General features: G+C 32.5%; 10 protein-coding genes, 1 long non-coding RNA gene and 1 other non-coding gene across 13 annotated transcripts; 5 read left to right on the top strand and 7 right to left on the bottom strand.

Moving 5' to 3' along the window:
* The first annotated feature begins 5,918 nt into the window (after positions 1 to 5,918).
* On the top strand, positions 5,919 to 5,990 carry Trnad-guc. The gene has a single exon. It is a non-coding gene; the product is annotated as a tRNA-Asp (tRNA).
* Positions 5,991 to 7,608: 1,618 nt separating this feature from the next.
* LOC123693340 (tiggy-winkle hedgehog protein) lies at positions 7,609 to 39,791 on the bottom strand. Its single transcript, XM_045638396.1, has 4 exons — positions 39,427 to 39,791; positions 16,107 to 16,368; positions 8,989 to 9,131; positions 7,609 to 8,660 (listed from the first exon to the last, which is right to left on the bottom strand). Exons 1-4 carry the CDS (start codon positions 39,700 to 39,702, stop codon positions 8,193 to 8,195), a joined length of 1,149 nt encoding a protein of 382 aa, XP_045494352.1. The 5' UTR covers positions 39,703 to 39,791; the 3' UTR covers positions 7,609 to 8,192.
* Positions 39,792 to 45,580: 5,789 nt separating this feature from the next.
* Positions 45,581 to 47,234, bottom strand: LOC123693190. Its single transcript, XM_045638190.1, has one exon. The coding sequence runs from the start codon at positions 47,154 to 47,156 to the stop codon at positions 46,377 to 46,379; it is 780 nt and encodes a 259-aa protein (XP_045494146.1). The 5' UTR covers positions 47,157 to 47,234; the 3' UTR covers positions 45,581 to 46,376.
* A 2,063-nt stretch (positions 47,235 to 49,297) lies between these two features.
* Positions 49,298 to 53,909, bottom strand: LOC123693311 (26S proteasome non-ATPase regulatory subunit 5). Of its 2 annotated transcripts, none has more exons than XM_045638351.1 (7): positions 53,859 to 53,909; positions 53,319 to 53,463; positions 52,998 to 53,219; positions 52,528 to 52,780; positions 52,140 to 52,328; positions 51,168 to 51,491; positions 49,298 to 49,579 (listed from the first exon to the last, which is right to left on the bottom strand). In XM_045638351.1, exons 2-7 carry the CDS (start codon positions 53,370 to 53,372, stop codon positions 49,383 to 49,385), a joined length of 1,239 nt encoding a protein of 412 aa, XP_045494307.1. In that variant the 5' UTR covers positions 53,373 to 53,463; positions 53,859 to 53,909; the 3' UTR covers positions 49,298 to 49,382. The 2 variants fall into 2 exon arrangements, with proteins under 2 accessions (XP_045494307.1, XP_045494306.1); XM_045638350.1 differs by having other exon boundaries at positions 53,548 to 53,895.
* A 4,269-nt stretch (positions 53,910 to 58,178) lies between these two features.
* Positions 58,179 to 60,668, top strand: LOC123692961 (dnaJ homolog subfamily C member 9-like). Its single transcript, XM_045637811.1, has 5 exons — positions 58,179 to 58,535; positions 59,212 to 59,484; positions 59,561 to 59,688; positions 60,026 to 60,167; positions 60,359 to 60,668. The coding sequence occupies exons 1-5, from the start codon at positions 58,445 to 58,447 to the stop codon at positions 60,535 to 60,537; spliced, it is 813 nt and encodes a 270-aa protein (XP_045493767.1). The 5' UTR covers positions 58,179 to 58,444; the 3' UTR covers positions 60,538 to 60,668.
* A 712-nt stretch (positions 60,669 to 61,380) lies between these two features.
* Positions 61,381 to 64,613, bottom strand: LOC123692960 (zinc finger protein 830-like). The gene is made up of 4 exons (XM_045637810.1): positions 64,013 to 64,613; positions 63,831 to 63,931; positions 61,707 to 61,876; positions 61,381 to 61,553 (listed from the first exon to the last, which is right to left on the bottom strand). Exons 1-4 carry the CDS (start codon positions 64,488 to 64,490, stop codon positions 61,406 to 61,408), a joined length of 897 nt encoding a protein of 298 aa, XP_045493766.1. The 5' UTR covers positions 64,491 to 64,613; the 3' UTR covers positions 61,381 to 61,405.
* Positions 62,121 to 63,502, top strand: LOC123692959 (ATP-dependent (S)-NAD(P)H-hydrate dehydratase). Its single transcript, XM_045637809.1, has 2 exons — positions 62,121 to 62,463; positions 62,706 to 63,502. Exons 1-2 carry the CDS (start codon positions 62,239 to 62,241, stop codon positions 63,444 to 63,446), a joined length of 966 nt encoding a protein of 321 aa, XP_045493765.1. The 5' UTR covers positions 62,121 to 62,238; the 3' UTR covers positions 63,447 to 63,502.
* A 5,146-nt stretch (positions 64,614 to 69,759) lies between the features above and the next one.
* On the top strand, positions 69,760 to 78,158 carry LOC123692958 (mitotic checkpoint serine/threonine-protein kinase BUB1 beta-like). The gene is made up of 15 exons (XM_045637808.1): positions 69,760 to 69,906; positions 70,029 to 70,161; positions 70,472 to 70,676; positions 70,958 to 71,154; positions 71,738 to 71,987; positions 72,289 to 72,463; positions 72,620 to 72,759; positions 72,836 to 73,376; positions 73,461 to 73,645; positions 73,733 to 74,025; positions 74,662 to 76,618; positions 76,692 to 76,939; positions 77,032 to 77,128; positions 77,207 to 77,376; positions 77,614 to 78,158. Exons 2-15 carry the CDS (start codon positions 70,034 to 70,036, stop codon positions 77,786 to 77,788), a joined length of 4,761 nt encoding a protein of 1,586 aa, XP_045493764.1. The 5' UTR covers positions 69,760 to 69,906; positions 70,029 to 70,033; the 3' UTR covers positions 77,789 to 78,158.
* A 421-nt stretch (positions 78,159 to 78,579) lies between these two features.
* LOC123693086 (tRNA (guanine-N(7)-)-methyltransferase non-catalytic subunit wuho) lies at positions 78,580 to 79,860 on the bottom strand. Its single transcript, XM_045638040.1, has one exon. It carries the CDS (start codon positions 79,838 to 79,840, stop codon positions 78,725 to 78,727), a length of 1,116 nt encoding a protein of 371 aa, XP_045493996.1. The 5' UTR covers positions 79,841 to 79,860; the 3' UTR covers positions 78,580 to 78,724.
* A 510-nt stretch (positions 79,861 to 80,370) lies between these two features.
* LOC123693324 (signal recognition particle 19 kDa protein) lies at positions 80,371 to 83,413 on the top strand. Its single transcript, XM_045638367.1, has 4 exons — positions 80,371 to 80,572; positions 80,649 to 80,826; positions 82,483 to 82,622; positions 83,298 to 83,413. The coding sequence occupies exons 1-4, from the start codon at positions 80,517 to 80,519 to the stop codon at positions 83,368 to 83,370; spliced, it is 447 nt and encodes a 148-aa protein (XP_045494323.1). The 5' UTR covers positions 80,371 to 80,516; the 3' UTR covers positions 83,371 to 83,413.
* LOC123693325 lies at positions 80,841 to 81,122 on the bottom strand. Its single transcript, XR_006751673.1, has 2 exons — positions 81,073 to 81,122; positions 80,841 to 80,940 (listed from the first exon to the last, which is right to left on the bottom strand). It is a non-coding gene; the product is annotated as an uncharacterized LOC123693325 (long non-coding RNA).
* Positions 83,364 to 86,465, bottom strand: LOC123693322. Its single transcript, XM_045638366.1, has 4 exons — positions 86,359 to 86,465; positions 85,495 to 85,581; positions 85,210 to 85,260; positions 83,364 to 84,622 (listed from the first exon to the last, which is right to left on the bottom strand). Exons 1-4 carry the CDS (start codon positions 86,414 to 86,416, stop codon positions 83,445 to 83,447), a joined length of 1,374 nt encoding a protein of 457 aa, XP_045494322.1. The 5' UTR covers positions 86,417 to 86,465; the 3' UTR covers positions 83,364 to 83,444.
* Between the last annotated feature and the right edge of the window lie 41,086 nt (positions 86,466 to 127,551).

The following is a 127,551-nucleotide window of genomic DNA, read 5'->3' as shown; positions in this document are numbered from 1 at the left end:
GCCAGTGTAGTTGTCCATAAATAAATAAAACCCTATAAAAATAACACTACACCGTTTCATTGGTAATAGAATAGATTGATGACGAGTTTCTTGGAGTGTCCTAACTAGATGTTGGTAGAAATTAATTGGTCTTATTTATTAAATTAGTTTAATGTAAATAAAATCGTAGTATTATTTAAATATACTACGCAAACTTATGCAATAAGGTTATTTTTTAATATTATTTTCTAAGTCCTAAGTACTTAACGTCTTGTTATAGGTAAGTTTTCACAATGCTATTGAAGAAACAACAAGATGAATAATAAGAAATACCGCGATGTTTCAAATTGTTTCGAACTTCTTTATACGCTGTTGAGAATGTATTCTACGGTTTATTTGCAGATTTCATTTGATCAGATTGAAGTAATATTTCATTGTATATGTGGGCACATTATTTTATTATAATATTGTAGAGCACCGCTCGTATATTATTTGATAGGAATTTAATATTTATCCTAAAATAAATATTTCTGGAAGGAACAAATATAAGCCCAGTTCTTTATATAAAATATGGCGTTGGTTAAATATAAAAACCAATCATGAATCAGGTTCGTATAGAATATTAGTTTTCTACCCGCGGCTTCGCCCACGTGGTCAAAGGAAATTCTACGGAGATGTTAGAATTTAAGTACCTAAGTTAATTTAGAAGTAGCCAATATGATATATCATTTTCTAGCGTGACTATCTCCAGCTATATAAATTGAGGGAGGGATGGAGGGATTCTTTCTACTGCCATTATATTGGACAGCCATTGTATTGCTCTGTTGCGATGTGAAAGAATGAAAAACAAACCAACACGATTTCGCATTTATAATGTTAATAAGGATACATAGTAATGTAGGTTATATATTTCCCTTCCGAGAAATTGAAGTAAAGCGAAGAAAGAGTTCTACTACGTATTTCTAGATAAGTACCGATTAAAAACAATTAGAATCAACAATACGGCAAATAAGTCTAAAGTAGATACATAATGGAAAATGGAAATGTTTTTATTTCAATATCGTATTGGAAATATCATAACTAAATAGTTTCGCTATATTTTTACTATTCTTGTTTACTTTCAATGTTATATCATTAATTCTAGCACCAATATAATATGTTTGATTTATATTCAGAATTATTATAAGCGTTCTAACTGGCACGTTCAAAACTTTTCTAATAAATAAGTACCCAGTTGTTTGAATAGTTCCAAACTATCAATGTTTTTATTCGTTTGAATGACTTTATGAATTAAGTGTATTTAACTTTGGTGAATATTTATATGTGAAAGAGATAGTCGAATTGTAGAGTGATAAAAGATCGGTCATTGACTTTTCATTTACTTTGAAAGTATCTAATAATGTCGAATTAAAATTAAAATAATCTATATCTACTTACATAAATATAAATTGTCAATCATCGAAAATATCTTTTATAAAAACGATAAAATCTCCCTCAAAGGCGATATAATAATATACCTAATATTAACAAGGTCGGTCTTTAATATTTATGAAAAACATCTTGTAAGTAAACATGTAGGTACGCTACTCTACATCTAATAATTCTACGCTTCACATGCTACGCCGTAATAATCACTAGAAAAACTACCATTAAATTTACCTTTATATTTAATATTAAACACTTTATTCGAAAAAACAAGCCCTAAATCTATCGTCAACGTATAAATCTTCTACTTCCGACTCACGGCTCATAAATAAACCAAATTTCTTGATGGTCAGGACAAACTATCACAAAAACAACTAATTCTGTGGTAAATAAAGTGATTAGGGTTGTTTTATTGGACATTTCTGACCTATGATGGTAAATCAGCCAAGAGCGGTTGTATTGGTTGGTTTGGGTCTAATCGGAATATGGGAAGTGACATGTTCTGTGAGTGTACTGGTTATGTAGTCCTATGTGCTAATCAAACTGGGTATATCTAGTACGTAACTGGATTGCGGTAATCGTAGCTTAGATCTATGTTAAATATTGAGAAATCACAAAATCGCCAGAGATCTTTTGCTTTATGTAATTTAATGTAAAATATATGTAACTAGAAAGCTCGGAAACACTGAAAGAAAACATGATTTAAACAGAAAAATATGTGTTCATCGCAAATGCTCCGCGAATTATAAAAGGATAAAAGTAGTATAATTTCGCTTCTTCTGCAAATCTTATGAATATTGAAATTTAAACAAAGTATGCCTCACGGATAGAGCCGGCCTAGAGTAATTTTTCTTACGCCTACTCATATACCATTAGGTTCCTACCTACCACAGAAAATATTATAATATCTACTATGCTACCTACTAATATTATAAAGACAGTAAACAACAAAACAATACCTTCCTCAAGAACCACTCTATCAATCAACTAGGTAATAATAATCACATCAAAATCCATTGCGTATTTTTAAAGATTTAAGCTTACATAGCGAATTAGGGACGGACAGACTGCGACAGCGACTATGTTTAAATAAACTACCTATGTAGTGATATAAAAAAGGGTCGGTTGAAATTAAACTTGTTTAATAAATTGTTAAGGTTGCATTTAAAAACGTTTAACAATTTTAAGTTACTTTTTTCCTCTGTACCAAAAACTTGTAACTACGCGTTTCTAATATCAAAAAGAATATTTTCTGATCATAAAAGATTGCAAATAAAAATTTAATAGGTACAGATAAACATGTGCCAAGAATGAACTTGAAAAAATATGTTTATAATATAATTTGCACGTTATAACATTGTCTGAAGGTGATAAATTTTATAATACACAGATACGACTTATAGCGTTAATTTATTTTTAAACTTAACCGTTTATGATAGTATTACTATAGTTATAGTCTAATAATAAATAAAAGATAAAATCTGAGCTATAAACAGGGAATGTTTAATTCAGGGTGGAAACTTAAGCAAACATTTAATTATCCACCTTCATTTATTTCAGAAGCATTTTCTAATCGACATAGTATTCAGAAATAAGGATTTTTTTTACAGTCTTTTTAAAAAGAATTCGCCAGCGTAGTGGATAAGTAAATTGAAGTAGCAGAAGGCTTGGCACGTAGTCTATAAAACCGATAGTTATTGGGTACGAACTTATATAATATAGGAGAGCTTACAGCAGATCCTGATCTGCATCAGTTCTTAAATCTATCAGGTACGAGAAATATATGGACCTATGGGAGGACGAGAATTCTATAGAAATTTTTTTTTTTATTTCAATGGAAATTTTACTTCAGCGATAGTCAATTAGGAAAGTTTCACATCGATAAAACTTATTGCTTTAGGCTTATTTACATTGACATTACAATATTCAGCTTTTTATTTAGGATCAATCAAAATTGGAAGGTAGGTTAGGTATACAAATCTGCTAAAATTTAAATCTAATTAAATAATAAAAAACTAAGTTATCGTACCTTATTCCACGTGCCAGAGCCAGTTGTTACTGTATGCTTCACTGTGTAGGTAAAATCTTCCTTAATCAATTTGATCGCTGATAGAAACGGTGAACTTTCAGTACGAAAACTTTGCGATAGTGTTCGCCAACTTTTATTGTAGATGAAATTATTCCGATAGCGTCGCTATAACAACTATACTAATTATTATAAGACAAGTTTGTATTACGTGATTGATTTTGTATCGAATGAGATAATTAAAAAATATTATATTGTTCAAGAGAATCGTTTCAGAAGTAAGTACTACAACGTGCGTCCTCCTTCAATTCTGAAATATTACTGATTCAGCCAGCATGGATAGGAACTAGAGCTATCAACGATCACTCTTCGTAGTGTTTGTCGTCAAATCACTTTGCGATACTTCCATTGCCATTTCAGAGTAAAGTGTGATATAATGTTGGTAAGAAATAGAGCAATCGATTGTAAACATAGTGATTTATTACAATATACAACAAGTTATTGCAGGAACTGTAACTATAGGGACGAAAATCAGATAACGTCATTGTTCAGGCTGAAGTTACAGTTGAAATTAAGTTTTTGTTCGCTCTATTCAGAAAGCTCTTTTTGATAAGTTCACTATAAAAGTTCCGAGAGTAATTTATTATTATAATATGTATAAGTAATCAAGGTATATTTTTTGGAATATAACACAGGCTATATCTACACTAATATTTTAATGAGGAAAACTTTGTTTTTTTGTTTGTTTGTTTGTTTGATTGTAATGAATAGGCTCATAAACTACTGGATCGATTTTAAAAATTCTTTCACCATTCGAAAACTACATTATCCACAAGTAATATAGGCTATATATAATATTATCACGCTAAGACCAACAGGAGCGGAGCCACGCGGGTGAAACCGCGCGGTACAGCTAGTATTATATAAATTTATATTATGATCGATACATGTTTCATGTTATATTACGAAGCTTAAATAAATACCTAGGTCTAGTATAGTATTATATTATGTGTGCCTAGGTATATTTAATAAACTTACTACATAACATTATTTGAATCGAATTAAACACAATAAATTAATCCGAGTAACACAGATAAGAGCTTTTTCTAATCAATAAAGAATACTCTCAGAATATTCTTTTTGATTAAAAAAAGCTCTGAATTGTAAGCCTTCGTTTTTTTTCGTAGCGTCTATTTGTCAAAATTCTCTTAAATTTTTCAATAAAGATACACACAATAATAAGATGAAATAATAAAAGAAAATCAAAACAATTTAAACTTTACATTGTGTGATGTGTAATATCTTAATTTACAAAGTAGATACTTTATCATAGAGATAAAAGTAGGTACCTACTAGATATTCCGTACCTAATAGTGTATTGTTCCTGTTGCATCATAAAGAACAAAGATAGTTAAAACAAATGTATATCAACTGTATATTTTAATGAGATTATTTACGGCTACTTGACGATGATTGCTAAACGAAGAATTAAATAAATACTTACAATTTTTTCCAAATAAAAATCTAAGGAGAAAGCTATAATTTTTGATTTATGAATAGGACTAATAATAATATTCTAATATTATTATTAAATTGACTTATTTTATTTGTATAATTATCTTGCTAGTTTTTATAAGTCAACTAAGACTCAAGTAATATTAGATGACCAAGAAGACTACCTAATTAATAAAATCTTCATATCCAATAAGTTACCTACGTATGACTGATATTTTCCCATTTCACCTTAACTATATGAATAGTCTGAAAATCAAAATTATTTCTTTCTACATCTTACTAGTTACAAGAAAGACTTCAGAACGCTGCGCCGCGCCATTCCCATTATGTAAAGCCAAGAAGCTTATTGTAAAGCCAATGTAAAGCTTATAAGCTGCGAAGATGCCATCACAAAGTTCGTATAAAGGAATAATAGATGGCGCTGTTTCAAAACCGGCTTTCATTCGGGTACGGCCTGGTACGGCAGTTTTAGTACTTATTCTTAGGCCGCGTTTCCACCTGCAAGAAAACTTCCGCGAGAAATGTCCGACAGTCTGTCTGACAGCAACTTGCAAGTCTACTTGCAGGTGGAAACGCGGAATTAGACTTGCAAGTTGCTGTCGGACAGACTGTCGGACATTACTTGCGGGAGTTTTCTTGCAGGTGGACAGGCGGCCTTATACTACAGTTTATATAATACCATTATATAAACTGTAGTATACAGTAAATAACTAAAGTATAAGTACTAGTATAAGTATTATTATTGTGATAATTAGTTATTATTGTGTAGTAATTTGTATTGAAATGGCTTGTATTACAACGCAATAAAGCAACAAACATTCGTATTTTAATTTTGTAGGTATGATAAATATTGCAAACATATTTGTATATAACACACGTAAACAAATTTTATCTGATAAAGCGATAAAACGGCTTTATTATTTTCGTTACAACTCTTCTAATATATGAAACATAATTTCGAACATACAGCAAGTCTTCGGTAGTATAGTGGTCAGTATCCCCGCCTGTCACGCGGGAGACCGGGGTTCGATTCCCCGCCGGAGAGTCCCTTTTTATTTTTTTTACTTGAGCATAAATTTTATTTTTATTTTTTTTAATATTCTGAACCTTCTTTATCGGGGTTGGAAAAAAATTTAGTGTAAAATTTTTTCGTTACGTGTGACATTTTTCCGTTACGTGCCATCTTTTTCTTATCCCTACCACGCGTGATTCAACGTATTTCTGTAAAGTTGCATATATGTAGTAAATTATTTTTTGAAAAAAAAGGTACTGTGTACACTAGTACACGCACACATTTTTTTTATTTATTTCATTATTCATATTCAAGTTTTAGCACCAGAAAGGAAATAAAAAAAAATGTAAAGGATCGGGAAATAAGTTTAAAAAATACAATCTCTGTGAAAGCCAACTTTTTATTTAGTTTCTCAGATTCGTCGTACACATGTATAAAAATTATTCTCAGCATTTAAAAGCTTCGAATCACCTAAATAATAATCATTCGTGAAAACCATTAAAGGACACAGGTGAACAAATGATTTCATTAAATATAATGTCAATAAATAAATTATAATAAGAGTATAGAAGCTTTCTATTGTAAAGTATAATTTATTTTACAAGGGCAACATTAAAGTACAATACTTAATTGTAAAACAACTTAATATAAATACCATAAGTTATATTACGAGAATATATTTTAGCTTATTTCATAGAGTAGTTAATTATTTTCGTTATAAATGTATACTGGATACAATTTTTACCACAAGCAATATAATGAAGTCATCGAATGAGAAAATTATTATTTTACTGCAATTCTGATGAATAGAATTAGCTAAAATATAACCTACTAAGCTCTTAATATGGCAATTGTATGGCATACCTTTATTGTCAAATATAAGTTAAAGCTCTGATATTACATTATTAGTTAATAAATATGCAGAAAAATATTTATCATCATACATCTAACATCATTTGTTTAAATATGAAATGAACATGCATGCGCTTTGTACAAGATACATTTTTTCTTGAAAATACGTTACATTAACAATAGGAACCCAACTTCAGTTCAGATCAGTTTACAATCATATATGAGATTGCGTATAAAAATTAATAGCTATTGCTATAAAGTCTTTCCAAGTTTCAGTCGTAGAAAGCATTATTGAAAAGAAAATATAACGTATTCACGAAATTGCCTAAAATAACTGTCTCCCGTTAAAAGCTTTCAAAGTCGATTATCACAAAAAGGTACGTATATAACAATAGGCACAGGACGAAATTTAGATTTTATTTCTGTTATTATTTTGTAAAATATATTTACAGAAATTTCGTACATTACAGTTTTAAAAGTCAATAAATGTAAATTTGAAGTTATACATAATATAGGGTTATACATATTAAACTTAATGAAAAACTCTTATTAAACCTGTAAATTACTTATAAATGTTATGCGTCCAAATTTGTGATTATTTTATACCTACTTATGAAATAGATAAATAACATACGTAGGCTATTTTAGTATCGCCATTTTAAATTATAGCTAAATTATTTGCTTGTATATTTCTTATTTTCCTTCCTAATTAATTGTTGAAATAAATAAAGAAAGTCTTACATATTTGTAGAGAGAAAAATAAATAGAGCTATGAATTAATATACAAAAATATTAATACAACGAAAGCAGCAAAATAAATTAATATTAATAGGTTAAGCATTCGTTTATGTCAATTTTTTAAATAGCTAACTAGCCTAAATAACAATAAATAAAATCTTAAGGCACTGGTTTAGGTACCAAGATCACAATTTCATTATTTTATCTATGATTTAAACGAATGTAGATTGTTAGTATAACAACAGATTAGAGCCATGGAATGTCTAGTTACAAACAAAATTTGAATACTGTTTTGCGTCAAGAGAGACCTAATAATATACACGAAAGATAATTTATATAATCTAACAAGATATATCTACAACATTACCTAAAACATAAGCGCATACAGACAATTACTTCTGCATTGTGCAGAATAACAATACCGACACAATTTACAAATATGCTAGATTAACTAAACAATAAAAATCTTGCAATTCGCTAATACTACTTAATAAATAATCCAATTATGGTAAGCATACTGAAGTCGTAATTTTTTCGAAAACAATTCCTGATATTTACATGTATAATCTGACAGTTATTTACAGTTTTATGTACAAGCGTAGAGAATGGCACGTCCCGCGCGCAGAACTTTATAAAATACAACTTTTAGCGATATTTATAAGAGGACGGTAATACATAGTCGCCAATGCCGTATAGAGCTTTAGCATACCAATGAACACCTTTCGATATATCGTTTGAATTGCTCCAACTCGACATCCATCGAAGAGGAGCCATGGCGGCGTGCGCTAATGAGTGACTATTGACTACTGCATAACATGACGCGAGCGCATCGTCTACTATAATGGTTCCTGCTTGTGTTAAAGGCGCGAACACACCTCTCTTCGTGACGATTTTTGTCTTTATAACTTTCGAGGGTCGCATGACACTGCCTTGACCTCTTGTTAATAGAATGTCGCCTATTTGTATATTTGCGGCGAATACTTCTCGCCAACTGTCAGCAGCAGCTAAAAGCAGCAAATGCGATGGTGTTGCTGTTATCGTGACACCATTTTCTGCAGTCACTTCGACGAAACTTCTCGTTGTATTCGGATCTCGATCGATGAACGTAAGAATCTGAAACATTTTAAACAAAATTAGAAAAATGTATCTACTTCTTTCGAAAGTTGTGTTTTCTTACCTGAATAAAATTAAAATACCATATAAAATTGTTTAATCGATAAATTATGATTTTGCTCAATGCTCAGTGTATAAAAAATAATTCGTGCTTATCGCTGAATGTAATTTGTATGTAGCTTAATTAAATAAAAATAAATTTAAAAGCACTACGATTGAAGGGGATATAAACTTTTTTATGAGCGGAATCAAAGCTCGAATCAAAAAATAACAATCTGTTTATTCGCAATAAAATGTTAATTATTAAGTATATATTTGTGAGTTTTACCTCTGAATAAACCATTTTTCCGTCGTCATCAGCTGCGAGCACTTTGTCTCCTTTCTTCAGGTTACTAATATCTTGTGGACCAGATTCTGTATACACTACAGAGCCTGACGGGAAGCACCCGGCACCCGTTCCTACTGATGATTCTGTAAACAAGTAAAATGTTATTAATATTTATCACACAAAGAAAAACGCTTAAGTCAAACCAAGTTATTAATATGCAGATCAAAACAATCGTTTCACGTTTAAATCAACTATATAGGTAGCCAAAGATTTAAAACTGGACTTGAAGTCGTGCAAAGGGAGGTCAGCAAATTAACTCAATGCAATCATACACATATCCCTTTAAGGTATAACGAGATTGTTCTACGCACGTAATTAAAATCCGATAAGATACAAAACAAAAGGGCATCGCAAAGGTTCTTTTATTCTCTGGCCGAGAGTTATCTGCTCACGGTTAAACTGCAGATAAGTCTCATACAGGTAACTCTTTTGTATCCGTGTGAGAATCCTATGTAAGAAATACAGATTATCACCTGTGACTCACGTGAAAGGTAAAAATTCAAGGAAATATTAACCGGCCTAAACAAATTGTGAACGATAAAAAATCGAATCCGTTTTGTTAATCTAATCCATTGTTTGTAAAAAACTAAAGCCAGAAAAATCAAGGAAAGCCTAACTAACTATATTTGTTTATTATAATGTATTTATTTTAAATCCTGATCCAGCTTAAACTGTACCTGTGTATAATCCAGGTACAAAAAAGTTATATTTACGTGCAAATAAATGGCATCAGGGAGATAAGGCGAAATGGGATGAATCTAATCCGAGGAGTAAACTTTCGTGCCAGAATCCCGATTTCAATGGAATGTCATAGAAAACGTTTCGTCGAGCGATAGAGCTCGGATGTTACTTTCTTGGTGAATACGTAGGGTACTGCAATTACACGGTTAAATGAACAGTGGCGGTGGATTATCGTAAACGTAATGGCATCTTTGCGCGAGCTCGTTAAATTTTGATTTGTTGTGTAACCGAGCGATAAATTCGGGCGATCCTTGTCCACAAAGCGACTGAGCGGGCCCGACCGTATCGCATTACACAATAACCGCACAAATTAGATTTCGTTTAAAGTCAAACTCTTATTGTCAAAACTTTGTTTGTTGTCTGGTGAACATATTGCGCGCTTCAATAAAAGGTGTCGGCCACCTTTGGGTTCTCGAAGCTTTAATGGTTTATAAAAAATATGCCTTTTTGCATTTGCGAATTATGAGTAGGTAGATCTATAGTATCTACTTATAGAATTTATATAGCATTTAATTTCATATGGTAGATTTCTTTAACAATTTCAATATTCAATCCACATAATATGTTTCAAAAAATTTCGTTCACTTCAACTCAACTCTACAGTTACTAAATAAATAACAAATTTCTTTACACATACAATCAAAAGCTTTGTTCATTTAAAAATCCTAATAGCCTAGCATACAGTGGCGTGCCGCGTGACACAAGTTAGGTTGAAGATGGGCCGATAAGCGACGCGGGAGCAAGGCTCTCGGGCGTCGGCGGGGTGTGCGCGGGGCGCGCGGGGCGGCGGGGCGAGCGCTCCGAGTGGCCGCGGCGACCCCGCCCCGCCAAGACCACCGGGAGAGCTAGGCGGCGCCTGACCATGCCAGCCTGATATGACACGACTTCTCGTCACATACAATATGTGATCCACTAATATATTACATCACGTGCTCACCGTCTTGCCTATTGTTAACTACCTATGCAAACCGTAAACAAAAAATCTAGATAAGGATTTAAAGTAAATAGCAATTCGTAATTCAGGTTTTAAATGCAACAATGTATAGGTACCTACTGATGCCCCCAGCGATCCGCTCGAAGACTATCTGATTTATTTCACGTAGACTAGCAATTAGCTGGCGTGAACCCATGCAAATGGCGAGCCTGGCCTTATGATTCATACAACACACGCATCTCTTTAATTTATTTTTAAATGTAGGTATATATACAATGAGCAATTTATAAGTTAAACATTAATCGAATTGTCCCCTGCAGTGTAAAGGTACCTATCATTAATAGACACGCAACCGCAAGTCATGTTAAAACCGTAACGAATTTTAAAAGTAAATTCCTAATCACTAAAATGTGAAATGCGTAACCATTACCGTTTAAGGCTAAGCGCGCACCACGACTTTATGCAGCGTGATTATTTTATCGCAGAAATACAACGTATGAGTTACTATGACAATGCGCGCACATGCGATTAAATAATCGCAGCGATTTTAAAATTGTGATTTGTCACATTTTGCTGCGACTGCTCGCGACGCGATTGTCGCGAAAATGAAATGCAGAATATGAAATTGTATGGTACCGCGCGCACTGCGATAATAAAATCGCACACTCGGGCCCGGCCGGCACTTCACTTGTGTTTCGTCTGTCAAACAGTAAACATCGTAGTGGTATAGGTAGGTACTGTTTGGTAAACATAAACTCAGTAATCTGTCAAAGGTTTGAATTTATTTATTTATTTAACACTTTATTGTACAAGAAACAAATATTCATAAAGGTTACAACAATAAAAAAAATAAAAAAGCACAAAGGGCGGCCTTTTGGCGGAATTTTCATTATATAATAGCCAAATAATTTTTTGGGATACATCCGAAGTTCATTGTATTTCTGACTAGCTTTCCACCCGCGGCATCACCCGCGCAGTCAAAGAAAAACCCGCATAGTTCTCGTTCCCGTGGGATTTCCGGGATAAAACCGATCCTATGTCCTTTCTCGGGTATCAAAATATCTCTATACCAAATTTACAGACAGACAGAGTTACTTTCGCATTTATAATATTAGTATGTATAAAAGAAACTTTTGACAATTCTATCTGCTGTAAAAGAATGAGTTCAATATAGACGAATTTTCTTTTCTTTTTCTTCTTATCCTCCTAAGTAGTAAATAAAGACAAGCAACTTGTACGAAATCCATGATGAAAGTGAGTAAGGATCACTATTAAATTATCGCTGTGCGCTCACCGTACTCTCTGCGATTTTCTACAGCGCGATTTTGAAATCGTGTCGCAAAAATTAAAATCGTGGTGCGCGCTTAGCCTAATCTGTTCAATATATCAGAATCATACAGGTATTAAAACGAGCGGATGAATAAAAATTTATGAACTGTATGCACGTTTACAGAACCCGCATTGGGCCGATTGCAATATCTCTAACATATGGCTCTGCAACTCATCCATCTACTTGCAAATATCATAATAAAATATATCAGATTGCAAATAAACATTCGCTTACGAATATAGCTTGTAAAATTACAGATTATCATAACTTACTGAGTTATTGCCGGTTGGAAGTTATGACATTGAATAATATATTAGACGATTCATTTAACGCCGATAGTAGTAAATGGAGTGAAGATTTTATACGAATTTAATGGAAATTTCTGTTCCTCCGCACGTTTATTGCCATAATCAGCCTCATCTCGGTCACTTTATGGTACAATGAACCCCGTTGTTATGGCTTCCTTGGAGCTAAATATTTAAACACTGCAACGTTTATTGGTTATGCGTATTAATTAATTACCTAGCTTCTATAAATAAAATATATTTGAATGAATGTTGTAAAAACTGTGTCAGTCGGCGAACACGACGAGTATCAAATTATTCTTTTGATGTCGAGGACAGTCAAATAAAGAAGCGCATTAGTGAGAATTAAATAACGATTACATTAGTCACTTTTATTACACAATATTAAATTAGAATAAATCAAAAATACGTCAAGATTGATTGTATATACATATATACCTATACTATAGATTGACACGATTTGATAGGTAGGTATAGTAGGTATAAGCACTCTACAAATTTCATTCGACCGATATTTTTGAATCTAACCTACAATTTTCATTATCAAAACCAGAGCTGCTTTGTCGCCAACACATACCAAAAATATATAGTACACTTCCGAGTCCAGCAGCATACCTATGAATGAATGAAAAAAGTGAATGAAGTATGCTGAGTGAGTGTGGGAACATGCGACAGTGCCGCCGCAGCCTTCCGGGATGTGGTGTCGGGTGTCGTTCGCCCGACTGCGCCTGCACTATCCACAACTCAAGTGCATGACCGATTAGCCAATGAAGTCATTCAAGTCTTATATCACTCGCCAAAATATGACTAATCGTACCGTTCAACATTCGTTTTTATAGCTTTATGTATCGAAACAATTGCGTGAAATGTACATTTTTTATCGTATCTGTTTATCAAATAAGATCTATAATCTATGTATTAGCAAAAGTATATGACTGACAGAAAGCAATCTATTAAAGCCTTGAATTTTATTTTAGGTAACTACAATACTTTACTCTTATTACATTATTAGTAACCAACAGTGTTCCATATCAACTTACGTAATTAAAACAAAATTTAAGAAAATTGTATAGGTATTAATAAATAACATGAAAGAGCCGTTTTCTCCAAGATATTGAGGTTTACAAGGTAGGTATTATCGGACCACAATCATGAAACTCAAATAGTTTGCATTAACAATATCCTTACGAGGTACTTTAGGGAAATCGATTCACGAAATATGGCTCTATTCAGGAAATCGTGTGGAATAAAGCGGACACCTATCAGAAACAATACGGTAATATATACGAAATATGTATAATAAATAATATTATATATTACCTATACGATATTGGTTAGGTATAGGTACTTTTTAAATTATTTGTTTCTTTTTGTATGCTATTGCGGACGTTTCGTATTTCAAGTTTACAGAGCGTGGTAGCAGATAGACTGTAATAAGTAAAAAAAACTCTGAATTTAAATGTCATGACAATACATTATGTGTTCTATAGGTATTTAAATGTCTGTACTGTGATCAGATTGGGACGAGCTTATGGCTGTGTATCGGAAATATTAGCTCCATTAGTGAGATCGTTACAGTTTTTTAGCGCTGATTGATTCCCCAGCGATTAGTGTCTAGATCGGCTCGTCCTTCACCGGTCGTCTCGCCTCGTGACCTGCCTCGCTCAGTCACGCCCATTTGCACCTCCTATATGTTCCTACCATTAGAGGCTATCAAATTATTCTTCCTAGAACCGTTTAAAATCTTTGACTCATTCCAGTTGATTTTGAGATTTCGTACACGTCATTTGTAAGCAATAAAACACTGAAACGAGTTTCATCATGGTACAATAGACAATAATTCACACTAAAATATAAAGTAGTAACTCTTAACATGTTAATTTTTATGTAGATTGTATACAAAATCAAATGAAATATAGTATTATACAATCATTATGATAATAAATATTATGTTTTCATCGGATTCAAAGACACTACTCGTAAAGCGAGCGCGTTGATGTCTTTTATAAACAAAACACGTCGGTCGCAACGTGACAAATTGAGACGAGCAAAAAAGTTTTGAGTTGTTTAGGTGAATTTAATTCGAAGTTTGACTCATAACATGTACAATAACGATGTATGTAGGTATGCGTAGTTGTATAAAACGTTTATATAAGAGAAAAAAGATAATCAAGTGCGACCAATGAAAATCAATTAATTGAACGTGAAATAAAAACGGTGGATATTTTATTGGCGGTCAGATGATCAAGTGTGGTACTTCACGAGAGCGCGTCATGCTTCGGACTGGTTCAGCAATCATGATTATACCTACGCCTCCCTTACAAGTCTCGCATTGACATTTTCGACGGATATGACTTTAATTAATTTCGTAAATAACAATGAATCGGAATATCAATTTATTATATTAAGCACGCGTTTACTTACACGAGTTGCTTTTAAAAGGATTCAACGACATTCTATATACTAAAAGTATCGACGAAAATTCAAATGAGTCAATTATATTGAACCGTAACAGTCGCGAATTGCTTTACTATAGGCGAATGTAAATAAAGCGATTTTGCGCCAACTGTTAGGTGCGTTTATTGGCATTAAAATAGAAAACTGTATGTACAGGTGGTAAGAGCAGAAGAATTCGTGATCGGCCTGGCCTTGACCCCGTACAGGGAGCCTCGACCGCAGACACAAAGCGCATTAATTATTTATATACTCCAAATTAATAAAAAAGCCCCGAACCAACAACATGCCGGAATAAATGAATATATACATTGGAACAAATTACGATCGATCGTATCGACCGATTTTTAAGTTTTGGAAATTTTGTTGCCTCTAAACAGCTTGGGAACACTTTTAATGGTTATCGTCGTGTAAATTTCATTTCATGTGTAAAAATCTAATTTGACTATTTATACCTATTTTATGCGAACAAGCCTTTGAACAATGTTTACGGCAACATCAGTGACAATCCTATAGAAATTTCTTAACGCGTGAATAAATTTATTAATAGCCCAATATCAAATAAGCACTAAAACTTATCGCTATCACCGTTTTTGATACATATTACCTAATAGGCAATAGCAAACATTTAATTGGTCCAAAACTTCCAAAGAGATTGCTTTATCAACTAAACATGTACACATAAATAGTTGTTTCTCTCATCGTTATGTTCCATATATACTCATAACTATAGTAGCTATTGAATCACCGGCATAATTATAGAAGTGGGGGATTGGCTGCGATGCGGCTGTGTGTGAGGAAGATATGAATACGATTTTTTGAAAGTGCGACAAGGAAACTGCGTTAACAAGAGGCTTGTTCGTTCGTTTGATCGACACCGCCAGCGAGCGGGCGCGGGAAGCTGTTTGAGGTGCATTCTTCTTGTAAAGCTTAACTATATAATATTTGGTCCATGGGATTGATCGCTCGTTTTAAACTTATGTACCTACTATGCCAATACACATATTTTGACTAAATACCTACCGAAGGTGATTGTGCAATTTGATTGTATTACTATGTATACATAATAAAATGTATAACCATAAAACTACAATGATATTAATAAAGATTAAATAGCTTATTTAATTAAATAACACTCTATTATATGAATGACGAATAAATTTAACTACGGATAAATATTATTATTAAAGTATTATTAAAGCTTATCCAATTATGAACTAAATTTATGTGACCGTAGCATGCGGCTACATAGATTAGAATATTTTATGGTCTAATATAATCGATTGTAACAAACCTGTCTTAACAGAACAATGTATATAGGATCGGCTTTCATAGAACACCCAGTCGAAGCCCGCTTCAACTGCCAATCTCGCAAGCATGCCGTATTTGCTTCTATCGCGATCGCTGGTAGTGAGGTCAACGGCTCTGCCTTCGTAGTGTAAGGAGTTGTCCACGTGCGAGTTCTCTTCGTCCCAGCCCTCGATGACCCGCAGCCGAACTCCAGGCCACTGATTCATGACGCTGATCGCAAGCGTGTTCAGTTTCTCCTTGCAACGCTGGAAATGTATAATACTGTATGTTACTTATTAGTTTATTTCTAGGGCTAAGTGCTATGATAGCCTTTAATTGTCCTAAGAAATCTTTATTTGAATATTAAATTGTCCATTCACATTGTCCACAAAAAAACTGTCCATAGCTCTAAAACTTATTGATAAAAAATTTAACAGACGAACTATGTGTTAAGCTGTTAGCAAATATTGTCACAGCAATTCGCAATGAAAAAAGTCAAGTGTTCTTTATTCTTAATGGAACTTTAAGAAACAATTTGAAACTATAAAGACACGCAGCTTTTTGTTTGCACTACAGAAAATACCAATAGACGTGCTAACAAATTGACAAACGTCGCCGCCCTGAGGCCGGACCGCGCAGGATGTCGAGCATTTTGTCGTGAAGAAATAAATCAAATTAAAACACGCCGCACAAAGGGATCGACACGATTTTGTTTGTGAAATATCTCAGGGGAACAAATAAAGGAAATGTCAAAATATTTTTAAAGAAAACGTTGACAATGCGTATGCACCGCATGCTAGCATTGTACCGCGATGTCAACTTACTCTATGCAGATTTCATAGTGAAAAAATTGTGAGATTGACGTAACGAATCGAAGCGATGGGCGCCCCGCCTGGACGACGCGCTCGCATTCAATATAACAGCTATTTTCAAGCACCGTATATAATTACTTCTACGAATGTTCTAAACATCCAACCACGTAATAAAGAGTTGTAAGGAATTCGGCCTGTTCCCAAATTTTGAAGCGCATAAATTGCTGATTTATACAGTTTCGTAAAGTACCCGACTATTTTGGCCCACTTACAGACTTTTATTTATAATTAACCAGAACGAGAGTATGTACGAAGATGTGAATGAATTTATAGCTGTTTTCATAGAATATCCGTTTCATAAAATTCCTTAAACACGAGAGGCAGCGGCACTGAGTTCGGTGGGATGTTCAATGTTTACCATGCAGACGTCTCAGCCAGCCCGCACTAAAACAATCGAATGCTAAATGTATACTCAAACATTGCGTGCATTTTAACGTGGGAACACCACGGTGGCGCAATTAGTCTCTCACACTCTAACTTTTCAACAGCTTTTAAACTTGGTGATTAAGCTGTATGGAATTTACATCACGTTTTTCTCATGCATATAAAGAACGATTTACATTATCTATTGGTACACTTTAAGGTACCTACGTATCCGATCGGAATCGTCGTGACGTGCCGGGCGGGCCATTATAAATTCATTATGCATATTTTTAGTAAACAAGCTGTCGATCACAATGCCTGCTCACAGCAGGATGCCTGCCTCTGACACCTCGCCCTCCTCAGCTGTAATATCAACCGGCCAGCCCTGTATCGATAGCTCGGTATGCGTTAACACAACGGACATTAAACCAGTTTTTATCATAAATTCGATTAAAGGATATTTATTTCGCAAATTATCAAATTACACCACATCAAAAACTCATAAAGGACCATTTTAATTAAAAATAACAAGCGTATCGAATACCTAAGGTCACGTTTGGAGCGAAACGCCAGGCTACCTGAACCGGTGGCGACCGAGGCACTTGCGGACGCATAATGAAGGCCGTCCGATGGAATTGAATCAAAAATGGATAAAAAACTGTAGGATCATCGCACTTTAGCAGTACTGCAGTAATGTGGACAAAAATGCGCAAGAGCCAAGAAAATAATCTTAGCAAAACATTGTAAGGAGATTAAAAGTGCAGCGAATTCCAAATGCAAATGAAATATATGCAGTAGGTACTTCTTTCGTATCCATCTACCGCCCTGACCAAATTCGGTTTAAACGCTTATTTATTACCACGTTCTTCGCGACCATAACAATATATTAGGATAATTAAATGGCTCTTTACATTCCTTAACACGTCGTTTTTATAAGAGGCTCGCCATCGAAAAGCACCGACCAATGGTGACTAGCTTTTTTTGTTTTTCGAAACCACAACAAATAGTTCAGGGGTAGTTTTATAGCAACCGTTAATTTTGTTGAAGCAAGTATATATTTTTTATTTTTGTTCTTAGCTAATGATGATTCTCAACTTTTAACTATATGGGATTGTTATAAATTTATTTAATAAATAAGTTGTATTTATGGGATGATTTTACGGGTTTTGTTATTTGTATTTATGAGCTTTTATATAATTACTACTAAAAGTGAAACTTAATAGATATCTTAGTATGCAATTTCCGTACATCCGCGAATAATACTATCCTTATAAAAATAATGTTAGAAAATAGTTAATGCAAATGAAGCCAGCCACATTATGCAAATAAAAGTAAAGTGTCGAGGAAAATAGTATTTACTGACGCCGACTTAAAACATATTAACTATCTATCATCTCTCGTTAATGAATATACGCTATTAGCTACGTTCTATAGTCTATAGTCCATACAGATAATAAATACGGCATAAATGTTTGTCAGCAAATAAGCCCCAGTGTCACACTAGCTGTCGAACACGTTATAAATATGCATCAGGAAGGTACATCACCTGTATGCTTGCTTATGTTCAGACTTCAGAGCCTTTAATGTTTGTCGACGAAAAATATTATCCTTTTGAGGTTTGTTTCATTACGGTTGTTAGAGCCCGACCCTAGCACGGAGATGCGACTTTTTATAACCTTTAATTGATTTTTTTATGAAAGGGAACATGAAGATATGCTGTAAATTTTTATTAATGGGATTTCATTACAAATAAACAATAAAACTGCTGAAAATGTTTAGTGCTCAGTAAAACATGTAGTTATATACTTTTTATTGCTAGTCAAGATTATCACATTTCCTGGTGAAAATATAACAAAATTATATCATTTGAATGTAAAAAAATTCGTGGAATTTCACGGGTAATGTATACAGACTTCAAATGTTTACTATTTAACAAAGATTCGGTTGCCAACAGTTAATAGTTTTCCATTAAACAAGATAATTTGTCTGCCAAAGAAAACAAATTAGGCCGTCTGTAAGTGTAGGTTACATTACTGTACAAAATAATGATAAAATGTTTCATGACTTATTGCTCTTTGAAAGGCGTAGTAAACATTTGAAATAATGGTGATGCGGAATGGCTCATTGTATTGTAGTATTCTCATCTTGTCACAATTGCAGTAAGTCCCCCGAGAGCGATGCGTCGTATCCATGTTTATTACAATCGTGTACTTTCAATCATTTATATTTTATACCCACGGGAACCTCGTAGGTATTATTTATACTATCATGATCGCAGCCTGTAAGGGTCAATGGTGAAGTCAATGAGAGCAAGCCCACAACTCGCAACCTGCAAGTCATTCGACTGAACGATAGTACCACGCTTCCGACACCAATTCATTTTGTTACCTATCTTTTGTTATTCTTCTATTATTCATGCGATAATCTATACATATAATAAATCTGTAGAAGGGTCAATTCTGTACATTGAAAATATTGAAAAAATAACTAGCAGGGGGTGTTACTGGATCGATACCAAACCCAAATATGTGATTAAAAAAAATTTTGTCTGTCTGTCTGTCTGTCTGTCTGTCTGTCTGTCTGTCTGTATGTGAAGACATCACGTGAAAACTACCGGTTCGATTTCGATGAAACTTGGTATAATCATACCTTATTATCCTGGGCGTAAAATAGGATACTTTTTATCCTGGAAAAATACGTAGAAAAAAAATTAATCTCAATTTTTCAGTTATCCATAGACGTTGTTCTGTAGTAGGTACCGCGAACACACGTTGTGTATTATTATAGACCTAGCCGTATTTGGGTCCAATAGATATTTATAAGATGTCATTGTCAGAGTTAGTCAAAATGGATAAACCATCCACGCGAAGACCGACATCCGCGCGGACGGAGTCGCGGGCGGAAGCTAGTTCTAAATATTTTCGTTCGATTTTCTTATAGAAAATACCGATAGCAATGATTAGTTAATTTTTTGCATACAGCAAATGACTGTGTCCGCAATTATCCTCTCCGCTAAATCACACACGGAAGGCTATAAACATTAACTGGCGTATCGTGCTAATTTACTGCGTCAACCCTCGTCGAGCCGATAACTGCCGTTGATCGATTTGCATCCGTAATTACGTCACTTTTAGCGAAGCAGGTGATGAAAACGCGACAAGTACGTGATTGCAGGAGGCGAAGAACCACCGCCTCTTTACCACGACCGGTTGGAAGCTTTTACTTTATGCCTCGCGTTAAATACGCTGCTGTAATAAGGTGCTCGGTAAATATGTATACAAAGAAAAAACAGGTTAACTACCTTGTCTTTTTTTTCAGATCCCAGTGACGTTATCGACTCACTGATGATTCTCATTAAAGAAAATAAAGAGCGAAATCATGACGCGTCGGTGCTATCGTAATAAAATGAATTATTGATTTATCAGTGTATCAGAACTTCATAATTCCACCCGTCGAGTCGTGTTTGGTACGGGCCGCTGAGCAACTCGCACACTAATCTTCGATAGTACGGTCCGCCATCGCGTCATGGTGTTTATACTTTACAAATATACTATTCGAAGATTCATATTATGCTTACAATAATAAAGTGTATTTGTTACAATATTGACTCGCAATCGCCGCTTTTATTGTTTATCCCTCGACCTAAAGAGAAGTGATCACATCATCGTGGGCGTAAAGTCAACAATCGCACACGGATCACAATATGAGTCCTCTTTTGCTGACGGTCCCGAAGTGCCACTCGATAATATTTTATAAGACAAATAATGCGATAAAGATGTTTTGACGTGAACCTGTGTTCATCGCTCACACTAAAATGCGTTCAGTGAACGCGTACAATAAAATATATATTAACAATGTGTGTTGTGATTTTTATTGAAATAAAACAAAACGACCCTAATTTAGTGTCAACTTTATTGAGGGCGAGCGAAGCGTTAAGGCGATCGGTTGTTGTAGTGTGGTGACAGGACTTTACGGCGGCAGACTTCAACGTAAATCCATTAGCATTGTTTTAAAGGATTAAGCGACGCTTACGAGACGCATTATGGGTCGACGTGTTGCTTGACACACATATTTATATGACACATGCCCTTTTATTTTTTATATAATCAGTGTGAAATGACTACTGACTCCTGAGTGTTCGATAAGAGGAGCTCCTTTTTAGGGTGTACGAGCTTATCTATTATTTATATATACCTGTCAGCAACTCTGACAATGCGATTAATAAAAGGGAATAAATTAAGTAAGATTCTAGTGCAACCTTTGAGTACGAGTAGTTAAAAGCAATAAATTGTCACATATTAAATGTAACCAATATTGTATCATTTGGGATATTTAAGCCGCGGTCTCATAGATTGATGCCAGCGGTCAATATCATATTACACAAAAGGTCTTGTATTGTTTCTATGTCCCAATTCAAATTAGATATCCGGTAATATTACAAATTTACCCGGTGGGAAGGTGAGTTTTTTGTATGAAACTCTAACATGCAACCTATTGAATCAATCATTGAAATTTGACCCGCCGTAGACATGTTGAAGTTGCAACAGGTAGGCAACCAAACTTTTTGAGGTTGCAATTGCAGGTTTGAGGTCTAGAATATTAGTTTACATGTGAGATTAATTAATTTAAAATATAAACCGTAAAATGATTATGTAATATATCAAACATGACGCGACTAATGCTGCACGTAACATTAAAACAATAATTACATAAGAAAATTACCGATAGTTCAATAAAGCGTTCGATCAAATGTTGTGAAACACGAACGACCTAAAATATTGATTTAAATAACGGTAGTTGGTTCATCACAGACATTTTCGCAAATGGCTCGGTGTGATCAAAGGTTCTGGACGAAAATTAATTATCAATTTGTCGTGGGTGCCAGGCAGGCGACATAAATCGATCGGGTATATCTGCCTGCAGCCACATTAGCCACGCTCGAACATGAGATAAGGATAACAAATGCTCAGTTTAAGGTTATCTTAACATCGCGGACATGAGAGCGCTTTTTGCCACCGAGTCCCTCGGCTTGACCTTCTTGTTTTATGTTGGAGACATCACATCACTTCAATAGACATTGTTTTGAAAAATAACCTAGCTATATGTGTTTATGTAAACATTAAAAAATACAAAACAAATAGAAAGAAATTACGAAATTTTTGTTTGCGTGACTGAAATGAAAAAGATATGGTCATAGCTATTTTTTAGTCTTAATTATTAGCTTATCTGAGCTTATAGGAATACGTACAAAATATTAAAATAATTTATATAACGTATGAATAAATCTTAACAAGATGGTAATGATAAATGAACAAATATATCAGAGCTTGCGTTACACATAAGAACTCCGATACCTACAGACTACAGTATACAATTTTGTTGGTGCATTTATCTGTTCAGCTAGCGTATAATTATTATCAAGCCATAAACGCATGCGAAATTGGAGTCTCACCTCGCCTCGGCGGCCATAAATAAAATAACATGAGCAGCGTCGGTGGGAGGAACTCTGTGCTAATGATTAAGCTGGATGACCCAAGTCTACCCCAGCGGGGTATTTCAACAGCCGTTTTATCCTCTCGGCCATTTTAAAACAGTTTTCATTGGTCAATCTCGCCATAAATCGTACAGGGTAAAATTAATCATACTTTCAAACAAATAAACTAACGAACGTGCCTAATTTGATCCCAAGATAACATCCTCCATTTTGGTTCGATTCAATTTTGGGAAATTTAATAGAAATTTAAATAAAGTTAATATTGTAGTAACCAAATTATGATAAACCGTTCACCTCATCACACATCAAGCGCATTATACTTTATCACTCAAAACTCGGATTACACAATTGTATAAAATGTTTAAAATTACTCAACACGAAAGTCCAATTTGAATATGAATAGGCAGGCGCCATGTGGGCAGGTACATAAAAAACCGGCCCAAAATAATAATAGTAGACAAATGTCCTCCTCGGCAGACACAATGAGCGACCTCTCAGAGATCGATTCACTTTTAAGTCATGCTAATTTGAAAGTCTAGAGCGGTTTTTTCTTTATACGAGATCATAAAGAAGCTCATACATGAATAACAACTATCTCATGCATAATGAAAAAATAACGCAACGAGAACATCATTTATTTACCCTATTACACTGTCTTCACAAGCATAGAACAAAAATGAGCAATATTTTCTGAACGCGTGTCTCTGTAGACATTCTGTATGATAATACAGCTTAATTGCGCGATAAATTACAAGAAAAATTGGTTGGAAAAAGCATGGTTAATAAAGAATGTTATAGTTATAAGAGTATATGTCCGTAACTTATACTCATATAGACATTTTTTTATTAAAACAAGAGAAGGATGCGGAAGAAACATTCGTAATCAACAAGGATTCAATTAGAGCAGTATCGACTGCGATTTAGTAAGAGGGAATTTAAACGGTCAAAATAAGAATCGCCATATAAGAGAATGGCGTCCATGGACACAGGTAGGTTGGAAGGCAGCTATCATTTAAATTAATTGGACGTGAAACAACGAAAGGCACACTAAAGCGTGTCACCCGAAATTGTCAGATTATTAACTACTCGCAATTTAAATGGTCGGCATTAAAAATATATTTCATTGATATCTGCAAGATGTTTTCAACAGTTTTGGGAATCATTTAAATATCTACATATTGTATTGATTTTAAATTTTTGAAGATACAGTTATCTATTTCTCGTTTTCTTGTTATTGTTGATCTTCATTAATATGATTTGCTTTAGCTAAACTATTAGATGTTAAACTAAATTATTTGTCCACAGCAGATCTCTAGTTTCAATTTATCGTTCTCCTTTTTAATACGCTCATAGAATCGTCATCATAGGTCGAATAAATGAACCTCGTAAGTGAAGGAATAAGTGAAGGATTAGCAATGCTGCATTTGACCAGGAGGCAGGAGTCGCCCGCTGGCCCGCGCCCGCGAGATCCATATCGGACGTCGCCGTGTCGACTTCACAATGCCATCTTTTGTGTTCCGACACGATAATTTATTGCCATCAAACACTGCGCTTACGAGAATAAAATAAACTCGCGATTCTGTATTATTCACCGACCACGCCTTTAACGATAATATCGAGTCTATTTTAATATATTTACAATTTTCATAATTCACAAACTTCATAATTCTATAGATAACGTAAACACACGGTTTCATCATATATTGAACAGGTGTGAAATACTTTATGATACAAGATCTATGTTTATGTTTAATTTTACAACCATACTAATGAATCCTACGTTGAGGAAATCGGACGACAAGATGTTACATTATGTACTTACAACATATATATCTAATTTTCAATTTTGCAAAGATAATATTTATTTACATCATACTTGCATGAACGAAGCGAACAACAGCAGTATTACAACGCCACTAAAATTTTCTTAGGTATGGTCCAATAGAATGGTCACTTATTTCGAGTAAAAACGAATTCTGCCTTCAAAATAAGTACGACATAGTGGCCAGTAAGCGTAAAGCCCGAGAAGCTGAACAATGCAGTGAGAGGACACTTGCAGATATCCAAGAGCATTCAGGTCAATGCATCCCATATTTTAATAGTTATTACCGGTGTGTCGGTTGTTGTATTAAAACAATGACCAATAACTTAGTATTTACGTCTCATTGAATCCGTGGCGGCTTATCTCGGTCTATTAGCCGCTTCTACTTTTGCACACATCAATTACTAATACTGAAGTAATGAAAAAATGTCAAAAAAATAACAATATTGCACTAGTTTTAGAGATATCCAAGCAATACAAACTACCATATATTATTTATAGTAATATAAATAAGATGTAATAAATTTTATAATGATTAATGATCATTGATCATAAATCATATAATAATTTATTAGAGCGTTTATAGTGCGACGGTTTACAATTAATAAAATTCTACTTACATAAAGTAGCTAGCACGAACGGAAGTTACAAGTTTCAGGATAGATATTATTTAAGAACAATGGGGTTGCGACGAAGTGTGCCTTATCGAAAGCACGAAATCGAGCATTCATAGTCAAAATAACGACTTAAACCTTCAGGTTACAATTACACTCATTAGTTTATTAATCGCGAAACCACATCAAGCATTGTTCTGCCGAGGACAATCGTCGCTAGACCAAATAACGCCATTACCGACGACTTTGCTTACCTTAAAACGGCGACACAATAATAAGAAAAAACTAGACAGTAGTATTGCATTTCAAACCTGTCTGTGGGCGACGACATTCACAAGGTAATTCGTCTAAGATTTCGATGATACTAAGAACCAGATACAACTTAGTACGTTTCAGAATTACAATATACGTATAACTCATGTGTACGAAATTGAGACACGATTTATGAAAGCTTAAAGAGTTTATATCTTTTAACAGTGAAGATTTGTAATAAATTACATAAAAACGTAGGCGGAATGGAAAACAAGCTCCGTGAGAACATATCGTATAGCATGGCTTGACTGCACCCGCGACTCTATTCCAGCAAAATTCCTTCTCGACACTTCAGCACCCTTCTAACCGTGTTTAAATAATATAGTTTATTAACCGACTTCAAAAAAAAAGGAGGAGGTTATCAATTCGGCCGGTATATTTTTTTTTTTTTTTTTTATGTATGTACACCGATTACTCCGAGGTTTCTAAACCGATTTACGTGATTCTTTTTTTGTTCGATGCGGGATGGTGTCGAATTGGTCCCATAAAAATTTTATTCGAATAGGCCCAGTAGTTTTTATTTTATGAGCATTTTTGTCTGTAGGTATTTGTAAATTTTGCAAGTGCAAGTTTGAAGTCGGTTGTTTTTAACGCAGTTATCTTATTCCACATTCATATAAAATGTATAGAACGATCTATATGTATCTCGATAGTCTTGCTCTATTATTCGATTTAGGTGAGGATTTCTTGGTAAACTAATCAATTATATAAATTTTTACAAGTCTGTTGTCTTAAGATCTCTGTAAATCCATACAATTATATTTGTAAATAATTGAAGTGGTAAACGTGCAAAGAGTATTAATATCTGTTCTAAACTATCGCGTAAACATTAACAATAACTAAATGATGTTTGAACAATCGTATACACATAATGTGCACATTTTGCATTTAATCGGCCATACAATTGTGTTATGCAAAATGGATTTAAAATGGCACTGAAACTGAATTCATGCCATTGCATTCAAACAAGAATGTTCATATAGAGAACCAATTACATGCTTATTAATTGTTTCAGACTGTTTTCAAAAGCTGAACTATTTGAAATTATTTTATCGCAAACATGAGTAAGACTCTTATAAAAGTTAAATAAAAATCTAACTAACTGAAAATGATATGCGAAATATGTAATGAGTTTAAGAATGTAACGAGCTCTGATGCGCGTTTTATTAATATATTTAGATTAACGCCTAAAACCAACATATTTTTCATATTTCATCATGATTACGGATGCGTGCGTATATTTGCCACATGGATGAATAGATACACAATATATTAATGGTTTAAATAAAGTAAACAATTGAATCACGATCGACGCCCACGAGACGCTTCCGTAGACGCTTCTTAATGTTATTGAAATAGACAAAATACCTACAAATAAATTACAATATACTTACAAAATACTCTTCAACGAGGTTAATGGACAAATTGGAATTCATGTAAAAGTATAAAAAAGCATTCCTTACATGCCTACATCTATTTTTAGTTATGGTAACTAGATTTTATATAAATAGAAATATAATTTAAATCCGACCGCTACACAATAGCAATTTAACACAATTGATGAATCATAAAAAATCTATTATCGTTGGATTATTAAATTCAACATGCTCTGTGGCCCGTTGGTTGAACCCCTACATTCGCACATTCTCGCGAATTGACTCTCCGTCTTACACAAGAATGCACTTTAAATTTCGACGAGGTCTCACTTGATATTTTTATTCGTTAACTAAACAGCAATATACAAAATGACACGTGGATATTAATTTCAGAGGTAGTTGTTTGTCAGATTGTCACATAAATTTATGATCAACCATTGTTTTTAGGTGACGTCATCTGATGCACTCCTTCGCGCATCTGTTTCAATTATTCTTTTCCTACTGTTGTAAATGGTTTTCGAATACTTGGAATTTACTTATGTTTTAAATGAAAATTAGTAAAAATGTATTTTTATCGGATAATTAATGAAATTCGGCATTAATTAGCACTGTTAGCATGTATTTAGTTCATTTTCATAAACGATTGAACACGTTGGCGAATGTGTGTTATCGGCATCTGATACTTCGAGGCCACATTCCTACTTCGAAATTCACTCAGCTCGTGAGATACCTGGTGACCGCTACACTCTTCTTGTGTTTCAAGCAACCGCAGCCCCGGGCACCCTCAGTCAACGACCTATACACTCTCACCGATACGATTTCTCTTATAAACTCGCTGATAATTTAACAGTTACCTATCTTATTATTATTATATTATTTATTATTATTATATTGGTAGGTAATAATCTGAACATAATCTAAATAAATTATGTAATTTAATTCAATAATTTTTAGTTAACATTCCCTTAAAAAATCGTTGCAACAGAAGCATGCAGCACTTCATTGATGAAGTTAAAATTAGATGTCCTAATACATAAAAATGCGTGCACATGCGCCGGTATGTTTGTTTGTTGCGGCATCTTGTACGCTTCTATTTAAGCGTTAAATATACGAGACTCCTAAAGAGCTGTCGATATAACAAAGCCTCTTCCGCCAGAACAGTACTGGGTGGAGCTAATAAACTATTTGAGTAGTACCTCATGTTGACACTCGTGTTTCACACCTGAACAAAGCTCCTCGTTTACATTAATGTAAATTAGGTTAGGCAGCTCGCCGCCGCGCCGCGCCTACGTTCAATTAGAAGAGCCCTAAATGCATGTGTTCATGCGAAGACAATTGTTATCAACCAGGTATCACGTCCCGGAAATTTAATTCTTACATCTGTAATATTATTTATCCGCTACACTACTAGTCAGCTACTAGAATAATGACTTTGTTCTAGGTTTATCAAAATTTTACCAGTATTATTGATAAATATTATTGACATTCATAAAAATGTAAAAAATATATTTATAAACGGTTTAGATCAGTTAGATCCACACAGAGGCCGTGAGAGAAGCACCATGTCAAAGAGAGCGTATGTTCTTCGTCTTTCAGCGCCCGCCTCGGTCGCGTAAACACCGACGCCTGGCAGCGATCTGAACTTAACAAAACAATTTCAGTTTTTACGGGAATTCGTTGTTTTAAACTCTATAGTCTATACATTAATTTGCGTGGTTTAAGACGAACTCATTAACGACGATATGCAAACCATGAGGATGATGCTTTGAATTCAATCGAGATTTTACTGATATTCAGCAGGACTTCGACGAATCCTTAACTGTAACTTTTTCTAAACGGATATGTCATTAATGTTTCCGAACGTCACAAATCACACCACCAAAATGCGAGATCTATAACCAAAAAAGATCTGATGTTGGGAATTTTTTTATTGTGAAGCGGCGGAGTCGCACGCGCGGCTCGATTGTGGCTGTGTGGTCCTCGCTAGCCACTTTGTAAATAGCGCGGTTTACCTTTTTCAACTTTTGTGTTTTGTTACCTTTTGTGCTGTTGTACGACCAATATTACCATAGCTATTTAGGATCGTCGGATAAATAAATACGTCATTTATCATGATAACTGATGCGCACGGACGTCGCAGTGTCACAATGTTCAAATGGGGTGAAGATTTGATCTTTTGGCTTGCACGATTTGTAGCGATTTATCTTTGCATTGTTTTCTCCGTTGGTAAAAAGGGTACGGGACGGGTAATTAATTTGAACTTTATTGGAAAAGTGATTATTCAATTTAAATAATTTCCTTCCTTTAAAAATATTTTCTTATTTTACTGCAAAATAAAGGACAACTAATTGAGTAAAACAGTACTTTGTAATTTTTTTCGTACCTATTTGAAGTACTTACAATAATTTTATGTTTATTATTTTATTATTGTTAATAATTCTAAATCTAAAATTAAACTTTTACCTAGTAAAAACTTTAAATAACCGTTAAAACAATTTTCTAGCATAATGAAGTGTTCCTGATTTATGATCACGAAATCGCATCAACATTTAACTCAGCTGCTCATATCTTTCCAAAGAATTTTTTTTCGTCAGCGGCATCGAGGCTGTGCCATCAAATTGTGGCACAATAAATTCACTCAAAACCGCAGCCTCTTTCACAATATTTGTATCGGGGCGACAAAAAGGGCCGAAAGGGCGGCCCTTCGTTGAATGAAGGGAAGGTAAATAAATATAAATAAAGGTGAGGGTGGGAACGTGCGGGGGGTGATGTAGGTGTCCCGCGGCGCCTGCGCTCGGGCACAACACCGTTCGGAACTATGCTCAGCAAAAAAATTATAATTGTACAAATTATACATTTATCACTACACACTTTTGAACAGCAATGGAACGAATGATTCATGTTTAACATTCTATAATAATTTTACATAGGGCGCCTGTGAATTTTCGAGATTGTAAAAATCCAATTACAAGCTCATTGTTCTTGGTATCGAACCGTCATACGTCATTAAACGGGACCAATGAGAATCGTAAAAGTGAGTCCGTGTTGATCGACTCAGCTCACGGGTATAATCGAGTACACCATGAGCACGACCAATTACAGGTCTGTACTCGTGAGGTGCACTTTTATTGGGTGTAAGATTTAAGTGCCGATCGACACGCCAGAGTATGGTTCTACCTCATTTTATGGCCACTTATGTCTCTAAGGTACCTCTTTCCTTTTTCTACTCAAAATTAATGTTGCTGTCCGTACTATTTTGCTCTTAAAAATAGTAATATGTTACCTTAAGTATGCAGTGGTGATTATAAATAGATTAATGCGCGTGTAAACTGCGAGCACATGTAATCCGTTCGTAAGCACAGCATTTTAATTTGTGATGTTATTACTGCAGCATTTCAGAGGCATACGGCTCAAATCGTCTTGCGAAACCGAGGAAGAGAATGTGTGTAGTGAGAGCAATAAATTACTAATAGACATCGATGTTAACACGAAATTGAGAGCAGTATAAAATAAATAAACATTGATGTATCCATAAAATTACCTCAGCCGACTTACTGAAAATTAGTTATTTATTGATCTTATTTCCATTTATATGATGAGCTACAAGAATTTTAGGTAGAAATAAAATAAATAAAATGATCCTAGAAGACTTACATCATGCGGTCAAAATCATTACCTATAGGCTATAAGGTTCTTACAAGGTAACAATGAAATGATGGTTTTATACAATAAATAAATATGCATTGTTGCGACATTCATAAATTACGAATTTAATAACGTGTTATTATATTCTGAAGGTTAATAAAATTTTCTAATCTTCCTCTAATAATATAAAGCTACATTATACATAAATAATTATAACACCGTAAGCAAAAAATTAATAAGAAATTAAAAGAATATTTCTCCATCCATCAAGTTTTGTTAAAAATAGTTCTCAAATTAACATGCAACTATTTCTAACATCATAATTCATAAGGAAATGTTTAGGTGCCCTGTTTAAATAGATACCAAAAATCCTCGGATTTACGAACGGATAGATGTTGCATAATGCATTTTGTAGCTTTTAGAAGCAAAAAGGCACATAATACATTAGAAGTTACATTTAATATTTACTATGATCATCATTCTAAAATTGCTTACAAAGTATTGAGGTGGTATTACTTTTATGACCTACACATAATGATATACCTAGTCCCTAATTATATCGTTGGATACGTAATATTTTACAACTGTTTAATTAACTTTATTACTATTTTTGTTTGTAGAGGTTTGAAGTTGTAATTGGAAGGTAATATGGCCCGTGCCTTCTAACATTGACTGAGGTTTGACAGATAAGAATGAGATAAGACAACGACTGTACCACATCAAATATTTGCGGGAATAATGGAAATAAACATAGCTCGAAACATTCAAACAAAAGATTTCTTTTTGCACAACACACACAGTGCACACAACACAAAACGTACCTACGATGATAAATACAAAAAATTTCTGTGTACAATCGTGAATTTAAATGATGATTTTTTTTAATAATGAAAACACAATATACTTACTTATAGTAATAGATATTGAATAAAGAATAATATATGACCATTACTAACTTGTGGTATTCTCCACATTCTCCTTGCATGCTTTACATGAAATAGTTTGGTATTAACAATATGTACTTATCTATGGAACTGCTTAGTTTATAAACTAAGCAATTACAATATAGTTTATATCTTTGAAACTTTAAGGTTTAACTTAAATCATAAAAGTAATGTTATGATGTAACAATATTATTTTGTTAAATAACGATGCGACAAACCCATATTCAGTCTGTTATAATGAACTGTATTATAAGATACCTACCTACATTTTTTTAGTGGAAAATGGAAATGGAAAACTGTCCCATGGTTTAAAAAATAAATAAAATAAAAATTCTTTATTGACAAAAGATTTTACATTTTGAAATATTGAAGTCTCTGACTCCCAAACAAGGTAAAACCTGGGTCTATCCCGAGCACATGGCATGTAGATATATTGACACATTTGTGTACATACATCATGACTGTTTACGTTGGCGGGAGATGCAAATCGTTAATTTATCGCCACCTTAAGAAGCAACTATATAAAACGAACCGCAAACACAGGCGAGGTTCAAAGACCTATCAGTTGAACAGTTTGGTTTGTATTTGAACAAGTGTTCCCAGCATTTACATGCAAACTTAGAGGGCTTACACATGTTACTCGATCACTAACAAATCGAATGCGAATTTCATCTTTCCTATTATTTTAATAAAATCTTTCGGAGTCATTTACACCGAAACTAGATAAGGCTTCAAAGCAATAAACTTTTACACTTTAATGTTTTAAGTAGTAAACATTATTTTACGCTAGAATCATAGAAGTATCTAATGAATCGTACTGAAAAAATGATTATTATTTCAACTGAAATATTATTTACACATCTGAAAGGAAATAAATTATCCGCTACTTTAAATTTTTTTCTTTTTCATTGTGTTTACTTTTTAATTGTCATACAATTTCCAAGGATATCAAGACAGATTTCGTGGAAAAGTTATTAGCTGGATGGTCCCATGTGCATGGTACTTTACATTTACTAATGCACACTTATAGAATATGGGTAATTATTATCCTATGCACTTGCTCGCGCACAATGCAAAATAAATTTTAAAATACGGTCTACGGACTAGTAAGTTTCATGATATTTTCACGAAAACATTATTAAGTTACTTAATTAGCATTGGTCTTTCTTCTTCTTATAAAAGAATACAGTCTTTATTTTGAAAATCCAAATATTTTCGATTTGACAATAACTTCGTAATTTGTGTTTGTCCATAAACTTTGTAATTATTTCTTTTTCTGTACATTAGTATAAACATGATATACCTACAATAGGAAACATTCAAACTACTGTTATTTCAGTCTACCTTCACCCAGTACCAGTTCACGAATGTAACATGATACCTGCAACTTTTGGCACATTCAAGGCTTATGACTTGTTAAATTGACGTGTTAAAATATGTCTATTGACTCCATATTGTGGTTTATACCGAGCAAAAAGCTCAAGCGGGATACCATATTATTTTGTAGTATTTCATACTTCACACTGTTTATATTGTTGACATTCTTTGTTTTATTACTAACATGTACTATGTAGGTATTTGTGTTACAGTCCAATCTCATTGCCGATCAAAACCACTTGAGACTGCAAAAATCAGTCAAAAGTGGTTTTAACTGAATACGTCGGTCAAACTTTTACATGTACAATATTGTTTTTTTTTGTGATTTATCTGTGTTAAAATTATTATCACTATCATTGCATTTAAGTATATAATTTTATTAATCATTTAAATCTAAGAATTTTTTATTTTATTTTGTGGATTTAGGAGAATGATGATAAACACGCAATATAACTACGGTTGTTAAGAGGTCTTTATTACATTTTATAACGTTGTAAACCCACCGTAGAATTTGAGGATTAATTTGATTATGGTCAATTATTCACAAAGCGATCGCCTCTCGTTCCGTTTTTATCCTGCGCTAATAAGCCGAAAAGTACCTAATTTGAAGGCGGTGTCTTTGCAGCTAACAAATTAAACCACTTTAGCGTATCAGACTGTAAAACAAAATCAATATAAACAATCGATAATTAAGCGACCTTAAAACGATTTTATCAAAATAATGTTTGTTTGATTTAGGAACAAGCCTTGAGGACATGCCCTTAGCTGTTTGAACCAAAAAAATAAACGATGCCGTATTTAAATAATTCCAAGACGACTTATAATCGTTAATTAAACATCATGGGCTAATCTGGGGATTACAATAAGAATTTTAAAGAAGATAACGCTTGTGTAGTGGTTTAGATTGACGTGCTATCCGCGCGCGCGCACCTCTGTAAAAGCTTATTGTAACTCGACCCTCAAATACGAAATTGAATAATGCTGACCTATCCCGCGACCGCCTCGCCCATAAATCACCGAGATATTTATGTCCCTCAACCCCCGCACACCCGCCACATCCCCATTCTCGTCTATGCCTTTTTCGCAGGCGATAATGTAAAATATTTTATAAAATGGTACCTAAGTAATTTGGATTGAAATCGACAAAGCAAAAGTGGTGTGGTTGTGCAACTATTTTGTGGTTTTTGCAGCTAGCCAACAAATCAACAGCTAAGTATTTTTCCTACAAAAATATTTTATTTGTTAACCCACAGCTTTCGATACAATGTAACCATATTTGTGTCCAAGTGTAGCTTACGCGTTTTATGTACTCGTATGTATATCTATGTAAATATATAAGACAATGTAGTGTGTTATGCTAAATTCTATTACAATACGTAACTACATACATTTTAATAATGAATATCTATTAAACAAACTTCATTATTTTTCTCAAACGAGTAATCAGAATATGTAACTACGTTTATCTCAGGAGCCTGTGGCATGTAACGCACCGCTTCCCGGCGCATTAACTTTACTTATATTCCCTCTTATTCATGAGAAATAAATAATACTATTAGAAGGAGATACCGATTCCTGATAAAAAGTGGGCCCGAGTTAAATGGGAGGCACAGCGGAGGCAGAAAGAAAGTAATGGAGGCGCATCGGACCGGTTTGGAGATTTTTACGAATGCAAGGCTGCTCGGCTCGACACGGGCTATGTGCTGCCTGCGGCGAACATATAACATAACCGACGGCGGATTCGCGTCGGCCTTTCTTCATCCAGACGCACACATGCATCCTACTGTCTGTACCCAATACCGATTATTATTATGGGCACATAACTGGATTCCACGCATAAGTACATTAGGCCATTAAAATATTTGCTGAGCAAACTACCCATGCTCTTAAGTCATTATTTGCGAATGACGAAGTAAACAAAGTCATCCTTGAACATAGCGACAACTATTCGAAGATTTGGGTTAGTTGCACGGAAATGAGCTCTGTACCGACGTTATTTGAGTATTTTGGCGGTGCTTCATAGAGTTTCGAGGCAAGTGTAAACACGAACGCTAAATCAATTTGACTGCAATCAAACACCGGCGAAGTGATCGACATTCAAACCAACAAGCATCCGATATAGAAGCGACTTCACTAAACATGTCCTGTTGATTAAAAGCATGCGATGGTTGTGACAAGCTTTTTATATGGACGACAAAAACCGTGACCGGGCGTCAAATAAAGATAAGTATATTTTTTATTTTAAAGCATATAGCATTTATAATAGACTTTGGTTTTAAGGTTGACTTTCAAAAAGTTTGAAAAGGTTTTTTTTTTAATTTAAGTTTGTAAATGTTAATTGATAATTGATTATTTATTTGCAAACAACCCTACTAACTGTATAAAAGTTATACACCATCGGTAAATGAATGTGAAAAATAAACGCAACCTTTAAAGTAAATATCATATCCATAATGGGTTTTCCATTATTTTGTCTTGACTTATGTAACACTAGCTTTCCGCCCGCGGCTTCGCCCGCGTTTTCAAAGAAAAACCCGCATAGTTCCCGTTCCCGAGGGATTTCCGGGATAAAACCTATCCTATCTCTCAAGTTGGATCGAACTGCACATGGTGTGCGAATTTTATTATAATCGGTTAAGTGGTTTAGGAGTCCATTGAGGACAAACATTGTGACACGAGATTTATATATATTAAATTAAAGATAAAGATAATTTGATAAGATTTGTACACGAAAGTTGAACACGAGGATTTGACACGTGAAGCTACAATATTTTTTATTTCTGTAATTATTTCATCTCTAAAACAATTAAATTAACTATTGCATTCGAATCAATTAAATTTAAGGAAAAAGTTCCACAACAAGTAAGATAGGAAGATCATTAATAGCCCAAATAAATAAATACATTTTTAAGTTTGAAAACAGGCATGTTCAGTGTAATAATTAGAAGGTATGCAACCTGCATATTATGAATTACTAGCTTTCCACCCGCAGCTTCGCCCGCGCAGTCAAAGAAAAACCCGCATAGTTCCCGTTCCCATGGGATTGCCGGGATAAAACCTATCCTATTTCCCGGGATAAAAAGTAGCCTATGTCCTTTCTCGGATATCAAAATATCTCTATACCAAATTTCATGCAAATTGCTTCAGTAGTTAAGGCGTGATTGAGTAACAGACAGACAGACAGAGTTACTTTCGCATTTATAATATTAGTATGGATGATGATTATGCCGAACTTATGTGCTGATTAAATTTTAAAAAATATTTTTCCATACTGACGAACAGGTGGACAAATCTATCGGAAGAATAAATAAATTAAGGCCATTATTAAATACATATTCAATTATAATATGTAAATTAAATAAATATTTTGCAGACCCATTCTTATAATTACACACCTAATATTGATTTAAGTAATAAAAGTTTGCCATATCAAGTTACTATATTATTAACTACATAATATAGGAACCAACATGTGTACATTTTATTATTTAATTATAATTTTATTGTAACAATCCCGGCCGCGGCTTCACCCGCGTTTCAAAGAAAAACCCGCATACTTTCTATTCCGGGTCTTCAGCTACGTACCTACCTACATACCAAATTTAATTGTAATCATCCATCATCAGGTTCATCCATCCATCCTCACAAAATTTCGCATTTATAATAATAGTAGGATAAAAGTGCAACTTTCTAGATCTGAGAAGATTTTTTTTCTTCATGTCCATTTTTAAATTATTGGCTACCTTGGACTGACCATCAAAAGGTACATAATATGAAACAAAGTCGCTTCCCGCTGTCTGTCTGTTAGCTCTCCGCAACGGATTTTCATGTGACATTTTATTGGTTTTTGAGAAAGGTTTCAGTATTTGTAAAACTTTAGTCAAAGCAGCTGAAAGTCTATATTTATTGAAAAAAACGCAATTATTAACGTCAATGAAGTTTGGAGTTATTGATAAAACAACAGTTTTGTGTGTTTGTCAATAACATCGACATGTTTATCGTACCATTAGAGCGAGGCTGAAATCCATCTTATATTACAGTTCCGATTTGAGATGAAAATGGCGGTTAAGTAAAAACTAATAAATGTCTGTTTCGCGAATAGATATTCTGGAATTATTTTAACCCATTAATTACCAGTAATATTATTCTTATATTTTTTTTTTTTGATACCTAATTTAAGAGAAATCCTTTTATATAAATAATAAATATTTAACTAAATTAAATTAATTTCCAAATGCAACAAACATTATAACACATCATGAATTTATAGAAGATAATAATTATGTATATAGTTACGTTTAATTAGAATGCGAGATAGGGGAGCGGGGGGCACGTTGTTACAATTTTTAGATAATTATTAATATTACAAAAGCTATCAAATAATATATACATTTTATTGCTTTTATCATTAGTATGTCTATTCAGCTAGTAGAATAGCATTGGAAAAATATTAAAATTAACGTAATTTTTCTCATAATAAAGAATTATTGAAATAAGTCGATTGGAACAACTTACCCCTGACTTGGGGCTAGTTGTTACAGCTTCGGGGTACGATGTTACAGTAGGTAAATAAACAAAATGAACAATAATAAATCACTTATTTTTTATTATTTCAAAACGTTATGAATAAAAGAGACTATTTTGAACGGTCGTATAACATTTATAAGCAATTATAATATCTATATCGTAATTTTCCAACTTTTTAACAGTAATAATCACATAACTTTGGCAGGAACTTTCTTCAATCTTATATAAAACACTTTTTCATTACTGAATTAGAAAACTTCGTCAGTAAATACTAACATATTGTAATAAATTATTTATACTTTTTTAACTTGGCACTTCAGTCAAACTAAAATCTACTAGGTAGGTACTACATTTTGCTTTCTTTACGAATGCTCGTTTTATTCTGCAGTACTTCTGCCGCAGCAGATTCATAAACTTCTTGACTAGTTGTACCTCTTTCCGCTTTTCTTTTATAGTTTCTCATTCTAAAAAAAACATTGAGTATTTAGAATTAAAAAAGAATTGAAAGATGAACCATTGTTTTAAAAAGCAAGAATGCGCCCGTCGGAACGAAAGCTTCAATTTCTTTCCATTTATTCTAATTTTTAAGTACAGCGTAGTCATTTCTAAAATATGATACTCAATGAGATGAACGATAATACAAGGTCTGAGGCAAGTCTTTACATGTAACAACCTACCCCGAAAAATTGTAACAACCTGCCCCATGGTATGTTTTTTAATTAAAATTAAAGCCGCCATTAATGGATATCAATAGCAGAATAAAACGCTATTACAAATTAAAACTTGATACATTATGAACGTTCGAGGTGAAAAAAATTTAGAGAATAACAAATATAGACAGCAGGAATCAAAAATTTCGTAAAAGATTTTGTTACTTTCTTGATGGAAATCGAGACACGTGCACATAACCTAACAGTTTGCCGCTCGGCGGGTCACTGATTGTTTTTTTGCAACGCACGATGTTATAACGAAACAAATGAGTCCACTTACGTCTACCAAAGAGTTAAAAATCCCGGTAAAAAATGCGTGTAACTTCTTACCCCTGTAACAACAAGCCCCCCGCTCCCCTACCTAGTTCCGACGGCATAACTGATTACTTTGTAAGAATCTTACAGCTTGTAGGAATTATAGGTGACTTTAAATTTTTCTGTGTTTGCATTAACTACAGCGTGTACAGGTGCCGGTTTTGAAAAAAATAATAATAAATAAATTACTTTTAAATGTGTGAAGGAAAAATGCATGAAAAACTTTTTTGATGTTCAAAAATTTACGCTTTCTATTTAATACAAATGTTTCTGAAGTTGAATATATACGTATACCTAAACTCAAAAGGAATGGAGATAAATATCTAAAATAAACGCTTTAATATGCATTAAATTTTTTATCGATGAAACGACTCAAAATATGTGTTACAATGAGGAAACAACAATAAGGTTCCCGTAAGTTTATTTACGCGTTTACAAAACATCGTGAATGACAACGCATGACTTTCAATACCTTCAACACCAAGTTTATGACGGCAATATATTCACCAAAACTGGCATCAATGTTGAAAAGAATTCATCATTCATCAATTAGTCACAGGAACAAAATATTTGTTGTCAAATCCTGCGTAATTGCAGTGCTACAATCGTAACACTCGCTACGAAGCTACCGTAACGCCCGCAATTTGTCCCCATTGTTCCACCAACGTTCATATTTACACCGGCAATTGTACCCTACCCGCGCACTGAGAAGCTGTTTTCAAAACACTGGATTCTTTATGAATCCTATTGTCTTATTTTATAACTGAACGACTATAGTGGACCGACACTTAACTTTTAAAGAATTCGTGCAATAGTTTTCTTTGCATCAATTATTTAGTAATTAATAAGTTTAATCATTTTGATTGATAGGTACAGTAGTTAGTAGTAAACTTTTGATCTAACATCTGAAACTGAAAAATTTACACAATAATAAATAAACTATTATAACTCACCTGGGTCATTAAGCGATCGGCACCCGTGCCTTCCTCATCCCTGAATTCAATATCAGGATTATAATTAGGCACTAAGTCTTTGAACTTTTCATCGTCCCTAGTGATGCGGCCCTCGGGAGGGCCACTGGCAGATTTTGAATTTTCACTAATGTTCGGGTCATGCTGATTAAATACTAAAGGGGTGATGCGGCGCGGTCCGTGGCGGCGAGTGAAGCCGCGGCCCGGGCCGCAAGCCACCGCTGCGCCCAACCACAGTAGCACCAGCGACAGCCTCATCTCGCAGACATCACTTCACACGCGCTCGACGCACGACCACCGCGCGCCGCGATTTGTGCGACACTGAGGATTGGGTGCCGGAATATCCGAACGTCCGTGCACCACCGACCACCGCACGAGCTTGCATCCCTTGCAGCGGCTGCTCGACTAGCCACCACCACGCATCGCACCTCGCCACAGACCATAGTCTATTATGAATGGCGGCTTTGTAAAGCCCGTACCGTTATCAAAGAAATACCTTTTTGTAAGAGTAAAAGTGAACGCCTTATTTTCACCAATTTTTTAAAAGTAGTCACTCGTAATGATGCTTATAAAAAAATAGAAGAAACGAATCAGCTTGAAAAAATAATTTGAAAATGTAGTGTCAAATTAATTTTTAAACGTACCTACCAATAAATATTGTAGACTCGGTTAATCTATCCCGAGTACACGTTAGGTATTTCAGTTCAGTTTGCATAGAACTAAATAACGAAGCCGTTTTTGCTGAAATTTGTGCTGAGAAACAAAATACTTTGAAGAACAAAATGCGAACACAGCAAGATACGTAATTGACGCCGAGTGATTTGGGTTGTATAGATATATTCTAACTAAAACCTTAGACTGTTAGACATATATAATGAAATTGTGGTTAGAGAGATTTGTACAAACGGTTAACACGACTAACATTATAGCTACATATTTTGTTTAAAATCGGTTTTTCCATATATTTAGGTACTGAATTGGGATTTCAAATTGAAGAAACTGCTCACCGGAAAATAGAAAATTTTAACGTCAGCGTGGTTTTTGTGTTAATTTAACCAATATTTTTGTTTAAACTTTAGTGAACTATCTACCAATTGCAAAATATTTTCAAGAAAAACGAGAACTTTTGCGCACAAACGCAGTCATAAGTGCGCACTTTTTTCTATAACTTTGACTGGAGAGAGATCGAGAAAATCAATTGAGCAGAACGAAATCCCTTGCCTTAGGATGTGGACCTGATCAAATGATATCCACTGACTACGTATTATGTCATACATATGTCTTAAATATTACATTAAAATTAAATTTTGCTGTGTTATGTATAAATCCTTGCGGTCATTAGGCAACATTACCTACTTACATGGCTATTATTGCCCTCTTCGAAATATTATGCCTTAAATATATATGCATGAAATATATGGCCTTATTGCCCTCTTCGAAATATTATGTGTGCTTTATTCATGTTTGCTATTATACACAACCTAATCTATTCGTATAGGAGGTAGCAACGTTGACAAGTGAGCATTTTAGTATAGTTGGTTCTTTGATATGCTGTTCCTCTTGCTATTTCGGTTAGAGTCCGGGCTGTCTGGCTGGCCGCAGTGGTTGCGTTTAATAGTGCGCATCTTATCTGCACAGGAAAATATCCTTAATTTAAAGTCATTTTTTAACGCGTAATTTTTAATCTTTTGCCTTTAGATAGATCCATTAGACATACATTTTTTATTGCAAGACGTTTTTTTCGTTGTTAAATAGGTGCCAGACGCAATTTTTATTTCAAAATAATTAAAATATCATCGAAGTAAGTGAAATTCCATCAACATGAGTCCCAGTGAAGGATAAGTAATCACTGTGTTACTTATACTATATATAATATTCATTTTACTATTTACAGTTTTTTTGCAACAATCTACCATATCGCCTCCTTTTCCCAACGAACCTCAAATAGGACGTTAATGTAAACTTGATAAAAACCAAATATCATCAAGAAATTAAAGACTTTTTAACGGATTTTAAACGCGATTTATTCATTGTATTATTTTCCCAAGTCTTTAATTTCAAAATGTATAATATTTGCGTAAAATCAAACACTAGAAAATACAAATATCATCAAATTCATATTTATACCAAAAAGTGTAATAAATATGAAACCATCTATTAAAAATATTAGTTTACTAATTAGGTATTCAATATAAGTATTAAAAAAGGATAATACAATATAAATAATAAAGTTATTACTTACCTTTTAAGCGGACTCATGTTGATGTAATTTCACTTATTTCGATGACATTTTAGTTATTTTGAAATAAAAATTGCGTATGGCACCTATTTTACAACGAAAAAAACGCCTTGCAATAAAAAAATTATGTCTGATGGATCTATCTAAAGGCAAAAGATTAAAAATTACGCGTTAAAAAATGACTTTAAATTAAGGATATTTTCCTGTGCAGATAAGATGCGCACTATTAAACGCAACCACTGCGGCCAGCCAGACAGCCCGGACTCTAACCGAAATAGCAAGAGAAACAGTATATCAAAAACCCAACTATACTAAAATGACTTTTTTTTAAACGTTGCTAGCTCCCGTACCATATATACAAAACACGAAAAAGGGGCAATTGGGCAGAACCGGGGCAGCCAGTAAGTATATAAATAAATGTATGTAAATATAAATAAATAAATATAAATATTTCAGTACAATTTTCACATACGGCACGATCTGATCCCATACTAAGCTTTCGCTTGTGTTAAAGAAACCAGAAGGCTGATAAACATACATTTTAAATAAATACCTATATAGATAATTAACACCCAGACACAGAGCAAACATCTATGTTCATAACATAAATATTTGGCCCGGGTGGGAATTGAACCCACGACCTCTGGCTTGGAAGGCAGGTCAGTCGAAATGCATATTCACAAAATCTTTCTTTACGGGTTCTTACCTAGATAGAGCTAGAATCTGTGTCTATCTAGGTCCTAGATAGACACATAAACGAAACCTCATTCATATAATACGGGTATATAATAATGTTGTGGTTAGAAATGGTTCTGTAAACGGTAAATTGAAAGTTTCAATATTTTTAAAGTCGGTTTTACCTATTCTATGTAATGGGTTATTTTATTAGGAAACTTCCTCAGTAAGTAATGAATCTTTTGAAATTGCTTTTCCATAAGATGAAATAAGGAGTACCTAAGTATCTACTTACAATTTTCGTTAATCATGATATCTCCTACAAATTAATATGATTTATTTATTTTAAAATAAGGTATCTTAGTGACAACTGAGTTTCATTTCAGAAAAGTAGGTATGAATTCTTATATAAGGTCAGTCCGGAAACATTAGTTACTAGGGTCAAAATTCCCATTGCTTAATTTTCATAACGCCGAACGAACCCATGAAAAAATCTTCCTTTCAAGAAAATGCTTTAGAAGACAATTTATATGCACATTTACATAATGGAGAGCCTGTTTAGGACAATTTGTACGCAATGCGAAGACGTTACACAAAGAATAAAATGCATGGCCGGTCTTGTAGTAATCTCATATGTCATTCTTGTAAATGTTTGATTTTCAATTTCCTCCAACGTATTGTATTACTGAAGTACTGTTATGTAATAACAACTTATCTTACCTATATCTAGTATACTAATGTTAGACAAATATTTCTAAGTAGATGTACTCATATTAAAATGTTGTTTTGCGAAATAATTGTTTTTATATTATATGGATTTTAATTGTTGTGCGTGATTTTAATTAAAACATGAAGATTCTTCTTCTTCATGGTTAAGTTAAATAATGGTTTGTTGACTGCGTAAAAGTATAGTTTTATACTAGTTTTATTCGTATTAGACTTAGAAGTTGGCCACATTTTTAATAAAATATATGCTTGCTCAATAAAAAAAAATCTATCCTACCGAAAAATAGATTCGGTCTGGAACATCATACTCATGAGTCACGAACTTTATTCTCTATAATGAAAACAAACAAAACCTAACAAGTTCAACTTCCTTATCGATAATACTCGGAAGTAAAGTGTGCGTAAAAATACCTCAATCGACCCGAATTCAGGGAGTACTGTACTTTTCAACAAAAAGCGTGTGAACGCAACCTGCTTATGTCCATCGCACAATACTTAGTGTGAAACCACTGATAAGATAAACCCTAACAAAAGGCTAATACGTAATATTAGGGAAATACAATGCAACAAAATATGTACCTATTTGTCTTTCATTGCATGTGGTTGGAAGGAACGTGAGCTCATAGTCCATAATGTGACTAATGTATACCTATTACCAACTATAAAATATATTTTTTATAAAAGTGAAAAGATGTCTCTTGTCTCAACTATGAACTACCGAACTACCTAATATATCAATGGGAAAAATGAATAATAATGTAATGCTTCTTTTGTGATACAAATATTTCAAAGAAATTCTGATGCATGACCAAGCCGAAAATATGAATATTATGAGAGAAAAAAGAACGGAAATCACAGGAGAGACAAAAGGATTGTTAACACTGAATACCCTGGGCTAATTAGCACTATGGCGCCTTAACTAATTATTCACTAGATTACAAGATAAGACACTGCGTGCTGCAGCTATTCATTCAAAATATTTTGCGTACAAAAAACCAGAGGAAGCCAACAGAAAATTACAAGCAAATCAAAAATGGAAGCAAACCAAGAAATTGATTTGCGAAAAGAGACAAACTTACTTACTTAACAAGTACCAACTCAAAAAATGATTGATGCAAGCACCTCTATATCTGGTAGCTAAAATGCATCAAAACATTGAGAACTAATTTATTAATTCCAACAAAACAATTGAAATAAATCTATTACTTGATGAGATTAGTTACCCTTGGCGCCTACTAAAATCCCTAAGCGCTCATAAAATCTAAGAAACTTGTTCATACTATAAAATATAAATATGACGTGATGGGGTGATCCTTCAAGCCGCTTAAACGCCTAAGTAAACTGCACCGAGTGGTGAATGAGTGTCGCGTCGGCACCTTCGTACGCTAGATACAAAAAATATTTTTGACTGAATACCGGCGAGGTGTCGGTGGAGGCTAATGGAAGAGAGTGCTTAGCCAATACGTCCCGGCTGTAGTGTTTTAAACTGTTTGCTTTACCATAAAGCTCTTAGCCCCGTTCAAACCAATAGTCTCGTAGATATTTTCGATACAGGAGAAAAAACAAGTGCAAACATGAAAGTGAAAAGGTTTCCGTTTTATACAGAGTCTACTTATGCAGGTACAATATCATTGAATATGTACAAAAATGAAATTTGTAATCATATTAGAACTCAAGCATAGGTAAACAGTTTGGAAAATCCAAAAGTGCACGCCTCATAATCTCATCCTTTACAATAAAATTGATTATTTATAAAGAGTACGTGACTATAAATATAAAAATGAAATAAAATAAAACATTTGGAAAAGTAAAGAAAGCGGTACCGTAATAATTGAGCTATTTTTCTTGTGGCCCCACCTAGATGTGAAACTGTGCAGGTTTAAGGGACTGACTACCAACTTATTTTTTTAAACCTTGGCTTATAGTATAAAGAATCGAGTTTATAATGGTGAATTTTGAGTACACTATATAAAAAAAAAAAAAAAAAAAAGTCGATATTTTTTTTGTTTATTTAATAACAATTAAACCACATCGAATCAGACCCTGAAAAATGAAAGGGTTCTATTCCTGAGCATACTCAAGCGTAAGAGAAAAAAAAAGACTCGATTAGTAAAGTATTTCGGTCGCTATCGTGTTAACAAGAAAAAGGATCCGCACATACAGACACACGGACGTCCAAGACAGAACTTTTTTAAACTGTTTTTTAACTAGTTTAAATAACAAAAATGACATCAAAAATATCATGAACGTTAAAAATAGTGTTTTTTCTTAATATGTGTGTGTATGTATTATCTTACAAGTGCAATGTATGATACATAAAGACATTTTAAGTTTGAAAAATCAGATGTTTTGCGCGAAGTGACAGTAGTACCCACCTCAACGCTTCGCTTATGAGGCGTGCAATACAGAAAAGAGTGCGCCAAACAGTAAAAAGCTTAATATTTTCATATAAGAACTTTTATTATTCAAATTTATCATAAATTATTCGCAATATCGAGATTCAATAATTATAATTTTTCACAAAAATGACCTTATCGAAGCAACTTAAGATTTTATAATCAATTTTGCATCCAATAAAAAGAAGAGTCCACCTTCCACAAACTCGAGTTGGTCGCGCTCGGTTAACATTCCTTGCATATTTTTAACGACCGCAACCGATATGGAGTATGGAAACACTTGTGTAAGTTTTTATGGTATATCTGAACTAAATATCTTATTTGGTAATCAAATTACTTTAATTTTGATTAAATATTTAAACTAAGGAAATGAAGCGATGCAGTAATTTTAATATTTTCCATGCTACTATCATATAAGAAATAATAGATTGTTAGGACCCGCGAAACCTTTTATTGGCTATTAAAAATTAAAAATTTCGGATAGCAGATATGCGGTTTCAACCATGACTCAAACAATTCCATATAGAATTAGTATTAGTCAAAAGGTGTAAAGAAGTCAAACCAGTTTCGTTTATGCGTTGCCCTCTAATTGACAAATTGGAATCTTATTAAAATAAAATTCAAGTTCTTAACTGAACGAGACAGGCCGCACGAACGAATGTAGGTAGATATAGTTTGCCTGTATGGGACCTTCCCATCGGCTGCCGACGAATACCGAGTGAGCACGACGGCTGATCGCGCGCTGAGAATAAAAAGTCAGGAGCATTCGAAGCGCGTGCCTCGATGTGTGTGGTCTACAGTGGAGGTCTCGTTCGCCTGATTTATTGAATTCTGATTTTCACACCGTTTTTTCGGAAATTTTTGATGTAAACTTTGCAAAAAAACTATAGTTCTCATTACAAATCTGATAAGACGGATTCATTTAGACTGTTGGGTGATTTGTTTTTTATTTCTGCATCATCTACAGACGAAGAAACATCGCTTCCTGAAAGTGCGTTTAATTCTGGATACATCGCGGGTATAAGCTCAAAATTATTTAAATCGTAAGAGAAATCATCGACGTTGGATTTCCACTTACTGGCAATCATTTGTAATGGTTCCAGACATTGTAAGCTTTGTTTGACGCGTAAAAGTTCTATATTACATTGATTTTCAACTTCAAGCAGTTTGAGTTTATAAGCTTTTGCTATCATGTGCTTTCTAATTGCATTTTTCTTTTCAATTTGGGCCATATTTAATGTATTTTGATATCTTTGTAATTGCTTTTCATATTGTATCAGATTTTCGTCACAAGTTAATTTATCCTCCACACTAGTAGTATAAAAATCTGGAGAGCAAGGAACATCTAGATAGCTTGTTGTGTCAGAGTTGGTCTTAATTTCCTGTCCATCATGTGAAGCTTTAATATCTTTTTCCAAACGGCTCTTTTCTTGATTAAGTTCTAATTTTAATGATTCTATTATATTTCTACATTGCTTAATCCTTTCTTTTAAATTATTTTCATTATGAACTTCATTTAAGCACTCATTGTTTGCCCTTGAATCATATGTTATTGTTGCTTCTGGAATAACACCTTCCGTAACATTGCTTTGGGTATGAAAATTACAAGTGTCTATTTCTTGCATTTCTGGAGAAAGAGGTCTTGACCGACATTCCGCGTTGTCACCGGAGGCCATATCAATAAAAATCAAGTTAGAAAATTTAAGATATACGATAAATATATTATGTAGGAAAATATGAGCAAATGTCAAACAAATAACTTGCAATTCTTTGATGTTTTTACATATTGTTTTATAAATGGAACATAATGAGCGAACTTTTTGGAAACGCTCTAGTATAGGAGGTACAAGGAGGTAGCAACGTTGACAAGTGAGCATTTTAGTATAGTTGGTTCTTTGATATGCTGTTTCTCTTGCTATTTCGGTTACAGTCCGGGCTGTCTGGCTGGCCGCAGTGGTTGCGTTTAATAGTGCGCATCTTATCTGCACAGGAAAATATCCTTAATTTAAAGTCATTTTTTAACGCGTAATTTTTAATCTTTTGCCTTTAGATAGATCCATTAGACATACATTTTTTATTGCAAGACGTTTTTTTCGTTGTTAAATAGGTGCCAGACGCAATTTTTATTTCAAAATAATTAAAATATCATCGAAATAAGTGAAATTCCATCAACATGAGTCCCTGTGAAGGATAAGTAATCACTGTGTTACTTATACTAATAATATTCATTTTACTATTTACAGTTTTTTTGCAACAATCTACCATATCGCCTCCTTTTCCCAACGAACCTCAAATAGGACGTTAATGTAAACTTGATAAAAACCAAATATCATCAAGAAATTAAAGACTTTTTAACGGATTTTAAACGCGATTTATTCGTTGTATTATTTTCCCAAGTCTTTAATTTCAAAATGTATAATACTCGCGTAAAATCAAACACTAGAAAATACAAATATCATCAAATTCATATTTATACCCAAAAGTGTAATAAATATGAAACCATCTATTAAAAATATTAGTTTACTAATTATTCAATATAAGTATTAAAAAAGGATAATATAATATAAATAATAAAGTTATTACTTACCTTTTAAGCGGACTCATGTTGATGTAATTTCACTTATTTCGATGACATTTTAGTTATTTTGAAATAAAAATTGCGTATGGCACCTATTTTACAACAAAAAAAACGTCTTGCAATATAAAAATTATGTCTGATGGATCTATCTAAAGGCAAAAGATTAAAAATTACGCGTTAAAAAATGACTTTAAATTAAGGATATTTTCCTGTGCAGATAAGATGCGCAATATAAACGCAACCACTGCGGCCAGCCAGACAGCCCGGACTCTAACCAAAATAGCAAGAGAAACAGTATATCAAAAACCCAACTATACTAAAATGACTTTTTTTTAAACGTTGCTAGCTCCCGTACTACTCATGCCCCTGGTAAACTACGATAAAGCTACGATACGACCCAAATAAGACCACACGACTGTTGATCCTGGTATAAATTCTTTCCTGTTTTTTGAATTGGAGTACTAATACACTAAACAGTATAATTACACGGCAATTCTAAGAGACAAGAAAACCGTATCATAACCGTATCAAAATTATAGCAAAATATTTGTGTTTTGCTATTATTTTATATGACCGTTGCTGACACGTGTAGCTGAGCGAGCGAGATGTAATCTGAAAGAGGAGATTAAGCGCAGCACCAATTAATCTATACTCATCCCTTTCTAACGAAATTCATGCCCTATCGTTTGTCTCTTTCGTAGTGCAAAGTGTATTTTTTGAGATGCGGCTGCTTCGAATCGGATAGTTGTGGGTTTATGTGCACAGACCAAACGATTTTAGCGCAACAGTCTGTCCGACAGACTCCTCCACACGTCTGACAATGCATTAGTTATTTCGCTGAGAATGCACGTGTGCTTCTGTTGCTTTATAGGTACCCACTTTGCACAACACTCGTAAAAACTAAATAGCCAACCATTTGAGTAGAGAACAACTTTTTTTTTTTCTACTTAACAACCATTTTTTAAATGTACGAGTTACATCTGTGACGAATGAGCATAGTCTGATCGACCTACAGACGTGTTTATATCCATCTGCTGATACATATATCTCTTATCAATGTCAGTAGGTTTATAAGAAAAGAATAAGGGGTCATACGTTATGGTTAACCGAAACTGCAGCTTCGTATATGAATTCGTTATAGTCGATAGACAAGTTTGACATATGAATTAAGTCATTTTCACTTCCATATACATTACAATAATTTACGTTTGTAGGGTAATTGAAAAAAAACACTAAACATGTATAAAAGTAATGTATTTGAAACATAAACATTCTTTCAACAGAAATAATAATTATGAATATGAAAAAAATATTGCTTTTAAAACTAATCACCTTCTTCCATTGCCACTTGCATCGTAGTCTCCGCATAAAACGGACCTTGGTCAACATACGTCTGCAATCTCATAAGAGTGTTGGCGTCAAATGCTGTCGAGTTGGATAATCGCTTGATGATGTCATATTTTAATTCCATCAATTGCTTCTTATAGTCGAGAGTACGATCAAGCAGAAATTCGATGAAACCTGCAAGATACGCATATTATTATAATACCGACCAAATAATAATAATTTAGCGCTTTAGAAAATTGCAAATTTATCTAATTTTTCGATTTTTCTTTCAGAGTATGGAGGGTAGACCCAGAGTGGGAAGTAAAGAATAGACTAGGACAAGCCTGTATCTCCGCGTGTTAAAAACATACCTACAGGCGAGGGCCATTGCGCAAGGACTAATCTGGCCAAGGCTGCCGCAAGCGAAAAAAGGCACGCGCGCGCGCGCTATTTGTTCGACCACGTTAAACCTTCTCGATATTTGCAAGATGGGACACAAAATAAAAAAAAGCAAAAAGATACTGTGCAGTATTTAATTGTTTAAATACGGATCGTGATTGAAATTTAACTTTTTTTTGGTTGCCTAAAGACGCTGACAGGTAAAATCTACTTTGATTGGATAACATTATGTTCCTATTTGATCAAAATTGGTTAAGAAACATCCATATTAGAATTTCCTGCCTAGGTACCATCTAAGTGAGGTCGCGTGATTTAATGCCTATCTATGTGTTATTCTGAATAATCAGCTATGTACATACAAATTCGATTTCATCGTAATCAGTTCAGTAGCATTTGCGTGAAAGAGTAACAAACGTCCATCCATCCATATGTGTATATCTCACAAATTTTCACCTTTATAATATCAGTAGGATTACATATTTCAAAACAGATCAATTTAGTAATAAATTCATTTACTAGTGAGGTAACAATGATACAATTTTTATGTCTCGTCCGAAACAAAAACAATTTCGGATATTTTTAGTTTTTACACACACATAAGCAATCCTAGACCGCGGCTCTTTCAATACGTGTAAATTATAACCACATATAACTTATTATAAACCGTTCTCCCGTGAATGAAGGTCTAGATTCCCTCAAAAAAAATTTGGTAGGTAGGTAAATGAACAAGTGCTCGACTGGAACGCGAAGCTAAATTGAATCATATTGTTTATCAGATTGAGTACATTTATTTCTCTGAAAACCAATGCGAAGAAAAGCTTCTGTAGCTAGCTACTAGTTATTATTCTGTGACTAGGATGAAAATTAAAGTGTTCGTAGAAAAACTTTAAATGTGACACCACAGTGGGTAAATTTTAGTGAACGTGCGTTCGGATATATTGGAACTCGTAACAAGTAATGAAAAACATCAAATCAAATCAAATCAAATATGTTGCCTCATCATTGTCAAGGCTTTTTAAATGTTTGAAATATTTTAAAAAGTATAATGATAAATAAACTAAATTAACACTAAACTCCGACGGTAAATGCTATAAATAAATGTTTTAGAACGAGGTTATTTTGGTCGGCTTTTGAACTATTACTTGCTTTGGTATATCTTCATGACTATTTAATTTTTCTTCCATTTGATACTTTTCTACTTACTAACTACCCTCCATTTTTTAATGAATCGTCATTGTGTATTTAATTTATAAAAATATATTTTAGTGTTCTATAAAATTCATACTTATAACAACGTTTTCTTTTACACAATAATTTGAATTACCCGTCATTCACAATAATCCTAAAACACCTAATATTATCACAATCATATTTTGATACATACCTGCACAGTTTGCGACCAAATCTTCGCCCCACTTATGCTGACATACCGCGTCTAACAAATTAAACGCAGAGGACCGAATATCGGGAAATGGATTTTGACACACACCAAACAGAGTTTCTATTGAAGCAGGCTGTTTACTTAAGCTTCTAAACCATTCCCGAGTCATTAACGTTACTCTATGGTCTATGGGTTTAGTTTTTGATTCCGGATCCTGTTCAACACTTATCAAATGCGAAAAACATATAAGAGCGCGCACTTTAATCTCCGTTGGACTGTTTTTAATCATTTCTCCGACCTTCTCGACAGCCTGAGTGAATTTACTTCCTGGTAAGGAAGAAAAATCATGAATTAATATAATAATATAATGGTGTGAGCATTAATCCATAAAAACAAATTCTCAACTGAAGACTAGGCCTCTAGGACACGACGTATTTAAAACGCGCAGACGACCCTTGTAGCAGGAACGCGTCGTCTTTGCCGTAGATGACGAATTTGCGTATGAATAGATGCAAACTAACGATCGTTTGAAGTTGAATACTGATAAAATATTCAGATTAATTTCGTTAGCTTAATATTTTGTAGGTAGATTTTAATTTTATGAGGAAGCAATGAGCTACCTACTACAACGCGTCTGTGTATATGTAGACGCTTGTATTACAATCACCCCATTTGCTTTGGGTTACAAAATTGCGTCAAATCGCATACAGACGACATTTGCACATTGACTGCGCGTTTTAAATGCGCCGTGTGCTAGGGCCATAGGTATAATATGCTTCTTGGTGAGAAATTTTTAAGAAATTATAATGTATTACTGATTGCATTATCTAAAAGAATAATTCAAAGGATGACATATATCAACATTGTAATAAATGTAGTATGTTGAATTGTATATAGAAGGTAGTACATTAAGTTATAAGACAAACAATAGATTGAACTATAAATCATTTAAAAATAAGTATACTATATATTTACCAAATGCAGCCAAACAAAGTTTTCCCTCTAGTGTACTCCCGATAATGCCGAAAGTATCCAAAACAACAGGAAGTATTGTTTGATCATTGGAATCAAAACCTTCAAGTAATGTTTCCACTATCAAAGGGTACTCATTAATAATTTCTTTAGAATATTGATAAGTAACTGTGCCGAAAAATTTGATATAACCTAAAAGAATAATTTTGCATTATTAGACTGTAGGAACTTATATTATCTTGTGTTTCATTTTTTAACTACATATATTATTAATCTGACTTATCAAACACTTTACAGCAAGAGGACCATGCTGGCTGTGAAGTGTTTGAATGTAGGGATAGAAGGAATTTTACCAAAATGTATCCTTATAATTATATATTGTAAGATTTACCTGTCATTAGAAGACCTCCCAAGGGATTGTTTCGAAGTTCTTGTAAATGTTGAACCATTTGCTTAAATGATCCATTTTCTACCAAATAATTCATACCATAGGGTTTTCTAGCAAGTTGTGCAAGCAATTCTAAGATATTCATTTGATAAAGTATATCATCAGACTCTAGTTCAGAGACCATAAAGTTAATGTACCCTTGATCTGTACATAGCTTGAATAGTTCAGGTGACTTTGAAGAAATGTTCACAACTATCTGAAAGTTAACTCATAATTACAATTAACATAACCAAAAACATATAATTTTTTTATGTTTTTCATTAGCGATTTTAAAACCAATTTTATCTATTTTGTTTTAGACATTATGCAATATGCCTACATGTCATTTAAGGGTTAAAAAGCTTAACTTAATGCTATCATAGGTGTTGGTAATTATTTAAATCTTAATATTTTAAATTTAGACTTTAAATTACCTCGAAAGCATTACATTTACTGCTTGTGTTGCAATTAAACGCTATCTGCATTTCTTCCAATACTTTAGGATATGCATTCTCGGGGAGATTAGATGTGATGAGAATGGCTTTATTTGCAATGGCGACATCTTTATCACAAACCAATTGTGCAACAGCCACAAAAATATCAATGTGTTCAGGTACAGATAAAGCTGACGAATTTGTCATTAGTATTTTGTAGACCTGTAAATGTAAATACCATGAAAAAAGTTCGCTCTTTCAAAATATACATTAGTAATTTTCCAAAGCCATTTAGTACATTTTTTTTTTATATTAACATACCACTTCAATTGCAACTTGTCTAACAGGAACCTTTTCATGCCTCAATAAATACATCAGATAAGTAATATATTGCCGAGCCACATCACATGGTTCAATTATTTCAAAGCATTTCTTTAATACCTCACAAGAAAGCTCGACGTGTGTTCTGCAAAATTTTAACATTATATAAAGTCATCTGACTTTAAGAAATACCTAAGTTCATAGTGTACATTTCCATAACTTGTCGTACTTATTATTTGCATTGATGCACTGTAATATTTTAGATATGCCAACATTTTGTATTACAGATGCTGCTTCAGCAGGAGAAGTAAAATTTAACAGGTTTATAATATCATTTAAAGCTTGTGATCTCTGCTCTTCGTGCTGTAGATTTTTTGTAAAAACTCTGTATTGCTCGATGTTAGACATTGCTTAAATATTTGTGAAGTATCAACCACATTCGTTAAATCACTTCCTGGCTATGAATGATCAAATTTCTATGAATAATTCAATCTAATAACGCGCCGACTAGTGAAAAATGAAAATAACAACAAACGTTACCAGCAATTTTCGCTTTTGTTGACAAGTGTCATCTGTGGTGTCATCACATACGTCACATACCTACTTAACTGACACTTGACAAAGGACAATGTCATTATGTCAGGCGTCAGGTGTACTTGTAAGTGCCCTTACGCACTAGCGGTACCGCGGGGGCGGCTAACCGCGCGGTTAGCCGCTTTCCCATTTTAATATGCAACCGCTTATGATTGTACGCACTAATCATAAAAGCGGTTGCATATTAAAATGGGAAAGCGGCTAACCGCGCGGTTAGCCGCCCCCGCGGTTAATCGCTAGTGCGTAAGGGCACTTAAGCTTGTTGTAAAGCAAGTTGTAAAGCGACGATTATACTGGCTGTTTTCCAATTACAGAGCATTAAATGCGACTCAGTGGCGCACAATGCCGAATTATGGTGATGCTAACCCTGTGCAATAACTTCATTAATGTGTAAATAAAGTTGTATACATAATTATTGGTTGAAAACTATTTAAGGTTATTTTAAGTAATTTGGATTTTGATTATTTCATTAACATTTTTTTCAATGTTTGTACCTTCATCTATCAATTTGAATTAACTTTGATTATTTCGAAAAAATCACAATGAAACGAAAGCTTTAAAATTTTTTCCAACAATTAATAATTACTAACGATAAATCCTGTGGATAAATCGATTGCACGCATCAATTCACGCGCATTACTTTTAACTTTAAGAGTGCTCGATTGTGCGAAGTTGGAACATTCAACGTTAAGCATTATGCCGCATAATGCGCTCTAGTGCTGTAATTGGAAAACACGGACTATATACTATATAATATAGAACTATTGATAGAACTCAGAAGCAGAGGGAGCAGGAGCCTACTCCTATTCTTTTACGTAGGTACGCTCTTCTCTAAGTCTTTTCTTGAATGTCCCCAAGTCTTAAACTTTTGGAAACACTGCATGAGGAAGTTCATTCCATAAGTCCGTAAGAAATGTAAAAATTACATTATTGTAAATAACAAGTGATAAGTAAATCTACACATTGGAATGGTAGTGTTTTTCGCAAATCGTTCTATGATAGAACGATTCTGCGAGAATTGATTTTAGTTTTTGTAACTTTGCAGCCACATTTGCAGCAGTTTCTGAATATCCTACTGAAACCACAGGCTGTTTTCCAATTACAGAGCATAATGTGACTCAGTGGCGCACAATGCTTAATTGGAACGTGAAACGCACCAGCAGGTTGCGCTAAGTTCAGCGTTGAAAAAAAAAATATTCATAGAGTTAGCAATAACCTCATTAATGTGTAAATAAAGTGGTATACATGATAATTGGTTGAAAACTATTTGCGGTTATTTTATAAGTAACTAGCGGTCCGCCCCGGCTTCGCCCGTGGTACATATTAACGTTTTCTCTACATAAGAACCATCCTCGTACTTCAAGGAATATAATAAAAAAAGAATTATCGAAATCGGTTCAGCCGTTCTCGAGTTATGGAATTACAACGAAAAGTGGCATTGATTTTTATATATTAGAAGATTTGGATTTTGATTATTTCATTAACATTTTTTTCAATGTTTGTACCTTCATCCATACTGTACGGTTTACGTATTACATCGAAAGTGGACTGTATTTAGGTCGCTATAAATGCTGCTAATGATGCTATGATATTATGGGACAGCTGGGAACACTTTAATGGCTGCTAATAATTATATATGATTTACGCGGATTCGAGCGGATAGAGCACTCGGGCGCTGCTAAGGGTGAACTGCGCTTTCCGGCCGGCTCGGCCGTCGCACGATAATACTGCTGAGGCAGCTTGACCTCATTTACGTTATTGCTCAATTATTGTAATATGTAATGTAACTATGGATAATAAGTAATTTAAAATAAAATATTTGTTCGTTGCTCGAACACATACTTATATTTATTTTTTTAACATAATTTGAATTAACTTTGATTATTTCGAAAAAACTACAATGAAACGAAAGTTTTAAATTTTTTTTTCAACAATTAATAATTACTAACGATAAATCGATTGCACGCATCAATTTACGTGCATTATGTCTAAGTGCCCTTACGCACTAGCGGTTAACCGCAGGTGTGGCTAACCGCACGGTTAGCCGCTTTCCCATTTTAATATGCAACCGCTTATGATTGTACGCACTAATCATAAAAGCGGTTGCATATTAAAATGGGAAAACGGCTAACCGCGCGGTTAGCCGCCCCCGCGGTTAACCGCTAGTGCGTAAGGGCACTAAGAGTGCTCGATTGTGCGAAGCGTTGCTCTAATTGGAACATTCAACGTTAAGCATTATGCCGCTGCCATTTAGCTACTATTATGTATTCTGTGCCACTTCGCTCAAATAAAGTAATGTTTATATATCTGTGACTGAAACCATGAATGCAAACAAATTTATTAAATTTTCGTAAATACATATTAGATTGATTTATTTTTTTCCATAATTTCATGGAATATTTTATCTTCCATCATCCCATCATTTTTAGTTTCTTATTTTAGAAGTCGTGAAATTGTGAAATAAGAAATTCCATGGGGTCTGTGTTGGGTCTGTTGACTCTGTTCATTCATAAAAGGCCCTACTCACGATTCAATTTCAGCAAAAATCTGTTGACACAATCTGCAGTGAGCCGACAGATTGTGTCGTCAATAGTATAGTTGAGGGCACGTTGGGGGCGTAACCCAACATGTTGCGTATTACATCGGCGCGGAAGCAACCAGACAATTTGTCTCAGCAGATTGTGTGCGTGTTGAAACGTGAGTATTGTGATTGCTCCAATCTCGGCTCAATCGCGCTGCCGCGATAACTTTAGAATGCAGTAATCGCAAAATGGCGGTTTTGAGATAAACGCGGGAAAGACATTTTTACATATTTGAGGAAGATGTTTATATTTTATAGCCCTTGAAATCTATCAATAAAATTGGAACAGATACAAGCTTTACAAAGATAATTATCTTATATTTCATAAATTAGTAATTAGTGTATCTGTTACCGGAAATGTATGAAATCAAGGAATTGTATACAATTCCTAGGAAATGTGTACAATTCCGATACCATTTAGGAAATGTATAAAATATTGTTTAAAAAACTATTTAATGCATGCATATCCTAGGAAATGTATAATCTTCCTAGGAATTGTACCTATACAATTCCGATATCGCATTAGGAAATGTGTAAAGTAAATGCTTTCTGTAATAAAACACGTTGTTATTTTTTTATTGTAGCTCTTATTGATACAATCGGGTAACAGTCATACCGTAAAATTGTAATAATATTATGTTAATATTATTATCTTTGGTACTATAATTAACATTTTAAAAATCAACTATCTAACTTTTAACGTAAATATCACAAAATCAACTTATATTTATTCTTATAAAATCAAATTTTCATTTTGCAAGTAATCAGTCCCCTCGTCCCGCTGTATATATTATTATCTTAGGTACTATAATTAACATTTTAAAAATCAACTATCTAACTTTTAACGTAAATATCACAAAATCAACTTATATTTATTCTTATAAAATCAAATTTTCATTTTGCAAGTAATCAGTCCCCTCGTCTCGCTCGCGTATATTTGGCGCAGTCGGATTGTACAATCCGACGTATTACATTACGGCTAGCTGTTTTAATATGCTGAAAATTCGTCTTTTTCCAAAATTCTACAACGAGACGGTCGCGAGCCGACGGAGCCCCACTTCGTGGGGCTTCTATTTCTGTGTAGTTTTAAAAAACACGAACCTAACCTAACCCACCCCCTTATCCAAACCAAAAATTTCTGATTACGAATTATCGGCATAGTTACTGCAAAATGCCGACCGTTTGTAAACGGCTAGATTATATACAACTTGCCTGCGACATATCAATATCTTAAATATCTTACATTTCCGATAGCTATTTAGGAAATGTATAGATTTCCTACGAAATGTGTATAAAATAATTTATTTCACACATTTCCGTACGATTTTAGGAATTATATACATTTCCTAGGAATTGTATACAATGACGGATTACATACATTTCCGGTAACATATCCATTAATAATGCGTATTATTGCGTTGAGGTTTAGCATCAGGCCAGGCATCAACGTGACGTGCACACGTTGTGGCAAGCAATCGCGGAATGAAATTGTGTCATCAGATTGAGGGTTGGATGAATCGTGAGTAGAGAACGCTCAATCGCGACTGCAACAAATTGTGTCAGCAGATTGTGGGTTGTGTTGAACCGTGAGTAGGGCCTTTAATATGTCAACTCTACTCATAGCGTAGACACTCTGTCTACGACTCATAGTCATATTACCTATGTCAAGTAAATGTCAAATTTCAATCGACATTTGGCAACGATTTTTACATTTTGCCGCGCATCGTGCAATAACCTCAGGCAATAACAGTTCAATTCTGCATTTTATAAACAATTAAACACTCATATAATTTACCTGTTATCATTTGGCATAATTTAATCGAGGAGATAAATCCAAAGAAGGATAAATCGAATCAATATTAGGAAATGGTTTTGAACTCACAAGTTCTGTTTTTGTAATAAACATTTACAGGCCTCCTTTCCTTATTTGATTTATAATAAAACCTTAAATATGAGTCTATTAGATTTATGTAAACAATATTTTAACACCACTAATTTATATGAAATTTTACAAATCGATGAAAAAGCTTCAGAAAAAGAAGGTTTGTACCTGTCCATACTATCTAATATCTTTTAATATATATAAATCTCGTGTCACAATGTTTTGTCCTCAATGGACTCCTAAACCACATAACCGATTATAATAAAATTCGCACACCATGTGCAGTTCGATCTAACTTGAGAGATAGGATAGTTTAAATCTCATCGTTTTAGAGAAAGCGGGCGAAGCCGCGGGCGGTAAGCTAGTATATTATAAAGGCGAAAGTTTGTATGGATGTATGGATGTTTGTTACTCTTTCACGAAAAACTACTGAACCGATTACAATGAAATTTAGCACATATATAGAAGGTAACTTGGATTAACACATTGGATAGTTTTTATCCCGGAAATCCCACGGGAACGGGAACTATGCGGGTTTTCCTTTGCAAACGCGGGCGAAGCCGCGGGCGGAAATCTAGTAATATTACAAATCTGAAGAGTGTTTGTTTGAACGCGCTAATCTCAGGAACTACTGTTCCGATTTAAAATTCTTTCGGTGTTGGATAGCCCATTTATCGAGGAAGTCTATAGGCTATATAATATATAATCAAAGACTAAGACCAACACGAGTGGAGCAATGCGGGTGAAACCGCGCGGCACAGCTAGTATGCCATATATGGATACCCAAGTTTTATTTTTTAAAATGTTACCACTGTTAAACTTTTTTTTTCATCTAGTGAAAAAGGCTTACCACAGACTATCTCTGAAAGTTCACCCGGACAGGGTTAAAGAAGATGACAAATTAGAAGCTACTGAAAAGTTTAAAGTCCTTGGTGGTGTTCATGCGATTTTGAGTGATAAAGAGAAAAGGGAGTTATATGATACAACAAAGAGTGTGGATGATGGAGAGTACAATATTATTAAAGACAGAGATTGGACAGTGTACTGGCGATTGCTGTTTAAAAAAATTACAGAAGAAGATATTAAAGCATATGAAAAAGAGTATATAGGTACTGTAAGGTATTCATTTATTTTTTTTTTGTATGTCATGTAAGTGTTCTTAAATTGAAAATTTTAATATTTCAGGATCTGAAGAAGAAAAGAAGGATCTAAAAAATGCATATCTGGCGGGTAAAGGTGACATGGATTATATTGTAGACCAAGTCCAATTTGCGAGATCAGAACATGAAGATAGATTAAAAGCAATATTAACTGTAAGTTACCCATTCATTTTAATTTCTATAACTGCTTCTAGTTTGCTATTCAAATTAATTTTCTTCTAGAAAATTTATTACTATTATAGATTACACTGATTATCAGAAACTCTTTTAATGAAATTGATAAATTATATTTGTATGACTTAAAAAGTTGTGAATTTTAAGCCAAATTTATCTTTTAGTAATAGCTTTAATCAAGAATTTTTGATGCAGATAAATATTTTACTTTCCAATGTCTATATTGATACTTGAGCTCAATCTGTAACATAAAAAATAACCAATTTATCGGAGGAATAATATTTAGAAAATCAATAATTTATGTTATATTCCATAGGAAATGATAGACGAAGGAGAAATCCCAGCTTATAAAATATTTACTCATGAACCAGCTAAAAAACGTCAACGTCGTCATGCCAAGGAAAATCGAGAAGCAAAGGAAGCAGAAGAGTTCAAAAAAGAATTAGGTTTAGGTTCAGGTATAGATAATAATGAATTCCAAAATATTTCAATTTTATTTCTTTTCTCAAATCACATAGAATGATTCTATATTTAATTTATAGATTAAGACAATTAATAGGTAGGTAATTAATTTATAAAAAAAGGAGAGGATATTTACTTGATAATAAGTGTTTTTTGTAATATTTTTCAATGTTTATATTTTTTTCAGGTGAAAATAGTTTAGAATTAATGATAAAACAGAAACAAGAATCAAGAGCAAGTCAAATGAATTCATTTCTTGATAATTTGGCTACAAAATATGGTGAAGGCAAACCAAAAGGTAGGAAACGTAAAGCTAAAGAAACCAAGGAAACCACCACAGAAACCACCACCAAGAAACGAAAATGAAGCTGCTCTTTTTATTTTTATTTTTTTACTTGTTATCCTTGTGAAATATAATATGTTGTTTATATTTCACATGTCTGTTTAAGACATCACTTTCTATTACTCTCAATAAAATAATTATTTATGTGAAAAAATACTTTATTTCATTAAACAAAAACAAGTACCCTCAAGAATTTTCCAAATAGCTACTCATAAGGTGCTTTTACACCAAAGATGTCCGTGGATGCGTAGCAAGAGATGTTTGTAAAGAACCAATAGTATTGACTTTGACACCCCCTCTAAACTACTCGCGAAGTTGAACGAGGTTATTCGAATAGAATAATGTAGAGAGGCACTTCGGCTTACTTCGTCCAACTTTACCTCGCCTCGGCCGACTTCCGTTTGTTGTCGGTTTTTGCGCCCGAGTCAAAGGGCACGAAGTTACCCTAAGTTCGTTCTGAATAAAAATGTATGCGCTCTCGCGAAGTTGAACGAGTGTGTAGTGTAGCACCGCGGACTTCGGCCGAGTACTTCGCCGAGGAACTTCGCGAGTAGTGTAGAGGAGGCATGACACTCAACCGTCTGTAGATTAGGAGCCGCGACAAGTGACGTAGCTGAAGTGCTATCAGCTATGTGTAGGTATAAGAAACAGTAAAAAATACGCATAAACTGTTTCTTATACGCCAGTTACAAAAAGAATTGGTCAATTAATGAATGTGCTAATCCTAGTTTCGCATTTGTTGTGATAGCATTCCTTCATAATCTTGTAGCAATAGCTACATAGCACATCTCTAGTGGAAAAGCAACCTAATAATTAGAATAAAATTCAAGCTTAGTCAAATATCAACCATTAAATAAAAGAGTGTATTACTGGTGTACATTTTATTTTTAGTTAGCTATAAGATTTTTTCGCTCGCCAATCCAAAAATTCATTCAGATCTGCTTCACTATCAGAATCATTATCTTCATTTTCATCCATCACATCCATATCGGTAACTTTCTTTTTAGTTTCCTCTTTTTTCAATTCGAGGTCCAATACTCTGAAAACAGGACAAAAATAATATAATGCGGCTGACGCGTCTAAATGCCTTGCTCTGCAAAAATTACAATTTTTTTTTATACCAGTATAATATTATGATTCAAATACAATTATCCAAATACAGACAACAAGAGTATTTATATTAATATTGTACCTAGACCAATTCCTAATTTGCTCATCTATTTCATCTATCTGTCTCTCTGCTGTAGCTTCTTCCTGTTCACCAGCAATAATTTCAGCAGATGTAGTTGCTTCTTCTTTTATCTCTTTTTGGAATTTTTCCCATTCCTCTTCAACTGGATCTTTGTATTCAATATTTCGTGCCTGTTGAGTGAAAATATATTGGGATATTACTATTTATGAAATATTATCGTACACGCATGTAACAAGTATATAACTAAATTAGCCTTTTGAATGGAGAAATTGCATACTATTTACTGTATTTTGCTGCAGACAACGATTTTATCGGGAATGAACCGTCTACATCAGTCTACATGTATGATCGGGCCCTTATTTATGGCATGTGTCTAATGTCTCTAATGTCAATATTGTTATGACACTTGACAATTAATGTCAAAACTGTTGCTCAAAGTTGAAACTTCATCCCCAAAATCCAAATCCAAAATCAAGTAAATAATAAATATTGTTCTCGTTTCCAAAATAAATAAATATTTAATAATAAATCTATGTTCACGTTAAGAATATTAAGTAGAATATTTTTAAATACATTAAATATGTCAAAGGTCTCAACTGCACAAATGAATACGGCAGAGATATTAAAACTCGCACAATCATGTATACCTGCATTAGATAACAAAAAACATAAAGGTCAAGCTGGCAGAATAGGAATAATCGGGGGTTCATTAGAATACACAGGAGCTCCCTATTTTGCAGGAATAAGCGCTCTTAAAGTAAGTCATAATAATACTTAACAATACATAAATTGTGCAATTTTATATCTTTTTTTAACAATTTTCAAAACTTGTTATCTATACATGTATAAGCTTTTTCTATTTATCAACCAAATCAACACTAATGTAAAATGAAAATTTAATAAATATATCAATTCAAAATACTTAGAAGATCTTATTAACATTAATAATAATTGAATAAGTATATTAATATTTTAAAATAACACCTTACAACTTTTCAGGTAGGAGCTGATTTAGTACACATATTTTGTGCTTCACAAGCTGCTACAGTTATTAAATCTTATAGCCCCGAGTTGATTGTTCATCCTTTATTAGATGACAAGAATGCAGTTGAAAAGATTTCTCCTTGGTTTGAAAGATTGCATGCAATTGTTATTGGACCAGGATTAGGCAGAGACAGCAACATTTTTTCAGTCACATCTGAACTCATAAGAGTAATTCGTGAAAAACAAATACCTTTAGTTATAGACGCTGATGGTTTATTTCTTATAACTGAGAATTGTAATCTGATACAAGATTTTAATTCTCCCATAATATTAACTCCAAACAAGATAGAATTTGAACGTTTGTGTAATAAAATAGATATATCATCAAAACTAATTAACAAAGGAAGCAATATAACTATTTTAAAAAAGGGGGAAATTGACGAGCTTCTTAGTCCTAATGATAATGTTCGGTGGAGTTCAAATATTGGTGGGTCAGGTAGAAGATGTGGTGGCCAAGGAGACATTCTATCTGGATCAATAGCTACATTTTTGCACTGGACTTTACTTGGTACGGATAATATTTACAACGGAGAAAATGATAAACAACTTGTAGCTTCATCAATTGCATGTTATGGTGCATCGTTACTTGTTAGGAAATGCAACGAGGAAGCCTTCAAAATAAAGGGACGGAGTATGTTAGCCACTGATATGATTGAGTACATACATACTGTTTTTAATGATTTATATGAAAAATAATTACATAGAATTGTAAATAATTGGGTGTAAGGATAAAAATTATATTATGATGTTTAGTTTTTGATAGTAGTTATTTATTAACCAAAATCATTAAATTTTATTTGTATGAATTCAAGTTATTATTTATATTTCTTAGAATTAAAAATTAAAATTTACTTTCATTTTTTGTGAAAATATATGAACCTATGCTATAAAAAGAGGCTGTTTAGCGCAGCTCCATTAGTTTTGTTTATCAAATGTAAGGGTTAACTTATTAGGTATATTATTAAGAATATTCATGTTAATCTCATTGCCATAAAAAAAAAACAATGAAACATACAAATTGTTCCCAACTCCTCCTAACAAAATGGGAACTTTTGATTTGAAATTTGTATTATACATTACCTTTGCATCTAATATTGGATCATCGAAAAATCCCTCTGGAATTGGTTTAGTCAGCTTTGCCTCTTCATCAGCTTTTTTGTCTTCATCACCTTCATTGTCTTCTAAAAACCATAAAATGTTAAGAAAGTATAACATTTGAGTCATATAACATAACCTTAACAAGTGTATATATCAGAATTTACCTTTTATTCTATTATCCACATCTTCATTTGGTAAATTTAACGGCTTTCTTTTAATTTGTTCATCATGGTGTGAATATATGATTGGAACATCGTTTTTTGTTTTTTCAATAATATCAGGTTTCTTTTCAGGAGCATTTTTTAATATACCCTTAATTTTTTTCTCTTGTGGTGCGTCAGAAATTGAAGTTGCAAGCCTTTTTTTAACTTTTCCATCAGTAAAGTTATTAGTCAATTCTTTTAATTTTTTAGCTTGCTCAACATTACTTCTGTGTTGCTTACTATTAACATGGACTGGCCAAACATGTTCTGAACGGACAACAGAAGAACATAATACACAGGTTAACTGCCCAGCATTGTTGTATTTTGCAAGAGGATTTTGAATTTGTGCTGGCTTTTTATCTTTGCTTTTTCGTTCACTCATTAGCTTACGCATTTCATCTTGAGCTTTTTTCTTTTCCACTTGCATTTTTAGTGACATGTTTATTTATTACTGTACAGAGTTAGGTAAAGTCTCCAATAGAGTCAATTATTTATGTTATATTATAAATTTGAAATCAATTTTCAAAATCGTAATTTTATTAATTAATCTAGTTTTATTCGTTAGAAATAGAACTTTATTATAATTTGTAACATTTTGACAACCATGATCCATGACAAATGACAGTTGACACTTGACACCTTGTTGACACGGTCAAAAATGTCACAAGGAAACATGAAGGAAGGAAACCGTAGAATACTAAGAGCAATTAACCTATAGAGTACTTGTATCGAGCGTATACAATTTACATATATTTGTTTCTCTCTATCTAAAGAAAACGTCGTATGAAAGAATGAGACAGCTATAGACAACAAGCTACGTTTCAACATAGTCATGGCACCATTTTTACTATAGGTACGTATTTAGATAGATAGAAGGTGATAGTGATGGGATGTGCTTCAATCGATAAAATCGTGAATGTATTTTGCATTTACGGTTTCGTGAAATAATAAATAATAAAAAAACAAAACTTATAATTAATTTCAGTTGAATACATTATTTGTTTAATCCTACGTATATAATAAATGCGAAATTATGTGAGAAGGGATGTTACTCTTTCACTGCGGAACCGATTACAATGAAATTTTGTACATACACACATAGGTTAGGTTTTATCCCGGAAATCCCACGTGAACGGGAACTGTGCAGGATTTTCTTTAAAAACGCGGGCGGAAAGTTAGTACATTATAAAAGAAATTTTAAAACTTGAAATGTAATTTAAAATAAAGAAGGAAATGATGATAAAGTTAAAGGAGTGAGGAGAAAGGCACAGTCAGCATGAAGGAATCATGCAGCATTTTAACAAGTTAATAAAAGGACAGTCTTAATGAAAACATTTTCCTAACATCCTACTAATAAATCGAAAGTTTGTGAGGATGGATGTTTGTTACTCTTTCACGCGAATACTACTAAACCGATTACAATGAAATTTGGAAAAATTACTTTTGATCCCGTAAATCCAACAGGAATGGGAACTATGCGGGTTTTTCTTTGAAAACGCATGTATATTAAGTATGTATTTCAATAGTAGTTTCTCATCTATGAGAACTGTCATTTAATCAACCGTTTAATTTTCACATAGTTACACATTTAAAGTAGGTAACTTATGTGTAAAAAATTTCAAAATAAAAATTCACTCTCTTTAATCAAATGTATTTATTATCTACAGGAACAAAAAAAAACGTAAGCGTAAGATTGCACAATTCTTCTAGAGTATCCATCTTGATAACACGTAGGCTCAAAATGCAGTGAACACAATATTGCAAATTGTGGCGGCGTCCAATCAACTCATGTCTCACGTTTTATACCCATTTTTTATTTAGCTGAGGAAATCTAAAACAAAATGAATTTATTAATAATCTGAAAGAGAAATTAATAAACAACAAACGAAAACTAAAACACATAGGGCAAATAAAACAACCACGTGGTATGTTTTATTTTCCTGCGGTAAAAAATTTACATCTATTATTTGCAACAACAACTACATATAAATCTGATTTATGAAACAAAATAAATAAATCAACGTTAATATGAAATAGATTTTTTGTCATAAATCGATAATATTATACGCTAGATGTGTTACAACACTACGGTGGTAAACAAAATGCCAAACGTGATATTATTGTGACGTTTTTTAAAAATAATTTCATTATTTTATATTCCACAACCCCATAAAGTGGGTAAATGTTACAGTTACAACATAAAATTACAAAAAAGCGCTTGATAAAACCTTCAAATAGGTTTAAAACATAAATATTTATCAATTTGCTGAAAATCACTTACCGATGGAAAGATATTTTTACATTGTTTTTATCCAAAACTCCCATTCGACTAGAGATAGCCGGTTGCTAAACATACAATAGTTATTTTAGCACACTGACAAATAAAAAGAAACACTGTACACTTTATATTTTCTAAATATTTCGTTAAAAACACTTGACGCACTGAGCCCACCAGCTGGTTGGAAAACAAACTGACTGCCGGCGCGCTACGTTTGAAGACAGTGTAGATACTCTATCGCTATCTCAATCTGGCTTATGCTGTTATTGACTAAGAGTAAGTAGATTAGAAAATATGTATTTTGTTCTGTCTTAATATAAGAACTCTATAGGTTAATTGCTCTTAGGTAGAATATGGTAGTTACCACCTCAGAGCAATAAACCTATAGAGTTCTTATATTGAGACAGAACAAAATACATATTTTCTAATCTACTTACTCTTAGTCAATAACAGCAGAAGCCAGATTGAGATAGCGATAGAGTATCTGCACTGTCTTCAAACGTAGCGCGCCGGCTATATTTTGTTTGCCATCCAGCTGGAGGTCTCGGTGCATCAAGTGTTTTTAACGAAATATTTAGAAAATATAAAGTGTATAGTGTTTCTTTTTATTTGTCAGTGTGCTAAAATCACTATTGTATGTTTAGGTACCGGCTATCACTAGTCGAATAGGAGTTTTGGATGAAAACAATGAAAAAATATCTTTCCATCGGTAAGTGATTTTCAGCAAATTGATAAATATTTATGTTTTAACCCTATTTAAAGGTTTTATCAAGCGCTTTTTTATAATTCTATGTTGTAACTGTAACATTTACCCACTTTATGGGGTTGTGGAATACAAAAGAATTAAATAATTTTTAAAAAATGTCACAATATTTTCACGTTTGGCATTTTGTTTACCACAGTAGTGTTGTAACACTTCCAGCGTATATTATCGATTTATGACACAAAATCTATTTCATATTAACGTTGATTTATTTATTTTGTTTCTTATATCAGATTTATAAGTAGTTGTTGTTGCAAATAATAGATGTAAATTTTCTACAGCAGGAAAATAAAAAATACCACGTGGTTGTTTTATTTGACTTATGTGTTTAGTTTGTTGTTTATTATTTTCTCTTTTAGATTATTAATAAATTCATTTTGTTTTAGATTTCCAGAGCTAAATAAAAAATGGGTATAAAACATGAGACGAGTAGATTGGACCGTGGACGCCGTCGAAATTTGCTACATTGTGTTCACTGCATTTCGAGCCTGCGTGTTATCAAGATGGATACTCTAGAAGAATAATTGTGCAATCTTACGCTTACGTTTTTTTTTTTCCTGTACATTCTATATACATTTGATTAAAGAGAGTGAATTTTTATTTGTAATTTTTTTTACACATAAGTTACTTGTGTAACTATATGAAAATTAAACGGTTGATTAAATGACAGTTCTCATAGATGAGAAACTACTATTGAATTATACATACTTGATATACATGCGTTTTCAAAGAAAAACCCGCATAATTCCCATTCCTGTGAGATTTACGGGATCAAAAGTAATTTTTCCAAATTCCATTGTAATCGGTTTAGAAGTATTCGCGTGAAAGAGTAACAAACATCCATCATCACAAACTTTCGCTTTATTAGTAGGATGAAAGAAAAATGTTTTCTTTAAGACTGTCCTTTCTATCTTGTAAATTAGGTACATTTCAAGTTTTAAAATTTATTTTATAATATACTAGCTTTCCGCCCGCGTTTTTAAAGAAAATCCCGCACAGCAAAATCTATCCTATGTGTGTATGTACAAAATTTCATTGTAATCGGTTTGGCAGTGAAAGAGAAAGTTATCCATTCTCGCATAATTTCGCATTTATTATATTCGTAGGATTAAACAAATAATGTATTCAACTGAAATTAATTATTAATTTTGTTTTTTTTTTTATTATTTATTATTTCACAAAACCGTAAATGCAAAATGTATTCACGATTTTATCGATTAAAGCACATCCCATCACTATCACCTGCTATCTATCTAAATACGTACCTATAGTAAAAATGGTGCCATGACTATGTTGAAATGTAGCTTGCAGTCTATAGCTATCTCACTCTTTCATACGACGTTTTCTTTAGATAGAGAGAAACAAATATATGTAAATTATCCCCGTTTTCCAATTACAGCACTAGAGCGCATTATGCGGCATAATGCTGTTCCAACTACAGCAACGCTTCGCACAATCGAGCACTCTTAAAATTAATGCGCGTGAATTGATGCGTGCAATCGATTTATCATTAATTGTTGGAAAAAAATTTAAAGCTTTCGTTTCATTGTAGTTTTTTCGATATAATCAAAGTTAATTCAAATTGTGTTAAAAAAATAAATATAAGTATGGATGAAGGTAAAAACATTGAAAAAAATGTTAATGAAATAATCAAAATCCAAATTACTTAAAATAACCGTAAATAGTTTTCAACCAATTATTATGTATACCACTTTATTTACACATTAATGAGGTTGTTGCTAACTCTATGAATATTTTTTTTTCAACACTGAACTTAGCGCAACCTGCTGTTGCGTTTCACGTTCCAATTAAGCATCAGCATAATTCGGCATTGTGCGCCACTGAGTCGCATTATGCTCTGTAATTGGAAAACAGCCTATATACGCTCGATACAAGTACTCTATAGGTTTATTGCTCTGAGGTTACCACAGTTTAGTTAATAGGTAAAGTTTGGAAAATCCAAAAGTGCACGACCCATAATACGAATTTTCTTAATAACAAAGAATACGATCTATTTTACTTTGAATAAATAGGAAGCTATTAGAAGACTTCTTCGTGTGATAAAAGTATATCTGAATTAATGGTGTCACGAGATTTAATAAATGTGTTAAACAATCCTTAATTAAGGTAGATAATAATTTCTGTACCCCCTTGTTCTTAAATACTCCTAAAATCCTCAATATCTGATTTATTTTCTCAATTCTAATTTCTAAATAAGCTTCTAAATTTAGAAAGGTGTGTTCACAGAGCAAGTAATATTCTATAGACTTTTTGCTGTGAAGGGTAAAATGTTGCTATTGTACATTTGAAGATGCATTTTACTCTATGCTGTATTTTATTCTACATAATATTTTTAACAATATTTAAAACAAACCAATGATCATTTTTATGATTATTTAAATTAATAGAAATTATGTTAATATAAACTTAAATGTTATTCATATTGTAATTAATTATACAAATACATAAAAATCTACTTCAATTTATGTATCTACAAATCATGCTGCACTCAGTCAATAAATAAAAATTTGTCACACAAACAATGTATTCAACGTATTCAACATTCAAAGTTTTTTAAGCGAAATAAATAAATTTATAATTTTGCATTATATATAACGGTTAACTTTACATTTGAATGCAATCATAGACAATATTCTATCACAGTTTGTCACTTTGATTTGATACTGGATTCGTGCTTTAGCTTTACACTTTATTTTTCAGGATAATTAAGCATAATCATAAGCGTTTAACATTAATATATCCAATACGGCTTTTCTTTAAATATGTTTAACGAGTGATATCTTTATATAAAAGGCAAGAAGGATGTTTTATTTTTTCGTATTCTAACGCAATCATACCTTTTGAAAAAATCATATTTGTGGCCAGATTTTATGTGTTTACTCAATTTTTTGTGATAGCTGAGCTTCGTATTACAGTGACGATGGATATTGATGTAAGTAAAGAAAATATCCAACCTTTAAGAGGCGGCAGAAACCTTATGCAGTTGGGTACAGCCTTACAAGCTCAATCTGATGTTGATGCCCAAAAACAGCTGCAACATCAAAAAGAGTAAGTTTGTTTTTATTACGTTTTTTAAGAAAAAGTGGTTTCATCATAATAGTTCGACAATAGGACAAGTTAACTACACATGCTCTTATTTACCTTAAAATCCATTGATGATGTGGTCTAAAGTAAAGATTTATGTTGAAATAATTAAAGGTTCTTTAATTCAACACATTTATTTGTTATAAACAATTAAAAACATTTTATACTTATATTATTCACTTAAAATCACATAAAGACTTAATTTGTTGACTATAGGAATAACTTATATACATATAACATTTTGTTCAGTTCCCAATTTAATCTTTTATTGTAGAGAACATGAAGCAGCTATCAGACATTATCAGGGACCTGACCCCTTAGATCCTTGGTTTAATTACATACAATGGGTCGAGCAATCTTTTCCTAAACATGGTCATGAAGGTCACATGGATAAGTTAATTAAAGATTGCTTGCAATTATTTGAAAAGGATGAAAGATATTATCAAGACAGAAGGCTTATAAAACTATGGATTAAATATGTATGTATTTTGTTAAAAGAATCATGTATTGTTTATTTTCAAAATTATTATTTCTTATGCAATGTAATGGTTTGATGAAATAGCATTGGTACTATATTATATTAAGTAGTGAATAACTTTTCACTTATTTGATATCAAATGCTACTTAGATATATATTTTAAATTCTAATTCAGAGTTGTGTAACATGATGTTACATATAATTTCTATATTCAAGCTATAATTTACTAATACTTTTTACTTAGTAGTTTGTATGAAATGTATATATGTATTGTTTATTTAGATTGATTGCCTCTCAAACCCATTGGAGATATATCAAAGGTTGCATAACACTGGGATTGGTGTGGAGTGTTCTGAGTTCTACAGAGCGTGGGCTTGTTACTGTGAAGAGTCTGGAGATTATAAGAAAGCTAATCAAGTGTATATGTTGGGACTCCAGGCTAAAGCACAGCCGTTAGATGAATTGGAGCAGGCGCATATGTATGTTTTTTATTTTATTTCTTGATAAATTTTTCTAAAGACAGGTGTCCTTTACACAACAAATAGGTGTCAATGGAATGTACTAGGTAACTTCCTATTTTTGAGTTTTACTTTTAAATTCATTTCTTTATTGACTAAATAGGTATATGTTTTATAAAACTATAATAAGATCAGATTATGATTACCACTTATTTTAATGTTATTTATAGTTGAACTTGTTAAAAAATGAAAATTTCTAATGATCTCTTATAAATTGTGCAATTGTGCTTGAATGGCCATTTTAACAATTGTGACCTTGTTCAAGTAAATGCATTAATTTTATAACTAGGTTGTAAATATCAAATTACTTCATTACACTTTGTTTAGTCTGCCACATCTCCACATTTGTAATTAAAAAGGTGATTATTCAATCAAAACAATTTTTGACAAATAAATAAAAATTTCTGATCAAATAGTTGCAATATTATGTAACATGCATGCATGCATATTGTGTACATAAAATAATTCTCACAAACTTACAGTATTCAGCTATTATTGGTACCAAATACAAACTTGTAGAGTACAAATGTATATTCAATTGCAGGAATTTCCAGTTGTTTTTTGCACAGAGGATGTTACATGATGATTCTCCAACAAAAAGGAAGGCAGCATCTGCTCTTGCGGAAACCCGTTTGGCTCTCACTTCATTAAAGTCATTCAAGAGGCGTAACATAGCTAGTGTGCCTGTTCAAAGAATAGGCGACAGTATTAAAAGTACCACACCAGGAGTGGTGAGACAGCAAGGAAATGATGGGAGAAACCCAAATTCTAATGTCATGCTTAATGTTTTTGAGGTAAGTTTCTAATGTCTATGTTTGTATTATATCCAATTATTATGTAATCTTTAAATTATAGCCCATAATCTGTTCAATTATTACATGCTTTGATTCTTTGTATGTTGGAATGGGTAAGGATACTCTTATTGCACTAGTAGTAGTGGAAAGTTATATTATACCATACCATATTTAATTACATTACCATAATTATTAGTCAACAGCTGTATATTTATTTATATGTATTAAAATTATAGAGATAAGATAACAAACAACAATATTCTCTTAGCCACATTCAACAACTTGTATTATACTTATTTAGGATGCACCATCAACATCTCGTGCAACAATTCCTGTAGCAGAAGACCCAGGGCCTGCATCATTAGTTCAAGCTTGCAGTAACATCGAGAATGACAAAGAAGTGGGTATCTGGACCAACCCTAAAACGAAAATGGTTCACTCGCATATTGTACCACACCAACCACTGCCATTCACACGTAAGTCAAAATTATTAAAAATTGCTAGAAAAAATTTGCTTGCAAGTGCTTAAATAACTATCCTTTACCTAACTTTAATGTTATATTGCCCATAAAGTATTAATATTTAATGTATACAATGTTTTAATATATTTTTTTGTTTTTCCCATTCATTAGCTTATGAAGATACAGATGACGAACTTAGACTTTCAGCCAACCACCTGCCTTATTGTGTTGATGATTTAACATTTAATGTGCCTCTATGTGTACCTGATCCTGTAGATCCAACAAAAATATCCTGTTATAATAAATCTCAGGTAATTATTTCTACATATTTATTGGAATATTCTTTGAAGGTTATAAGTGTATAAAACTCTTTGTTTTTTATTCTAGGTATATGTTAATGATAAGGAGTACAGTTTAGAAGAAATAAGGTCAAGAAAGTATAATATAGAGAAAACATTAAAACCCAAAAGTGAAACAAATGAGGAATTGAGGCAAAAATTTAACATGAATGAAACACTCGCTCAATGTAGTGCATTAGAAACATTAGCCAATTGTGCTTTGGATAGTGAACAAGATCATATGTCGCAGCTAATGCCTCTAAGTACGCCTTGTTTGCAAAATTTTACAAAAGTCTCTTCAATACATTCTCCTGGGGAACCTAAAGTTTTTGTTAATTTAGATTCTAAAGAAGTCAGTGAACATGCTGCTAAGAATGTTGATGAGAATCGTAAGCCACAAGTAGATAAAGAAAATCAATTAAATCAACACACTTCTCCCAGTTATGGAGGTGAAAATGGTACAAATTATGGTAAAAACAATTTGATGGAAGAATTCAATAGAAGTTTGATGGGTAACCTTTTGGGAGATTCAGTTACTGTGAACACTAAAGAGGCCAGATGGGAGCTTAGAAACATATTTAATGACAATGGTAAGTGATCATCATACACTAATACATCTTACACTGGTTTGTGCTATAAAAACCATTTCTTTTTTATTTAAATATTATTTTTAGAACCATCAATGGTCCAGCCAATGGTACAAGAGCAATATGACGTGCCAAAATTTGATATACACGAAGATAGATCTATGACAATGGCATTGAATACAAAGAAGACCTATGAGCTGGCTGAAATGCAAAGTCTACCTAATGATAAAGAAAATGAGAAAAAATTTAATGCTCCTACTCAAATGCCTCAGGTATATATTCTATGTGTGCTTATTCACATATCACAATATCAAAATATTGTATTTGAAATCATATTAAATAATGTGTAAATTTTCCAGATCAATAAAACAGCTTACTATGAAGAGCCATCATGTACTCAAGTGTTCAATTTTAACATAAAGGATGCTAGCACTCCAAACATGTCACAGTTCAAAAAACCTATGAGTTCTATTGATCAGTCGAGTAAATATGCTACAATGCCGAAGTTCAATATAGACGATAGTGTGATGGAACATCAAGAACAGAATATAAAAAGGGAAGAGACCAAGCAACCTACTGATCAACATGTTACTGTAGATAATCAAGGAGGCGGCCTTTCTGTTATAATGGAAGCTACAAGAGAGTATAATAGGTGAGCGATAATTGTTTTGTACATTTTAGTTTATAGTTTTGTTTGTAATTTTGTACACGTAACTATAATTTTTTTTTAATAGACTTAATAAACCTCATATGATATTTAAAAGGTAAAAATATAAAAAAAACATATAGTGTGTATAGATTACAGCATTTACGTAACATTTATTTTCAAGTATATTGTACTTACATATTATAATGTATATTGTACATTGAGCATTTGTTGTGTTATATTTTAATGTTGCTCAAAAACTATGTTCAGTGTTTTGTTCCATCCTGATTTTGAAATCAAAGAGTAAGAGAATATTGATGTAACATTTTATCGAACAAAAACACGATCGCGGACGACACAATCCTTTCTTCTATTGCAAAAAGTTCAAAACAAAATGTAACCAAGGTAGTAGGTACAACAAAATATTACAGATAAATGCTCACAACAACATTGTGAGTTATAACATTTGATTCGTAGGAATGTTACATCACAGCTACTACTACTATATACCATTCGAAATAACGTTATTTTACATTATAGTCCATATCAACCATAATATTATATTTATATCATCGAGTTTCATTATAGTATAATAGTTCAGCAGTTGTCACCACTTTTCATTAAATCTGTCAAATTTTGCAGCAAATCGGGATCTAGCTCTTCTGGCCAATCCACAAGAACAAACTTCACTGGTTACACAACAAACTTTGATTCAATGTATAATCACAACGATCCAATGCATCAAAGTAAGAGAGCATCTATGCCAGCCCAAGCTAGGTTGCCAAATGGGCAATTTGCAAGGGCTGGACCTCAAAAACGGGAAGAAAGTAATGCGGGACCTATGCCTTCTCCTGCCGTGCCTTATCATACACACGATCATCAGTACCAAAAACCTGTGCCTCAAAATTATAATAATGGTTACAATTCACAAAATTCAATGCACTTTCAACAAAATTATAACTACCAACAAGGATACTCCAATAATCAGATGATAAACCAGCAACAAATGCAAGGCTTTGGAAGTCCTAATCCTAATGTTTATCATAGTCCACAGCATCCAGGTATGCAAAGTCCCCATGAAATGAAGCCCCCAGTTCAATCGGTGCCTACTGGTTTCCAAAGTCCGACGTATTCTAATCAAATGGGGTATCGTAGTCCAGGCCACGCAATGATGAGCCCTCAACATAACTTTTCGGGTAGACAAGACTATCATTACGCTAATCAACCTGACAGACAAAACATGTATGCTAACCAACAGCAAGCTGCAATGTTCCAAAGCCCAACCCATCAACAACAGTATCAAAACTCCCAGTATTACCAAAGACCTAGTCAGCTTCCAGCTCAAAGCCAAGCCTATAGTCAGCAAAACTTTCATGGCATGCAAAGTCAATATACAAATGCTAATATGTTCACTAACACTAGCCATCACACTACTAGCCCCAACTATAGTACAGTACAAAGTCCATACAGGCATCCTCCTAAACCTGTTGAAGTTAATCAATCTGGATATGGCATGAATAATAATAATCAGCCTTTCCAAGTTTACCAAAGTCCTCAGCAATCACAAAGTAACTTCAGAAATACTTCGTCGCATAATGTATCGCAAGGATCGTATGGTGATGTACAGATGCGCCAAGATGTTAACAATACAGTTAAAGAAGAAATGGACAAAAATGCTATTGTTAAAAATTCAACTCCCCATAAAAGCCCTACAGCTGCACTGCGAAACATCAGACACGACCAGCCGAATATTAAAATGGGACAAAATTCACCAGATGTTGGATTTTCTAATCAGTTCCTGAACTTCATTACCAATAGAAATGAACCTAAAGATAACGCAAATACTCCTAAATTTACCAATAGCCCAAGTATATCTCAAAAAATGCATAAAAATCTCTATGTATCGAGTCCTGAACAAGCGCAAATTCCGCCATCTTCTGGGCTTTCGGATTCAGACAGTAAAGATGGTATGACAGCTCAACCTGCTACGCCAATTCAATCCGCTAAAGTTACTCATATGATAGATAAAAACAAAGATATTTCTAAGCGACAGTTAGATTTCGAACATAGAGTTGACATTCAATCTGAAGACAGCAGGGACTCTGTTAGTAAGGAAAGCCGAATCTCATCTGTATACTCGCGACACTCGGACTTCCAATCGGATGGCTATGGCATGGATGTTGATAGTGAAAATAGTATGGAGTGTGCAGCATTCAAATCAAACCATTCCATATCCATGATAGACACGACAGATATTCCACGGCCGGCTGACATCGACTTTCCTAAAATAATTGATCCATTCAACAAGAAAATGTTAACTTCATTGTTAGAGTATGTGAAATTTCCGAACAAAACTCATGCAGATGGTTATAACGAAGTAAAGTCAATTCCGAAATTGCAACTAGCAACAGTAATGACTGTAGGAGGATCTAAGTTTTCTGTCGAAAAGCAGCTAGGTAAAGGAAATTATGGGGCAGTGTTTTTGTGCTTAGACCTTCATAGTAATAAATCAGTCGCTGTTAAATATCAAAAGCCAAGTCGGCCTTGGGAGTTTTACATTTGTCAAGAAATAAAAGCCAGAATAAAGGATCCCTTTATGGTAAATATTACTATATCTTAAAATTGAATTTAGTTTCAATATTATTCCTTCCAAATTACAACTTTTTTAACAGCTTCCAGGTTATATGGACATAACGACAGCTTTTCTTGGAGACAATGCTAGCTTGTTTGTATCAGAATATTCTAAATATGGATCTTTGTTGGATGTCGCGAATAAAGTACGTGTAGCTACCTCAAAATGTATTAACGAGTTTATTGTTATATTGTTGACGTCGGAGATGTTGTCCATAGTCCATTATCTTCACAAGGCGCAGATCATTCACGCTGACATAAAACCTGACAACTTTTTGTTGATGAAAATGTAAGTATTATTTTGTAGCACCTAGGTATTTAGATTTCATGTTAATACGAGTTCATTAAAGTTAGTTATTCATGTATACCATAATTTTACAGACCAACACAAGAATGGCGAACTCCTTCCCTTCAGCTAATAGATTTAGGTTGTGCAATAGACATGTCATTGTTCCCAGAGGGAACAACATTTAGAGAGGTAATTTATTTAGTTTATGTTTATTTTTATCTATGAAACTTTGAATTGAATGAACTCATATGTTACTACGTGTTTTAGTTAATTGCAACAGAAGGATTTACATGCACTGAGATGAGAGAAGGCAAACCGTGGACATATCAAACAGATTTGTATTGTTTGGCTGGCACCATTCATGTTATTCTAATGGGAAGCTACATGAAGGTAGCTAATCGTTTAGGTCAATGGAACATTGATAAGAAACTACCTAGGTAATTATAATTTTGTGACATAGACAATTTTTTTGAATTGTTTGTATTGGTGTGATTATTTCAATACAGTTAAAGAAGTATTCAACCATGTAGAGCTTTTTAATGTGGTATTATCAATGTCTGACTGAAGGTTTATATTATAATGCTTTGATATATTACAGATTCATATCTATGTTTATTGTGAAAAAAAAAATATTAATTTGGTATCAATATTCAAGTCTGTATTGGTTTTTATAGGTACATGAAGGTGAGTTTATGGGATAAAATATTTACGACTCTGCTCAATGTGCCTGACTGCAACAATCTACCTGACCTTATGGATCTCAAAGCAGATGTAGATAATGTTTTGAATGAAATGGACAGTCTCGGTTCTCAACTCCGTAACTTTGCTAATGTGCTTAAATGTAGGTAAATAAAAATTAATTAAAGAAAATTGTATTTATTGCATTTAGGAATTATAATGATTGTAAATCTGTATTATTAAATATACAAGTTATAATTGATGAATTTCATGGAAAATGTAAGGCCTTCTAGATCTTGTGTTACTGGCAATAATATCTGAATCTAACAGTTTTAACATATTTTAATTGTTGTGTTTAGTTAAAATTGTGATAATGTATTTTTAGTTTTTCTTTGTTAGTATATTATGAATACTTGGCTTAGCTCTTCTTGTTAGGTGAATGTTGAGACATTACTTAGATTTCGTTTATTTTTGTAAAACATTGTGCACTTCATATCTTGGTTGGATTGTAATGACAAATAAACAAACACATGTTTAAAAATTGTTTTATTTATTCGCGTCAACAAAAATAACCTGTCTTGTATGAAAAACAATAAATAATCATAATAAAAAAAAATAAAAAACATTTTATGCATTTAGTAAATTGCTGCGTACTCTCTTCATTGATATTGATATGATAAGGTGTTTTACCTCATGAAAAAAATTGCAGTACTTTAACAATAAGCTTATTTCTCTACATTAATAATTGATGAGGATAAAATTTGTCTATTTTATATAGTACTAGGTTTCCGCCCGCGGCTTCGCCCGCGCAGTCAAAGAAAAACCCGCATAGTTCCCGTTCCCGTGGGATTTACGGGATTGCGTCATTTTCCCGGGATAAAAAGTAGCCTATGTCCTTTCTCGGGTATCAAAATATCTCCATACCAAATTTAATGAAAATTGGTTCAGTAGTTTAGGCGTGATTGAGTAACAGACAGACAGATAGACAGAGTTACTTTCGCATTTATAATATTAGTATGGATTATGTGGTAATAATTCAAATTAAGTTTTGCGTAAAATAAAATTCCATTCCATTCCATTCCATTTTCTCTACGATTAGATCATGATTCATGATGATTTTTCAATTCTATTCTTTTTCCTTTCTTGATATTCTTGTACATTATCAAACTTTCTCTTAAAAAGTACTTTTATATATTCAAAGTCATTTTTGATCACTGTTGCAGTTTCCTTTTCATCAAACATTGTAATTGTTTTTAACATATTAATAGTCACTTTGTCATTTTCATATAGAACTTCAAATTCAGCTAAACTGCTTGTGCTACTGTCGAAAACGAAAAGGGTCATATTGTAAAATCGTATACAGGCCGGAAAATAATTGAGAACAATCTTATCAACTAATTTATAATTCACTTTACATTCTGTTGTTTCTATACTATAAATAAGTATACTATTTAATGAATGAACTGTAACAGCTATTAAACTTGTGGATTCATTTAACTTAGTTGCAGATAAGTGTACAATTGGAAGGCTATCTACTTCAATGCCATTTTCATCCATGGTTTTCTTAAATTCCATTTGGAGTGTTTGGTCACTTATATCCAGTTTTGTTTCAATAGTACAAGAGAGATGCCCTTTTATGAAATCCCAACATTTTATGCTCCCATCACCTGAAGCGCTAATTAAATATTTATCATCATGTGGTAAGAATTCTATGTGATTAACAAATTCTTTATGTCCAAGACAATATGTCTGTATATTATATGTGTTCGGATAGCTGGAAACTCGAATTTTTTCATCTCTGTCTGATGATATTAGATAGTTACCATCTTTGCTTTGTAAAACATTGAGGAGAAGACTTAGATGACCCAGCAGTTTCGTTCCACCTTCATCACTTATTATATCATAAAATAAGACATCGCCAGTCTTATCTGCCACAAATAAGTGAGTATTTTCTGCACCGAATCTTATTTTGCTAGCACTTCTAGGCAGGACAAATGACTTATACAATTTAAGGCCAGGTAATTCGTACACAATCAGGTTCTTTGCCGAAGTTAATATAGCTATATATTTAGAATCGTTGGAAATAGTGATATCACACACATATTCTTCAGCACCGGTTGAGTTTTGTAAATTTATAACATTATGTTTATCGTTAATGTAACAGTCAATGAAACTTCCTTTAGAAACTACAATTGTATTATTGATTACAGCTATGCAATGCATGGTGTATTACTTAAACTGTATTAAAGCTATATACCAACAATTACATTAATGTTGTACATAACCTAAAACTGCTAAAACTTTTAATTTGTTTTTTTGAGTTTTTGACAATAATTTGACATTATTTTGACGTATTGAAAATGATCTTTTTTTTTTTTTAATAATTTATTCATAACCATGGATACAAGTCCTTCAGTCGCAATCTTAAAGTAATATACATTTCAATATAATTGAAAATGATCATCCGGAAAGTGTTGCTAACTGACCGAAAAGTTTTAATATCTTAATTTTCATAAAGCAGGTTTAAAATCCACTAATACAAAGGACCCAGTTAACAGACCAAGTACATGTTGAAATTAAATGTGAACAATTAACAATAAGTATATAACATAGTATTCACACCTGTCTTAATCTTATTTTGGTGCATAATTATTATTACACGTGTGTAACGAGCCGAACAGCGTAAACTCGATTATGCTAATGCACACCACTAGAAATAAGTTGTCATTTTTGACATATTTTTATACTTTGTCTAATGTCAACTCCTTGTCACGCAATTGACAATTGTATTCCACATTCTACGAAAATCGAAATAATACTAACATTTTTAAAGTTATTATAAATGAAAGTTTATTTCATATAATCAGTGTTAGAAACAGCTTTCCCGTATAAGTTAAATATGGCTTCTATGATTACATCCTGGAGTCCTGAAAAGAAACATACTGACGTGGAAAGGTTTTATCCAGTTTTACGAAGTCGTGCCTTGAGTATCTCTAATATTTTCCACTTAATTCGATATATTTTATTTCAGATGGGTTTGTATTTACCCTGCTTATATTAATAGTAAAAAAACTCTAGCAGAGGGACGAAGACTTCCAAAATCTGCATGCGTCGAGAACCCAACTTACCAGGAAATGAGAGATGTTTTGTTACCAACAGGGTTACATATTGGAGTAGAAAACAAATTGTATCCACGTGAGCGTAGCAAGGTAAATAATTATTGGGCTGCATATTTGATTCGATGTCCCCGAATTTCATTATTTTTTGCTGTTTAGTCGATAGCTGGTAGTGGATTTTCTTAACAAACTGCTTTTCTTTTCCAACTAAAATGCGTAGTTTTTGTGAAAATCGAAATTGAAAATGATATTTTTCAAGGTTATTTTTGTACTAAAAACGAAACTTTAAGTAAAATCTTAAGCCATTATAGTATCAAAATGTCTAAATATCCCACTCACACGCATTATTTTTAAATATATTCATGTACCTATTACTTTATTTACATATTACAATTTTTTTTGTTAAAATATTATTTTAACAATTTAATATAGCCAAAAATCGTTCCAATAATTTGTATTTACAACAAGCCACAGATTAAATATGACGCAGATCACAGATTAGCAATACAAATATACTAGCTTATCATAGAGTATAAATGATACATTTTAATGTTATTTTTATATCTCACTTTGCTTCAGTTTTTAAAAACGATTAACTTTTACTTTTTTTAAGTATTCAAATAGGTAGCGAGGAGCGAAGCGACGAGCGTGTTAGGTTAACTCTTGAACTGCCGCACGAGCCGAGCGAGCGAAGCGAGCGTGCCGCGGCAGCGGCCGGCGAGTGCCAGAAGCGACTTTAGGGCGATTCCCACTCAAACAAAAAAAAAACTACTTTGGTTTAAACAACTTGTTTGTATTTTATTTATGTATCGTAAAATTATTTTTATTATCAAATGCTTTCTACGTTAAAATTATTTTTGACAAATTCATTTTAAAAATCAATTTCTAATTATGTTTAATATTTACAATCGTGAACGCGTCATATAACATTTATTATCTATGGCATGTCGTCAGTCGTAAATACGTGGTAAATACAAACTTAAATTTTTGGCTATATACCTTTTCAGGTAGTTAATATAATTTTAGAAATTGTTATATATATAAATTAATAATCCGGCAACCTATTTAAAAATATTGCCTGTGTGCGAGATTATTAGAAGTTTTGATACGACAATGGTATAAAAGTGTCGTTTTTAGTACAAAAATAACCTTAAAAAAATTATTTTCATTTTCGATTTTCACAAAAACTACGCATTTTAGTTGGAAAAGAAAAGCAGTTTGTTATGAAAAGTCACTACCCTCTACCTATTTTACAACTCTAAACAATAAAATTCGGGGACATTGTTTCAAATATTTAACCAATTATTGTATTGGAAATAACAGACACTATATCTTGTAAGACTCCAACAGGATTTTATATGAGTGTCTATGCTGTTCATAAGTATGTACATATATATAAATTTATAAATAATAGAAAAAATTCGAACACGAGGCGGGACTCGAACCCGCATCCTTTCGCGCCATTCTGGGGCGGATGCCTAACCAACTCAGCCACTCAAACCCGCCTGAGCAATCAAAATTATTCTATTCTTTCAGTTTTATGTGTCTTAAGGGACACACCTTTTTTTTCTATTCTTTATAAATTTATATTTATAAAGCATTTGAATGCCATAAAACCAAAAAATATAAATTCAAGTATGTACATTACAAGCATATATTGTAAAATCAAATCTTTCATCTATTATATCAGTGTTTAAAGTAACTTATTATTATCTATTCTTTAATATAAAAAATGTCCTTATTTTACAGGAAATGTTATACAGAGGAAGGCTTAGAGTGGAAATAAAGAATGATGATGGTTCACCAATCAAGTCAGAATTTGCCACACGGGAGGATGTAATGAAATACCTAGCTGACTCAATACCTAAGTTAAAAACACGCCAGAACAGGTATAATATAAATACTTTGAAAATTTTATAAAATGATATTTCACTTATGATTTTTACTTTCAAGAACTGTTTGTGTTTGAGCTGTTTTACCTGAATTGCTGCACTCCTATTAGTCAGTAGTTAGCATGATGATGCCTATATCTATCCTATCTAGGCTATATAACAGTAACAAAGTATTTTTCAAATTAGATTAGTATATTCTGAAATTAGTGAATTCAGCCAAACAAATTAATAAACTAACTCTTCTGTGTTATAATATCAGTAAAGATCATTACAGAAACAAATCTAAAACGGTGGCACTAATCATTCTGACTAACAACTGATCAAACTGCATACAAGTATGAACCTCTATTTTAGGTTTGTTTTTTCTTACTAGGCAATGATGGAAATGCTTAAGTAACTATCTGTAATTTAAAACCTTAGAGGAAGACTGACTGCTTTTTGTATTGAATATAAAATGTAATTTTTAAGACAATCTAAGAATTAAAAGTTCCGTTTAGAATTTTTGGGAATATGTTAAAAATAGGAACAATCAAATTTGTCAATATAAATGTGATATAACTTTTTACGCATTAATTATTTTTTCTAAAGCAAAAATGCAAATGTGTTATAGTAAAATGTGTATCAATTCTGTTGTTTTTGGTAAACATAACATATTCATTCATTTTTTTTCAGACCTGCTGAACAGCAACCCCAGGCAGCACAGCAAACCGCCAACAAAAGTAAAGGAAAGAAAGGACGTCGTTAGTTTATTTTTATTGTATATATTTCTTAAAAATAAATATTATTAATTAAACTACTTTGTATTACTTTAATCCTAATTTACGTACGTATTTCTATTGCCTTTTCAGACATTTTATTTTCACCGTTGACATCTCGAGCGACACTGTATCCATCGAATATCATGACGACTTTATTTGGGCCTTCTAAGTGTTGAGTTACTGCTTCATTTGTTCCACGATGTTTTTTATTTTCTGTGGGATTTGTGCTATTTCGGTTAGAGACTCGCTTAGCACTGGAGATATACCGCTCGATTGCGGCGTAATCTTTTTCTTTTGTTTGTTCAATTTCTGTTTTGTTATCGGGTTCAATTCCTTGTACTCTTGAAACATATTCTGGTAAAAGTTCTGTGCCTTCCGCTTCGATTCCTCGATTTGGGAGTTGATTTTGCTCTTCGTGCTCAAGTAGGTTTCCTTCAATACTTGTGACGGACGTGTGAAGGAGTTCAGCATTTTGGTTTCCTTTTCCAATTGAATTTTGGGTAAATGGTCCCTTTGCTCGTAATCCTCCTCGGGATTCATGGCTTGAACAGTTTCCTGAATCACAGTTGGTATTCTCTTCACTATTTTCTGTAAGGGACTTAATGACTGTGCTTCTGGTATTGTGTTCATTATTTCTATTATCCCTGGTGAAAGTTCCTTTAGAGTGTTTGATATCTGGGGCGCCGCTTCTCTCACCGAACCCATTAATGTTTCTGATAAAGCTAGCGGTATTTCTTGTAGGTAATATGGGTATGTTCTTATGCCGTCTGAGATGGCGTTTGTTATTAATGGTAGTACGATGGGTCTTCGGGGAGGTAAGCGGGGTAGAGGGGATAGTCCCAGTCTCGATCTCATCGGAGACAGACGTGGGAACAACTGTCTCTTCATACGAGCTGGATAAATGTGATTCAGTTGTCGATCTATAGGCGCAATTGCAAACAATGTCGTTTGCGTCCTGTGTTTTTGGATTTCGTTTAAATTTATTTCTTGGCACGACGACTTCCTCTGAGCCTGTACTGAGAATGTTGTCAAGAATAACACTAAGACTCCTAAATAACGGCAGATAATTCTCGTTAAATTCCCCATGGTTATCCAATTCTCGTTTAGTCTGTTTAATTTGTCTTACTGGAAAGCGATTTTGTGTTCTTTTAAATATTTTAGGCAAAATGGGGGGTTTAATAAGAAATGATTTTCTATTCTTTGAAGAAGACGTTTTCGTTGGTTGCAATATTGATAAATCTGAAAAAAAAGGAGTTTATTCAATACGATTTGAGATGTTTTTAATTAACTACCTACTTACTTGTAAGAACTTCACGTAAATTTAAAGAAATACCTAGGTAGGTACCGGGTACCCACATTACAAAGTAAGTTATGTTCTTACAGAGCCTATGAAGACAGGTGGTGTCTACAGCTCGAGTAATTATTGAAATCATTAGGTACATATTTAATAAAATAATTTATTTTGTCAAACATAACTAAGAGAACAACTCTAAACACGAAAATTTAAATAAAAATATTCAATCATATCTACTTATTAATAAATACTAGCTTTCTGTCCGCGGCTTCGCCCGCTTTGTCTAAAACCTAATAAATTATATACTAAAACCTTAGTCTTGAATCACTCTATCTACTTATTAAAAAAACCGCATCGAAATCCGAGGCGTAGTTTTAAAGATTTAAGCATACCTACAAAGGGATATAGGGACAGAGAAAGCGACTTTGTTTTATACTATGTAGAGATAAACAACAGTTGTGTATACAAATATGTACCTATATAGTATATTCGTTTTGTGTGCAATACAAAACAAAAAATAATACATATTTACCCCTATTTCTTTGTCGTTGCGAAAGTAAATAATCTGTTTTTGTAAGTGTATCTGAAATAAAAACAATAAATATAAATTTCATTCGTCAAATTCAACATAAATTAAACTTCGATCTTACAATTAGGTATGATCATAATTAAAACAGAAATAGGTAATAAATAATATCTTTAACAAAAACATGTGCTATTTTTTGCGTAAGATCTGAAAGCGATTAAATTGTACGTAAGTATGTGGATAGAAAGCTATAATTATGATAATATAACGAATATAATATTATATAAGAACCTGGTACTCGAGGTAATTTTTTTGAATCTTGATTTCTTGCTTCGGCTGCAATAGCTTCGTTCAAGGAGAATGTTTTTGCGTCGAAACCTGTAAATTAATTATTTTAAAACAACTTCATCGAATCGATTATTTGTCTATAAATTATAATTGAGGTGAATTAGGTATGTAATATAATTTTATATGTGGAAGAGAAACATGTTTACCTACTCTAGAATTGGGAATCGATGGCTTTTCAGGCTTTGTCACGCACTACCTAATTTAAGGAGGTAATAATAATCGCGGCTTAGGTTTAAGTTATATGTTAAGAAAAGTAAGTTGTAATCAATTTTAGAATTTACAAAAAATAAGGTAGGTACGAAAAAATGAATTTATATAGAAAATAAGAGCGATTCTTATTTCATTTTAAATACTATGCAAAAAATACTAGGTGTGTGGGAATAAATTAAATAAATGTTACTGTATTATACCTACTATCTACTTATTAAAACGCGAAATGAAGCATAACGAGAGGCAAAATCCTTTGAGCTAATGAATAAAAGACATTCTTTTTTACTTATTTCATGAACATAGTATAAGTAAGCGCCTTACAATTATTTCCTTTTATAATTAATTTGTATAGTGGAAACAATAATTACTGAATTAAGTTCTAATTAATAAATAAATATATGGCTTTGAATAGAAAACTCTACATTTTATAAAAATAAAATAACGAATGACAAAAGGTCAAAGAGAAAATTATTTTAAGACTCAAAGTTTAAACATTGAGGAAAAATCTTTAAAATTATAAGTATAATGACAAGTGTATTGATTGTTAAGGCTATAATTATAATTAGAGGACTGCCGATAAGTACAAAAAAAACTTACTTGGAAACATTAAAAGACAATTAAAAATAACGTAGCAATATAATGCAGGGATTTCCATCTTCAAACATCTTTACAACAATAAACACACGATACACGTTAACTACGTGACTTTTTAAGCAGAATTAACAATTTCGTTTATTCATATTAAATAAATAACCTTCAAAGAATTCGCAAGAGTTGCACTTTTTTGCATGTATCCATGATTTTTGTATTTATAGGATTAGATTTAAAAAGATGCGTATTTTTCAGAACATAACATTTTGCTCTGAAATAATTAAGTGAATACCTAATTGTTTAAAATCATGTATTTTTTTCGCTGTACAAACTAGAGCCTTCTCACCCCGACTTCGCCCAGGTAGTCCTATAAATAAATAGGAATTTATTTATCGTAATTGAGATAAAATACATTCGCACATTACAGTGTGCAAAATTTTATTAAACTCGGAATTTAAAATTAATTAAGCTATACATCTAGGTATTCAACTGAAGACTAAAAATATTAGGTTTAATACTTATGTATATTGTACATAATATAAGAATAATACTTATAGTAGTTATTTATAAGATATAATATAATATTACAAAAAATATTGAGGATGTGTTATTTAAGGTCTGTAATTAAAATATTACATACCTGTTGTCAGGAAAATTATGATTGTACCTATATTGTGGACGTCCCTAATTAATACTATTTGAAACAATTTATAACCGCGTTGTTCATAAATTATTTACCAGCTTATAAAACAGTCGTCCATAATATTATTTTATGAGTATAGCTCTACTGGATAGATTGAGCGTAATGTGTTAGGCATCTAGGTATATTTTATATTATGTTTTCATTTTTTTTCTTTGAAGTATAACACTAGGGTGTCCCAAGAAAGACTGTCAATCAGTGGTCCAGATCACACTATGGTTCATATTCGATGTCTCGTAGTTTAGTAGTTATGATATTTTTTGGTAGTTAATAATATGTATAGTATTCTTAAAGACATAGTCACTAAGCACCTACGCTTTATATGAATAACATTTTTATATCCAATCAACAATATACCTAAACGTAGTATCAATGTATCCAATTGGATAATGATACCTAGAGCTGTTCAACTCAAATTACTTCCAGACTATTGTAATACGTTCAGTGGTATATTAACAAAACTTCGAAGAGAAATATAGTCCGATTTTCACAAAACAGAAGAATAGGCAAAAGTCGATATGAATGGGTCCAAGAGCGACAAATAAAATTCTTGGCTATATACCAACTGGCAGTCGATCCTAAAACACTCGTTTCCAAACGCTGCTTATCTATAGACTTTACTAAAACTTAATCGGACATCCAGTTTTTAATGATATTTTAGACCACATTAATTTCCTTCCTAATTTTACAATTATGTAAAAAATAGGGTTTTTAAGTATCGCCGAAGCAATAAATAATCACATAAAGTTATTTGATGGTACCTTAACATCAAATGTTTCGATAAATAATAAAATAGGGCAGTAAAACAAAGAAGTTGTAGGGCTGGTTTGGTCCGTCGTTAAAATATTACGATCGTCCAATATCGCGGGATGAAATCTTTAATCGGAGATATGAGTTTAACGTGAAACTTAGTGGCGAGGCTGTGTGGGTACGACAAACAGATAAGGGAATCCGAGTTACGAGTGAGACGTCGTAATGTGTTTTGTATACGATGATTTTTAGTGGTTAAATTTCTCTATCATACTTAAGTATATCTACTTAAAATGGACGGTAAAAATTATACTGTCTCGCATAGTGAGAGGTGTAGCTAATTTATGAACGAAGTCGCAGGCAGATCGCGTGGCACTGTTATAAGATTAAAGATAAGTCATAACAAAATTTATAATATTAGATTCCTAATATATTTTGATTTATGCTTTATTCCTAACAATTTTTTGGTCAATAACGATATTATCTGAACACTGAGGCAACAATAACACATGTCTTGTACGATGATAAAACTGTAAAGACCTTCTTCAATATCTTCATACTAGAATAGGTATCTACTATATTAAATATAATTTGCTGTAAATTTTATTGCCAATACTCTTACATAAATTTCCTTATAAAAACTATAGCAAAGCTTAGAATATTTTAGTGTAAGGTTTTCCGAGGCGTGTTTTCCCTTAACACCCCAGAGATTATAGTATCCAGCAGATAAAGCGCCTGTTTTATTTGTACCCGAATCCGAAACCCTGGCCGCGCCTCGGTCCAATACTAGTGGATACTCGCTTCCCTTATTTACAGCCACCTACAGACGAGAGTTAGTATGGCTGTCGTCACGCCTCGTATACTACCGATTTATTTACATAGCTACACTTTTATTTACAAAAACATTCAAGCTTACTCGTTAGAAGAAGAGTAAACAAACCACAAGATTATCCCTGGTTTCAGTGCTACAATATTGCCTATTGGCTACAATACATTACAGTCATTTGATTTTATTAAAATTCAATGTGGAATATCTTGTATATTACCTATCAGTTAACAAGAACAAAACAATGAAGTTGTAACAAATAAGGTTGCCTAGCTTCACGATCGTCTTCGCAATTAATGTCTCACAGTGCTACCTTAGCTAGGTAATTCGAGCAGCGAGAATCGAGATAAAGTACTTCTTCAATTGGGTTGTAGAAGTTTATTTAGTTTTTATTGTCGTATTTCGCAAAGGGAATATAACCGGGAAGTTTGAAGATACTGCGTCTTGGCTATATAACGTGCCTGCAAATATTACATTTTAAATAGGTACCTAACTATTACATAAGCTGTACCATTATGTTTTAAGACGCTAGCGATAAACTGATTTTCTAGCAGAATATTATTATTCCCTTCTAATAGAATGATGCTTCTTAAGGATCGTTTGGGAAACTGATGACACTATTTGGTTTTGCCATAAAAAGTTATGATATCCTTCTAGCGATATGAAAATATTACGTACAAATAATCTTGCTTGCCAGCTCTTGCTCTTGGTATTCACATAATGAAATTATTCTAGCCTGATTACGTTTATAATTATTTTTTAATATATAATTACTCTATTGAAAATTAATGTAGTGAATAAAATAATAATGTGAAAATTTTCGTACCTACAGAACATTACTTACGGATAATTATATAGGTACATTATATTTACATTGAATCTTACATAATTAAACTGAAGCATACGTGACACTTTATAATGATATCAAAACTGAAGCCTTTTTAATGTTCGTCTGTGGTTCTCAAATAGTCAACTCGTTTTTATCTTGATATTTTATTTAGTTATTTTCCGTGTAAGAATTTTCTCGATCTTATAAATAAATGGACTCTTTCAAGAAATAATCCTTACATTAGTAGGTATTATAAATGCCATCTCGTGTTTGTTTCTTTCACTTCGCAAGGTAGAGATGATTATGTCTTGAAATAGACAGTAACGCGTAGGCTACTTTTTACAGCGAATAATCCAATTCCCATGGGTAGGGAAGCTTAATTGACTACACGGGCGAAACCGCGGGAGGAAAGCTATGTTTATATGTTTATATGCTTAAAAGTTCACAAGATATTTGTCTTGCATAAGTGTGAAAAAACATCAGTAGATTAGTACAGAGGGTGACAGAGGTTAATATAGATCCGGGTTTTCTATTAGTTAACTTTCAGTCAGCAGTCAAAAAGCAACAAAATATAAAGAAAGAAATCATAATAGGTCAAATATTCTTTTAAAATTGCTTCTACAAATAATATGAATGGATGAATGAATGAATGACTAGCTAGGTACTGTATTATTACTTTATTACTGTTTTATAATTTTTTCATAGCTTTCATGTACTTAGATTTCAGAATACCTAATCGAAAACCACTTTGAAAGCTAAATATTGTTTAAGCTATAAAACAATTTTTGTGAGCTTTGGTGATTCTATTATTGTGGTCTCTGAAAAAAAAACAAAGAATATCAATCTGCAATGCAAGTATAAATATTGAAAATTTATCGGTTTTCTAAAATCCTTCTAACCCGAAAATGTAGTCAATTTCTAACGTAACCTTCTTGTAAAATCAAACATGCGAAAGCACTTATATTGTTAGTTTTCCAATGACTAACTATTCAATACGAGACAGGCTATATCAGCAACAAAAGGGAGCATAAAATCGAGACGAAAAATATCCTCAGTGGAATTCTCACTTTATCGCCACTCTGTACTTAGCCTGGGCGAGTTCAGTAGCTACACCGACAAATGTAGTTGGCAATTTTATTTGCACGCAAATCCAATCGGTCGTAACGCGGGGCTTGATGGAGCCAGCGTAACGAACTGATCGTACCAACTTATGAGTTTCATTTCCTTCGTCCGTATACATTTTCAACACTTCACCCCTACCAGTTACCGCACGCGATACTTTTTTCAGCTTTATCAGTGATTTATATTCGTTTACGATTCGGATGCAAACTGGATTTTCAGATTAAACGGAGCTTATTTTGTGAATATATATTTAATAAAGTTAGAGAACCGCTGATGCGAATATAAAATGTGAGGGTAAAATTGCGCTACAATTTTAGTTACTAACTAGGGTTAGGATGAAGTTATACTAATGATGTAGATTTCATTTTCAAGGGTAAACAACTCAACTGATTTTGTTGAGGTATGGATTGCGGTAAGGTGGATTTTTTAAATCATCATACATATGAATAATTAGTGATAATGGTCGGAGACGTGCGAACAATTAATATCTAGTTTTGTATTTGAACATCTATCATAATCCGTGGAAAGATTCAGGGTCAAGGTGATATTGATTATAGATAGTGCGTTTACAACAATGGTTTTATCTATATCAAGGGTTCAGAAGTCGGAACTCGGCACATAGGTGCTTAATATTACATGTGCGAGGCACCGGAATGCGAGCGGAACAATTTGCCAATAATCCTATCCTGAGGCAATAGCTAAGGTGGCGGCCAACAGAAATGGGTGATATTACCCATGAATGATTTCTACGGCCCAGCGTTTTGGGTATGTAACAAAATACTTTTGTTGTACTTTTTCATCTTGCCTCTTCGATAAAGGGAATTTTATATTATGCCAACCAATCTAAAGTGTAATATTTTATATTGGCGTACCTATATTATTTTTATTCTTTTTATATACGCCTTCGCGTTCCAGCATACATTCCTTACTAATCAGGGTCGCCTAGAAAAGATTGCTTTTGAGCAAAAAGGCCGCCTTTTAGTACGTATGTTTTGATTGTATCTAATTATTAATAGTATTGCTTATTTCTGATTTGTTTATGTACAATAAAGAATAAATAAATACAATACTGTGGTCTTTTGAAATTATTTATTTATTTGGATATAAGTATAGAGCTTTTTGAAAATTGATAATAATTATATTACCTACTGTTCACAATTAATATACTTAGTATGTACTAGGTTCTCTCTTTATAGGTTTATCTACTTTTTTATATTGAAATTTATTGTACTCGGACTGCGATTTATAGAGTAACATAGTGCCTATCGTTGTCAAATAAATTAGTCGTCTATCCCTTTTAATTGAATGGACGTGTGTTTTTTTTATTTATACTCATTTTTTACTAATTCTATTTAAAGTTTGGATTTTATTAGATAGGTAGTAGTAGTAGTATAAGCGTAAGTAACAATTCAAATTCCAATCTATACAGATAAAATTTAAATTTATAACTTCTCTAGAATAAAATCATAACAATTTATCTTGTATGGAACTAACTCGCTATATTGAAACCGATAAAAAATTGAACTTTCATTCAATGTTCATGAATTTTGTAAAATGACAAACTACCACAGATCGTAAAAGCTCGATAAATTAAATGAAAAAGCACGGCAGTGGAATGAGAAGGAAGTGGACAATATATATCTTCAAGTACCTTACATAAAAGGCCACTAAACTTTATTGTTGTGTTTACGACGTTGTTCCACTAACTTTGTGTACATATTCGACACGAGAACACATCAATTTTACAAGTCGTTTCCGGGAAACACAAATATTAACATTGCATTATTTGCAACGGTTACCTAAGTACAAATTAAGAAATAATATATTCTTGAATTTACTGAATTGAAAAACGTTTTAGCACTTTTATGTGAATTAAATAATTTAATGTAATGAATTGAGATGGTTATGCTCGTTGTTGGAGGTAGATAGGAGATACATTGTTTGAATCACGGTCTAGATTTCACGCTGACGTAACGCCGCGTCCGTCCCACCAAGACCCCGTTTTGTGTATTATCTCTAGCTACAAATCACACCGGATGTCCCACGAAGGGAAAATGAAATTTGAGATACCGGGAAGGCATTGTTCCGTGAAAATATATCTTCTTGATATTCTCAAGACGAGGGATGTTTGAAGAGACGCAGATATTTTGATAATACTCGGGTATATCGCCGTCTTTTCAGTAATTGCGGATAAATGAACACTCTTAATAAAACAAGTTTACTCAACTTTCTTTCATTTGAATGCGGAGAAAGATAAAGAAAGTGCTAGGATTGTCTCGACATCAAATACAGTCGTGTTTGTATAGGTACCTATTGTTTTTAAGAAAATACCATAGTATTGTTTTAGGTCCTATAATATATATTTCGTAAGCGCGTTTTGTGTTATAGCACGAGTAATCTCCTGGCTTAAACATCGATAAAAACCATACATACAGCAAGTCAGAGTAATTACAGAAGAGTTTTACAGCTCCTTTTTTGGTCGTAAAACCGATGATGATTAAAAGGAAATTAAATAAGCCTCTTGCATATTCCAGAAGGAATATCAAATAGTTTTAATCCTATCGTTTAAATGATATAGAGTATAGACTTCTGACGAACTTATAGGTTTCCCTTGGATAACCCCTTTGGTATTGAAATCTAATAAAAATATCCATTAACGAAAATTTAAGCCACTTTTCAGATCAATCTCAGTACTCATTGAAGATATATTTCGTCTCTAGTGACTTACGAAATAAGACGAAACATTTTACTTATTTAATATAAAGAAATAGGCGAAACAGCTCTATTATGTACCTCCTTTTTTTCTCGTATAAACCTGCAGACATGATGTATTTGTAAGAATAAGGCCAAAGCAATATAAAGCCTTACTATTAAACTTTCTCGTGCGCTCTCAAACGGCTAACATTGTATTAAAAATGGATTTAGAAACCTTTACATTTTCTCTGAATAGCTAATGCATGTCAGAAACGGTCGGGATGAAATGATTTATGCAAGTAACTGCGATGATAAGAGGTCACTAAGTTTAGGAAGGACAAAGGGATGTTACAATGTGGCTTTCGGCGTCGCCGAGCAAAAACCCCTCTGGATTACAACGTTTTGCTAAATATTTACGTACCACTTGGTCTGCTCGTAAACGCAAGATAACAGACTAACTAAATCCTTTGGACATTTGGTAATTTATCAAGTTCATGTTGTTAAAACTTTGGTTATGTGTTTAATACTTATATGGTGTCTTAAACAAGTGATTAAAATTAGAATAAAGCAGCATTCACACAATAAGAAAAATTAAACAAATGTATTTTTGTCACGTTTGCAAATTGAGCCAGCTAAGGTGAACACAATTTTAAATTAGATGTACCTCAAAACCACGAAAGCGATTAACGTATATGAAGTAGCAAAATACGCTTGAAAAATTTGTAACCTAAGATGAAAATACACGAAAATGCATGTATAAAAACTAATTGGAACATAGCGCTCTGAAATTCCGTTTGTATGCAAAGGGCAGCGTTGGTGCGGAAAATTATCCGCATTTGACTCACATAAGCGGGACGAATTACGATGTACAAAATGGATTGCATACTATTTGGTTTGCGCGAATCATCCAAATCAAATATGGATTTATATCATTCAGTACAACTGTTCTATAATGGCTACTCTGCCAATTCGACGAGGCTTAAAATTTTAACGTTAAAAATCAAAAACTTACTTATATTATTTTTCTGATAATAATTAATTAAACAAACGTGTATTAAGTAAGCACATTAATGAGAGCCATATTATTTGCTCAGAAAGCACTATTAATCTCTAAACACTCCACACGCGGGAAACATAAATGTTTTAGCATTACGAATTAAGCGTTGAATATAAGCCTCTGAAATTAGCAAGCTATTAAATGCAGCGTTGTTAAAAGCCGATCATTAGACTGATGAATCGGAGAGTGGGCAAGTAGACCGAAATCCGGCTATCATGGCAGCCTAGCCAAGCTGGCGTATACTCGCTGGCAAATTTACAGAGTGGTGTGAAATGGAGCGAGTCATTCGCGCACAAAGCGCTGCTAATGCGCGCCCGTCCGCTGCACTGCCCAGCAATTATATTTGCATACGACCACCTTTTAGGAAAGCAGAAAATGATACTGTTCAAGGGAATATTATGACGTTTGCCAGCCAAATTTTGATGAGGCATATTTGAATGTTTTACTTGGTGGGAGGTGTTATATTAGTGCAGTTTATGCAATGAGGTAGTTTAAAATATTTTGTTGTATTTTTCTCGTGTTTTGCATTAATTAACATAAATTTTAATAAGGTTTCGTATAATTTTACGTTTAGTTAGAGGTCTAATGTTGCTCTACATTTTAAGATATAAGGGATTTAAAATTCAATCTCAAATAATGTCAAGAACAGTTTTGCTATCGACTTTACTGAAAATTATATTTCTTACTAGATTGTGGGCGCTAATTTGAGGAAACTTTGTTGACAACAAAAGCTATATTTATTGTAACCAAAGTTGTTTATAGAAGATTTATCTCGTCTTCGGCGTTATTGAGTTAGCAGTAATTCCAGGCTGTTTATTTCATGAAATATTATGTTTAATGAACAAAAAAGTTTATATAAATAAATACGAATTATATACCCTTAAAGGCATGCAAGTTATAACAGCTTGATAAATACATTTTTACTATGGATTAGTCTTTCAGAACACGTCTTACAGTTTAACCTTTACCTATCTTTACCAGAAACCCAGACTCAAATACTTTATCAACGTAAAAAAGAACATAGATATATGCGAAATATAATAATACGATATTTTGCTTAGGTAGGTATATTATATGTAATTGGATATGAAAATGCATTTTCTAAAAGTTGAAAAAATACTCTTAAAAAATAAAGTTAAGTGAATACGAGCGTTAACTGGTTACCAGATATTATAATAAAAATATAAAAAATAATTATAGAGTGATATTAAAAGAGGATAATATCAGGCGCCTGCATAGCTGCATTCGTTTAATAATAATAAAGCAGCTCCGCTAATGTAGGTCTTAGAAGACGGAATTTTAATATCAACATAACGGGAAGGAGGATGTCACATCTATGTAATATATAAGAGTTGCGAGTATGATAAAATTTAATGATGAAACACTTAAGAAGTCTACGGGATTATACAGATACATACAGATAATGCGTTAAATATAATATGTAAACTTATTGCATCTAATAGTGCGTGACAAATAAAATACAATGAACATTGACTTATGTTAGTATAATTAAAAAAGTATTTTCCAATATGGCTAACTAATAAACTAATTAAATTTTTTGGTAAATAAAGATTTTTTATTTTATTTTATTTATTTATTTCGAACGAGAAAAGGTTAATGTAACGTTTTCGATCCGTCTCTTCATACGCTACAACTACTACGTTATTATTATTTATTGTGTTAACTGTTAACGATCAAATAACTTTACTGGTTAGTGTTGGAATTTAATCACTGCCGTGTATTTCTAATGTTCACGTTACAATTGTAGCACACGTGGCATTACTGCCAATATTAATTAACGATGTTTCTGTACATCGAATAACAAACACGTAGGCATATAAATGGAAACATGATTGTAAGTTATTTGCATTGTGTACAAATAACGGCCGGCATGTAAAATAATACGACTGCTTCTAGGACAATACGTGCCTCGCCTGTGAAGTCTGACACGACTCTTTTCAAGAGTTAAGGAGTGCTATTGTGGATGAATATTGTATTTACGCTCATAACTCACATATTTCATATAAATATTTGTTTTTTTCACTTGTAATTTTAGGTCTGGACTCTGGAGTCGAAGGAATTTGGAAATAAAAAGCTGAGCACGTGCGAATTGTTAACGACTAAGTAGTTTGTTACTATTGTAGCAAATGGTTGTTTCAGTTTTATGAATACTACAAGGTGTATATTGTGATTGAAATGATTAAATTATTTAAACCCAATAGCCGTGTTTTATATAGAGACATAAACAGGGTCTCAGAAGAACTTTAGTGATACAATATGGTGATATGATGCCGTTGTTATTCATTCTCTGTACTCTGGTGATCCATAAATGTTTTCAATTTACGTGCATAGTAATCACAATAAATAATAGATTGTTCGTTACAGTATAGTATTTTAAATGTTCGTAGTTTTTATTTAAAGCGAATTTCTCATGTAAATTAATGTATACTCATGTGCATAAACTTACTCTGCGATCAATCTTGCATGAAATATTTGCATAATATCGCTAACATAAGGATTTCGTTCGGTATACGTACTATAACTATTCCAAAAAACATAATATATAAAACTTTATTTATCTAACTACAATATTTAAAAAATAGAAATAATTTCCTTTACTTGAATTAAGCAACCTAATTAGTCGTGATACCGTGTGGGTTCAAGAGCCTGTTGAAGAGGTATCAGACTTAGTAGTTATGTTCAGTGTTAAAATCACACAAGTTTGTAATATCTCATTAACTGACACCGCTTTATATAAAGTAAATGTTTGGATTCAAATTCAGAAATAAAAACAAAAGATATTCGTGTTATATATTTTAATATAATGATTTTTGCTTTGTTGGATTTCTGTTCACTTATATTATGATAATCACATTTAGAACTGGTAAAAATACTTCTAATTGGGCGGAGCCGGGACAAGCAGCTAGTTTAAAATAAATCGATTTTAATTGTCTCAATTTCTCCAAGTAGCAGACGAAAGTTTGAAACAAGCATTGACAGGGTTTTGACGGCTTGTGATTTATTATTTTCTGTAATTTGATTTTACCCAATTATGATTTACTAGTCTATACATTGGGTTTGCTTGTCCAAATGTACAATCTAGATTCCATTATACATATATCTTCTTCAATTAACATTAACAATTATCTTAACCTCACAAAAAATTGCGCGGAAATCAGTCCAGGCGTTTCTCATTAGAATATTATAACAGCCATGCTGACAGTTACGTCATCCATAATATTTATATGGAGAACAAATTTCGAAATTAAAAATTTTATAACGGATCTAAAACACGATTTATTACGGTACAGTGGCGTTATCTGTAAAGTGTTCGAACCGTCGGGTTAAATAAAACAACGTGTAAATCGTTTTAAATCCGCTGCAGTCTCTAATTTCAAAGTGACCGTAGAGCTGTTCAGTATTTACAGGTTATTTTATAGAAAACAAATTCTGAAACATGTTTGAATAAAAGTTATTGCAATGTTTCCTGTAAGTCATTATTGATAGCAGATCCGTCGAGCGGACTCGCCTGGGATGATACTAATAAATATGCTAATGTTGGCGTCCCCGAAGGATCTTCTCAGATTTTCTTCCCTATACCGTTGACGTAAGCGAAAATAAAATTTCCAGCTATCTTGAAATATGGCTTTACCTGGCCGCCCCTATTGCGTGCTTAGTACAGATATAATATGCCAATATATGGCATACCATTAAAATATTTATGGGTTAGGTGAAATTACATTACAGCTATTTCAGGCCGCTTTTATAAAGCTCAAAGGGAATAAATTGAGTTTAAACGTTTATAGTACATATAACACACCATTGTAATACGGGAAAATAGATGATGAGTTTGATAACATTACGATTCAATTACAATGCCACATTTCACAGACTACGGCTGTAACTTGTATCGCTTTGTTATAAATACACGACGACAGTTCCCCATTGTATATGTCGGGTAGTAATTTATTGAATCTGTAAGGGCAGAAGATACCGTACTCGTTTAACATCAATCAAATGTCACATTCGACACAAATATTATAGCTTATGATAGATCTCCCACTAAGGTTTCCTAAAACAATGTAAAATACGTAAAGGAAAGGCAATTTGCAGTAAAGTATATATAATAATAAAAGTGCAGAATCATAAAACGGTTACTGCAAAAGCATCTTAAAGGATTTTCGATTGGGCGAGTGTGTAGGAAAGAGGTTAGCTTTAGTCAATCTTGGATTTTCCCTTTTACGAAAATTGATATTGGTTACTCGTAGAATTTAAGCACCCATTATATAATGTAGTCGAGCATGTGCTAGTCGTGTTTTACTTTGATGACAGGTTAATGAGAGTTTAAGGGGGATCTACACGTTTTGAACACTCAGGTAATTGACGTCTGGTGTTCTACATACTTAAAATGTAATTTTTCCCTCGTTTGTTAAATTTAGCGGGAATGAATACGCTGAGGAGAGCCATACTTTGACTAAATCTGGAATATAATTGGAAAGGATTTTCAATTACATTATGTTAAACCCTTTAAAATTTGATTAGAGTAGAAATATCACTTTGTCGTTTTAATTTGTATCTACAAATTACTTTGACAAAGTAATTATTCTACTCTTAAAAGTACATATGTAGATAGGTACTTTTAAGTAAATGTTATGTTAATAACTTTTTATGAAAAGAACATACCTACTATGTATAATTTATGTTAAATATAAAAAGTACAATAAGTTGTTATGAAAATAATAATCACAAGCTATTCCTTTATACGTTTCAATATATCACTTTCAAATTGAACATTTTCACGTGACTTCTACATAACAATCACTTTTTACGTATAACGATCCTTAATACCGTCCCAATATTCTTCGAAAATTAATATTCTTTTCTTTGTGAATAGCTCTTCAAACATGAAAACGGCATATTTAACGTTTAGCGGAATTTAATATGTCATAAAATGTTATTTATACGCCATTTGCGCCGTCGACGGCAGCCGGAGATTTCGTAGAGCCCTCGAGACCGACTAGATATGAATGTCGAGCCGCTTAAACATATTAATCTTGTTTTATACAAAAAGGTGGCTATCAATTTGAAATGTTATCTCATATGTCGTGGGCTTTGATTCTCTAATGCCCATACTAAATAAATGCGGTAAAATATTGGGGTAAGCCCAACATTTATTTTATGTATAATATCTATATTTTTAGATTTATAACATTATAATATAAAGGGAATAAAATATTTGTGATTTATTAAAATTAACCTAAACTTTATTTGAACAGTAAGTCGTATGATTAATTTCTCTATCTGTTTTATATTAATGAAGAATAACGCTTGAATTTATCTAAATTCTAAATGATACCTGGTTTTGTTCCTTATTTATTTGTTATAATAATAAAAATTGTAGAGAATAAGCTTGGTTATTAAGAGCAGCTAGGCTTAAGGCTGTATTAGATATACAATTGCTGTGGAAAGGAACTGAAATGGAAAATTATGCATTGTTTTATATCTTTTATATAACTTACTAGTTACGAGCGAGCTACTGCTCGCCCCGAATCCATACGGATGTTTATGTCACAGTCAGTAAACAAAAGTACCAATTTATATTTTTCATATTTTGTGAAAACGATAAACCATTTGAAGCATTAGTACATAGTCTTCTTATATGACGAAAGAAATTTTAAAATCGACCCAGTAGTTCTTGTTATTTGTGCGTTCAAACAAACAAACTCACCTTTATATTCCGTTTCTTTGCATGTAAAAGGGCGCGGATGATTGCTAGGCGTAAACGGGTCGAGCGGCAGTGAGTCTACTCTCAAGCAACAGTGCAGTCGACAATAAATCTTAAATCAACGAAGTACCAAAATAAGTAAACTCGAACCTCGGGGAAACGAAGCGTTGTCGACGGAATTGAATGAACTTCTAACTTCCTAACAAGTTCGAGGAATGCCCTTTTCCGTAGTGTGAATTCGTATTCTTGTGGACCTGTGGGTATTTAACGTGGATATAGTTTTATTAGTAGGGTGGAAATGCACAAGTCCTGGCATCAATTTTTCCTTATTCAAAACCTATTAGACTACAACTAAACTTTCATAAAAAATTATGTAAATATAATCCAAATTACTAAGAACCATTGAGATAATAATACTATGTATGGAGGGGAGTGAGGAGACACCACGAACAAAATCTGTGCGCCATTTTTTTGCTCTAACTAAGTTTTAAAAATTATTATCTAGTTAGGTACTTACCGATGAAAGTTATTCCTTTGCACTTTTCCGTATTATTTGTGCAATATCGTAACACACACGAAGGCTTATTTGATGCGTTTCGCTTTAAAACAAATAAAAAATGAGCGTGCAGTTACGCCATATGGCGTATGTTGAGCGGAACATAAGTGATGTAGGCGGTGTCGTCTCCATATGTATATCTCAATGCTAAGAACCCGTTTTATGATTTCCAAAAAGGTTGTCCACGTCATTATGAATTTCAAAGCCGAAATATGTAAACCAAATGTAAACTCATGTTTTATAATCTGTGAAAAAAGTGGCACTGATTTACTTTAAGGTAACTTAACAAAACATTAAAACACAATTTAAATCTTTTCTTCGTGTAGGTACATATTAAAAGAAACGTTTTATACATATACCATTACGTATATATACATATACGTACTTTTACCATTTTTTAAAGACATAGACACCTCTGTGCAAATAAAACTATTATGTACATGTTCCAACAACAAGCAAAGTCAATTTAATACATGACAGTGCACATTAATCTGAGGAGGAAATGAAGTAAATGTTTAAATACAACAAATGTACTCTCTGTCTTGAGGGACACTCTAACTTCTTTTCTATTCAGATAACGGAAACAAATTGTTGTTTTAACTTCTCCTAACTAGCTCCTCGACGGGTAATAAATGTTAAACTTGTAGCAACTGGCTTGAATACTTATGGAGCTCCTTTGAAAATACTTATATTCAGTTCAATTTATTGGATGACTATTGACTAGTGTGAAATAAAATAATGCTCTTTCCCGCTCGATTCGTTTATCTGACGAGTTAATTTGGTTTATAGTTTTACTAGCTTTGCGCCCGCGGCTTCACCCACTTTGTCTAAAATGTAATAAATTATATACTTAAATCTTCCCCTTGATTCACTCTATCTATTAAAAAAACCGCATCACAATCCGTTGCGTAGTTTTAACATAGACACATAGGGACAGAGAAAGTGATTTTGTTTTGTACTCTGTAGACTTTGTTTTGTACTATATATAATATAGTGATAGTGATTAGTGATTACGTAATACTCTTGTGTTATTCTGATGATCTCACCTTTATTTCTGAAAAGTTTCATCTAAAACCGTCGAGTAGCTTTTACGTGAAAGTGTAACAAACATACATACTAACAAACTTTCACGTTTATAATATTGTATGATGTTATTTCAATGATCGGGAAATAATGTATTAAAAAAATAATCTTCTTATATATAAAAATGAATCGCAAAATGTGTTGGTAAGCGCATAACTCGAGAACGGCTGAACCGATTTCGATAATTCTTTTTTTATTATATTTCTTGAAGTACGAGGATGGATCTTAGGTAGAGAAAACGTAAACATGTACCACGGGCGAAGCCGGGGCGGACCGCTAGTTATTAATAATTTTGCGTGGTGGATTTAAAATGAGTATTACATTTGAAATTGATAAATGTAATAATTATGATTAATGTATTCAGTGTTTCAGTATTGACGGGAGTACTTATTTATTGTGGAAACTATACGTACAGTACCATATTTTAATATCATCTAATATACTAAATAAATAATTAACGTTTTGTTTAAGGTTTTTTTCTTATTATTTAGTAATACTTTATACAACATATAAAAAATACTAAAATTCCTAGCGGTAAAGCGTAAATATTTATAAGACATAAAATAGTTTGTAACCACTTATCTAAAATCGTGAAATAAAGCCATTTAAAACGAAATTGATAATTTTCATGGTAATGGCGAAGCTGTATTCAATAAACGTTATGACATCGTTAACCTCTCGGAAGTGAACGCTTTAGGCTAATATCTTACGATGATAAAGCTATTTTCACAATGTTCTCGAAACAAAGTTTCATTATAAAATGTCAAACGTTTAGCCTAATTTCAGTGCGTTAAAACATAATTATTTTATTTTGGAAATAAGTGCGATTATTTAAATAGTTATATTTTAAGAGGAACAAAGATTTTAAGATATAAATGATAAATTATATCAATCCTGGAATATAAAAGATTAGAATACAAAAAGTCTATTATCATATCTGTGTAGAGAGCCCTTGCTTGATATTTTAAAATGTTCACGCATCTAGGGCTTAATTTTCTAAGAAAGCTGTTATAAATGTTTTCTTTTAATCTTTCAGTCTGAAAAGCATTATAAGTTAATAGAGCCAACCAAAAGTGATAGCCTTTTTAACAAAACATGCAAATATCATATCGTACGCGCACATTCCTAAATTCTACATCATTATAATAAGCGTGAACATAACAGATTCTTTTCATGGCACGTGAGGAGTTATAAGATTTCAAGCATGTTACCATGTTACAAATAAATTAAATACAACCTTCACACAATATATAATACATAATTTATCGAAATGTCAGCGTATATTTTGCAGATATACTGAGAGATTTCCCTTTTTGTACCACGCTGATACATTTTAGTTTAAAGTTTTTTTTATATATTTTCTTATTCATCAGCGAGGTCCATCAATGCTTTATTCATTTTTTTATTCTTTCTTTAATAAGCTCATTGTACAGTACCTATACACACTAACAAAATAAACGCATTATATATTACCCTTCCCACACAAGAAGTTACCTCTAGTCGATAAATTATACATTTTATGATTTTAATGGATATGGAAATAAAATAAAATATTTTTTTATATAATAAAATTTAATTTATACCATTCAACAGAAAGATTTTCGTGTGCACGTCACAATCATTCTCCTCAAGGGGTTAGTGTTCATGGGGTGGAAATAACAAAGACGATAAAACTATTCGTTTGGAAAAAGGATATTGAATGAGGTCAAACGCTGATATATTCGTATTAAAGGCAAATGCTTCGGTGTGGGCAAACCCGTTGTGCACTGAATTTGACCCTGCGATGTTCGTTATCATTAAAGGAATTCTTCACCAAAAATAAACCGAAATACGAGTTAGCACAAAGGAAGCGACTCAGCGGAAAACCTGCACTTCGAACATGAATCAAATACTGTCGTATTGGCTGAACTTTGTTGTAAAAAGTACCACAAAAAGCGAACCGTTCAATCGCCGTTCTATACTGTCTATATTATGTTATATTATATTTTATGCGAGCATTATACGATAAGAGTTTCATTATTCATCCGATAATTTAAACTTCAATTGGAAACTTATCAATGGTAATTATATGTTCACTGTTTAATCTTTCATAAGCGCGTCTGCTGTACCCTGTGGATATTAAAAAAAAAACTTGTTCAAATGTTTTATTATGCATCCGTCCAAGTTAAATACATATATGAAAGTTTCATGGACTTCTAGTTAGAAATATAATACACATACGTTAAATTTTAAAGACATGATAAAGACAAAGCTTTTAACATTTCACGTCTTAAGTGGTACATTTTATCAAACAGCGAAACAATGCACTAAAAATGCTATTCTTTTGTGAACAATTTAACTATTGTCCCCATTTCTCTAACCTAAAAAAAAACCTTTTCCTTTATTGAACTACAAAAAATTGGGTTATATTCCAACCAAATATCATATATTGCGATAGTTTTTGGAAGCACGTGTTTTAATAGGTTTCTAAAAAGGTAAACCAATAACTATGTAGAAGGTAAATTTTACGAATTTAACTATTTTAAGAGATGTTATATTGTTAAAGATCTTGTAACTTCAGCAACACTAAGGATTCAAAGCTTAGATATTGTTTGATACAGATAAGTGTATTGATAGATACATAAATCGCCATGATGTTAATTTTCTGATCCATTGCCAAATAGCATTGATTTTCTATTTATTATAACACTATCACTATCTTATCATGGCTATTTATGAAAGTAAAAACAAAATGTATTCATCATTTTGAAACCATTCTCAAATGAGTGTTCACAGCTTAATAGCACCGAATGCTTTGTCAGTGGCTTTCTTTTTGATTCTTTGTATTGTCTACTCCCTTCAGTAACTAAAGAGCTCCTATTCAAAGTCTATCTTATCTCAATTGAAACATTTTAAAGATATATTGAAATCTATTTAAAATTAATACGTACATTTTGATGTACTTAACAAAACAAGAACAAAACGCAAAACATATTATTGGGTGTACAAAAAACAATATCTAAGTAGAAATTCAAATTTCAAAGTATAAATGGATTTTATACGCCTTTACTTAATTATTTAATTTGTATTGTAAATTAATTAAGTATGTGACTAATTGTTTAAAAATAACTCAATTAGGATTTGTTTGTGTACTTTCAAGTTAATAATTAATAAATTAATCATCCGTACACTGAAAAGCTGGCATTGTATTTAGAAAACATCATTAATTTACAAAGGTAATAACATGTTTTTCTTAATTACCTATCAATTAGAACTTAAATATATAGATAAAAGTTAGAAAATATTCAATAGTATACGCTGTGTCGCCTAGCGCTGCATATCCATCTTATTAAAACATGCAACGTAAAGATATTAAACCAAATATGTGTGTGTCAGGAAACCCTGTAAATACTAAAGCCGTAGTTTATACATGTGGGCGATGCGCTATGTTTTACTATGAATATAAGCAATTAGTCGAGCACTTATATTGGCGTCATGGAACGGAAAGTCTTTGGTGCAAGAAATGCGGTCTGAAGCGATGGCAGTATGCCGCTCACGTGTGCAACGTTCTGCCAATTGATGAGTCTGTTATAGATAGCTATCCAGAAACGATTTATTGTTTCTGCGGGAAAGAAGAGACAGATTCGCCAATGATTGGCTGTGATTCGCCCAAGTGCGCGTTTCAGTGGTACCATTTCAAATGTGTTGGTATTGTGGCGCCTCCTGATGGTGATTGGTTTTGCCCACAATGCCAAAAGCATTTCGGTGTTCAGGTACATATATAAGTAATCACATAATACATTATAAAATCATAAATTTGAACGAGCTAACATAATATAAGCTTAAATGATTGTATGCAAAACTAAGGCCCAGTTGAATAATCGAGTTGATTAACGTAAATGTTTAAAATATATCAAATATTAACTCTTTTACATAATGGTTAATGCTTGTTAAATATAAAGCGTTGTTTCAATGCAAACAATGCCGATTATCTGTTTGAGATTAAAATTGCGCCCAATAGAGGGTGAAACAGTGATTAGCGTTATCAATATATTTTTTAATTATTCAGCATACGTTATTTTTACATCGCTCCGATTAAGCTCTGCTTAAGGTTGTTTTATGAAAGTAACACAAAATTATAGTATGATATTTAAAGATATTATGTAAAGAAGCGAGTTAAAAGATTATTTTTTTAGGACTGAATTCTACTTTTCGTTAGACACATACGTTAGACTTAACTTCATTCAGTTAGTTATCAATTATAATCATTAGATTAATAAAATAATTTTGTATTTTTTTTCAGAATAAAACCAAAGAAACAAAGGTGAAAACCTGATAGAGAAAATTCTATCAAAAAAGGTTATGATACCTACTCATATTTTACAAGATATTTGAAAAACTTTTATCAAATTTACGAAGGAAAGAATTATAATTGATTTCAGTCAGTCTATGTAGAAATACCCAGATACTACAAAATAATTCCATAAAGCTTTGACAATGGGTATCTAACGTTAAATATGGACCTTTATTCAAGAGCCTGGGATAACGAGTTGCTAAATCATTCAAGGGAAGATTTATGAACATAAAATTTATTTACTTTTAAATTATTTGAAACTCTACCAGTAGAAATTTGTCAGTTTGAAAGTGAGGGTGCTCGTTGTTAATTAATATTTAAAAAGAAGCTACGGATTACGTCGGCTTATTTATGGTTAAAAATAAATATAATATTCAATTTTAGTGGAAAATTGAGTGAAGTGTACGAAGATTAAGAGGCCTACACCACCGAAACTAGCGCCACCGAACATTTTATTTTTTTACTCCTTAACCAGATCAAATTTAAAAAATCTAGCTCGGTACTTTGCTAGTATATTACTTGTAGTATTTTTGGTTTTACTTTTCACTATTCTAACTGTTCATTATTCTAGAGAACTTTTGATTGCCGCCAAAAGTGGCCACTTTTGGCGGTAATCAAAAGTTCTCCTAATTTACCGAATGCAAAATAATGAAAAGTAATACCAAAAATACTACAAGTAATATACTAGCAAAGTACCGAGCTAGATTTTTTAAATTTGATCTGGTTTAGGAGTAAAAAAATAAAATGTTGGGGGGGGCGCTAGTTTCGGTGGTGTAGTCGCCTTAAGTAGAAATTTCAATTTGTTTATGCAAATTGCTTTGGTCTTATTCGGGATAATCTGTAAAATAGCTGTTAATGAAATTGCACACGTTCTTTATGTACTTGATGTGAACAATGAACTAACTATTACTATAAATGTACAGTATATAGATCCAGTTATTAGATTAGATAAATCTTATATTCCTTGTAGGTTAATAATCATTAATAGTAGGTAATACGTCTGTATTTTAACACTTATTCGAAAATAAATGAATGTGAACAATTATTACTATATTAATTTGTTTGTTTTATTATAATTTGCATGCAATATTCATTCATCTTTTTGTGTCTTATATTATTTCTTGGGATGAAATGGTCAATATGCCTGAGTGACTTTGACCACATGAGGTATTTACAAATAAACAATGCTTAGTGGCAAAAGAGTTCATAATTCTATATTTTATATTTTTTGACGAATTTCGCCAGGCTATGAAAACTTTGTTGGCATTGCGCTCTAAATCATTTTTTATAGACCAAAACTACCTACCTCAAATATTTAATGTTTGTCTAGGTGTACTGCAAAGAGTTTGTAGATTCGTATTCAATATCGATTTTTAAAAACAAAATAAAAATATCATCAAGAGTAAAAGATTCGTTACGTATCACTCAAAGTTATACGTAAAGCTTTACGTTGTATTTGAAAATATTTTTTGCTAGAAAGCCTTTTGGATAACCTAGTCGTTTTTATCACGGCACATGATTGTTGTAGGGGCTCGAATATGTATAGGCTATTTGTTTTGCACAGAAAATATTATCTACACGTACGATGTTGATATCAGTTTGTGCAATAAATTTTTAGGTGTAAAGAATTCTCGTACTTGTATATTGAATATACAGGAAAATGTACTCTTTAGATATCGGATGTTTTATTATGGTTATTTGATATTTGTACGACTGTTTTTTTGATAAATTATTTTCTGATTCATTTAAAAATTTTCTACAACTAATAATATCTGTATTAATCTACCATTACAGTTTTGAAGATCCTACATTATGGAAATAGTTATTTCCTCTGAAGGAGAGAAGTTATTCCGTATCATGTTTAAAATGATCTGAGTTAGTTTCATAAATTACACCAAGAAATAACTATTTAGCAGCAAGGCTAAAGTTATAACAAGTGCGACAACTTGTTTTGCTATGAAAGTTGCTTGTCAAAGCGCCGAAGACTTTTTCAGGGAATTTTTAATTATACCTGCTTAACGCGTTGCACGAGAGACTGCAGCATAAATCACGACGTTTTTAATTAGTTTGTATCATGTTCACGTTACTTTTGGTAAGGCTAACAAGACACAGAGTCAATTTATCGCCGATAAACGAGGAATAATGTTAATTTGTTAGTGAAATCGGAGAGCTAATAAAATTAATGAAAGACGCTAATGGATCTGTTAAAATTTGACACTTCTACAACTGATAGAAACTAGTTCGAGAAATACTCCCAGTTTAACCTTCACAGGGCATTGATTTATCTTCATGTTTAAAGTTCAGATTTACTAATGATAATGTCTTTCTGGATGAATTATTGAGAGCAGGTGACTATTTATCATAGTAGTCTATAAGTGTATGTCAAAACTCCCCCAATGATAAGGTAAAGCCGATGTTCATGTGCATGATCGTTCATCTTATCCATATAATTTTATTATGGTTAGTAACGTGAGTAAGTAAATCGTTTCATTTTATTTGTATTGGTCTGAATGCAGTGAATATACGGAGAATAGGATTCCCGTAGTTCAAGGTAGATTTGTCACATGGTAAAGTAAAAATAAAGGAATAGGAATTTAAGACAATTTAACTTTTAATTATTATTTTTAGTTTGTTATGCTGTAGAATTGTATTAATATTTTCATTCAAATTCTTTTTCACTGCATTTCGCTAATTAGTGAAATTTGTAGTTAATCTCTTAGATAAAGTTTGATAATGGTTCGATAAATTTGCAGTCGGTGGGCGTATCTCAAAGCTTCGAGTTCTAGGAAGATTAATGATATTGTTTGTTTTAGCCTAAACCTAGCTGCCTCATAGGTGTTGGGAACTATGTGCTTTTAAACGATTAACGATAGTATACTTTGTAACTAATAACGTTCAGTGATGCATAATTAAAATGTAACGATATAGGATTATATAATTTTCAAACATTAATCATTATACCTTTGTGGATAAAATCCCTGATATTTTTGATGCAAATGTTCATGAGAGAAATACGCTCTCTTTTTAATATAATTATTGGAGTCATAGTCTAATCGTTCAACATGGTAATTACCTACACTCACGATTTTACGAAAGAAGTAAAATATATATATGTTACCGGAAATGTATGAAATCAAGGAATTGTATACAATTCCTAGGAAATGTGTACAATTCCGATACCATTTAGGAAATGTATAAAATATTGTTTAAAAAACTATTTAATGCATGCATATCCTAGGAAATGTATAATCTTCCTAGGAATTGTAGGAATTGTATACAATTCCTATATCGTATTAGGAAATGTGTAAAGTAAATGCTTTCTGTAATAAAACACATTGTTAATTTTTTTTTATAGTTCTTATTGATACAATCGGGTAACAGTCATACCGTAAAATTGTAATAATATTATGTTCATATTATTATCTTACTAATTAACATTTTAAAAATCAACTATCTAACTTTTAACGTAAATATCACAAAATCAACTTACCTATATTTATTCTTATAAAATCAAATTTTCATTTTGCAAGTAATCAGTCCCCTCGTCCAGCGGGACAGAGGACAGCGGTCCTCGCGTATATTTGGCGCAGTCGGATTGTATAATCCGCCGTATCACATTACGGCTAGCTGTTTTAATATGCCGAAAATTCGTCTTTTTCCAAAATTCTACAAAAAGACGGTCGCGAGCCGACGGAGCCCGACTTCGTGGGGCTCCTATTTCTGTGTAGTTTTAAAAAAACACGAACCTAACCTAACCCACCCCCTTATCCAAACCAAAAATTTCTGATTACGAATTATCGGCATAGTTACCTACTACAAAATGCCGACCGTTTGTAAACGGCCAGATTATATACAACTTGCCTGCGACATATCAATATCTTAAATGTTTTACATTTCCGATAGCTATTTAGGAAATGTATAGATTTCCTAGGAAATGTGTATAAAATAATTTATTTCACACATTTCCGTACGATTTTAGGAATTGTATACATTTCCTAGGAATTGTATACAATGACGGATTACATACATTTCCGGTAACATATACATAATATAAATAGAAAGAAGAATTTGCTCGTCCAAATTAGCGTTGAATGAGTAAATTGAAATCATTACTTATTTCGTCACGTTTACGCATCCTAGGTGAAATGTTCCCAGATTGTGTCTATGTTACAGGAAATGTATGTAATCCGTCATTGTATACAATTCCTAGGAAATGTATACAATTCCTTGATTTCATACATTTCCGGTAACATCTATACAAAATAAAATTTCTCCTATCAAAAGGTATTTTTTGATCACGACAGGAAATAACGTAAAAATCGTGTCCCGCAGAACGCTTGCTGATAATATCGGACGATGATCTATTGTGAGTTTAAATAAGATTTGGGAATCACGTGCGGAATATAAATTGATACAGTATTTGGGGTTCATCTTTATTAGTTTCCCGTACCCAACTACCGACATTATTTGAGGTGGAAGTGAAAGAATATGAAAGTTTACAGCGTTCTTGTCTATAGTATAATGGGTATGATATTATTTGAACGATGCTATAATATCACATATCGATAGTTTAATATCGCATTCATTGTTTTATAATATAATAGTGTGTGTTTTTTTTAATTATGATTATGGTTTTCTGAATGACACTAAAGAGTAAAAGGTAGTTTGATCGGATTTTAAATAGGAAATTTTAACTTAAACATAAAAAGCTTTCCGCTCGTGGAATTCCCAGCGGGGTAAAAGGAAATTCCCATAGGAATAACATATCACAAAGCGGTAAAAAGTATCCTGTGCCATTCACAAACCTCCAAACTATATCAAGTCACAAAAATATACATTATACATAACATAATAATATATAATCGGTTACATTACAATTTGTATGGAAAGGCAAGCAAACAAACAGATTTTCGCATTAATATCTAATATTAGTAAAAATAGTCATAATACGAATATTACAGTGTCCGCATCTAACAAGAGTCTCATTTTTTAACCGACTTCAAAAAAAAGTAGGAGGTTATCAATTCGGCTGGTACATTTTTTAATGTATGTACACCGATTACTCCGAGGTTTCTGAACCGATTTACGTGATTCTTTTTTTTGTTCGATGCGCGATGGTGTCGAATTGGTCCCATAAAATTTTTATTCGGATAGCACATCTAAATAATATGTAGTAATTAATAATATCAAATCTTTTTTATTTTTTACTTGTTATTTTTATTTGTTTTATTTTACTGAGGACTGAAAATTTTGAAGGTTTGTGTGAAATCTTTGTACAAGTATTTAGAAGAATAAAAATATTTGTGGTGTGAAATTCTTCACCTTATATGTGTGTGTCCATAAGGATAACAGTAGGTACACTCCATATATAACTATTGCAATTTTAATATGCTAATGTTGTCTGAAGGTTTTCAATCTCAAGGGATATGACCCAAAGTCCGTTGCGAGATTTAAAACATTCTATTTTTTATTAGATTTGTGATCGGCCAGTACTAGGTAAATTGCTCACAGATGGGATCCCGAGATGAATGATAGGCCCCTGTCAAACGCTTTTATACTATTACCTACGTATCACCTGAGACCTAATTCCGTTGCTGTATCATTTATCCTAAGCTTATATACCTTTCGAGGGAATTATCCTTTATCATTACATTGTTCAAATGTCTACATTTTCTTTATGTTTATTTATTTCACAGGAGGCACAGAATAAAGTGGAATATGAACTTAATTTTATTCGTGTAACAGCAAACGCGCCAACAGATGATAAGCAACTATTGTGAAGCGGAACAATGAGTTGCGGTTGTTTTCCCGGCTTATTTATTCACGCTGTAAATTTTATTTGATACTTCCAAAATCAGTTCAACAGCCTAAACCTCCAACGTACATAAAAGTTATCTTGAATTTGATTATGTTATCGCCGTCAGATTTTAAAGGAATCCGTCATCTTTTGAAGGCTCTCATAAATATGTTTTCACATCATTTGCTTCAGGGTCTAAAGTGGCATTTGTGCCGCGTTGTGGCAAATGGTTTGGATATCCTCCAAATATGCCATCAAGATAAGCTACGAGATCTTTTACTGCTATTATTGGGCTACCCTATTAGCGAACCCTTGATTCTTGGAGAATCGCTCTTTGGAATAGTTAAGATAGGTAACAACAAAACCAATGCAGTTATTAATGTAATCGTGTCTATGTTTGAAAATATAATGAAATGGGTATAAAAGCGATTTATTTTGTTGTGTCTATTAAAATTTGTCAATTGGTTTGTGCTATAAAGAGTAATTAAGATTGAAATAGCATTGAATCTTAAGATTAATCATTTGTCTTCGCTAGCGACTCATCATTAATCTAAGACTGTATTTTATAACTTCAAATATTTGTCAAAGTACGTTTACCCATTGATTTATTTGAAAATAATTTTCAGTAGACGAGCCAATTTGGTAGAAACTAATTATTATCGAAATAGAAAGTCAATCAATTTATAACATTTAATATCTAGAATACTGTTCAAATATTTGTGATTTGGTGCTTTAAAAGGAGATAAGAAAGACGCTAGATATTTATTGATTTGTTGGTAGAGACAAACTCTTAAGATTAAGGGATTTCTGAAGGAATGTCTTATTCATGTATTGCCTAGGGACTCAAACAAAAATATATTTTTTTTATGATCAGGATTGAATGGATAGCGTGTGAAGTGTTTATTTTATTATTTTAATCAAGTACAGTTTTATTGCTGGTACGAAGTGGTTCAGTATTATTTATAATTTAAGTGGTTGATTAGAAGTAATTCATTTGGGTAATTTTTAATAAATAAATGGGAATTTCACACATTAATTCTCTTAAGTAATTAAGAATAATCAAACCCTACTGTTGATATAATTATTAGCGTAAGTATATAAATTTATAAAATATAAATTATTTCGTTTTAAACGCGGTATGATGGTATCCGCTCTATCTCTATCTCCATCTATATACGCTCACTGTATATACATATTCTATTTTGAATTTTTAATAACTTTTTCTTGTTTGATACGAAATTAAGTTAATTTTTCAATTACTGTAACAAAATTGCTTTGATGTGCTCGATTAATACATTTCATTGGGCAATTTTGTGCCTATTGAAGCATGTAAATCCATCACCTATTAAAAATTGGAGAAAAGCGCAGAATTTTCCATAAAACGTTGCATTTTTTTATATCTTAGATAATAATTAGATTTATGGAACCTTATGAAATCATAATAAGAACAAAGCCTAAATAAATACGCTATAATTTTTCAGATTTTAATGAATTTACCATAAAATATAATAACATAATAGAATATTTTCATACATCCATATTCTCTAATTGGTCGTACTTAGCGGATTAATCGGACTAATGATGTATTGAAGATAAATTCAATCAATCAAAAAAATATTGGGAATGAAAACAATCATGGCCTCGTTCATAAATGCACAACTGAACAAAATATTTCATTAGGAAAACGAGGCAATCCTAACGTACTTCATGGAATTAATGCTTATTCAAAATATCAGTGCTTGTAAAAATATCGGGCCATTTCGTTGATTTTTTCAGTGTTCATAAGCCATTCATACGCAAATTGAAGCGATCAGCCAGCTGTGAAATAATGCAAACACGATAAAGTTATGACTTCTTCGGGAATATTTGCGTTAGTTCTGCTATTTATTTATTCTCATATATAGGCTTTTCCTTCCCGCTTTGTCGGAGTGACAGTGGGGTAAAAATTACGATTTCTCAATTCTGTTTTCCGGGTGCCGAATTATTTTCTTACTCATAATTTTTTTCATAAAAAATTGCCTTTATTTATAATACCAATAAACATTTTCTGATCAACGTTCATTAATTTTTTTTAAGTCAAATCAATCAGCCAGTCAAACTCAAAAACGGAGTTTCAAATTCACAATGCAAACATTATTTTAACACGACAGAGTAACAAGAAATAATATAAATTATCAATCTATATGAATCTCGTTATCCAATGTTAGAAAACGATTCTGTAAAATTAAAGTATTATATAGCAGGATATCGTTTAAATAAACTGATAATCCCATACGGGAATACAGAGAAATAGATGCATTCGTAACGCGCATATCCAATGAAGCATTCATGTTATAATAATATGTTCTTTGAGAGCAACTAGCATCCCTTTCATACCTCATACCGTACAATTTACAAATGCACGTTTATGCATATTACGGATAAGGTGTGATCTTCAATATGCTTAAAATATTTACGAGATCTTTGAAATTTTAAGCTAGTTCATAAATTATTTGCGTAAATAGAATACGGTGAATAATTTATGAGCAATTGATTGGCTACCACTTATTGATTCGTAAACCTATTATTTTTTGGTTTACGAAATTGTGTTTTTATGTTGAACATTCAACTGTATTAGTAATGTACAAAACTAATTGTGAAAAATTTGAACTTTGAATAATTTCCTATTCAGAGCCGCTACAAAACAACTCTACACGACCAACAAAATAATGATTCTTATAAGTTAATCACCAATTTTCTTTTGTATTCATGTATACTATGTTGAACATTAGCTAATGTACAAATTAATCTTCAGCAAATGAATACACAAACTAATTAGTGTAGCAAGGAATAATGCGATATTGCAAGCATGTACAAAGTCGCAAAGTTTTCTCTAAGCATTATGGCCATATTGAGTGAGTTAATGGCCGGGGAACTACAACTTGGATCGTCATTATGAAACTTAAATTGTAGCGTTAATTACCTCGTTAAGGTGAACCAGCAACTTTTGAACTACGTATAACGTGATTTGATTTTTTAATTCTTCGTTTATTTTTGCTTGTTAAAACTGCGAATGTCACGTAATTAACAGTTTCGTGAGTCTTGAACTATGCTATATGAAATTATTTTGTTTAGTCATAACCTTATATTTTAGTTGTAGCTGGTTGGATATATTTTAGTACATTTGTGAGAAGAAGGTAAAGTCCGTCCATTATTTTACACATTCCATAATATTTTACAGTTCTGTGGGTTCTCCTATAAATGCAACCCACTGTCCGCAATCCGCGCTAAAATAATATAACATAGAGATATTAAATTGCAACTCCGATTAAAACGCAAAACGGTTTCGCCGTAAATTGTTACCTGGGGTAAAAGCTCGCTTGGTTTTTTATGTTCACAGTTCCTTTAACGAAAGAATACAAACGTTGTGCAGCACACATAGAAGATACATATGTAGTGGGTATATATGTGTATTCGTTTAAGTGTTATTTGCGAGATGTTTTTACTCTAACAGCGCAATTAAGATTCGCAAACAATGCTATCAAATTAGCGGAGAATTTATTATTTTACGATGTATTATGCATGTGTTTTCTTAGTGTTTATAAATGTGGTTAATGTTTTTGTGGTAAAATCAAACTTTAACATTTATTAATTGAATTAGAATACTTCTAGAAACATTTTGGAATCGTTATACCTAACATATTATTACCAATTACCACCGGCTTGCAAAGTACTGGTAAATAAATGTTAAAAAATTTTTCGTTATTGTTTTTGCCCAGAACTCAGTATTAGAATTTAAATTCTTATTTTAATACGGAAATGTTTAGATAAGTAATAAGAAAGGTGTGTTTTAATATAACAAACGGAAATTTTATTGATTTGTTCAAATTAATTTACGTTTTTTTTCAACACTGCGCATTCGCAGTTACATCATTATGTATTGAATAATTTTCTTCGCCAAGGTTTCCCGAAACGTTTAGTAGCGATTTCCAATGTTTACGTGATTGAAGGTTTCAAATTGTGGACGATTGAAGATCAATATTGTGAATGTACATATGCTTTCATCAAACCTTGAAATTCAGAATAATCGTACGTTAAATAAAGTTTTGTGCTTGTATGTCTGTCTCTAGTGAGAGATCACACCAAAATAAAACATAATAATTATACATTGAAACTATACATAGAATATAGATACTATATAGAAATTAAGTATATTCATTAAAACATAATTACATTTTTCGTTAGACTTTCTAACTGTACAAAACGTATCAAAGATCTAAAGTTTTACCTGTCTCGCTGAAAAACTTTTCATTATCCGAGACAACATCGTAACCGTGCAATCTAAATTATCGCTAAGTTTCGGAGCTAACTAATTAGCTATAGTACCCTTAACTCCGTCCCCTCCGTCGAATGTAACGACTCTTGTAATTAAATTTTTGCCCTGATAGCATCCACGTAAATCGTAGAGCCACGTCCCCGGTATCGATAAAAAGTTAGATGTAAACATTGATGTGCCAGTGTCGATAAATTAGTATTCACTTTACCGAGCTCATCTTATTTACCCGAGACATAAATTGCACATTCGTACACACATGAAAATTCAAAAGCAATTAGAGCTATTCCACATTCAATGTGACTCGTGACAATCGGGTGTACAAGTAATTTATTCAGTACAAGTAGAGTAATGTTTCCCGTAAATACGACATTCGCATGCAGGTTGAGACGTAGAAGCTGCTTGTTAATTTTCTACGTTTCCCTTAATGGTAAAGTAACACAAAGATCTCCCTCGTAGTGGAGCCGAAAACATAGATTGGAAGAATTTACGAAGACGCATTATGAATTGAAACGTAATCTCTACGTAAACCTTATTACGTTATGTGATTGGAAAATCTAACAGAAATTACATCGCTTCAAATTAGTTCTACAAATAGAATCTATAGGGACATCTCATTAATTTTAATACTGGGAAAGTTTTTGAGACTGGAAAATATGGCGTTGAACAATGAATAAATCTAAATGTTTATGTCAGTGTGAATAACTAAACATTTAGTTTATTTTTCTTTTGTATAATTATATTGTGCATTATAAATATTGTAGAGTTATTAATTTATACATATAGGTAATAGGTATACATATATTAAAATAGGTAAGAAGGATCGACTAGCAATGTCCCATCTCTACGTTAAAGTTTGAAATAGCCGACATAGTGGTAGGAAGAGTTCGAATGACATAGTTCATTCTTGTGCGAGAACAAAATCAACGGAGACAAAAAGGCGCCGATAGCCTGGGGGTTTCATTAGTTATATTAATGATCAAGCGAATTCCTTCGGAGTTCCACGAAAAAAATTGAAATAATATTTGGGCGTATGTTCCACGTGTATGTCGGGACGTAAGTAAACAATGGATGAGCAAAAACATAATTTACTATTTGAAATAAGTAACAAGCTTCAGAACTCTAGGATGCTCTACATAGCTCGTATTCAGAATATAATATTTGCTATTGATTTGTTGACTTACAATAAAAAGATTTTATTAGATTAATTATTATAAATCCCTTTTAATATATATAATTCTTTGATTTCACTTTAGATAAGTGTGACGTGTCGTAGGTAATAATAACATTTACGGGTATCGAACTATTGAACAATAATTTCGCAATAATTTTTGCAAAATTTATGTATTGAATCAAATGGACGAACTGAAACACGGACACATGTCTGTTCGTACAAGCTCAACTTGCGCTTATAGGATTTCAGCAATGCAAACCTTAAAATTTTGAGTGAATGTTTATTTAGCGAATCGAAGCAAAAAGGGAAAGTTTTTTACTCCGGATAAAATTTTCTCAAGAAATTATCTGTATTGACATTACATTATATAAAATGATGTATTGCAAGAAGCTTATATCTAATACACTGGAGATTTCGGTATGAACATTGACGTGTAACAAGAAAATATTGCCCAGTTCATGTTTTTTATCACTTTCACACCTAACTTGGTATTGCCACTGTTAATACGAAGTTTTCCCAAGGCTACCATGTATGCTGTAATATTCTGTGCAAAAGGTTAGTTTTTGTACATGAGTTTGTTGATAAATTGCCAACAACGTCATTCAGAAGCATTGTTGGATGAGACAATTATTATTTATGCTAAATAAACTAAGTATCTGAACCAATTATTAAAAAGCGATACTCCCTGATTATGGGTAGTCACCATAATAAAATTGTAGCAACTCTCACTTTGTCAATATGGCATGTGTGTCAAAAAAATTGCGTCGCTTCGAATATTTAAGTTAATATTGTTGCTTATTTAATGAATATTTTCCGAATATAAAGAATGCATTGTATTGTGCAAAATTGCAGAAGTGTTTGGACACCAAATTCTGGCATAGAATTTCACAGGCAAGTGTATATTTACGTTATTTACAATATTCCTCAATACTCCTGCATTTACCTGTTTAGAATCATTTCAATGGCAAAAATTGTCTAATTTAGCATCATTTTAGTAAGCAGTCATGTTAAATTTGTTATTTCCCTAATACTTTATCATTTTTCAACAAGTTTTCAATAAACAGATTTAACAAGTAAGGTAACCATGATGACGAGTTTTTATGGATAGCGAAGAGAATAATATATTGTAATAACAATATTATGATGAAAATTTAGAACACCATTTTAAAGATTGTTACTAGTAATGAAACAACACATGACATCGGTATTGCACTCACATGTAGTTATAAGATTGTTCGTTTTTACATTGAAATTTATACTTTTTTAACTTACCTCATATTTTTTTGTTTTACGTATTTCAGCTTTCCAAAAAGTAAAATAAAAAGAAATATATGTGCCCATCAAGGTTACTGAGGATTACGACCCAGAAAAAAATACCTTTTGAAAAATAAACTTTGTAAAGTTAGCTGAAATTTGTGCAAGGCTGCTATAAACAGTTTTTCTTTGATGATTCTGGCTTGAAATTGACCCGTCGAAGCAACGCGTTTAAAAAGAAGATCTGAGTAGCTAACAATTTGGTAAACAGCATCTGATGCAAAACACAACTTTCCTCTATTTACAAAGGATGTTAATGCTATATATCGGTTCATATCCAAGCTTTGTAGCCAAAAGTTATTTATAACTATCATTCTATACCAATTAAAATTGTATGTACCTACCTATAAAGTATGACCATAATATTAAAATATAAATACTGTTAAAAATATATGTCGTTATTATTTATAGACCATGATTTTTAGTTTTTTCTATTTTAAAAAATCCTGAATTTACAAACCAGCGTGGTCACTCGACAGAAAGAGACAAATAACATGACTGACGTCATTGAATGTCATAGTTTCTTGTTTCAAGTTAATGGTCATAGTGCAATCTCCAGTGTATTAGAGGATATAAGCTTCTTGATGTATTGGCATCTCGCTTTTTAGGATGATAATAAGCATATTATATTGAATTCGCACGTTGCTACGCGGTTATTGGGCAAGGTCAAAGCGGAGATGTATTTGTTGTTGATTATGTTCCTTATACAGTAGGCTTACATTCAATTAAAAGATGTTTACATAGCGTTATTACGAAATGAGAAGTATGTTTCATTGTGTGTGGAAGTTAGGCCCACGCATGACGCTTTTAATGGCAAAGGGCAAAGGTAAATTAACATATGTTAATTTTTTAGTACATTTACCGACGTAAATTAAAATACATGGATCTATATTAAAATACTTGAGCACAAGATTCTTCATCTGTGAAATGTGTGCTCAAACATATTTATATTCGACAACGTATTTGTGATAAACTAATATAAAATCATGTATTGGTATATTTGCAAGCATGTACTTAAGTTTGTTATGCTCGCAAAAGGCGTACAAAGGGATGTAACACCTCTCGAATGCACTAATATTAACTGCAGCTCGTATCAGAACTGCTCACTCAGAGGCGATAATACTGTTATAAAGTGTTTACAGATTTCCCTTTGAACATAAAGAAAAGTTCTGCTGCTGAAGAGAGATTTTAACGTCAATTTGTATATGCGTCTGTCGATTATTCACTGAATTCGTTAAGTTTACATTTTGTTTTGAAGTGATTGATTACATAAATGGAAATCACACGTTTTGTTGGCTTAAATATAGTTTTATTATAAATTAGGAACTTATAATTATAATTTTATTAGGTTTTAAATTAGCAATCTACACTAATATTATAAAAAGGAAAACTTAGTTTGTTTGTTTGTTTGATTGTAATGAATAGGCTCATAAACTACTGGACCGATTTTGATGAAATTTGGCACAGACAATCTTTAGACCCTGAGAAAGAACATAACTTTTTATTGCGAAATATGTACCACGGGCGAAGCCGGGGCGGACTGCTAGTATATAATATTTGGATAGGATCCTATCCACTATAAATTGTCCTATAGCTATAAAAATAAAAACATAAAATAAATTAAATAAAAATAAATTATATTTATTAACTTTAAGAAATATGACCCGCACTTTATAAATCCATATTTTATGAAGCTGTAGGTATATAGATATCTTTAGAATGATTTCTGTTATAATAAAAAAAGACGGGAGTGCCGGCAGAAGTGAAAACTTGATTATTAACGTTGAGCATGTTTGATATTTTGGAATGGTATCCGTCTTACGCTTTTTCGATCAGGTCACGTGTCCTGACGCGAGTTTAAGATTTTATACCCACTATAGAAAAAGTACTCAACGCCGCTAAAGAAGTTTTCACTTCAAAAACATACTTTCTTTTAAATCAACACATATAGTTAACATACACTAAAAGTAATCAAAAACACGAAAGTTTGTTTGCCCACATCAAAGTAATTCAAAAACAAACAGCGATGATGTGGTTAGGCCCAAACAAGCGCTTCGTTATTTCAGAATTTAGTATCATTTATTCATTGTTATGTTTAAATTATATACCCAAATACTAATACAAATACTCAACCCAAATACTAATACCCAATTATTTTTTGATAAGCATAAGTAAATACGGCAGAATCTATATATTAATTTCGCAAGTTATTATTGTATGGAAACAAGATGGTGGGTAACACTTAAAAATATTCATAGGATGCTCCACTTAAGCTCGTCTCTAGAATTTCCGGAGCTATCTTTGCAAAAGAACCACTACATCAATGAATTTAGTAACATGTATAAAACACTATATATTATCTAATGATTAATCGAAAAATGAAGCCGCAAACTAATCTCAAAGCTGAGCTTATAAGATAAGCCAAATTAGTTAGTTACAGTTAACGACAGCATTAAGCATAAAATAATTTATCTGGTCATTATTGAATTAGGTGGTGATATGTTGGCATATGATCAAATTGCTAAAATATAAAGGAGATTACTCATTTAGTCTTCCGGATAAAATATATATTAACATTTAATATGTTACAACTATATTATATTATTCTACTAGATTACCGCCCGCGGCTTCGCCCGCGTTTGCAAAGGAAAACCCGCATAGTTCCCGTTCCCGTGGGATTTCCGGGATAAAAACTATCCTATGTGTTAATCCAAGTTACCCTATATATGTGTGCTAAATTTCATTGTAATCGGTTCAGTAGTTTTTACGTGAAAGAGTAACAAACATCCACACATCCATACATCCATACATCCTTACAAACTTTCGCCTTTATAATATATATTAGATATTAGATTCTAGATATTTACGGAATTGTTATGGTAATAATATGTAAAATGATTATTGTTGGTATGTTTGTACTTTGTATACCTACATATATTTTAAATATATTTTCCATATTTTTAATGTGTCATTAAAAAAAATGAATTTCTTGTATAGAAAGTTTTTATTTGTCTAGCAGGTAAGCTAAGTGGTCTGTGTTGAAATTGTCTAAAGAACATTTTATTTTCTTCATTCCTTTCATATAAGCAAATGCACTTTAATATCACAATTTTTTTCAAAGCAACGTTCTATAAAATGTTATAATATTATACGAACTTATTTAAAAAGCTCATCCGGCCGTTATACAGCTCCTTAAAACACATTTAGCTTTAAAGTTCTTCCACTACTAGAAATATGTTTTATCAGTAAGCTATATTTATAAGAAGTCCCCGATGGTTTTATTAGAAGTTCGCTTTTCGGCTTTGATTTCTATATATTCTAGCAATATGGCAATATCATGGATACAATTATTCAATAAAGTAGTATTCTCTTGAGTGACTTTTACCTTTTGAAAGAAGTTTTTTCTACAATATAAATAGCTACGCAAATAGAAACTTTTGTTACCTCTTAATTGATCTAAAAACACGTAAATAAACAAAGAAGTTTCATCAGTTAATAAATAATAAGGCAGCGTTGACAGTATACTGCCTTCTCAAGAGCAATTTAGATAATATCAACCATTCGGATGTTAATTGTTATGTTCCCGCTTCTGGTCTCTGACGTTGGTATACATAGTTGTATGTTAGAGGCAAATAGCAGGTACAGTTTATCTATTTACGATATGGTAACTTTACGTAATATCTTGTCAAACAATTTTCTAAAGCGCGTCACACACGGTGAAGATACTATAATATTTTATGTTAAGATTCTCTAATATAAAACGTTATAGTATCTTAAGGTACCCACAAAATTTCGGGTTATTTGTAACAGGATGGCGGTTCTATAGGGGTCTTAGTACGCAATGACAATAAGAAAAATGATGGTCAGAACGCTGATACCGGATACCTTAAGATACTATAACGTTTTATATTAGAGAATCTTAACATAAAAATAAAAACCTAAAGTCACTCTATATTATTTCATGTTTAATTAAATAACTAAATTTGGTCGCCGGTAAATAAATAAAGCCGGTTTAATAAGAAACAATTTAGGTTTGTTATACAGTTAGCTTACCCACGCAATTTCAGGTGTAGGTATTTTTTTCTTATTTTTGCAAAAAAAAAAAGATATTCCGTTTTTATTCGTTGTAGCGTGGTATTATAAATTTTCATAAATGAATGGGCTTTGCTACGTAAAATTCGCTCTTTCTAACAAACAATCCAACAAATTCAACTTTAAAATACTAGTTTACATTAGAAATACTCGTAGGACAGTGCTAGGTAAGTTTGTATCAAGTGTTATAGACAAGCTGTAACAATGCCATGGCAACAATATGCAGGACACAACAGCGGAACATGCGCTTAGAACGATGCGTTCTCTGTAGTACAGGCTGTACATAGTCGGCACACCTGGATCGAAATAGCATATTCATGTTACTATACTCTCCCTATATAGTGATATATAGCCTATCCGTATATGTAAGGTATGCTTCTTGAAAAAAAAAAAGTGTCAAATTATGGAAAGCCCAACTTGATGCTCATTAAGGTGATTTAATTTTTTGGAATAACTGTTAATATATTCGCGGTCATTGCCGATTTATTGTAAAGATAACATAGCTAGTTCTACAGAATAAAACTATAAGGATTGTATGCAATCATCTAACAAATAATGGGTTGTGGTGAAAAGCAAAATGAACAAAATTTTCCTTTTAAGCAAACATTTATTCGATTCTATTACACAAGGCTTAATTCAGTTGTATTATAAGGTCTATTTTATTAAGAGATAAAGGTAATAATTTCTATGAATTTCAAATTATACGGTCGCGAATAGGATTGTTACGCGCCGGTACACCGCAACACTGTGTTGGTAATGTGCCAGCTTTGTGGCCGCCATAATGGAGTGATTTTTCTAAACAGGTTCATTGTGTTTAACTTCAATAAATACAAACGGTGCAAAACTATTTTTTTTCCACACAATTAACCTGTACTTCGCGGTACGTTAAGTTTTTATTTTCAAATTTATTCATTGAGCCAAGAATAAAATTTCCTTCTTTTCATTTCAATCCAATTTTTTATACTTCAATTTTATCGAAATTCACCAAAATGCCATTTAAAAAGTACATTTAGCATTGCCCTGAATGAAGCTACACAAAATAGTATAAATATTTAGGAAATGTTTAACAGTCAAAAGGTATCTACTCTGGGTTTCTAACGAGGAAAAAAAACATACAAGTCCATTAGGGGGGAAAATAACAGCCTTTTCCAGCTCTAAATTAAGCAAGTCACGGCCGTCCGTGACTTGGTTATTTTAGAGCTTGATTATAATTTGTTCCGAAGCAAATTACCCTTAATAATATGTAGGTTAAATTAGGAATAAACGCGTGTTAATGCTTCAATGAAAGCAAAACTAAACTATTCATCATAGCCAGCGTATTCTAGCCTGGTCCGTATTTTAAACGGCTTTTGTTAAATTTATGGGTTTGCATACAGTTCCTCGTTATGCAACTAAAACTAAATGTACACAGAGATTCATTTTGTAGCAATAACTTTTTATTAAAAGCCAGAGGGATAAGGTAATATAGTGAAACGCCTGAATAACAGAATACGTAATCTATAATAAGTTAAAGATAAATTTAGAGAAAGGGAAAACATTAACTTTTAAGCTTTTTTTAAAGTTTTAGATTCTACTGAAAATTTCCGTTACAAGTTTGATGTCAGATATACCTAGTAGGTACTATTATTTATTGTTGAATATCCTTTGTGCATGGCCTTAATTTTTTCAAACATAGAAATGCGCGAGCATACCGCAATTTCTACACTACAATTTTTAAATAAACAAAACTCAGACCGTAACATTATAAGTTTGATAATCAGGAAGATGCAAGCCAACATAATTCCATTCGTAAGCACCTGAGTGCACCTACCGGGTATAAATTGCAGCCTGTGCTTTAATAATGGTGCAATATAAAACAAAATTGAGGCTCTTGTTGTTTAAAAGTCAACAAACGGCCGACTAGCGCTGCTGTTGCCTATCAGATCTAACGTTTCTATTTTGTTATATTCAGTTATTTTACAACTTTTTATGTTTATTTTTAGACCTTAGAGCTTTTTAAATGGTACTACTATAAAAATAATGTTTTTGATGTCAAATTACCAGGAGAGTATCTTGTTGATACTTAAAATGCAATTTTTGCATTTTTTATTACTTTACGTCCTATTTCTATAGATTAAATTGAAACTCAAGCTTTGGCGTTTTATAAAAATATACCGATAAAATATGCGAGATTGGGGTCTGAAAATTGTACAGAAGCTTTCATAGCATACACAAATAATTACTACTTATCTGTTATTGTTTTAGTTGAGCTATTTTTTCTCCGTCTCCGTCTAGCTAATCCCAAATAGTGTGTTACAAAATTGAAAAGACACAGCACAGCAGAACGATAGTTGCCTTAGAATTTGATAACTCAGTATAATATGTTAAATCCAGCCTACATCAACAACCGAAGCCAAAGTTATTTCAACTGCAAAGCTAACTCGCAAGTTCGACACAACAAACCCCGTCTAGCCGTGTTTAGGAACTATGAACATAGCAAAGTATGAAGGTATTTTGTTCAAGCGGAACTATTGAACGCACAATGGCCAGATATGATGCCGGTTCTGCAGGAAGCATGCCACTTCATGCTAAACACGACGTGCGCTGCGATAACAACTATTTACGAGCGGCTACTTTCAATAGCAAGTACTGACGTGCTTTTGTTAATGGAATACACACAAGCGAGCAGTACGATTGACTGATAATTAATTGAAATTTCATAATGTACGTATATTGACTTTTGCATTTTCAGCATTGCTATGTTTTCAAACATACTATGTTATAATATTTGTTCAAATTAGGTAAAAATTGGTCCTTTCAGTATTTAGTTCTTGGGTTGGATATTCGTTCTCTTCTTTCTTCTTTGTTTCTTACTTTGTTTATTCAGATGTTTCGCCATAACCTTATCAAACATAAATAGTTTTAGTTGTTATCCTGAAGAACACCTAATAATAATTAATTAGAAGCGTGTCCTGTACAATAGCTGGTAAAATAATATTCCTAATGTTGCAGCTACTTCTGTGGATAATAATGATAGGATTATCTTTGTTCAGAATGTTCGACCCGTATGAATAATGCGCGAATGAATCTCAAGCTCTACTATTTATCTCTACAACTTCTATCATATATCATATTCGAGATTTTGACCCGTCAATATTAAAACGTTTTCGAGATTATGATATTTTAAAGTTCAGGGAGTCGTGTTCAGATTTCGATAAAACGATATTCAGTCTCGCGTAGAAAATGGTGTCGTTTGCCAAATATTTAAAAATGTTAGTATAAAAGTACCTTCGTACAATCTTTATGGTATACAAGGTCAGGAAAGTCTACAAAAGCTTAATGCAAATTGCTTGTTGTTTTTAATTTAAGACAGTCTACCTTCAAACATTTTTTACCGAAAATAAAATTAAAAGATCGACGGTACTGCAACTAAATTCTATTGAAGCGTAAAAAGCGAAAAATGCTTATTTTTATGTTAAATTTCCCGAGAGGCTTTTATTCACTTGGGCTGAAGCCATGCCAAGCTAGTTAATGAATAAAATCCATGAAGTACTGAATAGAAAATTAGTAAAGAGACATTTATTGTTTATATTTTAAAGTTATTATATGTCACTTAAATAAGAAGCAAACAAATTAATGTTCGCCAAGGAAAAATATTTAATCATAAAGCTAAAATAAATGAAGTATTTAAGTTTTACAACTAACAAAATACAGTCGACGGTAAAAGTATAAAGTTTGTCGAAATCCTCTTGAATATAAAAATTAAATGTGATTTTTCTTGCTGAAGCTTTATCGGGATGTAATTTTTCGAGTGCGTAGCATAAGCTTTATTTATTTTTATGTAGCAAAATGGCAGTTATGTAAACATGAACTTATAATATTCTATAACATGTAAACTTGAAGATTGAATTAAAAAAAAAAATAGAGTGTGCGCCACATGGAATTCATGCTGTTTAGTTTTCTCATATAAATTATGTACAAGACGAAAGTACATATTATAGAGACGCTTCAACTCATCACTAATGTTAAAGAAAATTAATTGAAACATAAAAAATACGACTGTTAATTTATTAGCTGTTTCTGTAAGCGATACACGTTAGAGCTCGCTCGAGAGAGATGTATTTCAATTTCAAATGGGCTTTAGGATCTAGACGAGTGTAAGAATCTAGTCTAGTAATACTGTTATTTTAAAAATACAGATAAACCAAACCATATTTTTCATCTCAATGTACACTCGTAAATCGTAATCACGACCATTTATAAAACTTTGAAGGTTATTGCGAACCGGTAATGATCGAAGCGCCTGAAAAATATTGCAGATACGAGTTTAAAAAACGCACGTTGCTATTTCAAAACGTTCCGAGCACTTCAAAATATACTTTCCTATTGAAGTGGTGAACTGAAATACGGTATGAATTACAAAGTGCTACAAAACATGTTGCCTTTTAAAACGTAACTGGGAATTGTGATTCGCGATAGCGATCGTAGTAATTAGGGCAATTGCCTTGATTTCAATGAGATTTCCTTTAGGTTGCATTGGAGCAAAATAATGAGTCGCATTCAAAACCTCTTTGACTTCACAGCTATGTGCAGTTGTTTTGAAATCAAAGAATGTGTGTGAAATTTTTTGGCCTGTTAGTAATAGATTAAATTGTGGTCAAGACCTTGCAACACTTTCAGGCACTGTATTTAACATATTATTATTATTTTTTAACATTTACTTACTTTATTCGTATCGTATTACCAACCCCCCTTGCAAAATAAATTGTAAGAAAATCTTGTATTGTAATTGCGAGGCGCTATTGAAAGTTTTTTAAATTTTGATTTTCTTCTTTCGTGATTTCTCTCGCCTTTCG

Source organism: Colias croceus, chromosome 7, assembly GCF_905220415.1.
Source record: "Colias croceus chromosome 7, ilColCroc2.1".
Classification (NCBI taxonomy): domain Eukaryota; kingdom Metazoa; phylum Arthropoda; class Insecta; order Lepidoptera; family Pieridae; genus Colias; species Colias croceus.
The sequence above is the reverse complement of the archived record's forward strand: the minus strand, read 5'-3'. Positions and strand labels throughout refer to the sequence as shown.

Bases quoted from the DNA above. Each gene is read 5' to 3' on its own strand.
- LOC123693340 (XM_045638396.1), bottom strand. From the start codon at position 39,702: ATGAGGCTGTCGCTGGTGCTACTGTGGTTGGGCGCAGCGGTGGCTTGC. The intron at 16,369-39,426 runs GTGAGTTATAAT...ATACATTTCCAG, and splicing joins CCGATCGCTTAATGACCCAG to CGTTGCAAGGAGAAACTGAA. The intron at 8,661-8,988 runs GTAAAACTCACA...AAAATGTTTCAG, and splicing joins GAAAAATGGTTTATTCAGAG to ATTCTTACGTTCATCGATCG.
- LOC123693190 (XM_045638190.1), bottom strand. From the start codon at position 47,156: ATGGCCTCCGGTGACAACGCGGAATGTCGGTCAAGACCTCTTTCTCCA.
- LOC123693322 (XM_045638366.1), bottom strand. From the start codon at position 86,416: ATGGAAATCCCTGCATTATATTGCTACGTTATTTTTAATTGTCTTTTA. The intron at 85,582-86,358 runs GTAAGTTTTTTT...ATTAATTTACAG, and splicing joins TTGTCTTTTAATGTTTCCAA to GTTTCGACGCAAAAACATTC. The intron at 85,261-85,494 runs GTTCTTATATAA...TTTTTATTTCAG, and splicing joins AAAATTACCTCGAGTACCAG to ATACACTTACAAAAACAGAT.
- LOC123693324 (XM_045638367.1), top strand. From the start codon at position 80,517: ATGGCTTCTATGATTACATCCTGGAGTCCTGAAAAGAAACATACTGAC. The intron at 80,573-80,648 runs GTTTTATCCAGT...ATTTTATTTCAG, and splicing joins AAACATACTGACGTGGAAAG to ATGGGTTTGTATTTACCCTG. The intron at 82,623-83,297 runs GTATAATATAAA...ATTTTTTTTCAG, and splicing joins TTAAAAACACGCCAGAACAG to ACCTGCTGAACAGCAACCCC.
- LOC123693311 (XM_045638350.1), bottom strand. From the start codon at position 53,726: ATGTCTAACATCGAGCAATACAGAGTTTTTACAAAAAATCTACAGCAC. The intron at 53,464-53,547 runs GTACGACAAGTT...AAAATTTTGCAG, and splicing joins TGCATCAATGCAAATAATAA to AACACACGTCGAGCTTTCTT. The intron at 49,580-51,167 runs GTATGTATCAAA...CGTATCTTGCAG, and splicing joins TTTGGTCGCAAACTGTGCAG to GTTTCATCGAATTTCTGCTT.
- LOC123692960 (XM_045637810.1), bottom strand. From the start codon at position 64,490: ATGTCACTAAAAATGCAAGTGGAAAAGAAAAAAGCTCAAGATGAAATG. The intron at 63,932-64,012 runs GTAAATTCTGAT...TATGGTTTTTAG, and splicing joins TGTGGATAATAGAATAAAAG to AAGACAATGAAGGTGATGAA. The intron at 61,877-63,830 runs GTAATGTATAAT...TTCACTCAACAG, and splicing joins ATCCAATATTAGATGCAAAG to GCACGAAATATTGAATACAA.
- LOC123693086 (XM_045638040.1), bottom strand. From the start codon at position 79,840: ATGCATTGCATAGCTGTAATCAATAATACAATTGTAGTTTCTAAAGGA.
- LOC123692958 (XM_045637808.1), top strand. From the start codon at position 70,034: ATGGATATTGATGTAAGTAAAGAAAATATCCAACCTTTAAGAGGCGGC. The intron at 76,940-77,031 runs GTAAGTATTATT...ATAATTTTACAG, and splicing joins AACTTTTTGTTGATGAAAAT to ACCAACACAAGAATGGCGAA. The intron at 77,377-77,613 runs GTAATTATAATT...TGGTTTTTATAG, and splicing joins ATTGATAAGAAACTACCTAG to GTACATGAAGGTGAGTTTAT.
- LOC123692961 (XM_045637811.1), top strand. From the start codon at position 58,445: ATGAGTCTATTAGATTTATGTAAACAATATTTTAACACCACTAATTTA. The intron at 58,536-59,211 runs GTTTGTACCTGT...TTTTTCATCTAG, and splicing joins AAAAGCTTCAGAAAAAGAAG to TGAAAAAGGCTTACCACAGA. The intron at 60,168-60,358 runs GTATAGATAATA...TATTTTTTTCAG, and splicing joins AGAATTAGGTTTAGGTTCAG to GTGAAAATAGTTTAGAATTA.
- LOC123692959 (XM_045637809.1), top strand. From the start codon at position 62,239: ATGTTCACGTTAAGAATATTAAGTAGAATATTTTTAAATACATTAAAT. The intron at 62,464-62,705 runs GTAAGTCATAAT...ACAACTTTTCAG, and splicing joins CAGGAATAAGCGCTCTTAAA to GTAGGAGCTGATTTAGTACA.